Here is a 144,179-nt window from a genome sequence, read left to right as displayed (position 1 = left end):
TGCCTTTTGGAGCTAAGAAAAGAAAAAAAATCTCTTTCATATAATAACTTTTCAAATACTTGAAGGCATTTTTATACCTCCCTTAAGTTTTATTTTGTTGTTGTTGAGTAGTTCAGTCATGTATGACTCTTTGTAACCCCATGAACCATAGAACACAAAGTCCTTCCATCTTCCACTGTCTCCCAAAGTCTGTTCAAGCTCATGTTCATTGCTTCCATAACACTATCTATCCATCTCATCATCTGTAGTCCCTGTCTCCTTTTGGCCTCAATGTTTGCCAACATCAAGGTATTTTCCAATGAGTTTCATCTTCTCATCATGTGGCCAAAGTATCAGCTTCATTATTTGATATTCCAATGAATAATCTGAATTTATTTCTTTAAGTATTGACAGCATTGATCTCCTTGTTGTATAAGGGACTCTTTAAAGTCTTTTTGTTTCTGCAGTGCTCAGCTTTCCTTATGGTCCAACTCTCACAGCCATACATTAGTAATGGAAAAACCATAGCTTTGATTGTGCAGACCTTTGTTGGCAAGGTGATATCTCTGCTTTTTTAGTATTATGTTCAGATTTGCCATAGCATTCCCCCTTAAGGAGCAAATGTCTTTAAATTTCCTGGCTGTCATTTTTGAGATTACACCCCAGTACTGCTTTTCTCACTCTTTTATTGACTGTGAGGGCTACTCCATTTCTTCGAAGGGATTCTTGCCGACAGTAGTATGTACAACAATCATATGAATTAAATTCACCCATTTTTATCCACTTAAGTTGATTGATACCCAACATGTCCATGTTTAATCTTTCCATCTCCTGTTCTAGCACATCCAGTTTACCTTGGTTCATAGATCTTATATTCCATGTTCCCATACAATACTGATCTTTACAGCATGGAATTTCCCTTTCATTACTGCTGAGTTTCTTTTTGCTTTGGCCCAGTTGCTTCATTCTTTCTGGAGCTGATTAGAATTGTCCTGTGCCCTTCCTCACCAAAATGTGTTGGACACTTCTTTACTTTGAGTGGCTCATTTTCTGGTGTTGTATCTTTTAATATTTTAATACTATTTCTGGGGTTTTCTTGGCAAAGACACTGGAGGGGTTTGTGATTTCCTTCTCCAGTGATCACCTTTTGTCAGAACTCTCCATTATGACAGGTCCATCTTGGGCAAACTTGTATGGCCTAACTCATAGTTTCATTGAGCTACGCAATCCCCTATGGCATAACAAGGCAGTGATTCAGAAGGGGCTTGTATAAGTTTATTTACTTTAGGCTAAATAGCCCCAGTTGCTTCAATACAATCCCATGTATGACATGGTTTCAAGTCCCTTCACCCTCCTCTGGACATATTTCAATTTGCCAATGATCTGCCTAAAATGTAGCTCTCAGAACTAAATATTCTGTGGTTTTACCAGGACAAAGTAATAACAAACAATTGTTTCCCTTTCTTTTGATATCATACCTCATTAAAGTAGATTAAGAGGTCATTCACCTTTTAGGTGCCACGACACACAGTTGAGTCATGTTGATACAACAGTCCACTAAAATCCCAAGATTCTTTTCCCACATAACTTGTTATCTAGTCATACCATCTCTATTCTTGTGCAAACATTTTTTTTTTGGTAATCTAGTATAGATTTACATTTATTGCTATTAAATTTAGAGTCAGCCCCTAGTTCTGGCCAGATAATGTCTTTTTGAAGCCTAATTGCAATACAATATGTTAGCTCTCCCTTCCAGTTTCATCTAACCTGCAAATTTGATAACAGTGCCTTCAATTCCTTCATCTACATCATTGATAAAAGGGTTCAAAAGTCCAGGACCAAGTACAGATTTCTAGAATACTCCACTATAGACTACTTCTAGGTGAACATGGATGTGATCATTACTCTTTTAACCCAGTGATCTAGTCAATTCTGAATCCACTGGTCTCTAGTGTCATTCAGGCTATACTTTTCTTTTTGTCCACTTATGGATGTCATGATTTGAGTCAATAAATATCTAGTGATCAGGTTCCCATGGGCCTTACTGCCCTCATAGTTTGTGCCAGTACCTTTGCCTCTTTCCAAGGTGGCAGGATAGAAACATTCAGAAGACATCCCACAAAGGGAACATATGCTTGTCTCCCTATCTGGGCCATTTGCTTCAGGTTCTTCTCAGCGAGGTGTCTGTTGTTCAGATAATGTGAAGTTTGAGGTATTGTTTTTCTCAGACCTTTAAATGAAGCATGGTAGAGTAGATAATGTACCCACAGGTAGCAGTGCTCCTGGATCCTAGGTTTTCAGATCTGGTCCACAACATAGGACAGGAATGCACAATAGCCACTACCCACTGAGCTTGGATCCATCTGCAAGATAAAAAAAAAGAGTAAACGCTGTGGCAAAGCTCTTCTCATTCGCTCAAACAGCCTCTGACTAGATCATATTTGTTTGGCTTGTGAGTTTTGGGACAATTTAGACTGCTTTTCCAGATCTAGTTCTCTCAGATACACTTTGTCTCTGATTTCTCTCTGATTTTTTAATTTTTAACTTCTGCTAGCTAAATTATTCTTACAATGACTCATGCTACTACCTCCAATCTGAAGCTTTGCTTTGCCTCCATAATGTATCTGGCTGCTAGGTGTTTTTCCTTGATTATAAATTCTCTCACCTTCATTTTCCCACCATTGCTTATTTGGTCGCTCTTTCCCCCAGTGAGGCAGCATCTATAAACAGCCAATTATGAAGTTATTCACAGACAGGCCCATACAGGAAAGGAACATAATAACTCATGGTTCCATGACATTTTACAGTTTACAAATTACTTTCCTTACAACAATTCTATGCACTTCTGGTATAAGCATTTCTCTTTTAATAAATGAGTCATAGAGTGTTACCTCAGATCATACAGTAAGTGCCAAATCCAGGATCTGAATCCAGATCTCTGTCTACCACACATCTCAACTCTTAGGAAGGCTCAAGAAATAAAATGAAGTGTTTTGAGAGTAAGAGGACAATATCATAGACCCACAGCATTTTAGAGTTGAAAGGTACCTAATAGGACATGTCGAAGCTGAATGTTAAAAGTTACTCTGCTCAGAGATTGAAACACATAAAAAGAGAGCAAGTAGTAGCTAATGTCACAAACCACAGGCAGATTAGTTCAAAAATCAAAGAGCAATGAGATACAAAGAGAGAAGGAAGATACCAGGTCCAAGAATCAGGTCAGAGGTCTATAGAAAAGGTCTGTCTTTGGGGTTAAGGCTAGGGTGAGGAACTCAGGGAACTAGGAATTCATAAAAGGGGAAACCAGGGACATAGATGGCTAGGAATGGACACTGTGGAGTCTGAAAGAGCTGCAACATCAATGTGCTCCAGTCTATTTCAAGCCTTTAACTTTATTCCCCACTTTTTTCCATTGTGACTAGAGCTCCTCAATGGATCATTTGACCTAGTCACCACACTCAGTGAAGGAATCCCTGTCTACAATGTCCCTGAGAGGATTCACTCAGATCAATGAATAGTAATGATGGATATGAGATAAAGTGGAGGTGTACTTAATTAAGTAACAAGCATGTATTAAGCACCTGCTTGCTATGTGCCAGGTACTATGCTAGGGATGGAAAAGGCAAAGACAAAAATACAACAGTTCTCCTTAAGGAGTTTATGTTCTTTTGGCAAAGACTACCTATACTTATGGGCAGTTGGGTGGCACAGTAGATAGAGTGCTAGTCCTAGAGTCTAGAAGACTCATTTTCCTGAGTTCAAATCTGGCTTCATACACTTACTAGCTATGTGACCCTGGGCACATTACTTAACCCTGTTTGCCTCAGTTTCATCATTTATAAAATGAGTTGGAGAAGGAAATGACAAACCACTCCAATATCTCTGCCAAGAAAACTTCAAATAGGGCCACAAAGAGTCTGAAATGATTGAACAACAATAAGATTTTGGGGATAGGAGAGCACCAGGACCTTTGGGGATTTAAAAAGGCTTCATGGGGGAAGCAGAATTTGCGCAGAGTTTTGAAACAAACCAAAGATTGGAAGAGATGGAATTAAAGAGGGAGGGCATGGTAGGTAGCAGAGACAGTCAATGCAAAGTCATGGAGCTGGGAGATGGAGTGTAACGTTATGTTATGTTAGAAGTAGTAGAAGTGTTGGACTTGGAGTCAGGAAGACCTGAATTCAAATCCTGCTTCAGACATTTAGTAGCCTTATGGTCCTTCACAAAGTCACCTCCACAAAGCTTCCTCATCTATAAAATGGGGATAATAATAGTACCTACCTCCTAGGCTTGTTCTATGGATAAAAATAAAATAGAATGTGTAAAGCACAGTGTCTAGCATATAGTAGGCTCTACATAAATACTTGATATCATCATCATCACATAGCATATGACTGATGCAGGATTTGAATCCAGATCATGATTCTAAATCACATTTCAGGTCTTCTTGACTGAAGGTCCAGTTCTCTATGAATTTTCCAGATTATGTAGCATTTTTGCAGGGAGATAGGAAGAAGCCAGTAGGGAAGGGAAACTCACAAAGCATTTGTAGGGCAAGACCCCGGAAAAGAAAAGAGTATGAGCAGATGAAACCAAGACACAAGCACAGGGCTCAATTTAAGTAAGGATCCCAGGATTACAGATCTTGGATCTAGTACTTGATCTAGTCCAAGCCCCTCTTTTTACAGATGAGAAAACTGAAGTCCATAGAAATTAAGTGACTTGTCCAAGGCCCAAGATGTCATAATGTAGTAAGATTATTAGATGTGGTAAAGTGGGCAACTTAAGGTCATGTGACTCCAAGTGCAATGCTCCAATTTTTTTTCTTTCTTTGTCCTATTCCAACCCCACTTCCGACCATTTCCACTGCTCAATTATCTTTTCCTTCTTCAAAGTTCATCTCATCCATGTTAAAAGGAGATAATTATAATGAATGAACATCAAAGAAAACATTTATTAAAAGCTTACTATGTGCAAAGCACTCTGCCCAGTGCTAGGCATAATAAATTATAATAATCGAAAAGTAAGTGATGGTATGAAAAAGTTATTGTAGGGAAGGGAGCTTCAATTATTTGACCACCATCTTCTCAGTGATTTGAGAGGTTATAGATCATCTGAAGCATAGGAAGATCTAAACAAAGAAAAATATTTTGGAATAGTAACTGGGGGAAATGAGATAGCGAGTCCATAAGAGTAAAAGCATAGGATTGCTCAACAGGTGTCAGAACCCAGCTGACATTATACAACTTGAATTTATAGCGTGTGAAATCAACTTAATTTTGTGACTCTCCAGTGACTCTCCAGAGCTCAAGAGCAAGAACACAGAAAACAGATGGTGGTGTTTACCCATGGCTGAGGATTAGTGGGTTGGGAAGGGTGATAGGCAGAGAGATCTTAGGAAAGTGGGTAGAGAATCACTAAAATGTCAGGCCCTGGGAGCCAAAGTTAGGTCTGGAGGCAAGTAAAGCCAAATCAGGGAAGATTTGGATCTGGAAGACTAGAGAGAGGACCAGAGGTAGCTGTGAAACTGAAGTACAAATTTAGCAAATTGGGCAGAGGCTGAGGTAGAAGAATAAAGGGTTGGGGCTGGAGATTCAAATGTCAAGGCTTTGGATCTGAGGACTGGTATATTGTATTAATGTTCCCAGGTGTGCTGTAAGTGGGATAGAATGAGGGGTTTGAGGAATTGTATGGCTAGAGTTTTAGAACAGTCACAAACCAACATGAAAGTCCCTAAGGATGATGAAAGACCCAAGGTGAAGAAGGTTTTGCGCCCGTTACTCCAGTCCCTTAGAAAGCAGGGAAAGTGACGTTGGCATAGATGACAATAATCAGGGGAGGAAGAGAGTATGAATGGATTTTATGGCTGTTGAAAGAAAGTTTATTGAAAGAGGGAGGCAGAGGAGTGGTCAGAAGATGCACTGAAGAACAAATATTCTCTTCCTTCTTTCTGGCTGTGTGACTCCAGGAGAGTAATAGAATAGTAGCCTCTAATGGATAGAATTTGGAAGAATCTAGTGTCTTCAAGGGAAATAAAAGCAAAAACAAACATTTTCCTAAAGTGTACATCTAAACATCCACTCCTCCCATGCACAGTAAACTGCAATGGCTCCCTGTTACCTTCAGAGTCAAATATAATGTTGTTTTTTTGTTATTTAAAGCTCTTCATAATGTGGTTCCAGTCTTACACTTTGCTCCCTTCCACAACTCTACAACCCAGACATACAAGCTCACTTATATCTTATTATGTATGTGTGTATATAGTCTCCCCCATTGTTTTCCTTCTTATTCTTAAAGCTTAACAGAGTGCCTGGCATGTAATGAATGCTTAATAAAGCCTATGGATTGATTAAATGATTAGGGGAAAAGTTTGAGAATAAAAAGGAGTTTATTAAGAAAAAAGTAGGGTTTCCAATGGGAGTTATGAATTGGATGTTTTTTATTTTCAAAGAAATTGATAAGCAATTTAGGAACTTAAAAAATTGGAAGCAATTAAGTCAGCACGAGGGCTATTTCCTACTTTGCTTTTCCCACCTGAAGAACAGGTGACAGCTATGAAGCCACATAAAGAAAGCTGCACTTCCAACTGTATTAAATATAACTCTTCCCCAAACCACAAGCAGGTGCATCAGGGCCTGAATTTCTAGTGTTATCGATGTATTCTTTGACATTAAGCATTATCTCGCAATCCATAGACTGGTATCCTACCTTCTACAATATTTCCTTATACCATTTTTCCATGCAGTTCTTTTGTTCCCAGGAAAAGGATAATAATTTGCGATTAATACATTAATTTGTGTACTTTTTTCTAATACAGGAAGTACTATGTGATCAGAACAGGATGCAAGGAGGAAGTATCACGTAATGCGTGTGAGAGCTGGAAGGGACCTGAAAGATCATGTAGTTCAATTCTCCTCATTTTGCAGATGAGGAAGGAAAGTGACCTGATTTAGGGCAAAGACAAGATTTGAACCTGGATTTCCAATCTTTGAATCCATTGCTTTGTTAACCACCACAGAAAGAGCAAAAAGAAGGCAGGAGGGTTCCAAGAACAAATTTTGCTCATTTCAGAGTTGGACAGTATTACCCCACTCCACACATATCATTCTCAGTTAAGTTTATAATATGTCCACTGAATTTTTGTAACTATAAATGAGCTGAATTGGGGCCTTTTTGTGGTGGGGGGAGAACACAAGAAATTGGGGAAAAAAACTTTTAACATAACTGCTTTCAATAGTATGCCTATAAAAATATGTAGAGCCAGAGACTCTGAGGCAAAAATTATTGGGACAGTGGAACCTGGGTGGTATCTACTTGGTAGTTGTGGGTTTCATTCCAAGCAGTACTTACTGCACCAGTAAGTTTGGCCCAGTAACTTTGGACTTTTTCTCTTCTAATTAAAATGTAGAAATATCCCAAAGAATTGTTTCTGTTAGTCTTTAGATTAATTACAATAAAGGAAGTCATCCTACGCCCAGAATTTCTGATAATGTCTCATTATTAGTGATTAGGAGGCAAATATTTGGAGTGTTATAAAGAGTCATTGTTAACTTGTTATAGCAAGGGTAATATTGTTTACTTCCAAAGTCCAGCAATTCTATTTTAGAGAACATTGTCATAACTCCAAAGCATCAGGGAATGATATTCAGTAGAGGAAGGTTGTACAAATCTACCAGTAGAAATGTCAATATAAAGTTCAAGTGTGACAGAGTACACAAATAATACAGGGGCAAATGTTAGCAGAGGCACCTCTTACAAAATGTCAGGAACCCAAGAGTGTACTCTACCTCAGCAGTCACTATCAGGAATAATTGTCATTGGCCTAGTTTACTGTAGAGTCTGATGATAAGATACTAACCTGCTGTTAGAGCCAGAAGGTGGTTGGGGAAATAGAGAAAGGAGAAAGAATGAAGACAATCTGGAGAGTTCCTGAAAATGGTTCAGTGAGTGACTATGGTTAATCCCAACTCTGATTCATCATGTCCAATGCAAAAAGAAATTCACCAAACAAAGCAAAATAAATCCATCCAGTTTTCCCCCATTTCACTCCCACTACAGGGAAACTGTTCCTGGCACTATGCTGTTTTAACATTTTTATCAGTGACTTAATTAAAGACATAAATGGCATTCTCGTCAACATTTCAGATCATGCTTAGGTTAGAGAAACAGCTTACATACTGAGAAATATGAGGATATAAAAAGATCTTGATAGGTAAGAATATAGGGCTGAACCTAATGGGGCTAAATATCATAGGGATAGATGTAGAATCTTCAGTTATTTAATCAACAAGCATTTACTAAATGCCTACTATATGTCAGGCATTTTGCAAAGCACTGAGGAAACAAAAGCAAAGGTAAAACATTCCTGCCTTAAAGGCAATCACATTTTCCCTGGCAAGATGTGTACATATATGGGCACATACAAGATATCAAGAAATTAATCCATCCACAAGAATTTATTGAGCTTACTATGGTCCTGGCATGGAAAATACATATAAAAGAGAAGCAAAGTAACCTTAGAGAGGAAGGCACTAGCTGCTGGAGGGAATAGGAATGACCTCCTGTAAAATGTAGCACTTGAGTCTTGAAGGGAACCATGAACTCCAAAAAGTAATTCCAAATTCCAAATATAAAATGGTAAGAAAAGAAAGCCTTCCAGGATGGGAGATAGAGTAAAGAGAAGAGGATGGAAGGTAGAGTTTGGCGTATGAGAAACACTACCCTGAATAGTATGAACGAACTGTAAACTATGTGGAAGGGAATAATGTGCAAGAAGACTAGGGCAGGGAGAAGGGCCCAGGTTTTGAAGAGATCTGAGTGCCAAACAGAGAATTTTTACTTTTGGGTTAAAAAAATAGGCCTCATAAATATAAGATGAGGGGGCATGGTTAGATAACAATTTGGAAGTGATTTGAGAGTTTTAGGAGACTGAGTCAGTAGTGTGATATGGTAGACAAAAACGTAATGGGATCTTGGGTTCATTAAAAGAGGTAAGGTCATCATAGTGCCACTACACTCTACCCTGTTGACCAAATCTAGAATGTTATGTTTAGTTTTAGGACACTGAGAAGTAGGTGAATATCTGGAAGCAAGCAAGATCACAAACATCTTGAATTCAGGCCATATGAAACATAGGAAGACTTGTATGAAGTGACGTAGGGTGAAGAAAGCAGAGTCTAAAGAACCATATACATAATGAACACAGTAACATAAGACAACATTGAAATGCATCAAAATTCACATAAAGAACTATAAAAAAAGTTGGCACTGTGCTGTCAAAGTTAAGGCATACCTTTTTTCTGTTTATGATTGGTGAGGTATAAAAGCAGGAGGTCCTCTTTAATGTCAGTTTGAAGCCCTTGGGCAATTTTAGTTTGCTTTACTCTTTTTCAGAGAATATGCTTTATGCTTCTTGGGAAGCAGAATTTTTTTGTGGGTGCGTTTTTAAATTTTTTGCCAAAATGAAATGCATTGATAAAAAAAAATTGAAAAAGAGTATTCTAGGTTAAAATCTTCTTTGTTCTCATTGTGGCATTAGAGTCCATAGGGTCATACAAAAGGGGCTGGAAGGAACCTCAGAAATCATCTAGCCTATCCCTTTTATTTTATGGCTGAGAAAACCGAGGCCCATGGAGCTGAAATGGTCTAGGGTCATTCAGGTTTAAGAGTCAAAGGTAGGATTTGAATATAAGCCCTTGGTCTCAACACTGACCCTAGATTTAGTACACTTTCCATTGAATCATTGATTTCTTAAAGATGAGTTGGCATTTACAATGATCATTAAGGCCCACTATTCAGCCCAAATATCTGAAAAATTTAGGCAGAGTGTGGGTCACATGTTGCATTTTAAGTCAAGACACTTAAAAATGTACAGTTTAATAAAATCAATGTGGCAAGATTAGGACACAATAAATTGTTCAGAGAAACCTTTGCAATGAGACTTTTGATGACAATACCACTTCCATCATCCTTCATTGGTTCTAAGGTAATCACCTCTAATGGGAATGCAAGATGACATTCAAAGTTGTCATTATTAGAAACAATTATAGTTATCATGATGCATTGACTATTGATAATTGCAACCAGTGGTCTACTTTGGTTCTCAGCCAAGTGACATATTGGTGAGTATCTGAAGACTAAATTTGATTGAGTTCTTCTTAGAAACAAAATGATCTCTCCATTTTTGACCTCTGTCCTTTTAAATCATTTTATATACCACTAACAGATTAATGTTATTAATTCACAGATCTTATTACATCACTCTATGGCTCAAAAACCTTCAATAGTTTTCCCATTGTGTACTGAGTAAAGTCCAAACTCTTTGTTGAACTTGTACCTGTTTTTCAGGACCCAGCTCCAATGAAGCAGAAATTCAGTTCTACCTGATTGGTACAATTCACCAATGAAAATTTAGTAAAATATCACCCATGGTTGATATTGGGGTCCTTAGTTTCCTGTTCACGTGTGTGATTTGGATATATCTCACAACTGCCTGCTGACTGAGGACTGAGTACCAACTGAAGTAGCTTAACAGTCCATAGAGGGAAAGAGTATGGTAATTTTGAGAAGAGCACCTCACCTTCTGAGATTTGGAAAGACAGGTTCATTGGGATAAGTAGATATTATCCCACAGAATATGGAGTCAATGTCTTTGACTTTCTCTCTACTGAGGGATAGAATAAAAGAAAACTCTGTAAAGTTCTAAAGAGAAAATTCAGAGAGAAGTGGGTGTGACATACTGTGGCATGTGATGTCCAAACTCAGCTCCTGGGGAAGCCTTAGATGAATGCTGGAAGATCCTTTTGAGGAGGATCATTTTTGTTCCTTATCATTTTGGGTCCTTAGAGTGGTAATAAGGCAACAGCATAAATTGACATTGTCCAAAGAATGAGAGTACCAAAAAGAGGGACACAGTTATGTTAGTAGAGAGGAGGCAAAGACTGAGAGGGCTTGATTGGTTGACAGGGCTTATCTGAATGACCTGGTAGATTTGGCAGCTATAGAATGAGGAGACTTTTGGAGCTGAGACTGAAATATTGGATAAGACTCCTTGGGGCTCGGACTTAATGTGTGGCTGATTTCTAGGTTGTACGTTGACTTTTATATGGAGTCATTTCCAGGTGTTTGATGATTTCTGGGTGGGAAATGTACCCCTCCCTTCCTCCCAAAGTAGCCTTAGTGACAAGCACCAGTGTAGTAGTTACAGACAGAAGAAGCAGAGTCAGTGTTCCCTCATCTTTGCTTGTTATTTCATCCTATTCTGAACTCACTTCTGTGTTGGATAGCTGGATCAGAACTTTCACAACGAACTGAAGATCATTTACCTCTCCTATTCCTTCCCAGATGTCAGATTTTAGCAAAAATTAAATCACTAGAATAGTAATGATATTTGGATAGTCCCAGGGTTACTTGGTTAGAGTCTTTCTGTGTAAAATGACTTCCCAGAGAAAGTTGATTATTTTTGAAAGCAATAATTTTCAGGTACTCATACACCATATAGAAGTAGTCCTTTATTAAACTGTATTTTTTTAAATTAAAAAGAATTCCAAAATAGGCATAGGAACCTGATCATACCTATTGCAGATACAGCTGTTCCTGTTCTTCCAACAGGGAAATCAAGGCAGAGAGGGTCGTCAATTAACAATATCCTGCTTGCTGCCTCAAAAACAAATTTTGTACTATTAAAAAACATTTTCAAACACAATAAATATATTTTGTGTCCAAAAAAGAAAAAGAAACAGTTTAATAAATAACTCAGACGTGGAAGGAAAACAAGCAAGCCATTGATTTTTCTGGCTAAATTTTTTCCTTGGCCTTTTTCTTAGTTTATTCTATCATCTCATTTTAGATCTCAGCTATGATCATCATAAAACCAACAGACCCTGTTGGTCAGTCTGACCAAAGTTTTCTCCCTCTGAATCAAGTTTGAATTCCTACCTGGATCTTGTTGCTGGGTTTTTGTTTATTTGGTTGTTTCAATGTGTCTATGTAAATTTTTATATATTTTTTTTAGCATTTAGAAAAAAAAAACAACAACAAAGCACAGCTGGCCCACCATTTGCAGAATGGATTTTCCTGTTAGGTTTTGTAAAGAAACTTCTCTGCTCAAAACTTTGCTGTGCCCAAATATCAAATAACCTTCTAGTTTTCAAATTCTTCACTAACCCCAAGTTTCTGTTATTATTTGGCATCGTTAACTTATGAGATGCTTTATAATATGATTATCATAATAATATAATAGTATTGTGTGATTCATGTCCTTTTAGAGTGAATCTCACGGCTTCATGAAGTTCATCTCACATGACCCAGTAGAATTGTTCTGGAGGATTAGTAGTGATCTTACAACACCCTGAACTTCAGTATCTTTTTTCTGGTTGATGTATGAACCAGAGTTCTGAAAGAAAATATTTATACCCCCTTGTATGAAAAAAAGAAATTACTAACATTATTTACACATAGTGAAAAAATTTCACAATTTTTTTGTACTTGAATAGCATTTATGTCTTTGCTGTGATTTTGCAAAATGGATCAATAGAACAGTGATACAAATGTTGTTTTCTTGACACCAAAAACTATATCTGCATATGTATGTATATGTACATGTATACAATAACAATGTCTTTCATTTATATGGCATTTTGTAGCTTTCACATACATTAACTTATATAGTCCCCAGAACAAAGCTGTGATGGAGGGCAAGACCATTCCTGTCTATTCTACAAAATACTAGTTCTAAATCCCAGTCAACCAATGTCGACTAGAGGCAAGATTCATGCCCCAGCTGCCTCTTCTACTGCTATGGGACTTTCACCCAGTCTACTCCTGTCTACCACTCTGTGTGCCCTTTTCTTAAGCTTTTACTGTACTCTACCAAACTCTTTTACATCCTTAAATTTTCCAAGAGAACTTTTTCCAAATAAAAAAGGTTTTCACTGGAGGATTCCACATCCATTCAAACTCTTTCCAATGGAGGCCAATCCTCTTATGTCCTCTAACAAAACCAAGAAGAGGTGTTGGTATATTCCCTGCTGCCCACTGTCATTAAATAATAATTCCTTTATGGCAATCCTCAATAAATTTTCTTCTCTTTGTGTCATCTATGGAATTCTAAGTTGCTTACTCACCTTTCTCAATGACTTTAACCTCTGGCTTATTATCTTTCCTCTTTATTTTTTTCTTTCTCCACAGACATTCCCTCATGCCTAGAATGCACTACCTTCTGGCCTCTATGTTCTAAAATGTCTCTTTCTCAAAAATCAGCTCAAATGCCACCTCCTATGTGAAGCTTTCCCTGACTCCCAACCCCACCTCTCAGCACCAATACACCCTAAGGAAAAGACAAGAGGCGGTGAGTCCCTGGCAAGTCAAACCACTACCACTTATGTGAGTGTTATCTCCCTTCATATATTGAAGGAGATAGACCAGGACCCTGAACCTAGGGAAGAGCAAAGTCCCCCAAATCACCAGACCTGTTTTCAGGCTAGTTTCTACAGCCACCACTGAGGGGAGAAATAGTTGTTTAGAAGGGGGCCATATTCCTCATCGCCACCACCAACTATTGACCAACAGGCAAATAGGCACATGAGTCCCAGGAGTGGCAGTACCCTCCCTCTCCTAATTTCTGTTTCCATCCCTGTCCTCATAGCCATCATTTGAAGAAACAATTCTTATAGAGAAGGGCCAGTCATTCCTATAAACTGCCAATGGAGCAGGCAAGCCAGCCTAGCTGAAGGAGTAAGGTACCTTGAGGAGGAAACAGGAGGCAACATGGAGCAGGGAAGTCAAACCACCACTCTCTTGACCGTCGTTATTGTTCAGTCATTTTTTAGTCTTGTTTGACTCTTCATGACCACATTTGGGGTTTTCCTGGCAAAAATACTGGAATGCTTTACCATTTCCTTCTCCAATCTTAACCACTATCTCACCTCATACCTTAATGAAGATAGTCAAGGATCTTAAACCCAAGAGCTGTGGAATAGCCAGAGCTTCCAATCCAGTACCCACAATCCTCATCCTGGGAAGCAGCTCCTATGGGGAGGAAGCCTGACAGCTATTCCTGTAGATGATACAGTCACATGTCCGAAGACCCAGAAAAGAAAGTTCTTATCGCCAAAGTCTTTGGCACTCTCAAATAGTTCAACATTAGAAAGGGATGTGATTTTTAAAGTGAAAATGACATCAAAGAAGAGCTGTTGCCATCTGCTTTGATGCTGCACACTCAGGATCATGGAATTTCCATGTAACTTATTGCTGAAACTATCCATATGAGTTGTCCCTCCTATTAGAATGTGAGCTTCTGGAGAGTGGGGACTGTCTGACGTTTCTATTTGTGTCTCCAGAGTTTAGAGCAGTGCTTTGCACATGGTAATTGCTTAATTAGTGTTTTATTCATTCATTCATAAGTAGTAACTCCCCTGAAATTACCTTATGTTTATTTACATTTATGTGTGTATGTATATATGTTCATGTACATATGTGTATACACACATATACAAATGCACAAGTAGGTGCATATATGCATGTATACACATATGTATATACACATGTGTAGATGCATGTGCATGCATACATACATACACACGCTCCTAGGAACTATTTCATTTTTGTCTTTGTAGGTCTAGAGTTGTAGAATTTCTTAGTGTATATGAGGTGCTTAAAAAATGTCTATTTCACCCTTACCCTATTCCCTGACATAATCTTCAAGGATTTCAACATTTATATTAATGACTCAACACCTTGACCTCATAGTTCATTTCCAAATAGAGAGATCTCCACCCCATTTGAACCACACACCAAAACTCTTGGATTGGTATCCCCACATCTTTTAACTGACCCTCACATGGCCTATACTCAAGATCTTTTAATACCTTGGAAGTTCTCTAACTTATCAAAATGACCTTCCTGAAATACAGTACTCCAGCTGGGGTCTAGAGAGGGCACAGTGCAAGGTGGCTATCACCTCCTCCCTTTCAGACACTATACTTCTTTGAATTTAGCCTATGACTTTGTTAGTTTTTGACTCCCATATCATACTGTTGACTCATATTAAGTTCATAGTCCAAGAAAATCCTTTTTTAGATAAACTGGAAACTAGACACACTTCCTCCATCTTGTACTTGTGGAAGTGATTTTTTTAAAAGCAAATTTATTGTTGTTTAGTCATTTCAGAAATGTCCAACTCTTCATGACCCCATTTGGGATTTTCTTAATAAAGATGCTAGAGTGGTTTACCATTTCCTTCTTGAGCTCATTTTCTAGATGAAGAAATTGAGACAAAGAGGGTAAAGGGACTAACCCAGCCACATAGCTAGCAATTGTCTGAGGCCAGATTTGAACTCAGGTAGAAACGTCTTCTTGACTCCAGGCCTGACACGCTATCCATTGTATCACCTAGCTGCCCTATCTTAAGCAAATATAAAACTTTAAATATAGTCGTATTAAATTCCTTCTTAGTTTTGTCCCAAAGTTGTAGCCTGCCAAGACATTGTGAATTCTCACTCTGTCAACTAGCATAGAAACTGCCCCGCCCAACTTGTGTCACCGTACCGTATCTATGCCTTTATTTAAGTCGCTGACAAAATTGTTAAAAGGCACGTCTCCTGTGCACTGTTCAGTGGTATGCTCCCCTGAGACTTCCTTCCAAGTTTCCATCAGATCATTAATGGCTATCCTTTGGGTCTGACTATTCAACCAGTTTCCTGTCCTCTATCATCTAATACAGACTAGCGTGAGAGAATTTGCCCAATGATTTTTCTAAAATCTCAGTAAACCACATTTATCACATTCCCTGATCTACCAGTTTAGTAACCCTGTCAAAAAAGAGGGGAAAAAGAAAAGAAAAGAAAAGGTGAGTCTGTCATAACCTGTTCTCAATGAAGCTCTGCTGGCTTTTTGTGGTCAATCTACATCCTGCCCTAAGCAAGGAATATGCTTGCTAGCCCTTTCCTTTTCTTAGTTCAACAACATAACTCTATATCCTCTTTGGAGTCATTATTGCATGTACTTACTTGCAAAGCCAACCTTTTATAACTCCTTTAAAAAATAATTCTGACCAACATAGTAAAAAAAAAAAAAGCACAGATGAGTCACAGAACTCAACTTGTTTTGTGGGGTAAGTTTATTATAAGGAGGAAGGGGAGGCTATCTCCCTCCTCTGAACTCCTCAATCATTTGCTATTAGTACCATTTAATTGTCTTATTGTACATTGGGGAACAATGGTTCTCAGAGATTGTGCTAAAATTTGATACATGTGATGTTCAATTCTACCTCTCACACACACTGAAATAGTAAAGTGAAAAGAATCTGCCAATGGATTTGGAGTTGGAGAACCTGGGTCCATTTGGGTGACCTTGGGCAAGTCACATTCTATGTCACAGTTTCCTTATCCATGAAATGAAAAGGGTTGGATTAGACGGCTTTTGAGATCACTTCCTGCTTTAAATCTCCAATGCCATGAAACTTATGGCTTCTAGATTCCCCAGCTCCACTCTCCAACTGCAGTTTACTATCTTCCTTGTGTGGCAAAGGTCATGATAATCTTTGTGCCTTGTAGGCACAAAGCTCCTCTGATTTCGATTACTGAGAAAGTAAAGAAAGAAGAGGGTGAAAGGGTGAGGGAAAGGAAAGAGAGGCAAAGGAATCCCAGCTCCCAGGTGTAGAAATCTGTTTGCCTTGGAGCACTTTTATGGTGCCAACTGAAATGTTCAGTGTACCATGATTCCTGGGTCCAAGAATGCTGTGCTGTGAGCAGAAAGACTTTAAGAACTAGTATTGCAGAGGGAATTCCTGTTCCCATATGGTCTGGACCAGAAGACTTCTGACCATGCCCAAGATTCAGTGAGATTCTGTCCTTACCTTGGGGAAGGCACTACTCACTTTGTGATTAAGATTTCATTTTATGTGTGTGAATAACTTTTTCCTTCTGAGCCTTAGGTGATTGGAAGACTGAGGGATGGGAAGATGGAGAGGTGTACAGGTGCTGCTGTTTGCACTGAGATGTTCTCACAATGGAAACAGCTGGCAAAGAGAGTGGTTTTGTTACACAATAATTTCCACAGGGATATTCTAAGGTGTCAGGAATTAAGAAGGCTTTTGGTGAGCACTGACTGGTGAATATAAAAACTGGCCTTGGCGAAAAGAGAGTTTAGAAGTCTCAACAGAGTGATTGGTGAGAGTAAATGACTATTGTGGTAAGAGTGAGGGGTGTTTGCAGGGGAGACCTTGGTGATGGCTGGAAGGTGTGGGGCTGTGGAAGAAGCACTGGGATATTTTCCCTTGGGCCTCTTTTCCCTGTGTTATCGCTATGTAATAGAAAAGGCATTCACAGGTGTTGGTCCAGGTTCATGGAGAGGCTGTTACACTATCACCACAGATTGTGTTGTACTGGAAACAAGGGTTGCTTAAACTTTGAAGGCAAATACAGTTTATTGCAGCTTATTTGAGTTATACCAACCAAGCTTACTATCTCTAGAAAAGTATATTGGGAGAACTGGGCTTACCTAATATTGTGAAGTGAGTATGCTATCTACCTGACATGGTTCTTCTGATTTGTGGAAGAATACGCTGTGCTTAAGCAAAAACCAAACCAAAACAAAAAACACCTGAGGAATCCTTTTAAAAAAATCGACTTCCTAATTCTAGCAGAAAATCAAACCCACCATGACCAAAATAGGATAACTGGAATTATGAAATGCTGTAACTGCCTTTTATAGACCATCTAGTCTAGTACTTTTATTTTACATTGGAAGAAACTGGATTTTTCCCTTTTTAACTCTGAACTAAAAAAATAAACAAATTGTGTATTTTCATTTATATAGTAGAACAGAAAAATAGAATCATATATGAAATTAGAGACCTCAGTTATATTTGTAGCTGCTCAGTCATTTCAGTTGGGTTCAGCTCTTCATGACCCCATTTGGAGTTTTCTTGGCAAAAATAGTGGAGTGGTTTGTCATTTCCTTCTCCAACCCATTTTACAAATGAGGAAACTGAAGCAGTGTTAAGTGACTTGTCCAGAGGTCAGATTTGAATTCAGGTCTCTTGACTTTAAGTCTGGCACTTTATCCACTGTGCTACCTCACTGCTCCTTAATTATATGTGGCTTGATTTTTTTTTAAGCACCCACTGAGATCAAACAGTAGCTTTCAAGGCTGTCCTGCTTGTCTGTGTTTCTTTCTGGACATCCTTCTGCTCTTTTCTATGATTAAAAAAAAAAAAACAAAACTAAACTAAACAAACTTCAATGACCCATTTTCCTTTTTTTTCCCTCTCTTACCCCTATCCCTCTCACTATTTAACCCAAAACTCATTTTAAAAAAGGAAAAAAAAAGTCCTTGTAACAAGTAAACATAAGCTGAACAACTGACCAAATTGGCTGTGTCTGAAAAGCTATATCTTATTGTATCTCTTGAGTCTATCCCCTCTCTGCCAAGAAATTACATGCTTCATAATCATTAGAAGGAAAAACCATTGGTAGGGTTGGGGGTGAATTGCCTTGGCCACAGTCACGTAGATTGTACTTGGCCTAGTGGAAGTTTGAACTCAGAAGCAGTCTTCACCAGAGCGAGTACAGGTTCATCAGGAACAGGTTTTGCCAAGTAAATTTCACTTGCTTTAAAGGCAGAGTTATTGACATATTGGTACTAATGTAATATATTGGTATTGCTGCAGTGTATTTTTATTTCAGCAAGGTGTTTGAGAAAATGTTTCACGTTTTTCTTGTGAATGAGAGAGAGAAACAGGGACTGAGATGATAATATACTTAGTTGGGTACTGAATGAGTTGAAAAAAAGACTCAAAGAGTAGCGTTTACAGCTCAATGGCACAACAGAGGAAGGTATTTAATGAGCATCCTAAGTATATTTTCTAGGATTATACTGTTCAACATTTCTATTATTGTCTATATTATTATATATTATATTATAATCATAGTATAATTAAAGCATAATATAATTATATATTGTTATATTACAATATATTTTAATACATTCTATTATTATCCATATTATTATTTCTATTATTTGCTTAGTAAAAAAGCATGGATAGCATGCGTATCACATTGGCAAAAGGCAGAAATGTGGGGGTTATGGCTTTCATCTTAGGTGACAGAGTCAGGATGCAGGAAAATCATGGGAAGCTAGGAAGATGGACCAAATCTGATGAAAAAGAAATAGTAGGGAGAGATGTAAAAATTATACACTTGCGTTTAAAAAAATAATTACGTAAGTATTGTATTGAAATGTGTAACTCCATAAGAGTTTTTGTTAAACAAAACCTTAGGTTGGTTAAAGAGTAGATGGCAATACTGAAACATCAAATACACAACATACAGAAACAAATAAGCATAATAGCCTGGTGCTCAATAAAGCCAAGAACTCCAAATATAGGGGCAAAGACTCACTATTTAACAGATATTATTAGGAAAACTCCACAACAGTCTGGCAGAAATTTGTTATAGACTAACATGTCACACCATATACCAAGATAAATTCCAAATGGACACATGACATATATAAAAGGTCAAAGCAAATAAATTAGACGAGCATAGACAAAAAATACTTAGGACAAACCATAGTTAGGGAAAGAACTCATAACCAAACAAGACATAAGGTGCATCACAGAAGATAAAATGGGTGGTTTTGAATGCATAAAATTGAAAAAAAATTTTCATAAGCATTATTAATGCAGTTAAAATTAAAAGTGAAGAAATATACTGTAGTAATAATACTCTTTTAGAAAAAATACTTATAGTAATTTTCTGTGATAAGGACCTGAAGTCCAAGGCATATAGGGAACTGATTCAAACATGGAAGGAAAAGAGCTATTCCACAGTAGATCAAAGGATATAAATGGGCAGTTTTCAAAGGAGGAAATCTAAGTTATCAACAGACACAGGAAATGCTCCAAATTACTATCAATTACAAAAGTTCATGTGAAAGTACCTCTGAGGCCACCTCTTATTCATCAGATTGGCAAAAAAATGACAAAAAAAGAAAATTGCAAATTTACTTAGATATGCTGAGGTAGATCAAGCACACTATTATAGTTTTGAAGAAGCTATGAATTAGACCAGCCATTCTTGAAGTCAACTTAGGACTATACTCTCAAAGTCACTGAAATATAAATGGACTTGGACCCAACAATATATTAAAGAAAGAAGAAAAATACCCATATGTACAAAAGCAATTATCACAACTTTTTTTTTAGGGTGGCAAAATTAAGTGGGTACCCATCAATTGGGGAATGACCGAGAAAATGATGCCATATAAGAAATAGCCACATGTTTTCAGAAAATGAAGACATATGAAATACTGTAAAGTGGGGAATATCAGGGGAATATGTGTGTGTGTGTGTCTATGTATGTACAACAACATTGTAAAGAAAAACAACTGAGAAAAAAGCTTTTGAACTCTGATCTATGCAAGGGCCAACCATAATTCCAGAGGACTGAAAATAAAGCATGCTATACTACGCACCTTCTGAGACTGTGGTGATTTTTTGTTTTTGTTTAGTTTTTATTTTATTTTTTCAATTGAGGGAACAGTTGGGAAAAGGAAAAGAAAGATATTAATAGGATAGCTAAGATGATAAAGAATATTAAGAAAAGGGATCATTGAAGCATTGATAAAATCTACAAAGACGAATATAAGTGTAATGAACAAAATACAGGACAGCTTTGATAAAATAACCTGAATTTGTTGTAAACTTGGAAGGAGAAGGAAATGAGACATAAGTCAGATTTGTAGCTGCATGGGGAAACTACTTCTTAGGTTCTGCTTTATAACTGGATGCTTATCTTGTTAGTTATATTCAGAAACAAAAATGTTTTTATATAAAAAAATAAAGAAAGCTTAAGATTGATCAGAGAGTTTGCAATCACAGATGTTGAGTACCCTTGATTCCTAGCGAAACTTAAGATGTGACAGCACTCCTGTGGATGACTGGAATGGAAAAGGGATTGAAATCATGGAGGCTGAGAAGATTTGAGAGAACATGGTGTTTGAAGGCACGTTGGTCTAAATACTGAAGTCAGCAAAAACAAGGGCAGAGAGCAAGACTGCCTATTGACAATGGGTAGAGTGGAATTCTATATGTTCTGAACTTGAGAAAGGAGGGAAAATAGTGCAAAGGCTAGAAGATGACCATAACAGAGATATGTAATGGGTTGTATGGATAAGTTAAGTGAAACTCAAAGAGGGAGAAGTTGTTAGGCGGAGGGAGCAGAGGCAGATTCTGGAATCGTCCTGGAGAATAAGAATAATGGCAATCCTTCTCTTGGTCCAATCCATTGGGGATGTGGAACAAAGAACAGCTATCATTGGATAGGATGTCCAGGGATGAGATGTCTTCTAAAGAAATCAAGATTTCCTTGAGCACAAGAAGATGTAAAAAAGCTTGAGAAGAAGGAAACTGAGACTCTCCTTAAATATAGGTTCAATGCTCTATAGGGATCTGTTGAGGGAGAGGACAAAGGTAGAAAGAGATTTTGGCTAGTGTTCTCTGGAATTAGGGTGGAGAAGGCTTGGGTTTAAGCATCACCTTGGATGCTTCCTACCTGTGTGACACTGGACAAGTCACCTAAGTCCTCTGGACTTCAGTTCTTTGTCTTTATATTGGGCTCAATAGCATCTGAGCCTCCTTCCAGCTTTGAATAATTATCTAATGAACTGGTTGAGGAAAAAAATACAGGAAAAGCAGTAGGAGAAAAGTGTTGTTGTTTTTTAAATTACCTAGATAGATAGCAACTATGAACCATAGGAGCTGAAAGAGTAAGAGGTAGGAATTTGTTAGCCACAGGACAAGTGACCAATAGGAATGGTCATCTGAAGGGGCATGTGTTAAAGGCCTCTAACCCCAGGTGTGGGGCAGCCACGCTTTCCTCTCTTTCATGAGTGTGATTTTGTTCAAGAGGTGAAAGAGTTCCAAGTATGTTTGGAATTTCTACAAATGTTAATTGTGGTTAAGAGGGTGTTTCAGAAAAACAGGCCTCAATCTTGGGCAGCCAGCTTCTTAGAGCCATAGCTTTTCCCCTTTCTCCTTGGTGGTGGCCTTTATCTCCACCTGGTCAAGTGGGTGAGACCTGGTCACATTAGATTAGGACAATTTAAAGCATTTTAATTACTATTTTTTAATCCAAATTTTCTTAGGAAAGCATGATTAACTGGCTGTGAAGGTACAATTAGACACCCAAAGTCTTGGAGTTAGACTACTTTGCTCCTTGGTGCCGAATGCTATGGTTTGGCATCAGAAGTGACAAATTAGTTTCCAAATATATTGCTTCCAATAAAATAATCTTTTTAAAACAGTATTATGGAATGCCATGTCTAACAAACCCACAGTGTTTATTACTCTAGAGTTTTATGACTTTGTGAGAAGTTATCTTTTCTCTTGCCCGGCCCACCGATCCCTGGAAAAATGAGTACAAGTAACGGAATGGTCCAAAAAGTCCATTTCCTGTGAATTCTAAAATTTGCCAGACCTAGTGAATTTTCAAAGGCAGCAGAATATTTTCATTAAAAACTGACTCATGTGCCTTAGTCTTCCATTGTTTTTATAAATGTCATCTTACAGAGATCTTGGCTTGGTTGACAAAGCAACAAACAGTTCATTGAAAAGTGCAATTGTCAGTTTAATTAGTTATTTAGGGTCATGTAGAAAAAAGCCAAAACACCCCAGACCACTATCTGTCTAGTTGGAGTCATCACCATTTTTCATTTGCTTTTCTTTTAGTTAAACAATTTTGAAGGTGGGTAGTATACTTGTTTACACCATGGACGGACTTTTCTTCTGTTGTCTCCAAACACTGAGATTAGTTATAAATCAGGTAAATCCAAACAAAAACAAGCAAATCAGATATAGCTAACTACGTAAACTAGAGGAATGTAAACTCAGTGAGAGCAGAAACCCTTTTGTTTAAATTGTGTTCCAAGACTGAATAGAATTTGTTTTACTTTTATCTTTTCATTTTATTTTTTAAATGTTATCATACATGCGTATTTATATACATATACACATACATAGTATGACAGTCATTTAATGTTTGTTGAATGAAAGATAATTCAAGGCTTTTTCTGCACAGAAATTTTGAATCAAAAGTATACTTATGTGTATATAAACACCTATAATATATTTATATATCATACACACACAAACACCTATATTTTGGGCCAGATCTATGACTTGATCTACATAGAGAGCTCCCTGGTGAGGACTGCATATGGTCAAGTGTTTGGCAGTTTAAAGTTTTAGAGTGTTGCCTGGGGCTCTGAAAAGTTAAATAATTTGTCCATGGTTACATAGCCAGCAAGACAGTGTGTAGCCAAGGTAGGGCTTGAACTCATGCCATCCTGACTCCAAGGCCACCCCAGGATGTACTATACTACTCTGTCTTAGACTTCTAGACAGACAGACAGATAGATAGATAGAATATTCAAGGATATCTATATCTCTGTAGATATTATATAATTCAGGACTTCTTAAGCTTTTTCTACTGGAGACCCCCTTTTTGAATTTTGGCAGTAATTCCTGAGGGCATGTGCAGCGCCAAGTGTGCATGCTTTGTGTTCGGAACCAAGGCTGCAGAGATGTTGTGAGATGCAACATGGGCAAGCACAGCTAGAAATGCCTCTGATTCATTAAGGGCTTGATTTTGAATTAATTTTAGGTCGTTGCGCATTCAGAAACCTTATACTGTTGGCAAATTTTTCATGGCCCCATATAGGGTTAAAACTTATAGTTTAAGAAGTGCTGTATAATAATATGTTTATATATATAATATGCATATTTATCAAATACCTACACAAATACATACATATATATACTTAAAGATCATATATTCCTGGCAAAATTCTAGAATACATTGTTAAAGGGAGGATTAAGAAACATCTCTGGAAAGACTTGATGATCTCAAAGAGCTGACTTGACTTCATCAAATAATCGTAATTTTTCAGTTGTTTTTAGTTGTGCCTGACTCAGCGATCCCATTTGGGTTTTTTTTTGACAAAGATACAGGGTTTGCCATTTTCTTCTTCAGCTAATTTTATAAATGAGGAAACTGAGGCAAAGAGTAATTTTGATATTCTCCTTATTTCTTTTTTTGGACAAAATTAGATTGGTAGGCCAGTGGCAGACTCTAGACATAGTTTGCCTTGATTTCCCAGTATCTGTCTACTGGTCTGATGGATGAGGTGAGGAGAAATGTGAGATAGATGACGAATTATATAGATTTTGAAGTGATCGAATCGCTATTCTCAGAGTAGTAATTAATAGTAAGCTTATAAGGAGGTAACTCCAGCAGACCTATCATTGATTGGTCCTGTGCTATTTAAAATTTTTTGATAAATGATTTGGTAAAAGTGCATATGGCATGCTTATCAGCTGTGCAGATGATAAAAAGCAAAAGATGGGTGGAAAAGTTGGGATCCAAAATGTTGTTGAGAGGTTAGAACATTTGACCAAATCTAAGTAAATTAAATTTAATGAGGATAGACAGTTTAGATTTGAGGTTTTTTTTTTAAATCAGCTTTATAAGTACAAAACAAAAGAGGTTTGGCTAGAGAGAGTCCTTCTGGGAAAAAAAGAAAAAAACATTGACTTTTGTGGATTGAAAGTTCAATTATGAGTCAACACTATGACATGGCAGCCAGAAAAAACAACGTTGTTCCTTAATGTCCAAGATTAAGGAAGTGATGGTGCATGGTCAGAGCATGACTAGAGAGTTTTATCTAGTTCTGGGTGTGGCATTTTAGGGAAGGGGTCAATATCTGTAGAGATCTAGTGACAAGAATGAAAGACCTTTAGTCCATGCCAAATGAGGATCAATTTAAGAAACTGGGGATGTTGAGTTTGGAGAAGAGGAGGGAGAGGATGATGTGAGCACTGCTTTCAAATGTTTGAAATGCTATCCTATTGAGGAGGGCTTAAAATCATTCTATTTGGTTCTAGAGGGGACAAGAAGGCATCAAGGTGGCATCTAGTGAATAGAGCAGAGTTCTTGGAGTTAAGAAGCCATGAGTTAAAATCATGCCTTGGACTAGCAGTGGGCAAGTCAATTAATCTCTCAGTCTGTTTGCTCATCTGTAAAATGGGGAAAATAATTACATCTGCTTCACAGGGTTGTTCTGAAGACTCAATGAGTTAATACATGAATTGCTTTGCAAACCTAAAAGCTCCATATAAATGCTTGTTATCTTCATCATCATCATCACCATCATCATCAATAACAAGTAGGAGCCATGGGCTAAAGTTTCAGAAAGGTAGATGGAGATTTAAGGAAAATCTTCTTAAGAATTAGTTATCCAGAAATGGCATATGCTACCTTAAGAAAAGCACGTGATACAGAAGACCTTGAAAAAGTCATTAAAACAAAGCCTTATCGGTTGTTCTCTAAAGGATATTCTTGTCCATTTGGATTTGGGTCAGGTGTACACACACACACACACACACACGCACACACGCACACACGCACACACGCACACATGCACACACACACACAGTTGATTAATTAATTAGATGTCCAAGAATGGGAGTGAGATTTCTCATAGATTAAAATACAGTGTGTGCATACGTTATAAGATCTGGTTAAAAACAACAATTACAACCACATTCTTTTCTGGAGTCTTGAAAACTTAATCAAGAGAACTATAAAGTGAAAACCAAGGTGGGGAAGGGACAAAAACTTTCCTCAAAGACCTAGAAAGGTTCGTACCAGAGAAGTATAGGTGCAGGAGTTTTACTATAAGGTAAAACTTCTTTTTGGTCTTAAGATCCTTTTACATACTTGAAAATTATTGAGGATCCTACCCCAAAGAATTTTTGTTTCTGATATTTACAATATTGGAAATTAAAATGTCTTGGTATTATAAAAAATGGTTTTGATCTCACAGACCGCCCTCCTCCCAGCCACCCTTTGAGAATGACTGCTCTAAGATAGCATAACTAGGACTGAGAGAAAATGCAGACTTTTTCACATCAGGACCCCTCATTTTATACTATGAGACTGGGACTGAAATTAACTACAACTCTTGGATAAGGTCTATACCATCACAATAGACCAGGGGATAATAGCAGAGCCTTCCTGACAGAAGTGTCATGAGGCTCAGAGGAGATAATATTCATTAGGTGCGTAGCGCAGAAGCAGGTACATGATTAAAAACATAATAATAACCCAAATTCTTTTGAGAATGAGCCAACTAATAAAGGAAAAAGTATGTGAAAGGGCTACTAGATGACCCTGATTACTTGAAAATGCTACGGTGGTGGTGGTTGTCCTTCGTCTTCAAAGAGGACCAGAATGACATCACCATGATAAAGCGAAATTTCAGTGTGTCCAACTGTGGCTGATCGACCAATATGAGCTCGGAATGCTCTACCACAGGTTGGGCACTGATAATCCATGTGAATATTTGGGGTGGTTATCCCAAATTTGCACATCCTGCATTTACTTTGTGTTGTCTCAATTCTGCTTTGCTTGTAGAGCATAGCATGCTTTCTGATGTGGTCATGCTATGCTGAGCGGTCCTGTGCCAGTGTCTCCCATGTTGCACAATCAAATCCAAAGTCTTCAGAGAGACATTGAGACACATTGTATCATTTCTTCTGGTCACCATGTGATCTCCTGCCCCATGTGAGTTCTCCATAAAATAGTCTTTTTGGCAAGTGTACATTTTGAGTTCGAACAACATGGCCAACCTATTGGAGTTGTGCTCTCTGAAACATAGTTTGAATACTTGGCAGTTCAGCTTAAGCAAGGACTTCAGTGTCTGGTACCTTATCCTGCCAGGTGATCCTCAGAATCTTACTAAGACAGTTCAAATGGAAGCGATTCAGTTTCCTTGCATGGTGCTGGTAGACTGTCCATGTGTCACAAGCATATAACAATGAGATCAGCACAATGGCTCTGTAGACCTTCAGTTTGGTAGTCAGTCTAATACCTCTTCTCTCGTAAACTTTTGTTCAGAGCCTCCCAAACACTGAGCTAGCTCTGGCAATGCGTGCATCAACCTCATTATCAATGTGTGCATCCCTGGAAAGTATACTACCAAGGTAAGTGAACTTATCCACAGCATTCAAAACTTCTTTATTTGTTGCAGTTGATGGTTCCACATATGGATGGTGTGGTGATGGCTGATGGAGCACCTATGTTTTCTTGGTGTTCATTATTAAACCAAAATTAGTACAGGCAGCAGAGAATTGATCCATACTTTGTTACATCTCAGCTTCAGAGGCTGCATTGAGAGCAGAATCATCTGCAAACAGAAAATCATGCACCAACACTTCCTCCGCTTTGGTCTTGGCTTGTAGCCTTTTCAAACTGAAGAACGTGCCACCAGTTCGGTAGCTGACCTTGGTGCCATGTTCATCCTCATTGAAAACATTTGTCAGTAAGGCAGAAAGCATCATGCTAAAAAGCATGGGAGCAAGCACACAGCCCTGTTTCACTCCATTAGTGACTGGGAAGGCACGAGAGCATTGTCCATTATCCAGAACCTGGGCAAACATGACATTGTGAAACTGACGTACAGTATTGATTATCTTCTCTGGGCAACCAAAATTTGACATAATTTTCCATAAGCCCTCATGACTAACAGTGTCAAAGGCCTTGGTCAGATCTACAAAGGTTGTGAATGGACCTCTGTTCTGCTTGCTCCTGGCATTTCTCCTGGAGTTGTCAGGCAGCAAACACCATATTGACACTTCCTCATCCTTTCTGAAGCCACATTGGCTCTCAGGTATATGACCATCTTCCAGGTGAAGGATCAGCCTATTAAGGAGGACTCTAGCAAGAATTTTGCCAGCAATGACTAAGAAAGAGATGCCCCTGTGATTGTTGCCAGACAATCTATTCCCTTTACCCTAATAGAGATGGACAATGGAGGCATCCTTGAACTCCTGGAGGATAACCTCCTCTTGCCATATAACCTGGAAAATTTCAGTCAGCTTTTGTATGAGCAATGGTCCCCCTCCCTTGTAAATTTCAACTGGAATAGAATCAGCACCAGGTGCTTTGCCACAAGAAAGGAGCCTAATGGCCCTCATAACCTCTTCTTCAGTTGGAAGTTCAGCTAAGGAGGGATTGACTTCAACCTGAAGTAAACAGTCAATGGCCTCAGCATTGATTGGTAATGGTCTGTTGAGAACACTATGGAAGTGTTCAGCCCATCTCCCTAGGATCATGTCCTTATCACTAACCAATATGGCTCCATCAGCACTGAGGAGTTGTGATGCATCATAGGTTTTTGGTCCATAAATAGCTTGAAAATTCTACATAAATCTTGCAGATGAAGTGGGATAAAAAGAAGTAACATAATTTGAAAATTTGAAGCACGACATAAATATGAGTCATTACTACTGCTATTTGTCCAAATCCCATTTTACTTTGTTCAATATGGACCTACATCTGAGTCTATATTTACAAATGAAGTGTGGAGCCTGTTAATAATGCAAATATTTCTCCTATGAACTTTCAGAGAACGGAGATTCCTTTGAGCTGTATAGGTCAAGAAAGGTTTCCTGGAGGATATGGGATTTAAACTGGGCTTTCATCAAGCTGTAGAATTTGTATAGATAGAGAAGATACTGGACTTCATTTCAGATAAGGTTAATAGCCTGCGTATTAGAAAAATGGTTGGGAATTTCCTGCCTATAATGGGGTCATGACTTGGGTTTTGCAAATACTTTAGTTTAACTTTCTCATCTCTTTCAGGTTGCCCAAATCCCCTCATTTCTCATTGAAATACCACCCCCCCTCCCCATTTCCCAATAGAAAGTTAGGATTTTAGTTATCTGGAAGCTGGTAAAAATAAAGAGCATTCTAGTCACCAAATAACTTTTGAATGCAAAATATGCTATGGTTTTGTGTATACTTTCTGAATTGAGTGTAGCTTAACCAGAGCATAGGAAGACCACATTATATGGAGAAGTAACAAGATTTGAAAGAGAGATCTAAGATCCAAAATTCAAAATTTAAGTGGCTAACCTGGGGTGTTTGATGACCATAATTAAACGTGACTCCTAAATGCAAGAATTGGGTGCGAGAAGTCAAATTTCCTGGGTCAAGAATGAGTCACAGATGCTTAGAGCCTTGGAGTTAGAAGGGTCTTTCCATGCTGTCTGGACCATCCATACCTAGAGAAGAATCTTCTTTATAATCAGTAATTAGTCATCCAGATGTTGTTTAAAGACTCAGTTATGAGGGAATCTACTCTGTTTCTAGTGAATAGGGAGTCTTCTACCTCCTATGGCGGTCTGCTTCACTTGGGAACAGTCCTGTTGGGAGGTTTTCCCTTCTGTCAAGTCTAAATTTGCCTCTTTACAACTTCTACCCATTGCTTCTTGTTCTCCCCTTTGGGGCCAAACAGAATGAGGAACTTGGTGGAATGGAAGGAAATTAAGGTAATCTTTTGAAGAAGCAATCAGTCTAATCTTTGAATTTGTAATGAAGAAAGAAAAAAAAGCTAAGCATACTGAGCTTGGGATAAGTAAATTTCAAAATGTTCAGAGAAAGGTTAGGTAGGTATCTATGGTCTAAAATTCTGTAGGGAAAACCATTCCAAGAGAAATGGAAAGCTATCAAAAATTACCTTCTGAAGAAACAAAGGAAAACAATTCTGACAATGAGGAAAGGGGTGAATTGTCTGATGAGACCAATGTGATTTCATAGGAAACTCACTAATAGAATTCTAGACTTGGAGTGAGAAAAGGATTAATTGAATCCTGTCATAGACACAATATTTGTACAACCCTGGGTAAGTCACTTAACCTCTCTTAGCTTCCTTATTTGTAAAATAGTGATAATAATTAGACATACCCCATGGAGTTCTTGGGATAAAATGAGATGGTACATATAAAGCCCTTATGAAACCTTAAAGTGCTACACAGATACAAAGTATTATTACTTATTACAATAAGGTAGAAATAAAAATAATAATGGAAGATGATTGAAAAAAAAGTGTGACATGCAGTCTTGGAGTCCCATTCATGATGAGAGCAACCCTTTTGCTAAACTTAGTTTTTCTTGCCAGTTTCAGCTTTTGCTAAGCCTAAGTATTCCTGACATTACAATAATAATTCTAATATGCCCATTTTACAGCTGAGTAAATTGAGTCTGAGAGGTTAAGTGATTTCAGGATCACATAGACACTAAATATCTGAAAACAGGCAGACTGAGTTCCATCTTGGAAACTTAAAAGTAATAAAATCCTCGGTCATGCCGCTTCCCAGACAAAACTGGGAATGTTTGATTTTGACTTGTTTCTATAGTGCTTGAGTCAATTTGTCCAGTAGAAACTAGTAGAAACCAGTAAGCACTTTGAACGTTGAAACATTTAATAAAAAACAGGCTGAAATACCTTGATCCAAGTCCAGGAACAACTGACAAACTCAAGTCAGTAGGGAAACCCCTATAATGTGTGTAGAGCTGGAGCTTCCTTGATGAAGATCAAATCACTATCCATGTTTACGTCTATTACTCCCTGCTTTAGCTTTCTCATGTAATCTCTCCATTTTCATCTTGCTTGTTCCAGGAACATAGCATTATCCAGGAATTCTGCATAGTTAAAGTGCTCTGTCCAGTTTATTTGCCCTGCCATGTAAACTAGAGACTTCCACTGCCTGTGTTGGCCATTCTACTTTTGGTGGGGGAGGTGGGACATGTTTCTTCCTCCTCTCCATTTTTTTCCTGGCACTCTTTGCTTAGTCCCTTGTAGCCATGTGCCTTTCATCCACATCATTCTGGGTAATGGAGTCCTTACATGATGGTGTCCATCCATGTGCATGTTTCCTCTTTTTTCTTGCTGCTTTGTTAAAGCTCATGTATCTACTGGTTGTTTGATAGATTCCCATAATTTTCCTTAAATCTCAATCTGCCTTTCTGAAACTTTAGCCCATGGCTCCGAGTTGTTATTGATGATGATGATGATGATGATGATGATGATGACGATGATGAAGATAACTAGCATTTATATAGAGCTTTAAGATTTGCAAAGGAATTCACATGTTAACTCCTCTCCTCTTCTCTCCCTCTTTTCAGAACCCTCCTGGCTTAAGAGTGATTATCAATAGTAACTGTTGCTGTGTCCCTCCTAGCCTGATGTCTTTCTTTTTTTTGCCTCATTAAAGGGGCCATGCCCTGGTTACTTCTTAAACAGGCCTATTCACTGAATGGATGTTACCTCACCCAAAGTGAGTACCTGCACAGACCTTGCCCTAAAGGGGTCAAGGTTTCCCAGTGCATCCTGGGTCATGTCCAGTCATCCTGATGAATATCTGGTCACTGGATTCAGATGGCCCTGGAGGAGAAGTGAGGCTGGTGACCTGCACAGCTCTCCCTCACTCAAAACAAAGTCAAGTGCAAGTCATGACATCATTTCTCTCATGGCATGGTCTTCTTCAGCAACAAAAGATGAACACAACAATAATATAGCACCAAGAACTCAATACAATATTCCAAATGCTCAGAGGTTGTCTGATCAGGGCAGAATGCAACTGTTCACAGGTGTGTTGGAGCAATACAAACTGGTAAATGCTGATTGTTAAACATTTGCAGACACACCCTTCTGTCCCTTCTCTTCCTCTGGACACTATATTTCTATTACCACACTCTAAAATCTTGTAATAAAACATTCTTGAAAAGCTAAAGTGGGTTTTATAAATGTTTTAGAAAATTCCCCAGCCATCAAATAGAGAATGAGAATGGAGGCATTGTTTATTCTGATTGGCTTTATCTGGAAACTCCCCAAGTATTGCTCCTGAACAATTACTTCATTCTCTGTCTTTTCTTGTTCCCCCTTTGCTTTTTTTATCTGCTAGTTGAGTTATTTTGGGATACGGCAAATGGGAGAAAATGAATACACCTTAAATCTTCCCCCTCTCAATGGAATTCTCAAACCAGGAAGTTTAAGAATCACTTCATGAAAGACTAGTCTAACACTTAAAGAAGAAAGGGGATGGAATGTGAAGGATAAATCTGGGGCTTGTGAATGATTACATCATATCAGAGCTGGAAAGAACCTTCTAGGTTATCCAGTTTTAAGTAAGAATATGAAATGCTGTAGCTTGAAGGAAATTTTAAAACTCATTTAAATGAGTTTAACTCATTTAAAACTCATTTAAATTCATTTAAAGATGAAGAGTCCCACAAAACTCAAATGACTTGCTCAAGATCTGTGTAGACAATTAGCTGTAAGGTAGGATTTCAATCCAGTGCCTTTTCCAAGGAGGTGGTTATTAACTAGAATACAGGTGCCATGAGGGAAGATATTAAAGGGCATCAGAGTTAATGAGCTTGGGGTATGAGATGGATGGTACAGACAACTCAACACGAAAAGATTATAAAGGGACTTTTGTGAGAATGTCCATTCCAAGAGTGTCATGAGGGTATCAAGTTATTATCATGATGCTCAGTGTCCCAGAGCATATCCAAATGATAGGAAGCAGTTCATGTAATGCAATTTACACAGGGTGTATCGGGAGTATAACAGTCCAGATACTGGACACCTTGCCACCACTATGTCCTCTTATTAGTAAGACCTGCTTCTATACACACCAAACCACTCATGCACAACCAGCCTTCTCTTAAACTTTTGAATAGTCCAATGATATGCCTGTCTAATCAACACATGGCTCCACTGATCGCATTTCAGGGAATTCTTCTTTAGCATTATGAATTGTGGTAGCACCTGGGCTCAGTTGACCTCTCTAATCCCATAATGCCTCAATCTAGTGGCACACAGGATTCAATTCTGATAAATGACCAATGGATTATGTGGTCTATTCAGTTTATTATCTGCTCATCAATTAACAAATTGACTAATCTGAAGAAACGTAACACTAGAGAGTCATTTTGTGAACTGAGTCTTTGAAAGAACATTGAGCTGAATCGGGCATTTGGGTAATCCCTCAGCAATGTCAAGCACTATTATTCATCCTTGAAAAGATATTTCCTCAGTGAATCTGACCCAGGAAATTTCCTGTGTATTTTGAATGTTTTCTTTTCTGAAATTGATTCTTCATGATAACTCCCTAAATTGTTGGAGAAGCACTAAGACAGTATAGGTATTTACTAATCCCATATCCAATATTCTTCCCAAGCCAAAACATCATATGATTGGCAAAGTCTTTAAAACACTGAAAATTTAAGTTTGGAATTGAGTTCTTCTCATTGATTCAATTCTAATCAGTACAAGGGCAAATATTACCCTTTCTTTGGTTTGTCTAAATCATTTAGTTCCAGCGTCCTAATGGATTTGGCTGGGCATTTTGTCCCCTCATATTTAAAGCCATGTGTGTGGAAGCCTGTGGAAATTGAATCAATATGTTTCTGATTCTTTCATAGTTAACTCATCAGAAGATTGTTTTGTAAGAGCTTTTTGATGTCTGAGAAGACTATGAGCCTTTCCAAATGGAATTTCTTTGATCAATTTCATTATGATCAATAAAAACCAGTGAATTTGGAGTCAGAAGACCTGAGTTCAGATCCCACTACTGCTATTTACCTTTTATGTTATTTGGACAGGTCATTTCCTCCCCTTGGGGCTCAGATTTCTTATCAGTAAAATTACAGGGATACACCAGACCCAGGAGTTCTTAAACTTGAAAATATATTTTAATTATATTTGAATATAATTTTGAAATCCTATAAATTTGAAATCCTTTGGGTTTTATTTTATGTATTTAAGACCATTATTCTGAGAAAGGATATATAGGATTCATCAGCCTGGGATATGACACCAGAAAAATTTAAGTACCTCTGGATTAAAGGATCTTCTGGGTTCTTCCATTTTTCCATCACCTAGTCAAGTATTTATTAATACCCTTGCTAGGTGCCAGGCTGGGGACAGAAAGAAAGAAAAGAAAAACTAATAAACAAACAAAAAACTCTACCTCACTTCAAAGACAAACCCTATCCATGAGGAACTCATATTCTAATGGAAAAGATGACATGTAAATAACTGGGTATATCCAGTGTATTAAAGGAACACATGTTAGAAAGAAAGGCACAGAAGACCTGCGATTAGAACTCTGGTCCTTTAATTGGTGGGCAAATGATCTTCCTATTATGCCACACTCCTGGAGTACAGGGTTCATGTTGGAAAATAGTGGGAGAAAAGATCAAAAAGATAGGTTATGGTGAAACTGTAGAGGATCTTAAATCCCAGGATGTGGATTTGGGATATGGTCTTGAAGTTAGTGGAAAGCCATTCAGTTCTTCGAGTAGCTGTGGGACTAGGAAAGAACTCAGCAGAATGTGGGATTTGGACTGAATCTTGAAGGAATAAAAGGAAAGTCAGAGGTAGAGTTAAGTAGGGAGAACATTCCAGGAACATGCCAGTACAAAGGCATGGAGATAGAAAATTGAATGTCATAGGTGAGTAATAGCCAGTAAGCTAGTATAGTTGTGCACAGAAAATGTAGAATTCACAGAGTTGGATAATATATAAGAAGATCAGAAAAGGAGAAAGAAGCCAAGATATGAAGGACTTTAAAGACCAACTAGAGGAATTCTTAATTGATCCCGTAGTTAATACGGAACAATTATAGTTTAGTGAATGAGAAGAGGGTGACATAGTATTAGAAAAATCACTTTGACAGCTGAGTAAGGATGGATTAGAACAGAGAACTTTGAATGAGGGACATCAATTAGAAGGTTATTGCAAGAGCCCCAGTGAGAGATGAAAAGGACCTGAACTAAGATGGTGGTTGCATGAGTGGAAAGAAGGGAATGTACATGAGAGATGTTGTGAAGGTAGAAGTAATGAATTGGGTGTATGTTCTGAGTGAGGGTCGGAAATCAAGGATGCCAAGGGGTTTGTAAGACTGAGTAACTGGAAACATGGTGGCATCCTTAACATTAACAGAGAAGTTGAGAAAGGGGTAGGAGTTGTTGTCAGGGGTGTATTTTTATATTTAGCATATGTAAAAAAAAAAGTTTAACAACTGGCTCTCCAGGAAAAAAAAAGTACACATCCAACCTCTTAAGTTTAACCTGAATTATGAACCTTTTTTTACATTACTTTCTTAAGTGTAGAGCAGAACATCAATAAAACAATGAATCAGGCCCTAATCTGTAGTATTTTTTCATTTCTATGGTTTAAATTCTCACACTGAAAATTTAACAACTGGATCTCTCAAACCAGGATGAGTTAGATACAATACACCCTTAGGTAGAGGGAGAAAGATAATTAAATCTGTTTTGAATGTACTGAATTTGAGATACCTAGAGGATATCTAGTTTAATATCTCTGAAAGTAGTTGGGAATGTGGGATGATACCTCATGGTAGAGACTAGGTCTGGATACAGAGATCCGGGAATGATTTGTGGAGAGATAATTTGTATACACATACACACACACACATTTTTGGGGGACCCATGATCTCAATGATATGCATTTTTTACAAACTCCCTCTACCACTACAAATTGCAGCCCTTCACATTCAAAAGTATTTTTATCTACACGTATCTTTCCACAATTTCTTCATAGAAGATCTACTCTAAGACATGGAAGACTATCTTGTGATTCTTTTACTATTTTGTGCATCTCACTGTTCAGACTATTACTCCTCATTCTCACTACATGTTTGACCCTCCACTTCTGGTCATTCATGTTCTTGACATATTTTACTCAACTTCTCATGCATAATCCATCATCATTCATGCTATATTTCAGCACTCCTTGTTGTTTAAGTCACCCACAATTATGATACCTTGGAAAGTATAGTATTCCATGATGTACAGCTATATTGCATCACTGGGAAACTACTAGTATTAAAATTTGGAACTCTTGCAAAAGAAAGCAGCTTAAATGCCTCAATCAGCTTCCCAAATGTGGTCAAGGCTTTGTTCTTATCATTTATTCATTCAGAAAGATTTATTAAGCCACCATATGCAGTCACCATTCTTGCCATTGGAGACACAAAAACAAAGTAAGGCACATCCTGCCATTTGGGGTACTTACATCATTTTGGGAGAAAACATGATCCTAGATATGGAAATATAAAATACATACTGGGTAATTTCTGGTGGGGATAGGGCATTAACTAGGAATTCAAGTGGGACTTAAGGAGGAGTTGGCACTCTAAGCTAAGACTTGAAGAAACTAAGGACTCTATGAGATGGAGGTGAAAAGAGAGTTCATTCTAGTGGGTTTAGGTCATTATCTTTCTGAAGCACTCATCCAGATATACATGCTAGTGGGTTTAATCCAATGAACTGACCAGCTTCTTTGAATATCATAACATGATATTCTTTACTTGTTTTTTCTTGTTAAAATTAATAGGTCAGTCTCTTTCAAGTGACTCTGAGGAGGACTTATAGCAAAGATTCTTAACCTTTTTTTGTCTCATGGATGCCTTTAGCAGTTTGGCAAACCTATGGACTTCTTCTTAGAATAAAATACATTGGATTGAAATGGAAACCAATTATACTGAAATCTATATATCACAAATCAACAGGTCCCAGTTTAAGAATCCCTGCCATACAATATTATAGGTTTTGATACAATTAGTATTTCATGTGAAAATGGGAGCACCAGGCCTTCTAATTCCAATTACAGGGCTTTTCCCACTATATCACACTGCTATATTGAAAAGGGCAATGGACTTAGAGTCACCAGAGCTGGTTCTAGCTATGACCCAACCTTGGACAATTCACTGAACCTCTCAAAATATGTCTCCTTATCTGGACAGTGAGGATATTGGATATATGCAATGTTTCTATTAAATCTCATATTACAATTAAAAATCACAATATTCCTTCATATCTAATATTACTTAAATTTTTTGTCTCAGATAAAATGATTGTTGAATTGAATGATTTTAAATCAATTGTGAAGAAAATAGAAGCAATATTTCATAACAGAGTCAGGAAGAAAAGAGTTCAAATTCAGCTTCAGACACTTAATAATTATGTGACCTTGAGCAACTCATTTTACTTCTCTGCCTGCCTTAGTTTCTTCAACTTTAAAATGGAGATGATAGCCCCTACCATCCAAGGGCTGTTGTGAGGATCAAATGAGATAACATTTGTAAAGTGCTTAGCACAGTGTGTGGCACATGGTATAGGGTCTCATTAAATGCTTGTTCCCTTCTCTATCCCTCAGGAAGACCTGGGTTCAAGTTCCATATCAGTCATTAGCTGCGTAACTCTGGGCTAAACACTTAACTTCTATCTTCCCCCAGGCAATCCTCTGAGAATTATCTACTAAATTATAGATGGGCTGTCATCCTCATGAGTGATGGAGTTCCCACACTTGGAATTCCCCAGACTGACCTACTGACAAATTCTTCATATATTGATGTTTGTATGAAAACAAAGCTGTCACTCTAGGAAGCTTAATCTGTGAGTCCTAAATGATAAGGTAAGGAAGAACAAGGAGAAGTAGGTAAATTCATTAATAATGCAAAAACATATTTCATGAATATTGGTTAACTATACTTACAGTACTCAGTTACTCCAGTAACTTCTTTAGCAGTTTCATGAGTCAATTACATAACTTTGTGTTGGCCCTTAATACGGAATCATCATTATACATGAATGCCAATTTACACCCAACACTAGCAACATTTTTCATGCTACATATTTTTAAAATACTCCCCCCTTCTCTAAACCACAGGGAAATTGATGGTGTATAAAACCACTTTACACAAACAACAGCACAGTCCAAGATGATTGAGAAAAAGATGCCCTGCTGTAACATTTATATTTTACATGTTGATTTGGAAAACATGGTCACCCAATGGTTTGTATTTCCCTGTCTAGTTCATAGAAATAAAGCTAATTAGTGTTTTTGAAGTATTGCTAACTGTTTTTAAATTATTCTTTCTTTAAAACTTAAATACAGCTCTGATCTTTTTACTTTCTTAAGAACATTTTCTAGGAAGAATATCACTATGTACCAATATTACAAAGAAATTCTGTTTTTACTTATAAGTACCAAAAAGGAAATTTACATAAAAAGGGGAAAAGAGGGGCAGGGAGAGGGAGGTTAAAACTCCTTTTGGTTAATTAACCAATCAAAATGAAAAGATGAAAGCATGACGACCTCAAAGTTCTAGTGCTGTGGAAAAAAATATAGCCACAGAATAATGGTTATAATGAATTTCAACTAATGAAAACCAGAAACAATGACCAATGGAAAGAGTGAAAACAGTTGGATAAAATAGGTCACATTGCCCAAAGACTGAAAAATGTGTTCCGCTCTTCTTCTGCTACGATTGCCACCCAAGCTTCTGTGGTCTCCCAGTAGCCTTGGGAAAATACCTTCTTGACCATCAGGTAATCATTTGCATATCATTCAGATTTCCTTGAGACAAGCGTAGGCTTGACCCATCTTTCCATCTGTATTATTCCTCAGCCCAGAGATGTGTATGCCACTAGTAGAGAGGAAATATCTTCATATACACCACTAGAAACCTTAGAAAATTCCATCCCTGGTGATCCTGTCCATTGGAAGCTCTGAGCATTCATTATAATATGTGATTTATTTTTTTTTAATCTTTATAGATGAGGAATGCCTTGTTTGTGGTAGGTGTTCAATTAATATGGGTTAAAGTGAATTGAATTTCCTGACTCTAAAAGTACAAGCACTTATCAAAAGTCACATTCTAAAGAATCTCTAATTGTGCTTTTCCCATGTACTATGCATCGGGGTGCTGCTTATGTTTACTCCCCTGATTTCCCACTCTGTTGTCATTTTGGTCTGAATGATCTTTAACTCATATACATATGGGTTGATTTAACAGTCACCGTGCTGGTCCCCAGCATGGTCATCTGTGCTGGATGAACATACATCCAGCATGTTCATGCAAAAAGTAGCTAGAATTCAAACCTAGGACTGTTGACTCTAATTCTAGTGTTTTTTCCAAACCCATCTCATGGGATACTTATAAATTACAAAATAATTACATTTATCTAGTATAAATGAGAGCTAGGGGGGAGGTGGAGAGACAGCTTTCTTTAGTCTTTGTATAAGACTGGTCTATTTCTCTTTCCAATCACACATTTTCTGGATAATCTACTTGGTGATATTTTCTTCCATGCCAAACATCATTAGAATTATGAAGTTGTCTATTTACACTAACCACACTTCTCTTCATTGCCTTTCAGATTGTTTATAATTGGGATTCTTGGGAGATTGTGGCACCCAATGATTTTTTGCCATGTCACACTACGGGGAGAACAATGATGGAGAATAAACTGGCTTTGGGGGTCAGTCTGAGATAGGCATGATACCGCTCACCTATGATCCCTGCTCCATAGGAGTCTTCTTAGTTACTAAATGCAACAAGAGATGCCCATGCAGAGACCAGACAACCACTTACTGGGGATGCTCAATTCAATTCAACAATGACTTATCAAGTATCGGTAATATTAATGTGACGGGGGTCGGTCCTAGGAGCCTGGGCGGATAGGGGCCTCCCCGGGAGTGGCAGCCCACCAATCCGAGGGAGACACGGCTCCCATAGAGGAGTTGTGAGCCCACGGGATTGGTCGGGTGGGCTGGATCCAATCGGGTGGTAGGCCTCGCCCTCGGGGCGGGTTAGGATGGCAGCCCGGAAGAACCTCCCTATATAAGACAACGCCCTGAACTGCTCGGGGGACTCCTCCATGCAATAAAGCTATGAACCTCCTGCGCATTGCCTGATTATTGCCTGCCGCCGTGTCCCCCGGGGTAGGTCCGGAGACGTCCGAAGCGGTGCCCACCGAAGGGAGATTCTCACTCGAAGGTCCCGGGGACAGACCCGGGACAGCTGGCGCCCGAACAGGGACTGCAGCCCCCGCCGAGTGAGGTGAGTATAACCCTACCCAGTTAAGGGTAGAAGAGTCAGGCAACCTAGATAGTCGGGGCTATCTAGAGGAAACATGGGCTCTCAGATTTCCAAGGGAATGGAACCGGAGGATGCAGGAGTTCTCGCCTGCCAAGATATGTAAGCAGGTGGGAATAAAAATACACATAAAGGATTGTAGACAGTGGGTGCAGAAAATTCTAACAGTCTCCCCGTGGTTGGCTCACACAGGCTTGGATCATGACTGGAACAGACAAGCGAAGATTTATGCAGAAGCCAATCACCCCAATGATGTAGAGAACACCATTAATCAGCTCACAGGGTTTGGAGACTATGCTGAGTTCCAACAGCAGTTAGCCCTCCCTGAACCTATAATTCGAGCTGTCCAGGAAGTAGCCATGAAGGCTCTAGATGTCCTTGCAGCACGCACTCAAACCCTTATAAGTCACCTAAGGCAGAGACAGAGTGAATCAGCATTGGAATTTATGACTAGGGTGCAGGAAGCGGTATGGAAAAGGTTTGGGAAGGGAGGTCCCTCATCGCAACTCATAGTTCAGCTGTTCAAGGAGGGACTCACTAAGTCGAGGGGAATACTCTCCACCCTGCCCGCAGACCCCTCTGTAGATAAAATAGTTGATAAGTGTCTGGATGAGGGCGGTGGAGCAGACCCAAAACTGGTGGCAACACTAACTTCCGCCTTCCAAGCCTTCCAATTGTCCACAAGCTCCAAAAAGGGACATTATGAGCCGCCTCGGGATGAAGCTATCAAATTTTTAGTAAGGGCCATTGCTGTTGTACTGGAGTCCCCACCCTTGAATTGGAAGTCAGACACCCCGATTTGGGTGGAGCAATGGTCTCTGACTTCAGAAAAACTCCAGGCATTACAACTATTGGTTAAGGAGCAATTAGCACCCTGGAATGCTCCTGTGTTTGTTATAAAGAAAAAATCTGGAAAAGTCAGGTTCCTTACAGATGTTAATGAAGCATTTGTAAGCACCTGGCAGCAGCTATACCTAAGTAAAGAGCCAGTATGCATTCTTATCAATCTTACCTTGAAGGCGATCCTCGCTAAACAAAGAAGGGGAAAAGGTCGCCTAATACAATCAGAGCTAAGCTCAAGAGGCCTAATACAATCAGAGCTAAGATCAAGAGGCCTAATACAATCAGAGCTAAGATCAAGAGGCCTAATACAATCAGAGCTAAGATCAAGAGGCCTAATACAATCAGAGCTAAGATCAAGAGGCCTAATACAATCAGAGCTAAGATCAAGAGGCCTAATACAATCAGAGCTTGATACAGCTGTCTCAAAAAGCGCACATACTACTCCAGCTATGAGACATTTTGTGACTTTTCCAAGACAACCCCGCAAGGAAAGTAATACCCAGGCTGGATATAAAGACACATGGGCCATGGTAAAGGATATGGCCTCAGGGAAATGGAAAGGTCCGTATAAGATACTAATATGGGGTCCAGGGTATGTTTGTGTCTCCATAGGAAAAGGTCATGCGTGGATTCCCATTGGAAGGATCTGTAGGTGGGAACCGATGTCGGAGAGCCCGGAGACCCCGGAGAGGGATCATACACCACCTGAGCCTGCTGCTGACAGCTTTAACCTTGCTGCCCAGAGAGGAAGCAGCCCTCATCACAACCGCAGACACTGCTGCTGACAGCTTCAATCTAGCTTTCTACCCAGTGGAAAGATCCCCTACTCCCCTCTACCCCCCTGCGTGCCTACACCCAATATGTTCATTGGTACGCAAGTTTGTTCCACAGGGCATGCAGTAATGGGACAGCAGTGGAACGACACCCAGCAGATCTACTTCATGGATGGAGCGCCAGGACCGTATTATGCAGCTCCAGTGCCCCACGTCCTGGCGAGAAATGGGAGCGTAGTCATCCAAAGCCATCTCTGGAAAATGGCAGCGGCCTTTGGAAACATCACCCACATGACAGACAATAGTGGGCCGCTGACGGACAATGACACCATCCGCTCCCAATGGTGGGACCTCATCATGAAGAAAGGATTTACCTGCCACGAGGGTCAGGTCTCTGGACACTGCAATCGTTTCTCCCTTGCAGTCCAGACCCTGAAAAGGACTGATATGTTTCTAATCTGTAGGGAAGGGAACATTACTCAGACAGGGGGCAAATACAATGTATCCTGCTCCAATGGGACCCTCTCTAACACCTTGACGCCCAGTGATGTACATTCCAATACCACCTTTGTCATACTTCTATCCATTCCCCCAGTTACCTTTCTCCCTGTTGGGTCCGATGAGGCATTTGCCGACTCTGATTTCCTTAGGGCTGTGATGGTCAGGGAGAAGAGGGGCTTGGAAATATCCGCCATAGATATGGTAGGGTTAGTGGCTAGCCTTTTAGAGCAGGTGGAAATCTCTGCCATGCAGTGGCAGGTCCACATGATGGCTGCCGACCTGTCAGATTTCATGGCAACGTCCGCTCGGGCATGGGCACTGCAACAGCAAATTAACAGGCGGGTAGCCCTAGAGCTCAGTGCACTGACTGATGCTGTACAGGCGATCTCGACACTCCTCCGAGTAAACGCCATATTGGAGGGACTCCCATGTCACGTCGGGCTGGCACGGCCCCTGTGCATGACGGCGCTCAGACTGAACGCCAGCCAGGAGCTGGACGATGCGATCCGGCGATTGCAGGACCGCAGAAATCTAGAGGTCTATATAGAGCACCTAGATGACATTGTAAGACAGATTAGGAATGTAACTGAGATATATAAGAGGGACTTGGAGAAACAACATGGGACATTTCCTGACTGGATTTCCAGATTAGATTTTACCACATTTCTGCATACCATTGGGGTTGCTGCTGGAATGGTTGTGATAGTAATACTCTTGTGTGTGCTGCTTCCCTGCCTTATTTCTTGCACGATAAAACTTTGGAAGAGGGTCCTAGAGCAGGTAAAGGCGGATGTCCTTATAATAAAACAAAAAGGGGGAGTTGACGGGGGTCGGTCCTAGGCGCCTGGGCGGATAGGGGCCTCCCCGGGAGTGGCAGCCCACCAATCCGAGGGAGACACAGCTCCCATAGAGGAGTTGTGAGCCCACGGGATTGGTCGGGTGGGCTGGATCCAATCGGGTGGTAGGCCTCGCCCTCGGGGCGGGTTAGGATGGCAGCCCGGAAGAACCTCCCTATATAAGACAACGCCCTGAACTGCTCGGGGGACTCCTCCATGCAATAAAGCTATGAACCTCCTGCGCATTGCCTGATTATTGCCTGCCGCCGTGTCCCCCGGGGTAGGTCCGGAGACGTCCGAAGCGGTGCCCACCGAAGGGAGATTCTCACTCGAAGGTCCCGGGGACAGACCCGGGACATTAATGAGCACAAGATATGAATATGACAAACAATACAGGCCTAGTTAATAAAAACTTGCATTCTTGTAAGAAAGATAAGAAATGGATAAAAGAAATGTGCTGTCTCTTATGAGTTATTTTAAGGATCAAATGAGAGAATATTTACAATCCTTGGTGATAAGAGATACTTAATGAATGCTTGTTTGCTTCCCCATTACTTAAGGAAAGCCTTTTTTGATTCCTTTAGATGCCACTGTCCTCTCCATTCTCAAAATTATCATACACATACACATTCATATATATATGTATAATAGTGTATTTAGTGTATACATATAGTATATAGTACATATATACGATATCTATACCCTATACTATAGTATATACAGTATACTGTATAGATACCATATACTATATATAATTTTATATATAGTGTATTTACTATATACATGCTATAGTATATGTGTATAATATATATACATAATATATTTACTATATATATATTTTTATAGTAGCCCCCAAGGAGAACAAAAATTCCTTGAGATCAAGAACTAATTTTTGTTTGACTTTTCTAACTCTGATACCTGGCGCACAATTCCTTGCACATAAGAGGTACTAAATATAAGATTGTGAGAGGGCAGCGAGGTGGCAGAGAGGATAGAGTCCTGGGTCTAAAATTAGGAAGGCTGAATTCAAATCTGGCCTCAGTACCTTAATAGTTATGTCACCCTGGGCAAGTCATTTAACCTCAGTTTCCTCACATGTAAACTGGGAATAATAATAGCACCTTCCTCTTAGAATTGTTGTGAAGATTAAATAATGTAATATTTGTAAAAATTGCTTAACACAGTGCCTGGCTTATAATTGGAACTATACAAGTACTTATTTTCTGCCTGGCTTCCTAGATGTTTTCTAATGCTGAAATTTCATGTTTTCAGGGAAAGGAATAACATTTCAGTCTGATATGGTTAGAAAAATACTTAAAGAAGATGGAATCTGAGCTGGACCTTGAATGATGGTTAAGCTGAGAGATGGGGGAGTAGAGGGAGGGTGATATCTGCCATACAGCTGGGAAATTTCAAATCCCAGAAATACTAGCACCAGTGCGGAGCTGTCCACAGCTGAAGCTCTTGCAAATGGGGTGGGGTTAGTTTAAAAGCAAAATATTGAAAACTTTTAGCCATGATTTTGTCCCAAGTGAGTCAAATTGGGAAGCATATAATTTGTATAAGTTCATATCTTTTCAGATACCTGGTACCTTGGATTCTTTTCTGTTCTTCGACCACACTCGCTTGTTTTGCCGTTTGGATCTTCATGTTCCTTTATTTTTGGACCTTGGCTATCTGATGCATTATACATTTAGAGACAAAAGTAACCTTAATGATTATTTAGGCCAATGCTCTGATTTTACAGATAAGGAAACTGAGACACAGATTGATTTAGTGACTTGCACAAGGCCATACTTCAATACTTCACAAAAACATAGAATTGCAGAACTTTATCATTCTCTCACAAATCTTAAAACACCATTTACCTGAAGAGTAGCCAGTAAATAAGTAGCCCCTTATGAGTGGAGGTAGTCCATCCCAATAGTAGTTCAAAGTGCTGAAGTTTCATCACTATGGATGTTCTTTGTATTGACATAAGTTGCTACCCATCTATTACTTGATAGTTAGACTTCTGGAATTTCTGTGACCAATAATTCATCCCCACATGCTGGCTATGAGACTTTTCTGAATTTACCTAGGCTGGTCCTTGCAAGACAATCATAAAGACCACCACTTGTCCCACACTCAAAGCCTTTCTAATTTGACAGAGCCTAAAGGAGCTTGTACTCTGCTTACACAGCCTTCAAGAATCTAGCCTCACCCCTAAGAATAGTATATAGCAGAGCGTGAATTGAAACTCTGGTACTCTGACTCCACACTACATACTCAGTTATCTTTCCTCCATGCCATATCAAATAAGCCTACTGGTACCATTATGTGTGCTAATGGTGTTGCCATAGCATCTCTGAAGGATTCCTTCTAGGTGAAAAGGGGGTGGGACTTAAAATTCTTAGATTACTTTTATGCATGTATGTAGCGGTGGTTGGGAGGTAGGAGGGTGGTATACAGCAGCAGTAATGGCAGTAAATTTTGGTCAGCTCAGCATTTTAAAATACAAAGAGATTGCAGCATAGAAATTCAGCCTTGATGCTGCTGTTCCCATTCTATCCCCCAATTCTATCCCATTCTTCCTCCCTCTCAGTTACAGACAGTTTCAATTTAATAGAGCACAGCTGCTTTGCAATGCTATTAGCCAATGGGAAGCCAATGCAACAGGTTCGAGTCATTGGGAGTCTCCCAATTTTTTTTTTAGAATCAGTTTTCCAGTGCATAAAGAAATGGTTCTGCTATTGAATGTTTTATTTTTATGCCAAAACACTTATTGCACTGTTACAGACATAGAGTTTCATTCTGAGTCCACAACCGCCTTTCTCCCACATGCTCACTTTTGTATAGCTTAGTTTAAGCATATGCAAATGTGATGGAATATCAGAGAATACTCTGGCTGGAGTATTCTTATATATTATCTAGTTTGATTCCCTTATTTTACAGGTACAGAACCTGAGGCCTAGAGAGATACAATGACTCACTTGAAGTCACATATCTAGTCAACGAGAGAGCTCCAATTCAGTCATCCTGATCTGTGGTCATGTACATTTCCACTTTGTCATGACATTTAAATCTAGTAAGCTGGACTGCTTTGAGTGTTTTCATTTGGATAGATGTCTGGCAAAGAACAGTTGCTTCAATTTGTTGGTACTCTATTTCAGCATCATTGACCAATAACAAGGTTAGAATATACTGGAGAACAGAAATTCAGTCTTTCAAAGGTGTCTTTTACAAATCTCTATTTTTCTCATCACATCTTTATAGCCTACTAACTCCTCATAAAGTGAGATCACTTAAAGAAAAACCTTTAATAGTCTTTCTTCCAAAAAAATGGAAGACGAGTTTGTGATGAAAAAAAGTTTGATTTTTAGTTTTGTTTTTTTAAACCTGGCCTGGGTATTATGTGGGTAGGAGTACATAGATTAATTTCCATTCTTTTATATGTCAAGGGTCCATGATGTCATCAATGGGAGTATTCTCTACTGAAACATTGGAAGCTAAGAAAGCTCCATCCCCACCCTGCCATGCTTTAATGGATAGCCTTTAGGAGGCAGCTAAGTGGCACAACGGATAGTCATTGAACTGGAGTCATGAAGACTTGAGTTCAAGTCCTGCTTCAGATACTTCCTGACTATGTGACCCTGAAGAAACCACGTAACTTCTTTCAACCTCAGCTAAGACAGAGCAGCTAGGTGGCTCAGTGGACAGAGCTCTGGACCTGGAGTCGGGAAAACCCAAGTTCAAATGTAGCTTCAACACACTTCTTAGCTGTGTGACTCTGGGCAAGTCACTTAATCTCTGTTCCCTTAATTCTCTGTAGAAGAAAATGACAAACCACTCCAGTATTTTTGCCAAGAAAACCCCATACTTGGTAACGAAGAGGTGGCACAACTGAATGACTAAACAACAACAAAAAAGGGGAGATAAAAATAACACCTCTGTTTCGTGGTTGTAATGAGGATCAAACGAGATAATGAATGTAAGATGTTTTGCAAACCTTACAGTGTTATATAAATGCTTCTGCTTGTTCTTGTTCATGAGTCAGTTCAAAGGTCACTTGGTAATGAGCCGTTCATCAATGGGCTAGGTCAGACCTACCTACAAGCTATCCCTAGGCTTGAATCTTTTCCAGCCTATTAAGCCCTGCCAGAGTTTGCAATTAACTGGGATTGCACTGAGAATAATAATATCCACAGCAATAATGGCTAGCATTTTGTAGAGTTCCAAGGCTTGCACAACATTTTACTTGGGTTATTTCATTTGATCCTCACAACAACCTTGTGAAGGAAGTGCTGTTATTTCTCTCTTACAGAAGAGGAAACTGACACTGAGTGAGGTGAAAGACTTGCCCAGGATCTCAGAGCTCGTAAGTGTCTAAAAATTAAAGGTCACTTCTACTGCATGGTGAATCACTCTGACAGGCTTTTTAGTTGCATGGGGATTGAAAGAGAAGATAAGTTATGATTTGTCTCAGGCAACAGCACACTAACTGAATTACGGTATCAAAACAATTTGACGTATAATACTGAACAGTGAGCCAGGGGACGTCGGTTTTAATTCTGCTACTACACAGGTGTAGTCTAGAGGTGTTAAACACATGTACTATTGAAACATTCCAGAGTGTGGTGAGAACCAGATTAATATATAATTGGGAAATATTTAATAAAATAAATAAAAATGCAATAGGACATAGTTAATGGTAATATGTGGCTTTCTAGGTCAATATGCAGTAGGTACCTTACCTTCAGGGAGCTTGACACTTTTATAAAAGATTGAACACGTTGCAACTTTTTGGGGTATTGGTCTAAAACAAGAATGGAATGAGAAGGGGAGTGTTAAACTGTGATGATTTTCCACTCCTGAGACTGCATGACATTTTGATACCAAGTGGACCTGTGCTTAAAATGATGGTTATTTTTTTCTATGAAAAGATACCATTTACCTTTTTGAGGAGGTATGGCTGTAAAGAGAGGTTTACCTAAGGACTAAAAACTTTATAAATTCAAGAAATAGAATGAAAGTGGCTGAATTTTTCTCTCTTAGAACAACTCCCTTTTCTTCACCTTTAATAAAATAGGAACTGATTTAATTTAAAAGTCCTCCCCATCTTAAACCTGGCTGTAAGTAAGAAAGCTTCTTCGGTTTGGAAAGCAGAGAGGCAGGAAACAAGGAAAGCCTGCTTTGGGATTTAAGATGTTTGTTACAATATAACACCTACACAAACCTCCTCTCAACGTAGCATCACTTTTTCCAGAGAAGAGGCATGGTGTCACCTGTCTATTTTTTTTAAACTTCACCCAATGACCTTCAATTAAGCTGCTATAAAGAAAGACTGCCCAGATGTCTTCACAGCAAAGCTGAGACATAAGACAAATAGCCCTTTGAACTATTAGGAGATGACTCATAAAAAAATGGGATTTACTGTGAAGGAGAAGGAGGCAGACAGACAGAACTATATTGAAGCCACATCAACAGCAGCTGAAGCCTCAGCTTTTCCAAACCCTCCCCTTGTAAACAGTCGGGTTGCTTCATTTCCAGTGAGTGAACCCTGGACACTTTTCTTGAATAGAATACATGACAACTAATTCAAGGCAGGGTGAATTTTGATGTTCAGGAGGATATTCTCCTCCCAATTCCCATGGGTGAGAAATGTGCCCTTGGTTGACATGGAAGAGAATATAATTTATTGTTTTGTTCTTTTAAAGAAAATGATATTCAAGCCCCAAGTCTCGTCTTGAGCTTCCATTGAAACTGAAAGATAAAGGGGAGGGCATAGTAGAAAGAGAGCCTGGCCCAGAATTAAGGAAACAGGTATATCATTCAGGTTAATATGAGAGAGAGAGGGACTCCACTTCCCCCTTTGCTATGTATTCAGCTGGGTGTGTGTGGGCATGTGGGAGTTGGAGAGAGACAGGAGTGTGGTAATGGAGAAAGTAAAGTGTGTCTGCATGAGAGTGAGGGCATTCACCATGTGTATGAGAGAGGAAGAAGTAAGAACAAGGCTGAAAATGTTTATGAATGAATGTAAAAAGTGGGAAGCAGGAGATGTAAAGTGAACATATTGGAGGGGTGTGTAAGAGACTGAACTAGGCTTTTTTTTTTTAATGTAGGTAGTTAATATTTAAAAATTGGTAACTAATTTTTGCTTCTACAACTTTCTTCTCTAATGCCTCCTAATACTGAGGAGTTGACCCTGGACTCTTGATAGCTAAGTTAGCAAAGATCAGTTTCTGATGGACCCCAACAATTGGAAAGGACCTGGAGACAGACCTAGGTTCTGCTGTCGATCCAGCAGACTAATTTTATTCAGAGGGGCTCATCATCAGAAGATTGGGGACAAGATGAAGTAGTTTTTGGCCAATATGGTGTGATAGATTGTGATCTAAATTGTTGGAGACAATTTTGCTCAAAATATGTTGGAGACATATTGCTCAAAGTCTTGGATCCTTGAATTCTTGAATGAAGATAACCTTTTCTCCAGTTTTTGTCCAGGTTTTGAGCAATTAGGTATTTTCTGTAGAATACCTGCATGTGAATAGACAAATTATTCCCATCTTTCACTAGTTGCAGAAATGACTCAGAGGGAATTTTACTTTGAAGACAAGTAGATAAAATCTAAGTGCCAATTCAATCATGTGAATTAATCAATAGATATTTATTAAGCACTTACTACATGTCAGGCGCTGTGCTAAATCCTAGGAATACACAAGGAAACAAAAGACTGTCCCTGCTCTCAAGGAGCTTATAATCTAATGATTGAATATAAAATGCCCCATTTCTTTTACTCCATTCCTTACAGGCTGTGACCTCATACACTGGATTTCTGGAAGCCAATCAATGAATCCTTCAGTCAGCATTTTTAAAGCAAGAACTGTGCTAGGTCCTAGAAAATGACTTGAAAAGATTTTTTATAATCCTCAAATGAGATCAAAGTAAAAGTGCCCAATAGTCATTTTGATTTGATGTCTCAGTCAATGGAGTGGTAACCTTCTACAGTCTACAGTGGCTCCCTCTTTCTTCTTTACCCTCATTTCCTTCCTCTGATTAGCCTCCTAATTAAACAAGGAACAAAAGACCTAATAAGTAACTCAATAAAGTAGGTTCACTGTCTGTCACCCCCTCCCCCTCCAGAGCATATACTTCAATTCTCTAGGATTAATATTAAAAAGAAATGATGAATGAAAAAGTGTTATGTTATTCATGGATTCGAAGTCACTCTGGGGGAAAAAAGAAATCTGGTTGAATTAAGCCATTGCTGAAGACAATTAGAAAAGTCTCCCATAGGAGGAGAGCATGCTATTTTGAATCTATCAGTGGGTGTAGACCCCATGTGTCCTAAGAGAAGATCCATCTTTAAAATAAACAAAAACGTGGGATGTTGAACTCAGGATAAACTGTTTTCCCATTGGAGAAATCTCCTTGCTTTTGGCCAACTAGAATACACTTTCAGGACTCAATACTCCATTGTGCCTCATTCAGGTTCCTCTGCAGGCTCTGGGTGAATTGTCCAGTTGCCTGCTAGATTAAGGAAGTCTGGCTGCAAATTTTTCCATTAGTTGTTTCTTTCTGCTGGTCTCGTGAATGGGGAATGAAGACGATTCTGTCCACCATCTGGCTCCTGTCTGACTATCCAAGCAGAATGGATGTGACTGGCCAGGTTTTGCCACCTAAGGCTAATATTAAAGTGTCAGACAGTTAAGAGTCACTTGGAGGAGATAGGTCAATAATAGAAAAGTACTATGGCACCTGTCTTATCTTCTGATGTCATTGCCTCAGGACAGGAGTTGGAACAATGTGAGCCCTTCTTTTCTCCTAAGAGACAGACTTTTCCACCCACTTTTATTCCAGTGAAATGAGTGTATGTAATACTCCCACGTTTTGCCAATGTATAGAGGAACAGTTGATCAGCCCCCCAAAGCAGGTTTTTCCTCCTCCCAGAGGGTAACTGAAGTCAGTGACTGCTTGGAGGCCTACACAGAGCATAACTGATTATTGGCTGGAGAAGAGAGAGCACTGACATTGACCAGGACCTCACAGACATGTTCCAGGCACTCCAGGGAGAAAAGTAAATGCTTCCCCACTGAAGCTAAGTTGTATGTATGTATGTATGTATGTATGTATGTATGTATGTATGTGTGTGTGTATATCTGTGAAAGTGCACGTGCACAGGAAGGACTGGGACCAGACTGAGCCACGCTATAGTATAACAATGCATGGATCCTGGCCAGCAGATCTAGGATGACAGATGACCATTGCAATGGGAAAGGCAGTGTGCTGAAGACTTAAACCTCCCTCTGGATACTTGGGACCTGGAGGATCAGTGGTCTCATCAAGGCACTATCTATCAAAATTGTTGTGGTTGACATTTCCTGTTTGACTTCTAGGACTGAAAAAGGAGTCATCTATAAAGTGGATTTAGAAGGGTTAGAAAACAAGGTGGCTGTTTACAGTGTCACTAGATCTTTCTGCTGTCCCTGGTCTGTGACACTGCAGGTGGTAGCTATTTATGTGAACCTAGGAGATTTTAGAAAGTACTGCAACTGAAGAGTGTGTGTGTGTGTGTGTGTGTGTGTGTGTGTGTGTGTGTGTGTACGCACCTGTGAGAATACCTGAACCTATAATTCATAGATGTAAAAGGGGAAAAGCATCCCTCTGCTTCATTCCTTTTGGAACAACTTAGTTAATTAACAGTATCTTCCTTAGACTGTACTTACTTAGACTGTACAGCAGTATTTCATGAAGTCACAGGTCAACAGAGAGCCAGCAGAAACATGGACCCCTCTAGGTAAGAGAGTGCCTTCTCATTTGGATCTTCTTTATAGATATGGGCTTTATTGAAGAGCCTATATGGGCCAATCTCCTACCGCCATCCCCTTACTCTTTCCTCATTTGAACTTTGAAGTTTTGGGGAAGAAAGTTAAATTTAGGGGTGTGGAAGGGACTGCAGGGGAAACATAGGGATTTGGGGTATTTATTTTAGCTTTGTTTTCAAATACAAGCCATATTCTCCCTCCAATGTTCACCCACACTGGCAACTTCATAGCTTGAGAGCTGTCCAAAAAAGTGGCAGATCTTGGCTGAAACACACAGCCTTAATGTTTGTTTCTCGTTTGGAGTTAAACCCAGTTTATTACAATTCTCAGTGTGAAACTACCCAGCCTGCCAGACCAGGGTTCCATGGCTACCTTGTTGCGTCAAAGGCAGGACAGCACAGAAACGGAAACTTCAGGCGGGTAAATGTTGCCATCATGTTATAAATTGTGTCTGCTTTTGCTTTGCTTTGGGGCCCTCTTCAGAAACTCCCTGGTTTATTTTAGAAAAGAAAACAGCTAATGAGAAAGTGAGTTTAAAAATAAAATGCTGCCTTCTTCCTTTGATGGAATAATTATAAATGGGGTGCTAATCCCCAAAGGAGGAGTGCTTACTGTTGTGGATAGAAGTTTGGCCTTGAGTGAGGAAGACCCAGGTTCAAGTCATTTCTCTAACAGATACTCACTGTGTGAACAGAGGTTAAGTCACTTAGCCTCAAAATGCCCTAGGCAACTTTCTAAGTCTACAAACTCATAGTCGTAGAAAGTGCATCCACACCAGGAGTTCCTAGAATTGATGAATTATAAGAGTTGACTTTCCTTTCCCCAAACTACCACCCATCCCATAGAAAAGAAATCTAGCCACACTTGAGGAAAACTTTCATTTTCCTAATCAATCATTAATTGACTCAATCTTCCTTAAGGATAATTTTCATTATGCTGGTTCTTCCTAGGTCCTACTCACAAAGTGGTAATACACTTCTAGAATGATTATTTCTGCTGAGGTCAAGGAGGCCTCTCTGTGTCAACTATAAATGTCCCTATAGACCAAACACATCCATCAAGAGATTTCTGAAAATTCAGGAAACAATACTTAGTCTATTTGAAGTTTTTGGACATAGCAGGTGCTTAATAAATGTCTGCTGTTTGTGTGGATTTAACTTTTAGAATCATGGGAATTTCAAGGTAAAGGGAGCCACAAGGATCGAGCATGTGACCCTCTCATTTTATAGTACACAGTCCCTTAGCTGACTCTGTGGTCTGTTATTTTGAGTTTTATCTGGGACAAATGAGACTCAAAGCTCCAAGTAAAAGTCCACCTAATTATATGTGTTTTACCTACTGGTACTCCCAATTATTTTTTTAAATTAATTATTTTTGAAGGGAAGATTTGCCTTCTCTTCTTTTTACTTCCGCATCCTTCCCTTTTGCCGCATTGAGAAATCAAGAAAAAATAATATTCCCTGTTTCAAACATGTATAGACAGGCAAAGCAAATTCATGCATTGGTGATGTCCAAAAAGGATGTGTTAATCTGTGTTCTGAGTCTATCACCTCTTTTTCTGAAGGTGGATGACCTATTTCATCCTGACTTCTCTGGAATTATGGTTGGTCATTGTGGTGAACACAATTCCAAAGATTAATAAAGTTGATAGTCTTTATAATATCGTTGTGATTGTAAATATTGTTCTCCTGATTTGACTCACTTCACTCTGCATCAGTTCTAAGGTCTTCTCAGGTTTCTCTGAAACCATCCTGTCCACCATTTCTTATAGCACAACAGTATCATATCACATTAATATATTATCCTTTGTCCAGCCATTCCCCAACTGATGGGCATTCCCTCACTTTTCAATTCTTTGCCATTGCAAACAGAGTTCCTAGAACTATTTTTGTACTCATGGTTCCTTCCCTTCCCCTTTTTTTTGATATCTTTAGGGTCTAGAATTTTCAAAACGGTATCACTGAGTCAAAAGATATGCACAATTTGGTAGTTGTTTTTAAAATCATACTTTACTACTTTGAACGTACAAAAAGTACTGGTGTATATAAGTGGATAAGAAAGTGAAGAAGATAGCTTTATTCAAGGTATTAACAAGATCCTTTTAACTCAGTTTCCCCTCTGTGCTATTTTCTTTCTGAAAGTATCCCACCAGGTTGATTCTGAGTCTGACTTTGATACCTTGTGAATAATGTGGAGCTCTATTACATATTGCTATAAGCACTGAGCTACTGTAGTAAGATGCAAGTATATAGGACTCTATTGTTGTAATTTAGATTGTTCTGAATTTCTGGCCATTACTTGTTTAAACTTTCTAATCCAGGTGACTAGAGGAAATAAATTCTTAAACTTGCCATCTCCATGCTTGTTGGGTTAGTTAGCCACATGTTCATGTGAGAGGTTATGTCCATGAAGTATCACATCTTTTCTGAGTGATATCAGAATAAAACATGTCCTCAAAAGTGGGGCTATGATAAAGATATGGTATGATAAAGATGTGAAAGCTAATCATTGTAATGGCTTAGTAAATTTCAGTTTAAGAAAGAAAATGAGATTAGACTATTTATAAATGTGATTGGCTTCCAAATGTTTACCTAAAGGATTCTTGATAATTGTAATTGTATCAGTAGCCTTAGAAATTTTGCTGTTGTGCCAGTGAAAACAGTAACAAAAAGCTAAGTTAAAATAATGATCCTGAGTCAGATATTTTAAATTTGATTTTGAGGTAATAGAGAATATGATTGAAAGAAATACCGTGAAGTATAGAATCTCCTTCAGGTCCATTTGTATATCCAGATATTTAACCATAAAAATTGCTTAATATTTGTGCATAGGATAAAATTTACCTTGCCTATAAGGACTCAAGTTGGATTAAGGCTCTTATTTATAAAATTACTTTAATTAGTTGTAAAGAACTTTTCAATGATTTGTTTTCTTTTTGAGGTCACTCTGATAATATCAAGAGAAAGAGAAAGATTTATTCTACAGTTGGGTACTCAAGGATTTTTTTTTAGGACTCTTCCTCTAGGTTATAGATAGTATAATCCATGCTCAAACAAAGATGGAAAGAACAAGTAAGGTGAAAAATAAAACTTTTCAAGTTTCCAGATGTGTTACAGCAGCTTAATTTAATGTTCTGTCTATAACCTTGATGTTAACTCCATAAGATTTCTATTGGCTTTCATTATGTGACCTATTTAATGGAAAGCCAATGTGATTAGGCTTTGTAAGACCTATTAAATTATACTAAGTCTTATTATTAACAGGTTTAAGCAACATTAGCTAAGTGGAACTTGGAAAGTTGATTTACTGGAAAAAAATACCTTTGCAAAATCTATAGGAATGAAGTAGAAGACCCATTCCAGGTAATGTTGACGTCTTTATCACATCATATCTTTATCATATCCCCACTTTGGAGAACGTATTTCATCCTCATGTCACTCAGAAAAGATGTGATACTTCATGGACATCACCTTGTACATGAACATGTAACTAACTATCCCAACAAGCAAGGAGGTGGTAATCTAATGTCAATATCCAGTAAAAGACACTGATATTGATGCGGGTATATGTACTTCTATGTCTGAGGGGACCAAGGAAAACAATTTGTGAATAGCTGTGTAGCACAGATCCTTTTGACCCAGAATTTTCTAGAGAAAATGTTTCCCAGAAGTAGATGACTTCATGCAGTAGACAGCTAAAACCAAGACAAGAGAACAAGAAATCTATTGTTGAAATGTACATTAAAATATATTCCTATTCCCTGTCCTTTTTTGTCATTCTAATTATAGTGATGTTTATTGTTCATTATTTGTAACAGTGCCCTAACCCTTATGGAGAAGTATCTTAGCAGTAGATTTAGAACACAAATGGAAGTTTAAATTCAGGTCCTCTTTGTTAGTTCCTTGTAAAATTGTTAATTATATCTCAATCTGTTTCTGGAAATACCTTAGTTCTTCATAAGATTCTACTCTTGAGGTCTGAGTTCTCCACCACTAATTGTGGATAATTTTGCCAAATAATTACAACTATTTGCATAAATAGCTCTCGAAGTTGTGTCTACTATGACTGAGTTTTGGAAATGATTTTGACCCTCCAATCTTGTTAAGCAGTTTTGTTCAGACTGTTCTTAATTTACGTTTTATTCCTTGTCAAATTTATTGTGGTGTGCACAAATAACTGTTCTGTAGCGTTGTGAATCTTTAGATGGCCCAGTGATTTAAACAAACACACATGTGTGTATACATGTGTATATGCATACACACACACATACACACACACACACACACACACACACACACACACACACACACTTATGTACAAGACCAAAAGGAGAACTATTGAAAGTGGAATTTTGAGAGAACATAATTGACTCCATTTTGTGCCATATTTGCTATTGTTATGCAAATGTACCGAATGTCTCCTTTAGTACCTCCCTTTTCTAACTTACTGTGGTTACAAAAGAAAACTCATAGGACTTTGAATAGCTCTGGAACTTTTATTTATTCTATCTAGGCACGTGGTAGGAGCTTAACAAATGTTAGTTAACTAATTGATAAAGGCAATACCGTCTTCTTTGGTCTGGTGGCTATACTAAAGGCCTTTGCCAAATTTTAAGCACTGTGTCTCTTTTGCTCCAAATGTACCCGTGTAAATACACAAAAATGGAATGGGTTGCCTTGGGACCATTGGAAAGCTTTAGGCAATGGCTGGATGACCACCTTTAGGACATGTTGTATTTAGAGTGCATTCTTTTGAGAGAATGAGTGAAACCAGATAACACGGAAATGCCTTTCAACCATGAAATTATCTGGTTCTTTGATACCTAGGAAAGCTTTGACAAAGTACTTTCACTCAGTCTCAGTTTTTTTCATGTATTAACAGAGAGCATTGGACTTGAAAAGTCTAAGGTTTATTCCAGTTCTCAGAAACATAAATTGGACCTACAATAGTTATATAAGGCTTTATATTTTCCTCTCATGGTTCAGGGTAAGTTTAGGAGACAGAGTACCCCATTTATATGCCCCTTCCTTAAATTTGGGTTCCGAGTTATTTAGATTAGAGTTTTCCATCTCATTGAAGAATGTACTGACTCAGAGGTGTGATTGCTACTGTCCTAATTTGAAAAGACGGTTTCGAGATTGTCACTCTGTGAAAATATTTACTAAATAAGCTTATCCTCAGATATCATAGAGTCCACTACATTTATTTTATTGGCTATGTCTTGGTTCTTCCACTCCAGCCATTGTCCTCATCTCTCTTCTCATCCCCCAAGCTTGGACTCTGTCTGAGGAATACCAGGCTCTGAGAAGTGAATTTTGACTCATCTTGCTGGGAAACATGCCACGCTACTTCCTGGGCATCTTTTTACCTTCCTGCTTTCATGCTTTACTTCCATCCTCTCATTTATGTGATATCTTTGTCTATTACAATGTAAGTTATTTTAGAACAGGGACTATCTTGCTTAATTGTACTGATATCCCCAGAGCATCTATGGTGTTTAGCACTTAACAAGAGCTTAATGAATGCATAATCGTTATCTACCTTTTCTATTTAGAAGGCAAATTGGCAACATACACGATCTGCCACTGTGTAGAAGCTAAGGTTGACATAATCATCATTAGTAAATAAGTAGTTTGTGCCTCTGTTGGTTTCTTTTCCCAGTCATCTTGTATATTGAATAAAATTCAACTAATCACTAGGGAACTCATTAAGAATATTTAGCCTTGAAAAATTTTTAACATTGAAACTCTGTTTATTGAACTTGGAAGAGTAATAAATGATGTTTGTGTTTACTCTTTTTTCCTAATAGTAAGGGCTACTTTTAAAGTCACCAGTCATCAGTGAAACAGATAAATAGGGTTGTTCTATATTAGACTGGTACTAGAGTTTAGGCATAAAAATATACACAGACTGTACATACACAAATACATATTCATAAGCATATGTGTGTGTATGTGTGTGTGTGTGTATCCAGGAAAAAAAAGGCAGCATGAGTTTAGGGTCTTTCTATACTTCAAACTCAGATATTCCATGAAGAATCTGAAAGTCAAAACTGAAAACTTCATTTCATCTAGTCCAACCACCTACCTGCACAGGAATTCTCTCTTTTAGAGCAGTCTTCAAATATGCCAATCTAAAAAATTGCTGAGTTTTGTTTGGTATTAGAGTGCCACAAGTGTGGTTTCATTTACACATGAATTTATAAATAAGGTTATGATTATTATTATAAACTCAGTTGGAATGAGTAGGGCACTGCAGTAGTCCAGAAATATATCCATGTCCAAGTGTTTGATTATTCTTGGATAAATTGATTGTAAAATTCAGAGTGACCTTCTAAAATTAATCGATGACCTACTTGCTTCAAATTTATATGAACTAGGATAACTAAATTTCTTATTACATTATATTCAATACATTCTTCAAATATTTCATAAATGCCTAATATATAGTAGGCACTTCAGTGGATCCCTGAGAAGCTAAAATAAAACGTAATTCCTGCCTTCAAGGAGTTAACAGTCTAACAGGTAAGATAAGGTATGGTCAATCCTAAACATTTGTGCATTTAACTTTCAAGACTTCAATCATTCGCATGATTTTCTTAGTAACCTAATTTTCATTTTTGCATTGGCAGCTGGGTATATTTGCTGTTATGTGCAGCAGAGAAAAAAAGAGAGATGTAATGTGCTCAAATTTGTGGAGTGCCTGGCATCCTACTAGGCACTTCACTGGTCTTGTTCACCCTACCATTGTAAAGAATTCCCCATGTATTTGCTACATATTTTCATTGTTTGCCTTTAAAAATCAAGTTTTGTGCTACAGCTATGTCCTCAAGGCATAATGTAAATAACTTTTCGTCATAAGATGATGCCAAGATCTTGCAGATCCTGGGGTCTTCTGACATTACCAACTAAAGTCCCAGCAACTTCTCCCTTGATTTTCAGAGGGTGGTCAGGGTAGAGAGGTTTACATCAATATAGTATACGGTACAATGCCCACATACCTGATACAGTAGAAGGTAAGATTTGAATTGAAAAAGAAAGTTTTAGTTATAAGAATTTTATTTGCTGTACAGTATTTATGCTACTGTAGATTTCACATGCTATGAAAAGTGAATATTGTCTAAAATAAACAAAAATTAATTGAGATGTTAGCACAAAATAAGAAAAATTGTTTTGCATGTTACCAATTTTATTTTTGTACTGAATTTTATGGGTTATTTCATGGTTCTGTTCAATTCACTATGCATCAGTTCATGTATGTTTTTCCAGGTTTTCCTGAAATCATCCTGCTTGTCATTTCTTATAGCACAATAATATTCCATTACAATTATATACCACAGTTTGTTTAACCATTCCCCGATTTATGGACATCCCTTCAATTGCCAATTCTTAGCTACCACAAAAAGAGGTGCTATAAGTATTTTTTTGTACAAATGGGTCTTTCCCCCTTTTTATGTAAAGCAGTGGTATTGCTGGATCAAAGGAAAGCATAGTTTTATAGTCCTTTGGCCATAGTTCCAAATTGCTCTCCAGAATGGTTGGATCAGTTCACAACTCTACTAGCAGTGCATTAGTGTGCCAGTTATCCTACATCCCCTTCAAATCCAACATTTTCCCTTTCTGTCATATTAGTCAATCTGATAGGTATGAGGTGGTACCTCAGAGTTGTTTTAACTTGCATTTCTCTAATCAATAGTCATTTTTCATATGGCTATAGATAGCTTTGATTTCTTTGTCTGGAAAATTCTCTTTCATATCCTTTGACCATTATCAATTGGGGAATGACTTGTATTTTTATAAATTTGACTCAGCTTTCTATACATTTGAGAAATGAGACCAGATTTACTTGTTATAAAAATTTCCGCCTAGTTTTCTGCATTCCTTATAATTTTGGTTGTATTGGTTTTGTTTGTGCAAAGACTTTTTAAATTTTATATAATCAAAATTATCTATTTTACATTTTGTAAAACCAAGGCTCTTTGACTTAGCATTGAGTTATAGTTGGGCATAGCCAGTGAATTGTTGACCTATTGGCAAGTTATTCTTTTTTTTAATTTTAATTTATTTTATGAAATAACACAAGCTTTTCCATAAGAAGTAAGATAAAATAAAATAGAAAGTTTTTTTAAATGACTTAAAATGAATTTTATCTAAAAATGCAAAACAGTAAAACATGGTAGTTTCAGATATTTTCTGAAAATAGTTCTACAATTTTTTTTAAGTAAAAGGTTACCATCATGGACTTTTTAAATAGCTCATTGCAGTGTTTCAGGAACTTATTATCTCCTTTCTGACCTTGTACTATTTAAAGAATTTTAAATGGTTAAGTGGCAATATTGGAAATGTGATGATGCCCTCCTTGGTTAATACTTTACATAATTCAATGGTTTGCATAGTTTTGGTTTTGGTTGAATGGTCAGAACTTTCTAATTCAAAAACTGAGTATGGGACAGCCCCTTGGAAAGTCATCTATCCTCAAAATTAATCAGTTGGACCATTTCTCCTACAAGGGCTATAAAATTTGTCAATTAAATTTTCAACATTATCCTAATTGTAGAGGTATGTCAACTGAACTAGGAGACAGGAAAGCAGGATTTTTAGCCAGTACCCCTAATGAGAGAACCAATTTCTCTTTTATTCTTTGGATACCTGTAGGCATCAGATAAAAACAAGGAGAGAGATCCCATGCTTTTGGGCTGGTGTTTAGACTGCCTAATGTATAGAATATTAAATTGGAAGGAGGGAGAACAAGAGTACAGGGAATCCTTTCCATGACAGAGTAATAAGCTATGAGAAGTATGATTATTATTTTTTTTAATTAAATTTATTTATTTAACTTTTAACATTCATTTTCACAAAATTTTGGGTTACAAATTTTCTCCCCTTTTGTCCCCTTCCCCCCCCAAACACCAAGCATTCTAATTGCCCCTATGACCAATCTGCTCTCTTTTCTATCATCCCTCTCTGCCCTTGTCTCCGTCTTCTCTTTTGTCCTACAGGGCCAGATAGCTTTCTATACCCCTTTACCTGTATTTCTTATTTCCTAGTGGCAAGAACATTACTCGACAGTTGATCCTAACACTTTGAGTTCCAACTTCTTTACCTCCCTCCCTCTCCACCCTTTCCCTTTGGAAGGCAAGCAATTCAATATAGGCCAAATCTGTGTAGTTTTGCAAATGACTTCCATAATAGTTGTGTTGTATAGGACTAACTATATTTCCCTCCATCCTATCCTGTCCCCCATTACTTCTATTCTCTTTTGATCCTATCCCTCCCCATGAGTGTCGACCTCGAATTGCACTCTCCTCCCCATGCCCTCCCTTCTATCATCCCCCCCACCCTGCTTGTCCCCTTATCCCCCACTTTCCTGTATTGTGAGATAGGTTTTCCTACCAAAATGAGTGTGCATTTTATTCTTTCCTTTAGTGGAATGTGATGAGAGTAGACTTCATGTTTTTTTCTCACCTCCCCTCTTTATCCCTCCACTAATGAGTCTTTTGCTTGCCTCTTTTATGAGAGATAATTTGCCCCATTCCATTTCTCCCTTCCTCCTCCCAATATATTTCTCTCTCACTGCTTGATTTCATTTTTTTTTTAAGATATGATCCCATCCTCTTCAATTCACTCTGTGCACTCTGTCTCTATGTATGTGTGCGTGTGTGCATGTGTGTGTGTGTGTAATCCCACCCAGTACCCAGATACTGAAATGTTTCAAGAGTTACAAATATTGTCTTTCCATGTAGGAATGTAAACAGTTCAACTTTAGTAAGTCCCTTATGACTTCTCTTTGCTGTTCACCTTTTCATGGTTCTCTTCATTCTTGTGTTTGAAAGTCAAATTTTCTTTTCAGCTCTGGTCTTTTCATCAAGAATACTTGAAAATCCTCTATTTCATTGAAAGACCAATTTTTCCCCTGAAGTATTATACTCAGTTTTGCTGGGTAGGTGATTCTTGGTTTTAGTCCTAGTTCCTTTGACTTCTGGAATATCCTATTCCATGCCCTTCGATCCCTTAATGTAGAGGCTGCTAGATCTTGTGTTATCCTGATTGTATTTCCACAATACTTGAATTGTTTCTTTCTAGCTGCTTGCAATATATTCTCCTTGACCTGGGAACTCTGGAATTTGGCCACAATGGTCCTAGGGGTTTTTCTTTTTTGGATCTCTTTCAGGCAGTGTTCTGTGGATTCCTTGAATATTTATTTTGCCCTCTGGTTCTAGAATCTCAGGGCAGTTTTCCTTGATAATTTCATGAAAGATGATGTCTAGGCTCTTCTTTTGATCATGGCTTTCAGGTAGTCCCATAATTTTTAAATTGTCTCTCCTGGATCTATTTTCCAGGTCTGTTGTTTTTCCAGTGAGATATTTCACATTATCTTCCATTTTTCCATTCTTCTCTCTTTGTTCTGTGATTTTTTGGTTTTGCATAAAGTCATTAATCTCCATCTGTGCCATTTTAATTTTGAAAGAACTATTTTCTTCAGTGAGCTTTTGAATCTCTTTTTCCATTTGGCTAGTTCTGCTTTTGAAAGCATTCTTCTCCTCATTGACTTTTTGAACCTCTTTTGCCAATTGAGTTAGGCTAGTTTTCAAGGTGTTAATTTCTTCAACATTTTTTTGGGTCTCCTTTAGCAGGGAGCTGATCTGCTGTTCATGCTTTGACTTCATGGCTCTCATTTCTCTTCCCAGCTTTTCCTCTACCTCTCTAACTTGATTTTCAAAATTCTTTTTGAGCTCTTCCATGGCCTGAGCCCATTGGGTGGGCTGGGACACAGAAGCCTTGGTTTCTGTGTCTTTGCCTGATGGTAAGCATTGTTCTTCCTCATCAGAAAGGAAGGGAGGGAATGCCTGTTCACCAAGAAAGTAGCCTTCTATAGTCTTATTTCTTTTCCCTTTTCTGGGCATTTTACCAGACAGTGACTTGACCTCTGAATATTCTCCTCACACCCACCTCGCCTCCTGATCCTCCCAGCCAAAGTTTGGGGTCTGAGATTCAAATGCTGCTTCCAGCCTTAGGGCTTTTGGCGGGGGCAGGGCTGCTATTCAGTATGAGATTATGTTCAGGTGGTCAGGTCGGGACAGGGCCACCTCTCAGGCTCAGTTCCCTCAGGGGGTTTATGCACAGACCTTCCACAATGGATTCAGGCTCCTGCCCCCTTGGGGAGCCCCGGTTTGCAGCCGCCTCTCAGCTTCTACCTCCTGGGGGGGCCTGAGTTATGGGGGCACCCCACTCCCCTCTCAACCCGCCAAAGAGACTCTCTCACCGACCCCCGTCACCTGTGGGTGGAGGGACGTGTGCGGCCGCTGGAGATCCCGTCCCTGAAGCCCGCTCGGATCTGTATCTCTCGGTGCCGCGGCTGCAGCAGGTCTGGGCTGGGCTCCGTGTCTGCAGCGCGACGGACCTTTTGCAAGAGGTTTGAAGGTCCCCCTGTGGGTGGAGGGACCCGTGTGGTTGCTGGAGATCCCGCCTCTGAAGCCCGCTCGGATCTTTTCCTCTCGGTGCCGCGGCTGCGGCAGGGCTGCACTCAGCTCCCAGTCCCGGCGCCCAGTCCGCAGCGCGAAGGACCCCCTGCGAGAGGTTTGCAGGTCTCTCTGGAACAGAAATCTCCCTCGCTCCAATGTTCCGTGGCCTCTGGGTGCAGAATTTGCCGTGAGTTACTTCCCTGTAGCCGTTCTATGGGTTGTGGGTTCGGAGCTATGTGTATGTCCGTCTTTCTACTCCGCCATCTTGGTTCCGCCCCCAAGAAGTATGATTATTTGGAAGGTTTTCCTGTATGTCTTCTACACATACTTGAAATCAGTTTAAACCATTTCTTGAGGAGATATGATGATATGATAACAGTGAAATAATTTTCTTTTCCCTTTTGTAGTTGCTTTTCTTAATTATCACAGGATAAGGAACTGCATCATTGTCACAGCTCAGCTTTTATGATGATGCTTTTAACGACACCAAGGAAAGGGAATTGCTACTAGTGTCTTTGAAATATCTGGCCATTACTTGAATGATTCACCCTTCCTTCTTTTTTCTTCATATGTAATCACTTAAATTACATATCTGAAGGATAAAATGTTTGGTAATAATTGCTTGCTATTCAAATATTCTTTTAAAAATAACTTATGAGAGAATGCTATTAGACTTTTTTCTGGGTTGAAATTTTATAGAGTTCACTAATTTTTAATACTCAACCTATAATCCTGTAGGTTAGATAGATTTAGTGCATTTTTTAATCTTTGTTTCCAGGCCCAAAAAGAATTGGGAATTTCAGGAGTCAATAACGAGGGAAAACATCATTGATAGAAGAAAGTATAGCTCTCAATACCACTAGCCTCCTTCAAAGAGCCATCTAGGGTATGTCTCTTACATGAGACCTTTCCTATTTCTCTTCAGTTGCTGGCACTTAACTACCTCTTGAAATTACCTCATATTATTTTATAAATACTTCATAACCATGATAGAAGATAAGCTTTTTGAGCATAGAGATTGCTTTGTTTTTGTCTTTATACCTGTACTTTGTATGATGCCTTGGACATATTAAGTCCTTAAGAAATATATACATATACACATATTTGTACACATACATATATAATTTTCTAGAGAGATCTGTTTGGGATTCAGCAATAGTATGTGCCAAAGAGTTGGTCCAACTTTCATTTCACCAATGCTAGCCCCCTCGTCCCTTATCATTCTTATTTATTATTATTTTCACTGACTTTTGTCCAATTCAGGAATATACAAATGACTGATGAAATGATACGTTCACATGCCCCAGGCATTTTCATCTGAACTTTAACCAAAAAGTTGTTATTGCTTTAATTCATCAGGTTTTCAAACATACTCCTAGAGAGATGGGGCCAAGTCTTAAAACTAATCATCTTTTTTAGAATGAGGTCTGTATCTCCATCACTGGGTTGGGGAGCAATGAAGCAAAATTGCTCTTTGATACAAGGTAAGGATTTTAAAGTAATTTCTTATTCTTCAAACTGTTGTATCTCCTTATCAATCCACTTGTCAATTCCCTCCAATATCCACTCTTTCACTTTGTGACTGCCCAATGAAGCAGTTCAAGTTCAGGCAACTGGCCATTAGCACTGTAGGAATCTTGGAAGGTCAAAAAAAATGAAGTTTATATTGAGGAAGTATGAGAGAAAAAGACAGAGAGAGAGAGAAAGAGAGAGAGAGAGAGAGAGAGAGAGAGAGAGAGAGAGAGAGAGAGAGAGAGAGAGAGAGAGATAGGGATAGGAAGGAGGTCATGGCCAGAAAAAAGATTCCTGGAGTTCTCATTCATGGAAGTATAACACATTAAGATAAACAGTATGACCATACTTTCCTGTGTATACTATAGGTGATGATTAAAGGTACAGAGATGATATTTAAGCAGGATAGGATTAGCATCGGTTACTATCAGATAGCAGTACAATCAGTGAAGGTTCAAATCATTTGAGGGAACCCAGAAATGTAAAATTAAGAGACAATGATTAAAAAATATCTACTTTTCTCTACCAGGACCATTTAAGTAATTTGTCTGAAAAATATTGCGGTGAGTTGACAGTTTCTTCTATTTACTCTCTTAGAAGTTGATATTATACTTCTTCCAAACTATATCTATATGTGTGGATCCTCTCCGTCAATAAAGATGAATTATTCCCACCATTATCCTCAACACAGTGCCCTTCTTATTGCAGCGGAAGGTCAATCACTTTGGCTTTTCTGGTTGCTTTCATTATTCTGTGCCAACTTCACCATCTTCAAAGTAGATACCATGATCCATGTGCCTGTGTCACACGAATGAATCTTGTAAGAATCAATAATGCAAGAGATGGAAAACAATACTGCTTTTGGAGGAGGAAAACTGTATTCCTTTTTAATTAAAATTTTTTGTTGGATCTGCTTTTTCACAATAGATATAGGAATTCCTGGTGTGAGAAATTCCTCCACCAATAGAGGTCATCATTATCTCTGTAACTTAGAGTCTTAGAGGGTCACCAGGGGCACTAAGTGACTTTCCCCTAGTCACATTTTAAATACATATCAGAGGTAGCATTAGAATCTACATATTCTTTGTGTTTGACACAGTTTTGAAATTAGACTGACTACCAACTGACCTTGCCTCATCTCAGAGTTGAAAGTTGCCTGAGGGCAATCGAAACCAGTTGAAAAGAGAACTCTCAAAACCAGCTAAAAAAAAAATGGAGCCCCAGTTCTGACCAGAAGTGATCACTCCCCAGCCTCCTCCAACCTTCTCTATGGACTTTCGGTTGTTATGCAAAACAACTTACATAATAGCTTCCCTAGGCTCTGTTTCCTATGGGACTCCCTCCCACTCCCCTCTGCCCTTCTTGGGCACTCCAGTATGTTGGTACTGTGTGATGACCTGGGATTACAATCCCCTTGCCTCTAGTAAAGATCCTAGATTTTGTTACCTTGGTAGTATACTTTATTTCAAGTTGACAGACAAAAGGACTATCTTCAGATGTAGGGAACTGCCTGTGTTGGATGCTGGGCTAGCAGAAGATGGGTAAGCTTAGGACTCTCTGTAAGGAGCTGGGCATTTTCTCCTCCAGGTTGTGGTTCCAAGGAAGCTCAACTACGTTGCCCAAAGATCAGGCAGGATGTACTTCCCAGAAAAGAGATGATAATAGTGGCCTAAAGGGAAGGAGTTGGTCCTATCCTAAGCTTATGGGGAAGGTACTCTCTCCAAAGAAGCTAGAGTACAATTATGATCAGGCAGCAGCTCCAGGAAGGATGTGTTCCTTCTACCAAATTATGATTAATGACTTGCAAATAAAATAATAATGACCTGATGTGTATACAGTGTCTTATATTAGGGACAACTGAGTAGTTGAATCTTGCCCATTACACCTCAGGGTCTAATTTACAGCACCAAGCATAAAGATTAATGTCTTTTGTTCTTAATGATACTGTTGGGACATAGAAGGGGGGAATAAATCCTCCTTTTATATGAAAGCATCTGTATTTTAGAAAAAGTTCCATAGAAGGTCAAATTCATGTCATTAATCATCATTTTCATATTAATATTTGGTAGTTGCACATTGTTCCATTTCCAGGGAATTGGAAGTCAGAGTTGGAGGCCCTTTGCACGTTTGGGCAGACCAGGGAGAAGGGTCTTCCCCCCTGCCTGTGAACAGAAGGATGTTATAACCAGGATGATCCTCTATCACCTGAACTTTGGGAATAATTACCCATTTGGGGTGTGACTCTGGGGCAGCGTAAGCACTCATTGGGTACTTTCCCAGGTCAGGAGCAAATAGCCTTCTGGACATTGTGCCTACTGACTGACCTTGTCCCAAAGGTTTCATAACCAGGATCTCTCTGCAGAAGCCTGAAGTAAGAAAAAAGTTGAACAGACATAAATTCAAGTAAGTTCTTTTCAGCTAAAGTTTTGGTATATATAGGTATGAGATACGGTAGATTTTTGGCGAGTTTTTTTTAATGATTTAAAATTGGTTGATGCTCATTTCTAGTATCAGCTCTGTCATTTATAAGTCATGTGAATATGAATAAAGCATTTAACCTCTCTGAGGCCAAGTTCCTTCATTTGTAAAATGGGGATATTAAACTTTGCTTACTGGACAGTGGTGAGACTAATATGAGATAATATGTATGAAAGTAATCTGTAACCATAAAGTATGATACAAATGTTCCTTTAGGCCTTTGGAAAGAGAGGTTATTCTGTGACCGTCAATGCTTCATCATGAGTCATAGTTTCCCCAAGACCTCTGCCACCTGTGCTTGGGGAGGTCTATTCACCCTTTCGGGTCAGGAAGGGAGAAGTTAGCTGCTAGGAAGGGAAGAGCCTGCCTAGTCATTCTCTGGCTGGCAGAAAAGTAGGAAAATAAACCTGTAAAATGAGCTTGTCCCTTGGAGGATGGGTAAGCAGCAGGGCACCAATCACTTTGAAGTGACCTTAGGTTTGGCCTTCATAGGAACTGCTCCCCCATAGGTGTCTGGTGAAGCCCTTCCAGAGTTACTGCCAAGGTTTATTGTGGTCCTACCACTTCCCATGCTCCACACTACATGCTAGATCATACAGTCATTACGAAAGAGACTACAACACTGTTCACTGGAGTCAGTAGTCATCATTTGCAGCTTCTGCGTTTGTATGCGGTTCTCCCTTTTAGACTCCTAAACTCCCATTTCTCCTCTATGCTGTGAAGGCCCACAAGGACACTTTTCATGCCTTTACCATAACTCATTCTTTTTTGTATGATGTGGGGGAGTGGGAAAGGAAAGGAGAGAGGTGGCTGGTCTAGATGTGAAGACTGGATCATATTTAATACCCACATACCAGGTACTGTAAGATCTTCTGAAGTCCTGACCCAATGAGAATTCATAGATAGGTCTTAACATAGAGTAAAATGAAGGCTTTAAAATGAAGCACATTTCCTCTATGATAGATGGGTTTCTATAGTGTTTTTACATATTTTTTTTTCATTTGAAGTAGGGTTAATTAGACTCATTTTCTGAGTTGTTTTTTTAGGGAGGCACTATCAGCTTCTGACTTGAATCCAGATAATCTGCTATCCATTACTCCCATAGGTTCTCTTCCTCTCCTCCCCCATTTTTACAAGTTAGGAAACTAAGTTTCAGAGAGATATAGTGATTTGCCCACACAGTAACTAAGGAGTTACAAAAGTATATGTACATATCCAGTTAGTTAGAGAAAATATTTATTAGTCTGTAAATGTATACACAGAGTCTGTTGAGGGCTCAGGTTAAAACAATCAAAAGTTTAGGAGAAAGGATGATATTCGTATGGGTGGTAAATGCAAAAGATCACTGGAGCTAGGAGCTGAGTTTGATTCTCAGGCCAGTCACTAACTACCTTCCCAATTATGATCAAATCACGTGCCCCGTCTGGGCCTCCAATTCCTCATCTGTAAAATGAACATAATGATACCTGTACTTCCACTTCACAGGATTATTTTAAGAACCAAATGAGATCAAATGTAAAACCCTAATATAAATGTAAAATATTTTTAATACTAATGTTGATTTTTTTTCATGAATCTTTGCTCCTGAGGTGGGAGAGATTATAATGGATAGAAGTTATAATGTTATAACAGAAGTTATAACAGAAGCCTGTTATAATGGATAGAAGTAGGTGTATGTTCTGACTCCAGTCTATTTTTGTGTTTCTGACACTGTGACATAGTTTCTGTGTAATGTAATAATTTTATTGTTAATGCCAACATGTTTATTAATAAAAGGATGATCATTTGACCATCTCTTTTAAACCAAAAATCTCTCAAGTTGGTGGATTTGCAGTTTATACGCTCTTGGAAGAGTAGATGTTCCTGAGGGTGACAATCAATTCTGATTGGTTAACAGTTAATGAGAGGATGACTATTGCAAAGACAGGCTGGGTTGTATTATGAGAGTCTTGGAGAACATGACTTGAATCACCCAAAGCTTGGTCAAAGAAATTTGTCAATTTCCATATTGCCTGTCTGACAAAAGGAATAATCAACATTTTCCCAGACCTGTTTGAGGAAACATAATGAGCAGGAATTAGCTCAAACTTAGAATTTCTTTTACTGCTTTTATTTGGATCTCTGCCATCTTGGCTGGGTAAGTCTTTTAGAAAGATTTCCCACACTGGTTGATTTCTGGATGAGGAAGTAAAAAAGGGGAAAAACCTTGGTCTCAATACAATAATTAGTTATTAATACAAAAGAGAAATGACAATTTCTCTCACTATGATGCAGGTTATATGGATGTCCTTCTGCAAGCTGAACACCCCTGACAACTTTCTATAGCTCCATGCTATGAATAAGTAGCTAATGTTGATGAAATTGCAACTCTGGTTCAAAACATAAATAAACACAGATGGGTTGGTAGGCAATTCAATTCAACAAACATTTTAAGAGCCTACTATGTGTTAAGTATTGAGGATGCAAAGATACAAACCCTACTATCCCTGCCCACAAGTACTTTACTTACATTAGATAAAAAGGAATGATTGCTATGGAATAAAACATAAAAGATCTTGACTCTAATTTCTTTAAGGTCTCTCAATGTCTTATTTCCTTGGAAAGGATAAAGAGAGAGAGGGAGAAAGGACATAGACCATCCCCCTCCTTCCTCTCTACTCTCTGATGCAGTTTATTTGTAATTGGGTAAGGGGGTGTCTAGGTCAGTGTGACAGCCAATGTGGAGGGCTATTACAACACATTACATAAATAACCCTACGTAATTGCTACCATCCATCAATTTGTTGAGATTAGTGGTGATAGACACTGCCAGTTTCTTGGAACGAAAACGACAGCACAGCATAGCCCATACCATCAGATACACTAATCAATGCCAGTTTTTAAAGTCTTTTTTTTCTAAAGGAGGGTAAAATTGTTCCTCTACAATTGTAGCCATTGGTTCATTTGTCAATTAAACCACCGGTATTATTTCCTTGTGTTTTCCTCCCATGTATTTGTAGTGCCTTTTACCCTATCCTGCCCCTTTAAAACCCCAAATGCTGTAAATTAAGAGCATAGCTCTCTCCTCTACTTTCTCTTTTGCAGTTTATATGGAGCATGTGCTGACATAGCAACCCAGGCCAATTATGTTTCTGACAAATATACCATTCTAATGCAGAGTTACATCAAAGAATCCTCATTATCATCATGGTAATTCTTCCAGCAGTAACTCCCCAGAGAAAGAAGAAAGTCCAATTTAAATGATGGCTACCCAGCCATCACAAAGAGAAGTTGAGATTTGGCACATTTCTCATTATTTGATTAGTAGAGGCAAGCTAAACTAGAGAATTCAGGTTCCCAAATGGTTTGAGAGCCCTGCGATTTCTGAATTGTCTGTCTAAATTGATCAAAATAGTTAGACCACATCTCCATTTTTCCAATTCGTTCTGTGGTTCGCGAGGAGTCAGAAAGTGGGTTGGGAAAAGAGAGTCAACTTGATTATAATATGAAACACAAACAATTGAGTAAATTCAGAAATTCATGAATGATTTTCCTCTTCAGTTTTTGCTTCACCAATTCCCTCCTTTCTGCTCACAACCCTTCCTTGTACAGATGTGCTTTTCTATCTTAAAATGACTTTCCTTGAATTTATCATCCCCCATCGTTTTTCTATATTTTCCCTCTTCTTCCTAGCTAAACTTATAGGGAAACCTCCACTATCCATCTCCACTGCCACAGTACTCACTCCTAGACATTTCCTACTCTGGTGTCTGACCTCACCGCTCTTGCAGAAGCTGCTAGATAACTCTAAGGTCATCAGTTGTCTATTGGTAGCCAAATCCAAAGGTTTTCTCTCTTCCTGAATCCTCCTTTGATTTTCTGGAGGTTTTCTGGGGACTTGGGATCAGGAAACTTGGGTTTAAATTCTGCCTCTAACACTAACTTTATGACTGTGGTCCACTTCTCTAAGTCTATCTCCCCATTGGTTAAAGCAGGGTTAATGATATCTATAGGACTCACCATACTGGGTTGTGAGAATAAACAAAGATATTATGTATAAAGCACTCCAAAATGAATGTGAATAATGAAGCCTCTAAAGTCATCACACTATTGTAATTCACTCTGTGTATTTCTGTTGGACTGGAGCCAATGAGCATATTTTACATACTTCTAACTTTGAATAGTGCAAATTTGAATTCATGCAATGGCTTTGGGGAATTCTTTAGACACATTAATAGAGACCTAGCTGCAACTTAAAGTGTTACAGAAGGTATTCCAAAAGTATTAGTGCAGTTTAAAACTTTAAGAGTTTAAATCTGTACTAAGACTTTCAGAACATCCTGTATAACGTCAGTTATTATTGTAATTAGTCACAGTGAATGCTAGCTATTATTTACTATCTTCTTCCTGACCCTGATGTGTCAGCGTCCCTCAAGACTCTGTCTTTGGCTGACTTTTCATCTCTCTTTACAATTACTCTTTTGGACATATCATCCACTCTCGTGGCTTTCTGTTTAAATCTCCCAAATCCAACTCTCATTTCTTCACTGAGATCCAGTCTCATACCTTTAACTACTTGCTAGACATTTTGACCTGTATATACTGGGGATACATTAAATTAAACATATCCCAAACCAAAGTTATCATCTTCCTCCCTAAACCTGACCTTTCTTCCTCCCAATATCCGTATTTCTGTGGGTTGGACCACTGTCATCCTAGAAATTAAGATTCAGAACCTAAGAATTATCTTTGACCCTTTCTTTCATCTCTTACTCTGTTATAATCAGTTGTTAAGCCTTGGTGATGTCCACAAAAATATCTCAAATCTATCTATTCTTCTCCATTGTTATCAACCGACTTCAAGCCTTCATTACCTCTTTCCTGAACTATTGTATAGACTTCTAGATGATTCTCTTGCCTCTTCAATAAATCAGTCAACAAGCAATTATAAGCAACCATTATATACCAGACATTGTGCTAGGTGATACAGGTACAAAGGAAAAGCAAATGCAGAAAACCAATGCACAAAGAAAATAGTCTCTTCCCTCAAGGAGGGCATTCTCTGTTCTCTAGACATGGGCCACAGTTTATGTAAACCCATAGAGAAAGGGAGATTGGAGTGCCTTGTTTGAATAATGACGTAGTTCAGTTGGACTGGAATAAATTTGATAAGTGATTGAATTTTCATTTTCAGTGTGTTCAATAATCTTGACGAGTCTGTGACATGAACTACAGTTTCCCGTTTATTTCTAGTTTGAACTGAATCTTGTTCTTGTTATTCATAGGCCATTACCATACTGGAATGGCCCCAGTTCTATAGACAAGTCAATGGAATGGAACTTGAGTTTGGGTTGCTTTGATCTGATGGCATGTTCCAGACAAAGCTGAGGTTCGCACTGCTCCGCATAAGATGTTTGATTACCTGTGGAAAAGACATCTTCTCCCATTGTAATTGTATCTTTTGATGACAACTATTTGTGAATTAAGACCAGCTGAATTCATAGCCTCCCTTCCCAGATTTGCCAAGTTCCTGAGGAGATTATATAGACCACTCCATTAGTCACAAATACTTTTGAGGATAATTAGTAGGAAATGAGAAGGTCCAGAGTGGTTTTGTCTTCCTAGAAATCTTTAGAAGTTCTTTGGGAGAAAGGGGAAGGAAGAATCTTTAAACTTTCAAGCAGAATAACATTGTTATTTTTCATGGAAAATTGCTGGTTAGAAACAGGCAATAAAATGTGTTATACTCACCAAATTGTCATTTGGGACAATAAATATCATACACAACTTTTTTCCGAATAATGTAAGGTATTGCTGCTCATGGTGTTTCTTCTTGAAGTGGATGTGGGTGTGACTTAAAGGGATAGTCAAGTCATGTTGTACAGCCCTTTCCACTTTGATTGCATGTTATAGTAATAATACCTTACATGGCCACGTACCTTTACAAAGCACTTTTATGTAGAATATCTCACTTAATTATTACCACAATGCTTTCAGTCATCATCACTGTCCCAGGCTTACTGGGGAAGAGACTAGAACTAAGAGAAGTTAAATAATTTGCCCACACTCATATGACTAGAACCCAGGTCTTTTGACTTTTGGTTTATTTCTTTTCCTACCACAACAGTTAAAAACTCAAGGTTAATTTCAGAAAAAAAAAGATTCCTGGAAATAGAGACATGACTAGCAATTCTGGTGCCCATTAGAAACCCCACAAAACAGCCCCCTCCAGTACTGACAGATACAGATGGGGGTTTATGAGGATGAGACTTCAGAGAGAGACCTTAGAACTTGAGAAATAAGGTACCCTAGGAGAAATGCCCTGAGATTCTGCTGCTGGAACTCAAATGAGGTGGTACCAAATGGGAGGTGGGTCAATTAGGAAACCCTCTTTTTGAGTCTTCTTGTTTAATGATTCTTGCTAAGCATTAAATTCAGTGTTTCCTACATGCAGAAGAACCAGTGCAAAATAATCTAAATTTCTGTGGGAAGCAAAGCCCCAGTTGCCTCACTCTAATTAAGGCTTTTTCTAAACAATGAGCTTTCTGATTCTGCTGTACTGCACTCTGACCCCAGCTCTTACCCAATCAAAAATTGATTGGATCAGACATTAAACACCTATAAATCCCTACCCTTTCTAGTGCAGGCTCGTATACTTACAGAGGGAGGCATACCCTCCTTTTAATGTGGTATCCTTCTTAAAAAAAAATCAGTGTCTCCTGTTTGCAAACCAATGTGCCTGGCACAAAGAAAAAAATCAATGGTGTCTGCTCTCAAGGAGTTTACAGTCTATCAGGAGGTGGCTCATGACTCACTCAAACAAATATAAAACTAAGTATAATAAACTGAGGCTGAGATATTTAAAGTCCTTTAAGAAAAGTTGAGGAGTGAAGCAGTTTCAGCTGAGGTTCTTGCAGGTCAATAGTCATTACTGATCCTCACCAGTGGGGCCAGTAGTTATTACTTAGAGATTCTTCTGCATGTGGGAAGGTCTTCTATATATATAAATCTTGCCACTTCAAAAAATATTCAGAGTAGACCTAGACCTATCTGTACTCAGATGAGGCAGCTATATACATGGTCCATCAGGAGACAGCATGAAGACACTTCCAAGAACTTCACGGCAACTCTCATGGGGGGTGGCAGGGCATTACAGAAATGGGGAGGGAGGTAATGGATACTTTATATGCCTTGCATATTTTTAGGCAGTGGAGAGGGCAATGGAAGTGGAGAGCAAGATAAGAAATGATCTACTGCTATTTCCCTGGAGTCACTATACCTCAAAGATTGGGATACTGTCAGAGAAACATGTTTGGAGGCACAGACCCCATGATACAGAGTATGGTCACTAATAGAAGCAGGAAACTTCCTTGTGCTTCGTACTCATTAGGTGTTAAGCTCAATTGTTTCTATACTTCTGAAGGATAACATATACTATTAATGCACTCTCAGTTCTGATAAACTGAATCAAATTTCCAGTTAGCCCATACTTATTGTAGCTCTTTAGCCTTTTTTCTTTTACCTCTAGCCAAAAAAAGTAGAAGAAATCTGAACTGGATTGCTACCATTAAAGCATCGTCTTCCCATGATGCTAAACTGCAAGGCATAGTGACTCCAGGAAACTGCCAATAATAGATCATTTCTGTTCTTACTTCCACATCCTCTGGTCTCTTCACTACCTAAAAATATATAAGGCATATAAAACATCTAAAAGATAACTTAATTAACATTCAACTGCCCTCTGAAATGGCATGGTTTTAGAGATAATGTCCAATCAACATGTGGATTGTGAAGATGTGAATGTGATCTATTTCTGTGTTTTCCAGCGAATTCCTGAGTCATATAGTCCATCTGGAAGACAGTATGCATTTCATTGCTTTTTTACTTGGTAGAAAGACTTGCCATTGCACAATAAATATTGTCAATAGCACTTGTGAAAGATACACTGCTACTGCTTGATTCAGTCCGTCAACAGACAGAATAGTAGAGCAGTGGCATGTGTTTGCTAAGGATCTGTCTGTGCAAGAGTAAAAGGAGACTAAGCCTCCTTTGTGGTTTAAGAACAATGGTAATGGCCTGGAGATTCGATGAGAAAAAGCTAAAAGTAGAAAAGCTGTGTGAAGAAAAAGGCTCGGTAGAGTGAGGGATTTAGTCTGTGGGTGGCTTTTTTTTGATAAAAAGGACTTTGTGGAAAGGGAACTTAAGAGAAATAAGAAAAAGTAAGCAATATGGACAAGTGTCTTATTGCAGTGAAAACTTTCTGAGCTTCAGACTTTTGACAGCGACCTAATTGACATTCCTCTCCTCTCCTTTCCTCTTCTCTCCTCTCTATTTTCTCCTTTCTTTTCCTTGTTAATTATTTTGAATTATTATATGAAAAGTCCTAAAAAACCGTTATTCAGAAGCTTAAATCAGAACTTTTCTACCCAGGTAAATTCAGTCAAAGGGAGGGGAGACCCAGAGAATAGTCCACTCCCAGAGAATGCAACCCATAGCCTCTCAGCACAGCAGACTCTCTAACCCTCTGGAGAAGGTGGCATAGCAAAGACTGCAGCTGCACCCCCAGGTGCCACTTGGGGCTGTTGACAAGATATGCTCTAGGTGAGGGATCTCATAATGACAAGATGGGACTTTGGGAGTGTGGTCTTGGGGCTTGGTGATAGAGTAGGGGCTGTTGCACTACATGACTCTGGGCGTCAGATAGTGAATTATCACTGGGGATAGTTCTCCCCGTATCTACCATGCCAGTCTCCTAGGCAAAAGCTCCTACCACTCCTTCATGAACTCAGTGTGCTCTGTTGGAGGCGTAAAGATGAAAACAAAGAAAGACAACCTAGTACAGACTCTGAGCTCTCAGAGCATCAGTGGAAAGTGATTTTACATAAGCTCCATCTGTAAATATGACTGTAGCCTGGGTGACCCCATCATTTCAGTGAGCTTAATGAGCTCTACAAAAAAGACACATGAGTACTTCAACAGCAGCCACCAGTACATATTGCAGGTGGTACAAATGCTTAATTGGGTCTGTAGTGATATGCTCCTTTAGCCAAGTGGAGATGTAACTTGAAACTAGAGTTGGGCTCACTGGCTCTATTTCTGTCTTATTGAGAGTAAATGAAATGAAAACAAAATAAAGAGAATAACACCTATGACTGAGCTGAAATGAGCAGGAAAGGATTTCTCTCTTGTACCTTTCCCCCCTTATTAACTTACCTATTTCTAAAGACTGTACAACCTAATCCCAGACTCCCAGACAAGGATTTAAAAATAAATTGTAATTCATTTGCATTTGTCTGGTCTTCAAAAGGAGTGGGTGTATAAGGACAGACTACTTAGTACCCATCTATCACCACTTTTAGAGAACCACTTAATTCCTCTCTTTGCTTCATTTACATCTAGTAGAGCTCAGTGACCATGTGGGAAGGGGAAAGACCTTAAGATCTTCTTCTCCTATGAGACTGTATGGCCTCTAAGAAACAGGGTTCAGTCCTTGTCATTTTTATATTATTTTTTCCTTTCTAGGTGCAGGGAGTGGAGTCTCTGACATTGGTTGGATGAGTGAGCAATGGGAATCCATGAGTCATAAAACAGACCAGATGTTGCAGCCAGGAGTGAGGAGCTATCTTCAAGAGTGACCTTTGGAATATTGGAGGCACTCACCTGGCAGTCAGTCAGCATCTGGATATGAAGTCAGTGGGACCAGAGCTAAGTAAGAGCTAGCTAAATTTTAAGCCAACTCCCCCAGAGACCAAGGTGATGTCAGGGAGAATATGCCCTGGTGATATTATGGAAAGAGCTTGTACATTTGTTTTTGCTCTATCTCTGAAGTAAATATGCCTAATAAATGTATGTCCATAATGCACTCCACCACTTTGTTTTCTCATGTGTTTCTTCAGAATATGAGCGAGATCAGAATTACTGCAGAGTAGCACATAAATGTCCAGATTTGTGAATTTCCAGCTCAGTTGGGTAACTCAAATACTCAAAAACATTTCTTTTGTTGTAAACTTCTAGATACGCATCTAAACCCATGTCTCTACATGGTTTAATCCATACATGGAATTAATTTGGTGTGTTAGGAAAGTTCGCAGTAGGAAATGCTTATGTTCAGTGAGAGAGCATGAAATTCAGTTCTAATTTCTGACCCTGGATCACATAGCATGGGATTCTCCTAATCAGTGTGTATCAGCCAGCATTAGTCCTTTGGGCCTGCTTCAGAATCCTCACATCTGCACCATTTTACCAATGTTTCACTATTGTTTTAGTATGAAGAGAACACAGGGCAATCTGGTGTGGCTAGGAGCCATGATAAAGCTGTAACTTGAATGACATTTGACACCTAAATTCCCAAGAATAATGTGCCTCTATGGCCTTCTACTTGGCCTTGTACTTAGATCTGAAGTACGTATTGACCAGCCTTAGTCATCTATGGTAGGTCAAGGTGAAAACTCACTCAGCTAGATATTAAGAAAAAGAGAGTGTACTCTCTCATTCTGGAAACCCAAATGTCACTATAGCTCTTGAACTCTTGGGCAGGTGCCCCTTGTTCCCCCCGACAATCAGTATTAAGCAGTTTTTGGTTTCAGAATCATTCCATTTGATAGAATTGCTATATCATTCTAGCTGAAGGGAATGAGGACCTCTTTCTAGTGGAGGGGAGAAAGGAAGAAACCTTTGGGGTCCTCACATCTAGGATTTAGAGTTGGAAGGGACCTCAGAGGTCATTTGCTTCAACCTCCTTATTTTGCACACAAGGAAACTGAGGCCCAGACAAATAAAGCCATTTGCCCAAGGCCATACAGGTAGTGTAGGGTAGAGACTGATCTTTATTTTACTATTAACTCTACTGTTGCCTGGGTGCTTTGTTCCTACATAACCTATGGTATCACTCCTAAAGTATTGCAACACCCTTAGAATAGAAATCTCTCAATTTTTAGTTACTTCCTCCTCTGCTCTCTGACCCTCTGACTCAGTGGAGTCACTTCTTATAACTGATCTCAGGCTACAAATTAAGAGTCCTATGGTGCTCTCAGTGTATAGTCTATGCTCCTGGAGATTAACTTGTGCATGAACCAAAGGGTAGATGGGGAAGCATAACAATCTGGCTTCATGTCACTTGTGGGAATGGTTCTTGCCCACTGGTCTCAACCTTCCCTCGCATGCCTATCATCAGAGTACTGGGACGCTCCTAGAGTCATAAGTAGGAACTCTTCAGTGGCAGCATAGAGGATGGTCTGGAGCAGGTGCGACTATACCAAGGGAGGGAGCATTCTCTCCCCCTAGACTGTTTGGCCTGTGAGTTGGGAGGGAAGTCAGACCCATCTAGAAGGGCAGGGGTATGCTAGAACCAGTTCAAACCAAGTCAACTGATGAAAGATAATTGTTAAATTATCCTAGTGAGTATTTACATTGGAAATCAGCACAACACAATAAATCAAGGCTTAGTTTATTGTTTCATTGATTCTTTAGACTTAATAAAGTGACAGTGAAAATAATAATGTAGGTTAGAGTGAAAAGTGTATTAAAGGCACATTTCTCATAGCCCCCCTCACCCAGCCTAAAGAGCTGGTTGTTAAAAATTACTGACACACCCCTTGAAAGGGGAAGGGGTTACCTTAGTGACAGGACCTGAAGTGTGGTGGCCTAGGTCTGGATTATAACCAGTTCTGCAGGGGACTATGAGGCATGAGGCATGTGAAGGGGTGCCAGTCTCTGCATTGCTGCAGGAAGGAAATGTGCCTGCCCCAGATGTTTGAACGCTGGAGCGAAGCCCCAGTCAGCTGCCCTGGCTATGGCCTGGACACTCCTATATTGTGACATTTTGGTTGGGCAACCAAAATGAGCACTTCTATAAATGCTCTAAGCATAAACCCTGTTGCAAAGGAGATGCTGATTATGGGAGGGAGCATCAGAAACTGCATTTCTGAGTAAGACATATTGAATATTTAGAATGTGTTTGAATTTAATAGAAAATCTCCACCCGTACAAATGCATTTATGTGCTAACTGTGATATCTGAGAACTGAAAGCGGTATCCCAGGTGGCTGCTTGGCTCTGTAGTTGTGAGACCTTTCCTTTTCTTGGGAGTGACCCATAGCTTTAAGATAGATACCATTTTTTTCAGAATCCTGCAAGGTTGATTAATTCTGTTTAGCAAACATTTACTAAATTCCTACTATAAGTAAAGCCCTCAGTAGTAGGCACCGGATGGGGAAACAAAGGCAAAAATGAAACTTACTCCACCCTTGAGATCCCACTTGTTTTTTCTGGGGGGAATAGAAAGAGGACCTCCAGAAAAAAAACCCCAAAGAACTCTTCTCCACCCTGCAAAGTTAATGAATTCTTATTTTAATCACTAATAGTAACAATGCCAATAATTTACATTTGTATGGTGATATACGGATTATACATATATGCAGCGAGCAAGGTTACTGAGTCAGAAGACCTTTCTTTCTCATGATTAAGCCCCAGCTTTGACATTTTCTGTAATTGTGACCTTGACAAATCCTTCAATGTCATCTGCAAGATGGGGATAATCATGACTGTATTGTAAAGTTGAGTGGGATATTGGGAGAAATTCAATTTGTCAATCTTAAAGCACTATTAAAAAGGGAGTTGTTGTCCATCATTCTCTTGACCCTCACAAACTAATTTTTTTTTTTTACAAAGTAGGTTTGTTATGATTATCCTTATTTTATAGATCTTGCTCAAGAGAACTGGTCTATCTATTGAGGAATACACACATACAACACTCAGCAATGTTTCCTTTCAATGCATTCACGTAGATTAGTTTTAGAAATATTTGAGGAGAGACTTAAAGATGTTTCTGGTGGAATTCACGCTCTCCCAAGAGGCAGTTTGGTGCAACAGATAGAGAGCTGTTCTCAGAGTCAGGAAAGCATGGGTTCAAATTCTGATTTAACACATACTGGCTGTGTGATCCTCTTTCTTCTCCCCCCCCAGGTAAATCACTTAACTTGTCACTATCACCTGACAATGATGTAAGACTAAGAGCTGCAGAGCAGGTGCTAACTTGCACTGATAGAGGGGATTTCTTCACGGGAGTTCCCTATGCCAATGAAATCCCAGTCCAAAAAGAATTCTTTATTATCAGTTATGATCAACTTTATAAGCATCTTCCTTGTTTGCTGCTTTGTAAAGTGCCCATGGAAAATGCTTATGAAGTATAGAAATGCAACATAGGAAAGTTTGGGATGAAGAAATGCGCAGTGAGACTGCATTTCAAAAAAGCTCATCACTGAAGTCTGTAATCATAGAGAATGGGCCTTTGATGCCAAGGGAATGAAAAGTTTCTAAGGAGCGCTGGTAGGAGACAGACCAAAAGAGACTGAGAAAGAACTCCAGGAAGTCAGTGGTAACTCAGTGGATGACTAAATAACTTTCCCAAAGTCCTCTTGGTGCTCCTTTTGCAACATTTCAGAAAAAAAATGACTTTGTGGTGAAGTTGCCTCCAAAACCAGTTGAAAAATAAAAGTGGTCACTCTCGCTTCCAGGCTCTGGGTAATTCCAGCAGCTGCAGACAAACTTAAAATGAGACAGAGGAAAACACACACACACACACACACACACACACACACACACACACACACACACACACAACCTGAAAAACAGAATAAATTTCCAGGTTTTGTCCAGACTTTCTAAATTTGGTAGAAATTTTCCACCTTGGGACTTGGCTAATATAGGGTGTTCAATGGTTCTGCAGGTTTCCTGACTGGGGGAGACTCCCCAGCCTTCCACCAAACACAGGGAAGTGTCTCAGAGGCTTTAAAGTGTGAAGATAATCTTGGAAGACAAGTGTGAATGTAGCTCCCTCACCACAAGGAATTTGGGCCTGTCCAAAATCAGAGGGGGTTTAGGAGACTGATTACCATTTGGAGAGTTTTCAGTTTACTCTGAAATAATACCCCTGAGACTCCTGACAGCTTTGCAGCAGCTGTTTTCCAGCCCAACCTGCTACCCACACCACACCCCTCAGATTTCTTCCCCTTCTCTTTTCAGATGGATACCCGACCTGCTTGAGAGGATTGAAGACCCAGGGCTTCTAGGAGGGACATGGAACCTGTAAGAACTTCAAACCTCCCCTTCTCCACAAGGTATCACAGACCTGTTAGAAAATGAGATAGAAATTTCCATATATTTCTCTGTGAGTTCTTTGTGAGTTAATTTCTAAATTCAGGGAAGCTTCACTGTGGAGGAAAGAAATACAAAGCCTCCTCCCCTTACTCTCCCCACACCCAATAGAATATTCCTAGAATGTGGATTAGTTTTCCTAGAGAATAGAAGGTTGATTGGGGAATATACTATCAATGATCAAGTATCTAAAGGGTTAATAAAAATAACTCACATTTAAATAGAACTTATGATGGCAAAGAATTTTACACATTACCTCATTTCATTCTCATAAGAATACTGAGAGGGAGGTATCATTATTATACCTATTTTACAGATCAGGAAACTGAGACTGAGGGGAATTAAGTGACTCATCCAAGATCACACAACACAGATAGTAATCTTGAGAGTTAGAATTGTTTCATTCTTTGTATTTGGATCCCTAGCAACTACAACAGTCGCTGACACACAGTGTTCAATAATAAATGGACTTGACTGATAGGAACTGAGCCAGGATTTCCACGACTGTCATGTAATTCTTCACAAGTTGTTCTTACAGAAGATGCCCATATTGTATATACTCTTTGAGGACTGAACCAGAGGACAGCAACTCAGAGCGCTACATGAGGAAAAGAGATTGGTTAAAAGGTTAGACTTATAAGTCTCCTTAAAGGGAACTGTTAGAATAGGTTATGGAGGAAGGACGTGGACTTTTCCTTTCTCTGGAAAGCTTAAAGAATAAAACGAGGAACTCTTCCCCTGAACCTCCCTTTCCCCAACTTCACCCTGACAGAGAGATGCGCTCATAGGCCTGGTAGAGATGGGCAAATTAGCTGCCTTTTGGAATTAGCATTCAGAATCTGGGCTTGGACACATTAGAGTTAAAATTTGTACACCCTTTAATTTTTTTAAAAGGCTTAATCTTTGAAAGTGAGGGAGGAGGAAAAGCTAAACTGGAAAACATAAGGAAACATAGGGAATCTGCTGCAATGGAGGAGGCATCTCCATGGTGAACTTTGGTAAATGGGACAAACATAGGTTGAGGATTCACGAAAAATAGACTGTACTTTTCTATGTAGGAATGTACTGGTAATTCTTGCTGAGCACAGGTAGATTAAAAGGGCCAGAGTGGAAACTACCCTGGAGCCTCTAGTTTGAAGGCCCCCCAAATTGTATTTGAGGGGATTGCGTAGGTGGTGAGGAAATGGTTCTGTCTTTGAACTTCCTTCCCTGGGTTCCCTAGTTCCCTTAATCTGTCCTCTTATCAGCTTTTCGGCAATGCCATATTGTACCTCTGTAGAGTCTCCCATTACATCCTGGTTATGACATAATTCTCTCCAGAGAGCTAGAAGGAGGATGGTGTGGGGGAGAGTGGGAGGTTGCATCTCCTCTTAGTTTCTCCAGCTTGATCTACTTACCATACTGAAGGAGAACCCCTTGTTTCTGTGTTGTTGCATGGTCCCAAGTGCTCTTAATGGGCCTCTGCTGTTGCATAAGGCCACTTCATACATTTAAATACCAAGTCATATGTGAGTGGTGAGGAGTCAGTAAACATGGAGCAGAATTGTATCTGTACTCACTATACTCTTCCTAGCAACGGCCTCATCAGGAAGGGGAGAGCAAAACTCAAAAGGTTGCTTGTAAGCTAGAAGTCTGCTTGGCTGGAAGAAGCATCGTGATGAAAATTTTTTTTTTTCTTAGATTAAAGCACAGCCTTCTCTTGGGTTAAGCACAGAAGCAGGACAACCGCAAGATCATTCCGAAAAGCACATTTCTATAGGATATAAAAAATGCTGGAACTTTTTGATCAATAAGGAAGAATTTCATTTTGGCAGCTAAAGCTCTCCTGAATTTCTCTTTGACTAAGGGTAGCAGAACTAAGACTGAGAAGACCATGCTTCCTTCTCCATCTTATAGGATTTGGGGACACTCAGCAAACATGTTCAACCTCCTCATTTTGCAGAGTAGGACCATGGAGACTGAAAAAAACCTAAAAGGTCATCTAGTTCAATTCCTTTATTTTACAGATGGGGAAACTGAGTCCAGAGAGATTGACTAGATCCAAGTCACACAGGTGGTAAATAGTCAAAGCCTTGATTCCAACCCAGATCATCTGACTCCAAATCCAGTCCTCTACCAATGATCCAATTTGTTTTATTCCATCCACTTTTTCAAGTGATATATATTATTTCCCTCATCATAGAGAGAAGACCCCTCTATCCCACCTCTGAACTTCTTCATTCTAGAGTGTTCTGACAATAGGCTAGCAGGGGTGGGGAACCTGAGGTCTTGAGGTCCCATGTGGCCTTCTAGATCCTCAAGTGCAGTCCTTTGACTGAATCCAAACTTCACAGAATAAATCCCCTTATTAAAATGATTTGTTCTGTAAAACTTGGACTCAGTAAAAACACCACACCTGAGGACCTAGAAGACCATATGTGCCCTCTAGACTGCAGATTCACCACCCCTGGTGTGTGACATCACTAACCCCTGGGTTAGGACATCACTCTGTATACATGAAGAAAATACCACTAGCCTATGATAAAATAGAAGCGAGACCATCCTCTAGAATAGAATATTCTCAGCTTTAGGGTCACCATCTGACAACTGGTTATTTCCCACAAGTGTTTCATAAACATCTCAAACTTCACATGTACAAAATAGAAGTCACTGTCTTTCTTCCTAAAACTCTTCCTCCCCCTAACTTCCATTTCTCTTGACTATCCTTCTGGTCACCAAAGTTTGCAACCTTAGAATTTTCCTTGACTTCTTCTCCTTCATACACACACACACTCATACACACACTCACTCACACACATACACACATACTCATTCACACACCCAAACTCATACACACACTCACACACATACACTCACACTCACACACACACACACACACACATGCTCACACGCACCATCCAATCAATCACCAAATCTTACTGACTTTATCTTCACATCTCTCTCAACTATTGCCTTATCTCTTCTCACAATCAGCTCCTAGCTCAGACTCTGATCAGGTATTGCTTTGACTATTGCAATGGATTCCTAACTGGACTCCCTGTTTTTAATCTTTTTGCTTTCCAATCATTCTTCTGAACCACTTAAAAAAATCTTCCTAAAACATGTTACGTTACTTTCTGCTCAAAGGGCTGTTAATAGTTCCTCATTTCCTTTGGAACATAAGATCTCAAACTTTTTTTTTTTTGAAGGGGAGATAAAAAAGGGAAAGGGAAAAAGCATTTGTTAAGTGCTTTCTATGTGTTAGGCACTCTGTTAAGGGCTTTACAAAATATCTCATTTGATCCTCATAACAATCTTGAGAGATTGGTATTATTAAAATTCCTCTTTTGCAACTGAGGAAACTGAGGCAGACAGGTTAAGTAACTTGTCCAGGATTACACACCTAGTAAGTATCTGAGACCTGATCTGAACTTAGGTCTTTTGATTTCAGGATAAGTGTTCTATCCATTGCATCACTCTTGAGAATTGTTGTTAATGAGTTTTATTTGATGTGGGTTGTGTCTCTCAATAGTTATCATATTCAAAATTAAAACTGATAAAATTTTAAAATATTTATAAATTATTTAAAAATAATAATAATCAACTCTTTACATGTTGAAAACATTTTTATGAAAAGTTACTTTCCAAAACAAACATAATTTGGTGAAAAGAATGCCATTGTTTTATATATTTTTGCAAATCTCTTTAAATATCTGGGTTAATAGACGACAGCTGGATTATCCTATCTGCTTCTACATTCAATCTCTTGTGGTATGTTGTTTTGGTATGTAGAAAATCTGGCCTCACATCGATGTGTAATTGGAAAAGGGAGGAGTATTTTAATAGCAAATAGCATGTAAGTATTTTTCTGAAAGTGATTTTTTCCTTGCAGCTCCACTAAGAGCATCCTGAGGACCTCCAGGGGTCCATAGATCACACTTTGGGAACCACTGCTCTAGAATAAAACACAAATTCCTCTGTTAGGCATTTAAAGTCCTTCCTAATTTGGAACCTATCAACTTTTCCTGATTTATTTCATATTACTCACCTTCATATGTTCCAGGTAAATGGATGTATTTACTGTTTTCCCTGACTGCAGTACTTATCTTTGCCTCTTTGTCCTTGTACAGGTTGTATCATACCTGGAATACACACTCCTTCACTTCCACCTCTTAGAATTCTGAGCTTTCTCCTTTGAGTCTTAACTCAGGTGTCTCCTCCTGGACAAAATTGTTTCTAATCCCCCAATGCATCAGTGTTGTCTCTCTCTCTCCATAAATTTATCTTCTATCTACTTAACTGTGTCCATGTTATACGTTCCAAATAAAATGCAAGTTCCTCCAGGGCAGCAGCCACTTTTCCTTTTGCTTTTTCTAATCCTAGCTGGCAACACAACACCTTGAACATAATAGGTGCTTAATTAATGCTTTGTGGTTAAAGTGAAGATCCCTTCACTTGAATTGAAGAGGCAGCTATGATGCCTCATGGGAATAGGACTTATATGATTAAACCAGAGCAAAACTGGAGCACTCTAGAGTAATACCAGCAAGTCTAGCTAAAATTACAAAATTTCTGAATTATTCGAACCTGGAGACATGGAAAAAGCATTGAACCAGTAGCCAGTTCTGCCAACAACTTGTTTTTTGACCTGGGGCAAATCACTTCATTTTTCTGGGCTTGTTTCCTTCTCTGCAAAATAAAGGGGTGGAACCACATGATCTCAAATGTATCTTCCAGCTAAAATATTCCATGGATTTATTTATTCATTCATCCATCCATCAATTAGTTAATTATAATTACAAAATTATTACTTTCAACTACATAGATTGCCCTGCATTGGGTTCGTAAAAGATTGGCCCATGGGGTTTCAAGAACATTCTTTAAAGACGTGCAATTAACACATGAGCCATTTGGGTACAAACGAGTACTCATAAAATGTGTAAAAATGATTGGTTCTCTTTAGATGTTTAAGCAGATTACACAATTCCTTGTCATTTTGTTTCCATTATCTATTTGCTTGGACAATTCTCTTTCTATATACCTTTCAGTCTAACCTTTGTGCTAAATATAAAAAATCCCAATTAGTGGAGATCTAATTAATGAAGTTTTTAAAACTTTATTTTTCAATTAACAAACATTTATTTTCTCTTCCTCCTTCCCTTCAAGCTTTGCTGTTTAAGATACTTTGGCAGAAATTAAATTCATGCTGTTGAAAATGCTTCCTTCAGAGAGTAGCGCTAGACTCTTTCAAGGACTGTTAGAAGCACATACAGATAGCGTGTTTTTATCCTGCTTCTAATGTTCTTTGGACGGAGACATATTTTGTTTGTTTCTTTCTTTCTGTATTTTTTTTAAGCAATAGGGGTTAAGGTGCTTTCCCAGGGTCACACAGTTGGTAAGTATCTGAGGGTAGATTTGAACTCAGGTCCTCCTGATTCCAGTGCCAGTGATCTATCCACTGAACCACCTAGCTGCCCCAGAGACATTTTTATTTTAAGACAATAAACAATGCACCAGACCTACAGGCTATATTATTATTATTATATTATATTATTATTATTATTATATATTATTATTAATATTATTATATTAAATAAGAGGGAACTTGAAGGACCAGCGCTAGCTCAATGAGTAACAAAGAGCTAATATCCTAAGACTGATAATCACAATCAAAGTGGATAGTGAAAGTATCTTGTCCTTAGCTACTGTTTCTAACAAGCCATAGAAGTGTGGGTTAATGAATCCCAAGACTTTCATGACTGCAATTCATTACATTTATATATTTTTTTTGTTTTTGTTTTTTTACCATCGTCAAAGTACTTCATGTACATCATCTTGAAAAAATATCTCATCAGCTCACCATGAAATCAATGATCATCTCGATATAGATGACAGAAATTTCTACACCCCGCTTTAACTTCTCCCCTTAGTGCCAAGCCGACATCACCAGATGCTGACAGGACATCCCAAACGACATCCTACAGGAATCTAAAACAACTTTTCTCAGACAAAATGCGTTATGTCCTCTCTGTCTGTCTCTGTCTCTCTTTCTCGGTCTCAGTCTTTCTCTGCTGTCTGTCTGTGTCTGTTTGTTTCTTTCTCTTTATGTGTCTCTCTCCTCTTTCTCTGTGTCTCTCTCTCTCTGTCTGTCTCTGTCTCTCTGTCTCTCTGTCTCTCTCCCCCTCTCTCTGCCTCTGTCTCTCTCAATCTGTCTCTCTTTCATCTCAGACATTTGTTAGGTGTCTGACTCTGGGCTGCTCATCTAACCTCTGTTTGCCTTAGTTTCCTTAACTGTATAATGAGGTTAATAATAGCACCGAACTTTCAGGGCTGCTGTGAGGATTAAATGAGATGATCTTTGTAAAGTGTTCAGCAAAGTGCCTGGCATGTAGTAGGTGCTGTATAAATACTTATTCCCTTCCCTTTCCCCCATTTGTCCTGAGCTTATAGGTCAGAATGATAATAATATATTTTTCCTTTATTGATTTGGGATTTGCCGACTTCATTCATAAATTGGGCTTCTTGTTTTTATTATTGTTACTTCTTGATTATCTTCTCTCTTAAACCCACCTTTCTTTAAACTGATTTCTATCAAGGGAGCATTGTTTTAGTCACTCAGGTTTACAATCTTGGAGCCATCCATGATTCTTTACACTATCTCTGTCTACATATCCAATCAAGTGGCAAGTCTTGCCCAGTCTACCTGTGCTTTATTTGTGGTACCTGTCCTCTTCTATTTATAGCCAGCCTTAGAGTTCAGGTTTTCATCATCTCTTATCTGGCTTGTTTGAAAAGGTCAAGCATCTCTTCTGCTCAATGCATCTTCCACCCCCTGCCCATTGACTGATCATGTTGCTCCTGCTCTCAAGAAGTTTCTGAGGCTCCACCTTGCTGCTAGGATTAAAAACAAATGCCTTTGTTGGCACTTACAGCCCTTCATGATCTGGCTTGAGTTGACCTTTCCAGGCTTATTTCACATTACTCACTGCTCAGAATTTTTTTTTCCATCCCTTACAAAGAAACTGGTCTACTTGCTGTTGCTCATATGCTGCGTTAATTATCCTGCCTCTATATCTTTGCAAGCCTACCCCTCGTACCTGGAATGCTCCCTCTTCTCAACTCCACATCTTGAAATCCCTAGCTCCTTTAAATGATCAGCTCAGGTGCCCACCCTATCTGAAAATTTAGATATCTATTCCCTCAAGTTGTTTGGATTGTTAGGCCTTTCCAGGTTATTTTAAAATTTATATTGAATATGCTTTGTATTTTCTTATCTGAATACACAGGGTGGCTAGGTGGTACAGTGGATAGAGTACCAGGCTTGGAGTCAGGAGAATTCATCTTCCTGACTTCAAACCTGACCTCAGACACTTTCTAGCTATGTGACCCTAAGCAAGTCACTTAATCCTGTTTGCCTCAGTTTCCTTATCTGTAAAATGAATTGTAGAAGGAAATGGCAAACCATTTCAATATCTTTGCCAAGAAAACCCCAAAGGGGTTCACAAAGAATTGGACACTACTGAAAAATAACTCAAAAACTGAATACATGCTGAGTTCTGCTTCCCCTGACTCTACTACTACCTTCTCTCCCTTGCATAAGCAATCAAGGGCTTTGTGTGGAGGCAGTTAAGTATAGTGAAAAGAACATTAGGAACTGAATTGAAATCCTATATAACTTTGGGCTTGTACTAAACCTCCCTGAGCCTCAATTTTCTCATCTGTAAAATGACAGATGGTCCCAAAGATAGTCCCAAAGATCCTTCCCTAGCTCTAGATTTCTGATCCTGTGTGGAGCAGGGGTGTTTTTTTTTTCTTTTTGGTTTTGTGCCCAGCACAATTAATTCCTGGTACATGCTAGGCATTTAATAGATACATAATAGGCTTATTGAAATGAATGGAATTAAATTTTCCTAATAATTCTGTGAGGAAGTTAGGGCAGGTTTTACAACCTTCATTTTACAAGTAAGGAAACTGAGACTTAAAGACATGAAGTCACTTCCCCACTTTTTAGTTGGTTTCTGACAGAGCTACAACTAGAACATAGATCTCTGAGACCTAGAATTTTGCACTTTTCACTAAACCACAACTGCTTCCAAGGTGAATAAAATGCCAAGACTCATCCCTGATATAAGTTAGAGAAGCTTCCCAGCCTTTTCCTGCAGTTGACATACTTCCTTTCAGCAAAAGCTCAAAATATTTCAGATTCATGCTAATCATTTTCAAAAAGAAATGGGGAAACCAAACACAACTTTGAATGTTGCAAACAAACCCTTTCAGCTAATAATTGTGAAATAACATCGACCTAGCCGGTTCCTGTTTTCATTTTCCACAGATCTATTCTGGTATCATTTTATTCCCTTGAAGTGGATTTAGCAAGTTCTTCATGATTAAAAAAAAGAAAGATAAAAAGAAAGAAAGATTTCATGCTACTTCTATGTATGATTCTATCTTATAATCCTCTTCCTAGGACATCTTGTAATGTTTTAGTTACATAAAAATAAGCAAAAAGTTTAAGTTGGTGAATTGCAAAAGATTTAATATTTAAACTAACACAAAACAATATTAAACAATTAAAAAGCCCAGTCTTTCAGTTGTATCAGTTCACCCAAAGCTCAAATATATAAGAAAGCTTAATGTATAACTCATCTCTCTCTCTCTCTCTCTCTCTCTCTCGCTCTCGTAGATTTAAAAAGGAAGGTAACAGAGACAGAGAAACAGAGAGACAGAGAAAGAAGGGATAGTAAATGGCTAGAGGAGAGGAGAGGGAGAGAAGGAGAAAGGGAGAAGAGAGGAGAGCAGAGGAGTGTATCTACCTTTAAACTATTTGTATACCTGGCACCTAATGTATACTTCTGTAGATTTGAAAGAGATGGCACAAAGAAGTGAGGAAATACTATGAAAAGCAGATACTATGTAAGGAAAATAGCACAATATCAGAGTGAGACTTTCAAGATAAAAATCTGACAAAAAAATTCTTTCCTTGTGCTAGTAATAGCACCTCCAAATGGAACAAATGGAAAACATTTACCTTTCACTGTTTCTCCTGTGCTTGCTTTTGACATTGTGGTCAGATCAGACCAACATTACAACCAACTTGCAATTATTCAGTGTTTGACTGCTATCTGTAGACTATCCATGGTCCTTGCCTCTCCTTTCTGCTGCTCTCCTCCTTAGTTATTTTGTTTTTATATAACCCTAGAGTCATACAATGTCAGAGGCAGAAGGACACTTAAAGGTAAAACACTCCAATCCCTTCATTTTATACATGAGAAAACTGAGGGCCCAGACAAAGAAAGGGACTTGGCTAAGAACACACAACGAGGCTGTAATAAAGTCAAGACTTATACCCACCTCTCCTGATTCTTAGACCAGCCCTCTTTCCATTATGCCACATGAAAATGAGATCAGTTGGCATTGCTCAGTGAGAACAGCTACAGCTTAAAACCAGTTGGACTGAAAAAGTTCAAACCATGTTAATGACATTTGGGGATTATGTAAAGCTCTTTGCAAACCTTAAAGCATCATACGGATGTCACGTATCTTTGTTGTTGTTGCCGCTGCTGGTTTTATTATTACATATTCATGCCATCAGTCTGTTAGTAGCATGAATACATTGACTGACCCTACATTTTGTGTGATACGATGCTACTATATTCCCATCTTTTAAACCACAATTAATAGGAGACATTTTCAGTAGACCACCAGCACTCATTGGTCTTCCTGCCTCCACTTTCTTCCCTCTTCAATTTATCATCTGCACAATTGCCAAATTGTTATTCTTAAGGCATAGAGCTGACCATGTGATTCTTCTGCTCCAGAAAATTCAGTGGTTTTCTTTAGGATTAAATGTAAACTTCTCTATTTGGGGTCATAAAGAGTTGGACATGACTAAAAACAACAACAACACTTGGTATTAAAAACCCTTCACAATCTGGTTCCAACCTATCTTTCCAGAAGTGACACATTTTTTTTTCCCCAACTCCTATATGACGGTCTCCATATATGATATTTCATCTCCAATATTTTTGTCTGTTTAGAATGTCTTTGTATATTACTGGAATGGAATGGAGTGGAATCCCTTCACCTCAGCTTCTAGAAATTCTTAGCTCCATTCAAGGATCAGCTCAAGTGATCCTTATCCCCAATTAGCCTTTCCTGTCATCAATGATACCCTTCTACAGAAATTACTTTTATTTTTTGTTTATATTGCGTTTAATTATCTGCACACATATTATTTCCCCCCATTAGAATGTAAGGTTCTTGAAGACAGAAATGATTTCATATTTTTCCTTTACATCCTCAGTATCTTGCACAAGCCTGTGTTCCAAGACAGAGAGCACAGAACATGCTCTTAATAAATAAAAGGATCTTGAGTTATTCAAAGTCTCTCCCAACTGCTTTTCTCTGTCTATAATACTCACCTGGTGCCCAAATACATACTGACTTATTATATCTCTTTCAGGGCCCTATATTGCTAGTTAACTCTCTGGTCTAACTTTTTTGTGTGCATATGTATCAGCTTTCCAACTGAATTATAAGCTGATTGAGGGTAGAGCCTGCCTATCATATCTCTTTAAGTCCCTTAGAGATGGATACTTCATGAACATAGTAGGTGATCAGTAAGTAGTTATGGACCCACTCAAATGCTTCCCATTACGTCAGTTTTTATTGAATCCCTTTTTTTAGTGTCATTTAATCTTTTTAAGTTTTTGTTGCATCTTCCTAGTTTCATATAGATGTGAAGTTGGATGATTCACATAGGCTACAAAATAAGTAAGTACTTCAGGCTACAATGCCTTAATCATACAGCATTGTACTTTTAATACTTAACCCCTTCCAGGCCTCATACTGAAACGGTAGAACACGCCATTCAAACACACACATAGGCACATATCTCCATGGGGAGAAATGCAAAGGAGAACTGCAAGGCCTTCCTTAGTTTAACAGTCAGAATGCTTTTGATACCTTACATACTTTGGAGAAAAGCTCTCTGACCACTTCTAACATAGGGTAGTGGGTGGCCCACACTGCTCTTGGGGCAGACGCTCTGCTACAGTTTCTAGTGAAGGGGCGCCTGTCTGCCACATTGCTAAAATAGGCCCCTGCTGGATGTAGGTGAAGGGACAATTGTCTGCGAAAACCCAAGGCTTGGCACATATGTTTGGCAAGCTCGCACCCCATTTAACACGTTAGTGCTCGCAGACAGTCTTTTGAAGCAAAGAGGAAAATAAAGAAATGCCAAACAAATGCATTGTGTTGATTCTTTGGAAATGTGAAGCTGTGCCCGACCAGTCCAGTGAAGTGTGTGTGTGTGTGTGTGTGTGTGTGTATGTGCTTCCTCCAAGGGAGGGTAATTACTAATGTGCCATAAAAGTAGTGGTTTCGTGACCCCAGGGCTACCTCCCAACATGCTTTGGGGGCTAGTCCAAATTAGATCTAGTGGAATTTAACATAAAGGGAGGAATTTCATTCCTGAGGTGGGAAAAAGTTGCTGTGGATTTCATAGAATGGACTAGAGAGTTTAAGAAACGGAATCGAGAAATTAGATGAGTTTTCCCTCTCTTGCTTCTTATCACACTGTCTTGATGGCCTTCATTATTATGATTAATCCCTCTGTCATTAAAGTAATAGGACTTCAGAGACTGGCATAATCCAGTCAAAAAAAGGTAGAAGAGCAACCCAAAAGCTTGTGGACAAGCACAGAGGGGGTAAAAATGAAGGTAACAGCACAGTATCAGTGATGATGGGGATGAGCAGTATCCTGACAGACATCACTGAGGATGTGTAGAAACAAAAGAAGGGGTGGTCAAAAATGAGAGGTCACAGTTGGACAGACTCAGTGGTCCATTGGTGTCCCTTACAGAGAAGAAAAAAAGAAGCAAGTCTTCAGTGTACTGGGTATATCTCTTTTAAGTATTTATGAAAAGACAGTGTGTTCTTCCTTCCTTGCCAAGGAAGAGCACGCCATCAGAGAAATGATGACATGACTTGCACTTGACTTTGTTTTGAGTGAGGGAGGGCTGTGCTGGTCACCAGCCTCACTTCTCCTCCAGAACCATCTGAATCCAGTGACCAGATATTCATCAGGATGACTGGAGATGACCTAGGATGAGGCAATTGGGGTTAAGTTTCTTGTCCAAGGTCACACAGCTAGTGAGTGTCAAGTGTCTGAGGTGAGATTTAAACTCAGGTTCTCCTGACTCCTGCGCTGGTGCTCTATCTACTGTACCACCTAGCTGCCCCCCATGAAAAGATGGACAGGAATTGGGTAGGACCAGAAGACTCTGAGGGGCTGTGATCAGTGATGGTGGAGCATGCCCTCACCAATAAAATCCCAGATCCTTTAAAGTATCAAAGTATTAAGCATGTAGCAATATTGTTTTATGTGTTTCTTATTATTGTCTCCTCCTGAGTATTACAAAATTGACTAAAGCCAACTTTGTAACACCTCCGTAAGCCAGACAAATTCTAGCTATAAGAATGAGGCTTACTCTTTTGTTGGTGGAGAGAAAAGGATTTTCCCACAGTCTTTCTTATGAATCCTACCCTCCTACTGGCAGTTTCTGTAGCCTGATGGTTGGGAGGTGGGGGAAGGAAGAAATGTCTTTGGAATTGCTTCAAAAATGGCATAGGTGAATTAGAGTATGAAAAAATAGATGTTTGGCCCATGTCTGAAGATTCTGTAAGTGAAGTTAACCCCACAGGGATAGGGATATTCTCAACTATATAATTCCCACAATGCAAAATTGGAACCACTTTTGCTCATCTCCAGACTTGAGTTACTTCCCCCTTTCTCCATGATTTTTCAGTTTATCCATAGGTACTCAACAATCTCAAGTTCTTTGAGTACCATGGAATGTTATTTTACTAGATCTTGGGACTTGATCTCATTGAGTGATGCAAGATGCCTCCTTTCATCTTTTCATTTATCTTGGGTTTCAATTCCCTTATTCATTTTTATTCTATACTCCCTGCCATAAATCCTTTTCTTAATAGAGCTGGAGTCTTCTTAATTTTGTTTCCTGGATCCCTTTGACAGTCTGGTGAAGGCTGTGAACTCCTCCTCATAATATTTATAAATAAGCTAAAATCCATAGAATTACAAAGGTATACAATTATATTGAAATACAGTTGTAAGAAGGAAGAAAAAAGGTCACAGTCTTCAAGTTAAGAATTCCTATAATAGACCTGTCTCCCTTTCTTCATCATGTATCATCATCATTCCAATTTTTATCCCTTCTTTAATTTTCTTCATCTTTTTTTTTTGCCCTATAATTGCTTTTAAAAATCTTTTTGTCATCCTTACTATTGATAACAAGTCTCAGCTTATTCTAAGCATTAGCCTTCTAGACATTCTAATACAGCCATGTTCCAGAATGGTATTTTTTTCCTCCAGCCTTAGCTATTTACCCCTTCTGTAATCCTCTGTGTCTTTCTTTGTAAAATCTAGGTCAGTTGGTAAGATTTGGTCATGAGACATTGCGCTCTTTTCCTCCTTAAGGGTAGGTATCCCTGCTGACTCTGCTTATAGCAGGTCCCAGTCATATACCTTCTAGCAAAGCATGTTGGGGCTAAACACATGGAATACCATCTACATTTCTCCCTCTGTGAGTAGGATGATTCCTTCCTTCCCCATTGTGAAGACATACTTGACACTCAGAACAGGTTCAGTCAAACAAAGAAGAATTACCCTTGATCATGTTTAGCATGATCATTACCTTTATTATTAGTGACACCCAAAGTTTTCCTAAAAATGTTGGTGGGAAGTAAAAAAGAATTAAGGACAATATACATTCCATGCTTATGTTACATATGAAGTGATATGTGTGTGTGTGGGGGGGCGGAATGAGAGAATATGAGTGTGGGAGAGGAAACAAGTACTAAACCTTTCCAAATATTATTTCATTTTATATATATATATATATATATATATATATATATATATATATATATATATATATATATATATATATATATATATATGTATGTGTGTGTGTGTGTGTGTGTGTGTGTGTGTGTGTTATATATATGTATACTGTATCTATGTGTATATGTATTATATATTTATATGTATTCATACATAAAGGATTTTTCCATTCACCCCTCCTCATCCCCTTTACTCCATAGACAAAAAAGTTAAAATTCCATTTGTTTGCTTGGATACATTCACTGTAATAACTGCATGTACTTGAGGAGAACTAGGGAATGCCACTAACCAATAGCAGAAGAGCTTAATCCTTCCAGCTGAAGGGCTTACATGCTGCAAGAAAATGAACTTAACTTGGACTTCTTCATATGGACTGCCTTTGTATTTTTCAATGAGGGCCCCTAAGCCTTGTATGATTAATAAGGCCATGATGATCCCAATCTATCACAGAACCTGGCAGCAAAGAGTCCTTTGACTAGGAATCAGGAGTGGCTCAGTGTGAATGGTGCTGGGTTTGGAGTCAGTGGGCATGGGTTTTAAAGTCCAACTCTGCCAGTAGCTACTTATGTAACCCTGTACAAGTGGTCAAATGAAGATGGTAGAAGAAGGCTGTGCAGGAGTTAGCTCTTAGCAGCAACTAAGAACCAAATGTTAAATTTTCAGTGTGAGCATTTGCACCTCAGAAACCAGTAAATGCTAGAAAACAGGGCTTAAATCATTGTTTTGTTGATTGTTTAGACCTAAGAAAGTTATAGGGAAAATGTTAAGAATGCAAATGAAACTTCAATGTGCATCCAGCATACACTCCTCCCACTTCCCCCAACCCCTATCCACAGCTAGTTATTAAGCATTTACCAGCACATTCCTGGACTTGATCACCTCTATCAGCTCTAAATATTTGTGTGATCTTATTTCTGTTGTGTCTTAGTTGGTTTCACAAACTGTATTTAGAAATGTCTTTGCAAGCAAAAGGAAGTGGGCAACGAAGGCATTTAATCAAGTAATTGGATCCTGATACTGAAGGAGAGGGGTTCATGTGCCTGTGCTTGTCTAGGTGACTCATCCTCATGGATGGGATTCAATCAATAATTACTTGACTACACTCTGGTTGTTGTCCACTCTCAAAGAGAACCAAAACGCCCTCACTATATGAGTCAAATTACAATGGGTCCGAGTGTGGCCGATCAGGCTGACACACACTCAGAAAGCTCTATCGCAGGTCGGGCACCAACAGTCCATGTGAACATTTGGGGTGGATTCTCTAAATTGGTGCATTGAGCCTCCATCCATGGAGGTAGTTTCAGGATGCTCCAAAGTCTCTGACAGCTAGACCAGCCAATGCATAGGATAAAAAAAGGCAAAGGAAAAAGTTCTCCCAGTCCTCCTCCTCACCCTCCTCCTCCTCCTCCTCCGTCTTCTTCTTCTTCTTCTTCTTCTTCTTCTTCTTCTTCTTCTTCTTCTTCCTCTTCCTCTTCTTCCTCTTCCTCTTCCTCCTCTTCCTCTTCCTCTTCCTCCTCTTCCTCTTCCTCTTCCTCTTCTTCCCCTTCCTCTTCTTCTTCCTCTTCCTCTTCCTCTTCTTCTTCTTCTTCTGCTGCTGCTGCTTCTGCTTCTCCTTCTCCTTCTTCTCCTCTTCCTCTTCCTCCTCCTCCTCCTCTTTCTTCTAATCTTAGATTTATAGCTGGAAAAGAGATCATCTAGTCTGGGGGGGGTCTTAATCTTTTGGATAATGAAGCCCTTTGACAGTCTGATAAAATCCAGATTTAGTTGAACCCCCCCATATTACAGATGAGGAAACAGAGGCCTGGAAAGTCCAAGTGACTTGCTCAAGGTCAACCAACCAGCGAGTAGAAGAGTCTGGATTTGAAAACAGGTGCTCTGAGTCCAAGTCCAAGACTCCTCTCTGTTTCCTACCAATTTCTTTTGACTTGTGTTTCCAGTGTAAAGGGGTCTCCTGCCAACTGAAAAGAGGAATTAGAAGTCAATTTGTATTAGAACATTTTAGAAAACAGCAACAAAACAAATAAAAGAGCAAACAATATGTAAATGATTAGCCTGCTGCTCCAGAGGTGCTAACTTTCTTCAGGCGTTTCAGACTGTCAGCCCCAGGACGTGCTTCACAATCCACCCATGTCAATTTCAGCTTTGATGAGGCTCACTGTGGCTTTTTGTAGGACAGTATATCAATGTAAAGATATCTTTAAAAAGTGGATATTTGGAGACATCTGGACAATTTATTTTCCTCTGAATTTATCCATTCATCAAAGAAAAGCATTTATTTAACGTTTTCATAGTACTTGGTGCTATGGGGGAGTATATTTTTAAGAGCAGATGAAAGTTCTAAAAGAATTGTAGTCTTATTGAGAAGACTGAAGCAGGGAGATAATATAAGTGAAAGATTATTGTGTATGCTTTCATCCTTCATTGCCGAATAAGACCATGCCATCAGAGGAATGATGACATAACTTGCACTTGACTTTGTTTTGAGTGAGGGAGGGCTGTGCAGGTCATCAGCCTCACTTCTCCTCCAGAGCTGTCTGAATCCAGTGACCAGATATTCATCAGGATGACTGGAAATGACCCAGGATGAGGCAATTGGGGTTAAGTGACTTGTCCAAGGTCACACAGCTAGCGAGTGTCAAGTGTCTGAAGTGAGATTTGAGCTCAGGTCCTCCTGACTCCTGCACTGGTGCTCTATCCACTGTACCACCTAGCTGCCCTGAAAGATTAATGTGTAATATAGTCTATGGAAGACATCAGTGACTAGTAAGGGGAAACAAGGGAAGACTCAGTATAGGCTGAAATTAATCAGGAATAATTTTTCATTTGAATATTTGATTTCATACTGTGTGTTTATGTGTGTGTGTGAGAGAGAAAGAGAGAGACAGGGAGACAGAGACAGAGACAGAGAGACAGACACAGAAAGACAGAGACAGAGTAACAGAGAGGGAGACACAGAGACAGAAAGATAGATAGATGATAGATAGATAGGGAGAGAGAGAGAGAGAGAGAGAGAGAGAGAGAGAGAGAGAGAGAGAGAGAGAGAGAGGGAGAGACAGACAGACAGACAGACAGACAGACAGACAGACAGACAAACAGAGACAAAGAAACAAAGAGCAATGAGTACAGAGGAAGGTCTCAGGACCACAAATTATAAACCTGCATGAAAGGACAAGAGGATTTGAGCCAGCTGTGTAACACCCAGAATGGGGAAAGAAGCAAACTCAGCAATACTGAAGAGAAGAAAGTGAGCACTATGCCCTGAAGAGGCTTATACTGTCAAGCCCATTGTCTATAAACATTTTCAGTGTTGTTTTCCTCAGCAGATCTGTTGACATCTGAAGCTTGGTTTATATTTGATGTGTATGGGGGAGAGGTATCATCTCTCAGAACCTATCTCACTTTTGCCCTGCTAAATGAAATCAGAATAAGATCAGTAGTGGAAAGAAGGAGCAGGGGAAGGTTTTTAGTCAGGGAATCTGGGTTCAAAGAGCCATGAGTTCTTACTGCAGGTCACTTTCCATATTGGGGCAATACCGGTACTATCTACATCATAGGGAACTTGGGCTAGATAACTTTTAAAGGGAGTTTGACTAGCTGATCATCCTACCTCTGATGTTTACTACCTGTGTGACCTTAAATAAGTCACTTCACCTCCCTGGGCCTCCGTTTTCTCATCTAGTAAATGAAAGGCTAGGACCAGATGGCCTCCAAGGTCCCTTTCAAATCAAGATCTATGATCCTATACTCTTTATAGTCCATTAGAGCTCAAACATTCTGTGATCCCATGGAGTTTTTAATCTGTCAAGGAAGATACCATTTGTCACAACCCTCCCTTTGTTCCCATCAGCATTCCGGCTTTGCACTAATTGCCAGAGTTATGGTTATCACAATTATAAACATGGGGAATCAATCAGTTGATGAACATTTATTAAATGTCTACAATTGTGCTGGAAACAGTGCTCAGGAAGGAGGATCCAAGAACAAAGAGGAAATAGTTCTTGCCCTCAAAGAGCTTACATTTGGAAGAAGAACTTAAATTCTAATGAAGGTGTGGTACAGAACACTGATGGGACCTCAGAGTCAGTTGTTATCAAAATTAGGAAGAAAAACTTACAAGATCATAGAAATTAGAGGTGGAAGTGATCTTCAAGGTCATTTAATCCAAAGCCCTCATTTTACAGATGGGGAAAGTGAGACTCAGAGAGGTTACTGAGCATTGGATGGATGTGCTCATTGAAAAATGCCTCCACCAGCCGTACTCCGTCAACTCCCACTGCCCATTTTGTTTTAGAGATGAGGCAGCAGTAAGCTGAAGCAACTTGCATCCAAGTCAAGAATATGTTTCCTCATAAATCTTGAGAAATATAGGTGATCAAAGATGTCACAGATGGAAAAGCTTCCAGAGTCAGCGGGTTTGCCAACATCTGTCTGGGATAGCTCCTGAGGGAGTAATTGCAAACACCAAGGGCAAAAACAAGCAGGAACTCATCTCTGGACTTCACATCACCATGTGCCAGGTAAGTGAGTAACACAAGCATCATCGGCCATGATTTAATCGTAGCTTATCCGGATGAGCTGGCATGGATTACTAAATCTCGGTTGGATGAAACGGCCATCCCAGGGTTGGCCCAAGGCAGAGCCCACCTGGTCATTGGATTCCACCTGGATCAATGGAATAACATTTCAGAGGAAAAGAGGAAACCATCATTGGAGAGAGAGATGGCTCCCACATTTTGTGATTTAGACTTAGAAGTGGATAATTTACTCTTTCACTGTTTTTCCTTCTTTCATTTTCCTTTGCATTAAGTGGAAAGTGGAAGAAGGAAGGAGGGGAATTGTCTCATCCCTTTTGGCTACTTTTACTGAATTGTGAATGACTAACTTTCTGGGATATTTTTTTTTTTGGGTGGGATGAATCAAATAAATATAGCTAATATTTAAATACTACCTCAAGATGTCCAAAGCATTTTACTATATATATATATTATATCAAATGATCCTCTCAAGAATTCCATGATGTTGAGATATATATATATATAGATATATAGATATATATACATATATATATAAAACCGATATATAGTCATTATTACTCACATTTTAAAGATAAGAAAATTGAAGTTACAACCCTTAACTACATTTAGTAAAGTAATAGAAGCTGAATTTGAAACTCTATTCCAAATTGTATTGTCTACTATAGCACACTGACTTCATTCATAAAAATAGCTCATGAACAATAAAAAAGCTCTGCACTGGAGCAGATTTTCTCCTCTTTCCAACATCCATTGAGTCAGGAGCAAGGACAAGGGGAGGGTGACTTATTGAGCAGTGAGAAATGGGATCCCAATTATTGATATTAATGACTTACACAAATGAATCACTATAGTATTTATTAAGCACTTACTACGTGAAAGCAATGTGCTAAGCATGGGAATATCTATAGATAAAGAAAGATAGTCCCTGTTCTTGAGGAGTTCCCATCCTAATGGAGAAGTTTTAAGCTGCACGACCTAGGGATGGCCTTTAGAGTACAGTAGCAAAGCAGATGGCAACATATCTTCTTGAAAGTCATTTCCCCTGATAAAATCATGTCAGTTTTTGATGTTGAACCATTCAACAATGCCAAGGAATTTGGTGACAAGAACTTTCTTTCCTGAGTCTTTGATAGATGTGGCTGTAGCACATTTAGAAGCAGTTACCAGGCTACCTGTCCCTAGAGTAATTTACATAATGTGATACAGTTTACAAAGCATATATGTTCTTTTATTTGATTCTTACAACTATGTGAATTAATGCAAGTATTATTATTATTCCCATTACAGGGAGTAACACCTAGGAAGTTATGGAAGTAGAGAATTCTTGGTCAAGGAAAGTCCTTCTATCAGTGCATGCAGGGAGTTTTTCTGTAATTTCTAGTAGAAGAGAGCTGCCTAGACCTTGAGCACTGGAAGCTTAAATGCCTTGTCAAATGTCACACCATCACTTGGGTCAGAGGAAGGACATGAACCGAGTAGTTTTGCTCCAGACCCGCTCTCTTTCCACATTTTCTCTAATATCTTTATTATGAGAAAAATGAGCCTCAAACCTATTATCTTTGAACTTTGGTTTCCTGAGTATTAATTCTTTTGTACTAAATGATGCAGATTCTATAGTCCTTTATAGTTTCCAAAGTGTTTTCCTCAACCCTAAGAGACTGATAGTACAATTATTATCATTGTATTTTTATATATTTCTTATGTATGACTTCCATACTTTCATCTAAATAATTGATAAAAATATTGAAAAGTCCTGGAAGAGGTACCTGAGGCACTCAGTTACAGCCTTTCAAGTTAATAATAACCTATTAATGACTGCTTTGGAAGTCTGGTTATTTAGCCATTTCTAAATCCAAGTAACTGTACTATCAATGTCATCACATCTTTCTATCTTGATGAGAACGATACATGTTGTCTTGCTATAATTCAGGTAGACACATATAGAGTAGTAGTTAGAGCACTGGACTTGGAGTCAAGAAGACTGCTGAAATTCTTCCCCAGACACTTAATAGCTGCAGGACTCTGGGCAAGTCATTTAACTTCCCTGTTCCTAAGTTTTCTCATCTGTAAAATGAGAGGGTTGGACTCAGTGGCCTTCAAGTCCCTTCCAGTTCTAAATTCATGGTCCCGTGATTCCATCTCTTTGGCATTTCTGTGATCTAGTCTAGTAACCTTGTCATAAAAGGAAATTATGAATCACCATCATAATGGCTAGTCTAGTCTGACCTATTTTTGATGAAGTCATGGTGGTTTTTAGTGATCACTGTTTCCTTTTCTATGTTCTTATAAACCACTCTTTTTTATAATATAGAATTCTACCAGGAATCAAAATCAAACTTATCAGCTTATAGTTTGTACAATTTATGTTTTGTTTTTTTTTTAATATAGAGGTATTTGCTCATCTCTCTCCATGGAATACCTCCATAATTTTTCTTAAGGAATAGCAATTTAACTTAATAATCACTGCTGCCAGTTTTTTGGGGTTTTTTTTTTTGTGTTTCCCATACACCTGGGATATACATCATCTGAATCTGGTGGCTTAAATTCGCTAAAAATTGCCATGGACAGAAGAAGAAATCAAAGCTATCTATAGTTATATGAAAAATGTTCTAAATCACTATTGATTAGAGAAATACAAATTAAAACAGCTCTTAGGTATTATGTCACACCTATCAGATGGGCCAATATGACAGAAGAGAAAAATGACAAGTATTGGAGGGCATGTGGAAAAATTGGGACACCAATGCTCTCTTGGTGGAATTGTACGCAGATTGAACCATTTTGTATGACAATTTGGAACTATGCCCAAAGGGCTTTAAAAGTATGCATACCCTTTGGCCTAGCAATACCAATATTAGGTCTGAATGCCAAAGAGATCAAAGAAAAAGGAGAAAATCTTATTTGTCCCAAAATATTTATAGCAGCTCTTTTAGTGATGGCAAAGAATTGGAAATTGACTCAAGTCAACAGCTTGCTAAAGGAGATCCAAAAAAATACTAAAGAAAATGATACCTTAAAAAATATACTAACCCAAATGGCAAAAGAAGTCCAAAAAGCCAATGAGGAGAAGAACACTTTAAAAAGAAGAATTTGCCAAATGGAAAAGGAGGTCAAAAAGCTCACTGAAGAAAATAATTCCTTCAAAATTGGAATGGAGCAAACGGAAGCTAATGACTTTACGAGAAATCAAGAAATTATAAAACAGAACCAAGAAAACATAGAACACAATGTGAAATATCTCATTGGAATAACCATTGACCTGGAAAGTAGATAAAGGAGAGATAATTTAAAAATTATTGCACTACTTGAAAGCCATGATCAAAAAAAGAGCCTAGAGGTCACCTTTCAAGAAATTATTGAAGAAAACTGCCCTGGTATTCTAGAACCAGAAGATAAAATAGCAATTGAAAGAATCTACTGATTTCCTCTAGAAAGAGATATTAAAAGGAAAACTCCTAGGAATATTGTAGCCAAATTCCAGAGTTCCCAGGTCAAGAGGAAAATATTGCCAGCAGTCAGAAAGAAGCAATTTGAGTATTGTAGAAATACAATTAGGATAACACAAGATGTAGCAGCTTGTATATTAAGGGATCAAAGGGCTTAGAATATGATGTTCTGGAGATCAGAGGAGCTAGGATTAAAACCAAGAACCACCTATTCAGCAAAGCTGAGTACAATCCTTCAGGGGGAAAATGGACATTCAGTGAAAGAGAGGACTTTCAAGCATTCTTGGTGAAAAGAGTTGAATAAAAAATTTGACTTTCAAATAGAAGAATCAAGGGAAGCATGAAAAGGGTAAACAAGAAAGAGAAATCATAAGAGATTTATTAAAGTTGAACTGTCTATATTCTTACATGGAATGATGATATTTGTAACTCATGAGACCTTATTATTAGGGTAGTTGGAGGAGATAGACAGACAGACAGACAGACAGACAGACAGATAGATAGATAGATGATACAGGGTGAGTTGAATATGAAGGGATGATATCTAGAAAATAAAATTAAGGGGTGAGATAGAAATATATTGGGAGAAGAAAGGGAGAGATAGAATAGGATAAATTATCTCACATAAAAGAAGCAAAAAAAAGGTTTTACAATGGAAGAGAAGAGGGAGGAGGTGAGAAGGAATGAATGAACCTTATTTTCATTGGATTTGGCTTAAGGAGGGAATAATATACACTCCCAATTGGGTGTCTTGCCCTATAGGAAAGTAGAGGGGAAGGGCATAAGAGGAAGGGAGGGCAGATGGGGGAGGAAGTAGTCAAAAGCAAACACTTTAGAAAAGGGCCAGGGTCAAAGGAGAAAACAGAATAATTGAGGGGGTCAGGATATGATGGAGGGAAATATAGTTAGTCTTTAACAACATGATTATTATGGAGGTGTTGTGCATAATTACACATGTATAGCCTATATTGATTTGCTTGACTTCTCAGTGAGGGTGGAGGGGGAGGGAAGAAGGGAGAGAATTTGAAACTCAAAGTTTTAAAAACAAATGTTAAAAAATTGTTTTTACACACAACTTGGAAATAAGATATATAGGCAAGGGGGTATAGAAATCTATCTTGCCCTTCAAGAAAGTAAAGGGGAAAGTGAAGAAGGAGGGGATGATTAAAGGGAGTGCAGACGGGGGGAAGGGGTAATCAGAATGCATGCTATCTCAGGGTGGGGTGAACGGAAAGATGGGGAGAAAATTTGGAACTCAAAATCTTGTGGAAATGAATGTTGAAAACTATAAGTAAATACATTTAAATCTTGACTGGAAATTGAAGGGATGCTCATCAATTGGGTAATAGCTGAATAAATTGTAGTAAATAATTTTGAAGGGACACTATTGTACTATAAGAAATGACAAAGGGTGGGGTGATTTCAGAAAAACCTGGGAAGTCTTATATGAGCTGATGGAAAGTAAATTGAGCAGAGCCAGATCACTGTACGCAGTAATAGCAAAATTGTAAGATGATCAACTGTGAATGACTTAGCTTCTCAGCAATAGAATGATTCAATAAAATTCCAAAGGACTTATGGTGAAAAATGCTATCCACCTCCAGAGACAGAACTAATGAAGTCTGAGTGCAGCGTGAAGCCTACTTTTTAAAAATTTCCTTCCTTCCTTCCTTCCTTCCTTCCTTCCTTCCTTCCTTCCTTCCTTCCTTCCTTCCTTCCTTCCTTCCTTCCTTCCTTCCTTCCTTCCTTCCTCCTCTCTCTCTCTCTTTCTTTCTCTTTCTTTCTTTCTTTTTCTTTCTTTGTTTCTTTCTCTTTCCTCTCTTTTGCAACATGGTAAATATGGAAATATGATTTACATGACTGAACATTTATTTTTGTTGGTTAGTTGTTTTACTTGTGTCTGACTCTTTGTGTCCCCATTTGGGGTTTTCTTGGTAGAGATATCAGAGTAATTTGCCATATCCTTCTCCAGTTCATTTTACAGATGAGGAACTGAGGCAAACAGGTTAAGGAGTCTGTCCAGGGTCACACAGTTAGTAAGTGTCTGAGACCAGATTTGGGTTTAAGAAGATGAGTTACTATGAGACACTCTACCCACAGTACCACTTAGCTGTCCCTACATAATTTATATAAAATTATACAGATATAGTTATCCCTCCAATATCTTGGAGGTTAGAACATAGTGCCCCCATGATCTGGAAAATCCAAATAAATTTTTTTTGGCTCTTTGTACCAGAGAAGAAGTCTAGATTATGATAGTAAAAGATATAATATGTTGATATTATATAATATTATACATATATTTTATGTACTTCTGAGTTTCTTAGCCTTTTCTGTGTCACTTGCTGGCCTTCATATCATCTGTGGCATCCACAAATCTCTCCCCCAATTCATATTTAATTTCTTATGCTGACCCATGATATATCAAAACTGTAATGGGGAAAGGGATAACTGTTATCTATGTTAAGTTGCTTCCTTCTCATAGAAGGGGGAGAGGACAAAGGGAGGGAATTTGGAACTCCAAAATTATAAAATGGACTGTTAAAATTGTTTCTACATGTAAAAAATAAAAAAAAAATTAAGGAAAAAATTTAGCCCCAGTAAAAAAAAAGTCAGATAATGGGAGTTCCTTTGCCATCTCTTCATTTATCATAAATTTCAACTCCTTGTTAACCACTTTTGTTTTATCTTTCTGGGTTTTAAAATGTTGCCTTTAACAGAGAAAACAGATGCAAAATGAGAGTTTAGTCTTTTGCTGTTCCCAGTTGTCTGTCATTATTGCTACTTTGAGCAGAGAGACACTATCCCTTATTTACTATTTCTCTTGACCCCACGATAGCTGAAAATAATCCTTTTTTCTTGCTCTCTGCATTCATGAACAGCCTCAGATCAGTCTGAACTTCAGTGCTATTGACAATTTTCTTACAGAATCACACTGTTCTTTTGTATCTATTTTCTATTATCTTGCCTTATTTTCCTTTTCTTTTTCTGTTCTGTTCGATTTCTATTCTATCATATTTCTATTTTTGTTTTTTTTATTCATACTTTAAAATCAAAGTTGGTTAGTAAGTTCCCTGTGCATTCACATCTGTCTTCTTAGATAGCTCCTACACCTCCCCCCGCCCCTTCAGAATCATTTGTTTTATCATTAGAGCTTCACTCTTGAGAGCTTCCTTCCACTCTTGACCCAATCTTCCTTACAGAATTTTAGGTTACAAAATCCCAACTATCATTTTTCTGAATTCTTGGAAACTTGCTCTTCCCAAATCCAGCGTCTGCATTAGACTATAACTGATTTCCCTTTGCTTTTTCCATCAGGAAATCTAAGGATAGCTTTTCCCCAAGGCTTTTGTCATTTCTAATTCATCAGTTCTAGTAAATCAGAAGCCTGTTCAGAGCAGTAATTCCTCTAATCACTTCCTTAACCTTTTGAATCTTGCAATTACCACTCCAGAGCAAATCAGTTGTTTTGCTTTGCTATTCAGATCAGCAGTTCTAGCAAATGTTCAGATAACTGAAGCCTTCCATCATTATCATATCACGTCTTCCTGGAAGGTTTGTCCTATCCAGTTAGTCTTCAGTAGAGTCTTAAGACAACATCATGTCTGTTTCTCCATCCTTTGATTCACACCTAAACACTTTCTCAATACTACTCTTGTACTATCTGGCTTTTCAGATACATATGGAAAGTCTTCTCTCTCTTCCTCCTCTAAATACCTTTTGCTTAGATTAGTTAGATTTCCAGAAAATACTTATTTTCTGAACTTCATTAGGTATACCCTATCCCTTATCAAGGGCCCACATACCTATATTTTATGCCATGGTTCTAGAGATCCAGATCCCAATTGTGGACACTTTGTCAGTTTTTCACTTTGGAAATAGAGCTTTTTCCTCTAAAGTCCCAGTATCCAGTCAGCATCAAAGATCAACAATATCTCTAAGGTAGCCAGTTTCTTGCCCAGGACTTCATACTCTTAGTTATGCTTTTTACATTTCTTCTGCATGAATCCTAAGGAGTGGGTCATGATCTTTCATTTTAGCAAGTGCCAAGAAGGTCTCTCACAATCCCAAATACATATCCAGGAATGAATGAATGAAGCATTTAATAAGGATTGCTATGTGCCAAGCACTATGGTAAGCTTTAGGGGTACAAATAGAAAAGGAAGACATCCCCTGCTCTGAAGAAAATCATGTGCTAATGGGGTGAGGCAACACATAAAGGAAATTTTAGGCCAGTTATTTAAAAGGTAGAGAAAAAGCCAGAAATAACATAAGCAAAGATTGTCTACAAGAATTATAACATATATACCGTGTCTCAAGAGAGTCTTGAACAATCCTAAAATATTTTGGTCCTTCAGAAATTTGATCCTTGGGGCCAAGAACATCCTGTTTCTTCCTGACATCCCACCCCACCTCCCAAGAAAAGTGTGCTTTCTGTCCCAGAGTAACCCCTGTCAATGTAAGACTGGCTTAGTTAGAAGCTTTGTGTGAAATTTAGGCATCTGCTTTGCAGTCCTAGACCCAACTCTTTTGGCATCAGGAATCTTTTTGAATTGGGGTGGGCTTTTGGTGCTCTAACTTTATCTTCCACTTAAACAGTTACTAAACATATAACTGACATACCCACTGAATAGTCAATGGCCAAGTTGGGACCAGAGCCGTGTCTTCTATTTTCATAATGAGTTTGCTTTCTACTACATTAAGCTATCTCTGTGGTAGCCTGCAAGATTCCTGTTGGAGCAGACCTATAGATACATTCCAGTAGATGTAATAAGAACAACTTATTTCTGTAATGATCCAAGATCAAGACATGATGACGAAGCATATATTATCTCCCTTGACAGAATGTGAGCTCCTTGGGATGTGGGATTAGAGTGAGTAGATGTTCCAAGCAGGGAGGTCAGTTTGGAAGTTACCAAAATAATCTAGGGCAGAAGAGAAAAGGGCCTAATTGAAGGTGGTGGCTATGTGGGTAAAGATGAAAAGGTTGGCTTTGAAAGACATGTAGGCAGAAATGTCAGGATTTGGCACCTGATTGGATATACAGAGTGAAGGAAAGAGAGAAAAGGACAGGAGAAAAGATGAGGTAAGGGAAGAGAAGAGAAGACAAGGGAAGGGAAGGGAAGGGGGCTACAATATGTATGATGAGCCAACAAGGGAACTTGAGAGGGAATGGTTATATAGTTAAGAGGAGAACCAGAGAGAATAACATCATTAATGCTGAGTGAAAGTAGCAGAACCAGGAGAACTTTGTACACAGCAACAATCACAGTGTGTGAGGATTTTTTCTGGTAGACTTAGAACTTCATTGCAATGCAAGGACTTAAAAAATTCCCAGTGGTCTCTTAAGGCAAAATGCCTTCCACAATAAGAGAAAGAACTATGGAATTTGATCGTGGAATGAAGCAGAACATTTTCTTTTGTATTATGTTTCCTCCCATTCATTTTAATTCTTCTATGCAATATGACTAGGTGTAAATGTATTTAATCAGAATGTATGTATAGAACCCATATAAAACTGTATGCTATCTCAGGGAGAGAGGGGAAGGTAGGAGGGAAGGAGGGGGAGGGAGGGGAAAAAATCTAAGATATATGGAAGTGATTATAGAATGCTGAAAACAAATAAAATAATAATAAAAAAAAAGAAAATAGCATCATTAAAATCTATAGACAAGAGAGTATTGAGGATGAAGTGATCAAATAAGTCAAGAAGGTCAAGATAGGTCAAGAAGGGTGAGACTGAGAAAAGACCATCATATCTGTCAATTAAAAATTCATTGATAACTTATGAGAAAGCAGATTTAGTTGACTGATGAGGTCAGGAGCAGACAAGTGTTAAGAAGTGAGTGAGAGAAGCAAACACTTTTGAGGAGGGACAGGGCTAAAGGAGAGAACAGAATAAATGGAGAGTAAGATAGAATGGAGGGAAATATAGTTAGCCTTTAACAACATGACTATTATGGAAGTGTTTTGCATAACTACACATGTGTAATCTATATCAAATTGCTTGTCTTCCCAATGAGGGTGGGTAGGGAGGGAAGAAGGGAGAGAATTTGGAACTCAAAGTTTTAAAAATGAATGTTAAAAATTGTTTTTGCATGTAACTGGGATATAAGATATGCAGGCAATGGGGTAAATAGAAGGGAAGGGGATAAATAGAAGGGAAGGGGATGAAAGAAGGGGTGGGTCATCGAAGGGAGGGCAAGCTGGGGGAAGGGGTAATCAGAATACACACCATCTTGAAATGATGGGAAGGGAGAGACAGGGAGAAAATTTCAAACTCAAAATCTTGTCAAAGTGAATATTGAAAACTAAAAGTAAATTAATTAATAAAAAAGTGAGTGAGATTACAATTAAGAGTAGGAAAAGAAAGGGATGAAAGGGAAAATGGTTCAACAAAATCAGTCAACGTATTGTAAAGTAGAAACATTGCCATCTTTGGATTTAGGGGGCCTGGGTTCAACTCCTGCCCCTGATCCTCACAGGCTGGAATTGGCAGCATTTAATTGGACTCACTTTGCTCATCTTTAAAATTAGATTAGATTAGATGGTTTCAGAGGTTCTTTCTTGCTCTGTGATTGATCCTACAATATCAATTGTGTATGACAATAAATGCAACATTCCACACTCACAGATACCTCTCCCATCCCTACAAAAAGGGAAAGGAAGTCCAGTTATTTCTCAGCTACTCTTCATTCAATAAACGGCACTTGGGCTCCTTCCCGCCTCCAAATTAATCAAATCCTCTCAATGAAGAATAGTCAACATATGGTGAAATATTTATTTTTATTTGTCCTAAAGTTGTTTGAGACATGAATTAAAGGTGTAATTTTTTTTTTACCCCTTCTCCATGAACACTTCTGAAACACTGAAGCTAACTGCACTCCCTCTGCAGAAGGAAATCATTTTCCAGCACGTGGCACACAGGCTGAATGTGGTGCTCCTGGATGGCGAACAAAGCTGAAGCAGTTATGGGCTTTGCTGAAGCTCTTTGGCTTTCTTTGAGTCAGGAAGAGTAATAGAGCATCTCAAGTCACTTAATTTTTCAAATTATCAAAGGCAGTGGGTGAGCATGCCCACTCTCAGGGGGACTGCAATAATGTGTGTGCAGTGCTGGATCCTATCCACTTTCTGGGAGGGAAACACCAGGACCTAATTAATGACTTGATAAAAGTAATACTGGCACTGGTAATCTCAATAATAACAATAATACTTCATAATGTTTTTCACCTGAAGAACTCTTGCTTACCTCCAAGTCCACATTTACACAATACAGAGATGTCCAGGAAATCTGATAATCCCCCACATATGGCCAAGCCAGGATGGTGGTTGGAGAGGAAAAAAAAAAAAGAGATGGTGTTTGTGTGTTTGCGTGTGTGTGTGTGTGTGTGTGTGTGTATTTAGGTAGGGGTTGTAGGGGTGGAGGATGGTTAGGTGTAGCAAAGAATCCCCTGTATAGGTGTCTGACAGCTCAAGGAGAAATGACCTATTGAAAGCAGGATGATTTCATCTTCCCTCTTCGCTCAAACACTAACCAGGCTGTTATTAATAACTAAAAGCTGTTCTTGCACTGGAATACTGGGGAACTGAAGGAGTCAGCTGGCTTCTGAAAGATCAGTGGAAGTCAGTGTTACCTACTTACTGCTCAAAATGTTGAAAGTCACAGCATCATAGAATGCTAGAGAGGAAAGGGACCTAAAAGACCTTCTGGTAGAGATATTCTTAACTGTTTTTAGGGGTCATGGACCCCTTAGCAATCTAGTGAAGCATATATGAATGAACCCATTCTTGATTTTTGTTTACAAATAAGCAAATAATGATAAATGAATAAACAAAAATGAATGAATAATGTTTTAAAATGGGTAAAATAAAATACAAAGGAAAATAATTATATTGAAGTACAATTATTAATATCTTTTTAAAAGGTCACAGACTGTAGACTAAAACCCTGCTCTCCTACAATTGACTTGTTTTACAGTACAGGAAAGTGAGGCCTAGGGTAAGAAAATGATGTCTCAAAAATCATAAAAAATTAATCAATAAGCATTTATTAAGCACTTTTTGCATGCCATATAGTGTGAATAGAAAGAAAAAGCAAAAACAATGCATATCCACAAGGAACATATAGCATAATGGAAGATGGAATGGAGGGGCAGCAAATGTAAATAAATGGTTACATGAAAGGTAAACACAGAATACATGGAAGGCAACCTTAGAGGGAAAGGCATTAGCCACAGGAGACACCAGAAAATCTACAGAAGGCATCATTTGAGCTGAGAGTTGAAGGAAGCTAGGAGTTCTTAGGGGTGGAGAGAGACAGAATTCTGGTCATGAGAAACAGTGAGTACTAAGGCACAGAGAAGGGAGATGCATGTTGTGTTCTTTGGGAATAGTAAGGACACCAGTGTGGTTTGACTCACAGAGTGCATGGAGAAGAAAACACACAAAAGACAGAAAGATAGAAAGGGGACAGTTTGTCAATAGCTGATCACATAGGGCACCAGTGGTATTTGTTGAGTTGGGAGATGACGTGTTTAGACCTTTGCTTAAGTAAAAATCATTTTGGCAGTTGTATGTAACAGAGAGTGGAGTAGGGAAAGACTTGAGGGAGGAGCAAGGATGAGGGTCTGAATTAGTGTAACTATGTCACTGGAGAGAAGTGAGTATCTTAAAGATAGCAAAAATGAACAAATGACAAGCTTTGTCAAGGGATTGGATATTTGTGATGAGTGAGAGTAAGGAATTAAGGATAACATTGACGTTTTAAACCTAAATGATGGTATTACCTTTAACATTGACATGGAAATTCAGAAGAAGGATCGGTTTTGAAGAAAAAGATAATTAGTTGCTTAGATTGAATCTGAGATGTCTTGGGGCATCCAATTAGGAAGGTTTAATAGGCAGTTGGTGAGTAGTTGTGAGACTAGAGTTCAGGATAGTGTCTAAGGCTGGTTATATAGATTTGAGACTCATCTGCAAAGAGGTAATAACTGAATCCATAGGAACTAATGAAATTATTAAATGAGGAGATAGAAAGGAAAAAAAAAAGAGAGCCCAGGACAGAGCTTTGAATCATATCTTCAGTTTGTGGACAAGGTTTACATGATGATCTAACAAAGTAGACTGAGAATAAACAGTTGAGAGAGGTCAGTCTTAGAAAAAACCCAGAGAGGAGAGAGTAATTCAGGGGTAAAGGATTAACACTGTCAAATATTACAGAGAGATAGAGATAAGGAGATCAAAGATAGAGATAGAGATAGGAGATCAAAGCTGGAAGCTATTATAATAATTCAGGAGACAAGTGATGAGGTCCTGAACTAAGGTGGTAGCTGTGTGAATGGATTATAAGAGGTCAGATGAGAGAAATCTTATGAAGGTAAAAGTAGAAAGATTTTATAACTTATTGGATATATGGGGTGAGGGAAAGTGATGAGTTCAAGATAATGCTGAGATTATGAAACTAAGACACTGTTAGGATGGTGGTACATTTGACAGAAATAGGAAAATTTGGAAGAGAGGAGAGATTAGAGAAAACTTTATATTTTATAGAGTTCAGTTTTGGACCTGTTGAGTTTTAGCTTGCTTTAGGACATCCAGTGTGAAATATCTAATAGACAACTGGTGATAAAAGATAGAAGGTCAGGGGAAAAATGAACTGAATGTGTAACAGGCAAGAGGCTAAGGGTCGATAAACATTGGTTGAGGCAGATTAAGATGTATTATCCAGGAATAAGGTGAAATAGCACGTGGGCTTTATAAAAAAGTATTCTGGATTTAAATAGCATAAAAAGTTTTCCACATACAAAGTAGAAAATTAAAAAGATGATTATATGTGAAATCATAAATCTGTTATGTATACTTACTTTATAAAAAAGTATGTAATAAATTCAGTATATTACTTTCAGAGCCCTCCTGCGTGTCTGTGTTTCTCTCTGAACTTTCTTCTCATCCTTTCTGTGTATTTTTAAAGATGCTTCAATGACCATATGGACTCTGTTTTATTGTGTAAGCTATGGTGTGTATATGTGTGTGTGTGCATGCATGTGTGTGTGTACGTGTGTGTGTGTGTTACTTGTGAAGGATATACCTATGTCCATATGGATTTCTCTAAATGTGTCTTGGCAGGGGAAGCTTTGAAAGGTAACTTGGGAATCTCTCCTACTCTTCTCTAAGGGAAGCTTAGCTCCTGTCCTAAATATGGATAATTAGGGCAATTATTTTTTCTTAGTGTCAAGCTGCTTTCCCGATAACTATCCCTTAAACAGCAAGGAGTGCCCCCCACCCTGACCCCTTCCTATCACATAATAGTTATGAAAAAAGACCATCAATAGTGGATGATGAGCTTATTTATCCAATACAGAGAGCAAATAGAAATCAGAGAAGTTATACAGATTTGAATGTACTTAATAAAGAGAGTTTATAGCCTTTCTTATTTGGAATGAGATATCTCAGTTCAACTGAGACAGAGGGGAGAGAGAAAGATCTACGGACAGAGAGAGACAGACAGAGATACAGAAATACAAATAGATACAGAAATATAGACAGACAGAGACAGAGAGATACAGAGAGATAGAGAGAGACAGAGTCAGAGAGGACTCAAGCTCATCTAAGGGGACATTCCCTTTAGTCTCTAGGGGAGCACTGGAAATCAGGGATAATTTGAGGAGCCAGCTTTTCACTACCTGTTCACTTTCTAAAATTGTTTCTCTTTCTGTAACATTTTCTTTTCCTGAAGAGAGTCTGGAACCACATGCATCCTTTCTCAAAGGAAGAAGTAGGTCTCTCTTTTTCCTTAAGCTCTCCCTCTAACTCACCAGTCCCCTGCCCCACCCCTTGTCCCCAAGAAACTCAGTTTTTATCCAAACTCTGTAGCTGGATTATCTTCCCTGAAGGTCTCAGTAAAAATGATTGAAATGATTTCCAGTGATAATTATTCTAGTGCCCAAATTAGTACAGTGCCTATGCACAGTAGGCACCTAATATGTGTTTGTTGAATGGATAAAAAGAACTCCTCTGTGCATCCACACATACTCCCATTCTGTATTGCTTTAATCAGGGACAACTAAGGCTATCTTAGTCATTTGTAATAGTTGGTAAAGTCATAGATTTCAGAGTAGAAAGAGACTTCTGAGGTCATATTCATAACATTTGTAAAATGGATTCAGTGTGGAATTTGCTTTCCTTACAGTATGCCTGTGAAAATGGGAATGTATTATCGGTTCCATTTTGTAGAGGAGAAAATGGAAACACAGTGACTGGTCAGGACAATAAAGCCACTGAATAAGAGTCCTACAATTCACACTCAAGTCTTTTGATGAAAAGCATGGCTCTTTTCACTACACGGTATTGCTTCTATTATATTGCCTGAATGGCCTGACTAAGTGGCCTCCAGGGAGGGAGACTTCAGTATCTCCTTCCATTTTCAGAGAGGCCTAGTTATTAGACATTTGTTTCATACTGAGATGGTATCTCCAGTAATCCTTACTAGATGGCTCTCTTCTCCCCATGGAAGCTCAAAGAATGTCTAGTCCCTCTACAGATCAGACCTTTAAAACAAAGAAAAAATAAACAGTGATGATGTTTCCCTTGTCTTTTTTTCTCCAGGAGAAATAGTTGTCTACTGGATCATCCTGTGGAATGGTGTGGACTCTGCTCATTCTATTCCAGTCACTCTCCTCTACATGTGCTGCAACTTGTCAATACCCTCAGCAGCGGACAGAGCTCTAGGTCTAGGGCCAGGAGGAACTGAGTTAAAATCTGGACTCAGATATATTCCAGCTGTGTGACCCTGGTCAAGCCACTTAACCTGTTATCCTTGTGGATAATAATAGCACCTACATCATGCAGATGAAGTGAGATATTTGTAAAGCATATGGCACATAGTAAATGCTACACAAATGTTAATAGTTGCTATTATCATTACTATTATTAATTTTACCACTGGTGCCTTAAGTGGAACACAATCTTCTAGATGTGACCTGAGCAGATAACAGCATAGCAGGACCATTGGTTCCCTTATTCTGGTCATTCTGATTCTAAAGGCATATTGGTTTTTCTTGACTGCCATTTTGGACTGTCAACCTGCTTACTGATAACTTACTGTTAAATAGAATACCTAGGTCTTTTCCACATGAAGTGCTTATAGTCATATCTCTCCACTCCCTCCCTTCTTCCCCACTTGGGAAGTTGCTTTTTTGTAACCCAAGCGAAAGACTTTAAATTTATCACATTATGTTGTGTCCTATTGGATAGAGCCCATTGTTCTAGCCTGTCAAGATTTTTTAAAAATCAACTTTTTCATTCAAAATAGTCACAAGGTTTTATTTCAGTTTCACAAATCAGTGTCTGTCATCTATACCTTCTGAGTCAATGGTAAGTGTTGAACAAAACAGGACGAAGGACAGAGTCCTCCAACTGATCCTCATGGTTTCATGTCCCCTCACCAAGATTGTTCTTCTTCTCTGAATATATTACAAATAGCCAATATTCACCTTAAAATGTAGTACCCAAATTGGGTGGGGGAGCAATGTGTCACACTGGCTTCTCTGGGCATGAAGTTTTAGCATAGAACTGGCTGGAGGGGTCTTTTGGGCATGCCCCATTTGTCTAACATGGAACCCACTGAATTCCCTGGTGTATGTGGGGCTGGGGTCCTTTGATTGACTGCCTAGGTGTTTAAAACTGGTAAGACCAGCATTCTATCTGTAAAACTTTTCCACTGCACTTTTCTTTGGACTTTTATCAGCTTTGCTTAGCATGGACACCATGAACTGGGCAAGTAAGACTTGCCTTCTCTTGATCACCTCTCTTTTACCTCTTACTTTGAGAAATGGGTCTATAGGTATGTTTGCTTCTGTGTTGTTTGTCCTCCATATCAGGTGTTAGAGATGATCCTCATGAGACTCAGAGTTTGAGCCATGGTGACCCTGGAGTCAGAACTGCAGGAATGTGGCTCAGCCAGCCAGCCCAGCATAGAAACCTAAGAAACCAGGGTGTCTGGGATTTGAGGCTGATGGGGGGTTTGAACTTGGAATCAGGAACTGAGCTACACTATGGACATAATCTGCTTTATCTTTTCCCTCCCTAGAGACTGAGGTCATGCATGAATAGAGGGAGAATTATACCTCCCATGTGTTGTGGGGAATATCTTTGTATATTTGTGATTATGCCTTCTGAAGTAAATATTCCTTTTTAAAAGTCCCACTGCATTATGCAAAAAAAATTAGTGCCCAGAAATGACCACAATACTTGTTTTGTTTAACCAGGATCGCTTTAGAACAGCAACGTGCTGATAAATATTTATCAGGTGTCCAGGGGAAAAATGATCCTTTTATATTTGATCTGCATTATTAACTTTTTCTCCATTATTTTCTAAAGTCTAGACAATCGATGAAAAAAATCAACACTTGATTTATAGTATTTGTCACTTTTGGATGTTTAAATACTCACACTTAAAATTTTGAGCTGGTTCAAACTGCTTTCATCTCTTTTGTTTTCAATATTATGTATGTATTACTACAGCTTAATATCGCAGTTACATATTTTGACAACCTCATCACACAGTTGAATCATATTGAGTCTTTTTAAAACTGTAAATAACAGTTTAGCCATCGCTACCTCATTCTATACTTATAGAACTTTTAAAAAATACATACAAGAGAGTCATCCCTATTACATTTCAGAAAAAGAGGGTAAAAAGAGTCTATAGACAACTTAGTTTAAGATTGAATTAGGCCATATCATCCCAAGCATATTTGTAAAGGAGAATAAAAAATAACTATGAAATGGGACCAATTTATCAGCAATTCCATGACAGTTCTCATGACTGATGAAAGAGAAACTACCGCATTTCTACTGTTGTTCTACTACCCAATATGCTATTCAAGAAAGCCAAAATGGCACTCAAAAAATGCAGGTTGGAATAGAAACTAGACTTGACCAAACATATACAGAGAAAATTCATGTTGGTTGAGATACAATTTTAAAGTACACATTGTGATTGGAGAATTATAAAACAGTGGGAAAGTTTACAGATTGTTAGAAAAAAAGATGACAAGAGGACATCAACGACCACCAAACTATATGTTTATTTTCCCTTTCCTATAAATTATTTTTAATAAAGGTTTATGCATGAATATTTATTACTAGAGAGATCACCCAATATTTGATATTAAATTTGACAGAAATTAGAATAAAATCTAGATAAAGTATGGAGTAGCATGAAATTGATTATAAAATGATTCAGTTTTCATATATTCTTTATGGTAGTACTAAGAAGTAAAACAAACCAAAAAACCTAAAGAGCTTTTAAAAATAAAGATTTGTGGAAAATGCTACAATTTTCTTTCATGTTTTTTAATAAATGAAACATGCACTTTTCAAATCTTTAATCAAAATACAAATTTGACAAAATAGAAATATTCATGAAAGATGAGCTATTGTCCAAGAAAAGAATGAATGATAGAATGAAAGAAAGTGACTCTGGGAAAGAACAGTTCAATAGAACTCTCTGCCTTAGAGTATTACAACATAACACCTCCTTCCCTCTAAAAAAGTATGGCAATGGAGTATTCCTCATCTTTGTCTTTATCCCCAGTACTTTCCACTAAGTAGAGGCTTAATCAATACTTATTCAATTTAATTCAATTAAGGGCATTTCCTTTTTTCTCCCACAGCACAATATGCTACCTATCTCCCTACCTAATAAGGTTGTTATGACAGAAATACTTTATGTACTGTAAAATATTATACAAATATGAGCTATTATTATATTCTATGGTAGGTATTATATCCAACAGGTATATATTGAGTACACATAATGTTTAAGGTACATTAAACATTAAAATTTGACGTTTTTGTATCTTGACTCCAGTGTGTTAGCTCTCTCTCCTACCTTTATGTTATTTTCAAATTTAATAAGGATAACATTCATGCCTTTAATAAAGTCATTGATAAAAATGTTAAACAACACAGGACCAAACACAAATTCCTGTAATACTCCACTGGAGAGCTCCTACCTAAATGCCTCCTGCATTGGACAGTTAACAACCATTCCTTTATTTTTATTGATGGGCTTTTTTACATTGTAAACATTTGCAGATTACTTCTACTTCATGAGAGGTCTCTTGTAACAATATAAAACAGTTACAACTGAGAAGACAGTGAGTGATTTCTTCTAAAAACATTTACATCTGTAGCATCTTTCCCTCATCCTCTCTGTTAAAAAATGGACAGAAATCTATTTTATGATTTATTCCACATTCCATTGGGAAAAAATCATTGTAAAAAATGTCTGTATTCAAGCAAGTAGCACAGGGGAAAAAGTGCTAGACTTAAAGTCAGGGAGATAAGTTCAAATGCTATTTCAGGCACTTAACTATTACTTGTATGACCCCAGGCAAGTCACTTCACATCATTCTGTTTTAGTTTCAACATTTATGAAATGGGAATAATAATAGCATCTATCTCTCAGAGTTGTGAAAATAAAATGAGATAATATTTGTAAAATGCTTTGCAGATCTTGAAGTGCTATGTCATATATGTATACGTACACACTTAATATATGTATACATATACATATATACACAAATACATACACACACACACATATATATACACATACGCAAATACATACACACACATACACGCACACACATATACATCTAATCCAACCCACTTATTTTACATAAGAGCAAATGAAGACCCAGAGAAGAAGAAGCCGTACACAAAGACACTGGGCAGTAGAAAAGAGATTTGAATGTATATCCCATGATTCCAAGTACAGTGTAGTGCTCTTTCCACTACATTATGTTTTTTTTTTTTAAATATAATAACATTCAGAATATATATTATATTCATAGATTCAGGCCTTCTTACATTTAGGTGGGGGGCAGCTAGGTGGTACAGAGGATAGAGCAGGAGTCAGGAAGACCTGAGTTCAAATCTCACCTCAGACACTTGACACTCACTAACTGTGTGACCTTGGGCAAGTCACTTAACCCCAATTGCCTCATCCTGGGTCATCTCCAGTCATCCTGATGAATATCTGGTCACTGGATTCAGATGGCTCTGGAGGAGAAGTGAGGCTGGTGACCTGCACAGCCTTCCCTCACTGAAAACAAAGTCAAGTGCAAGTCATGTCATTATTTCTCTGATGGTATGGTCTTCTTTGGCAACGAAGGACAAACACACACATGCACACACGTGCACATATTTAGGTGGGTTTATGGTACAGAGGGAAAGGAAAGAAGAAGTTTGTAGAGATAGAAAATAATGTCACTGACACACCTGGGAGCAGGTAGGCTCCAAGATGGAAGAAGGGTTGTCCATAGCGTCCCTGTTTCCCAGGGTCCCTTGTGCAGAGCTTTTTTTCTGAGCCGGCATTCCATGCACACTGGGGTCTAGGATGTCACACCATGCCAGGAGGCTCTGGAAACCTACAGACAGTTTTCTAGCTTGGCGTTAACCCAAGGGTGGAAGGCTTTGGAGAGAATGGTGGGAACTGCACATTCCTGAGACTGAAGGAGGAGAAACCAAGTAATTACTTAAAGATGGTAATCAGTATAAAAGACTGTTCTACACTTGGCTATTGTCGAGTGTTAGAATAGGAATATTTCGTCTATGTGAAGGAATTTGGTGCTAATAGGATCCCAGAAGCCATTACAGGGTACATAAAAGTGTAAGTTTTGGGAAGTATTGGGAAAGGGACCCTAGCTGGGGTCTTGGTGTTCCCCAAAGGATCCGTATCTCTGTATAGTCTGGTGAAGTTAAGGACTTTATGAGACGCTTTGTAACAGAGTGGAAAGAAGACTGTCCTTGAAGACAGAAAGCCAAGGTTCAGTTCAAAGGTCTGGTACTTACACGTTTTTTGTCATTGGGAAGTTTCTTAACCTCATCAAGGGTCAATTTCCTCATCTACAAATGTGTATAATAACACACACAGTAGATTTCTCACTATGTTATTACAACTAAAGTGCTTTATTAACTTTAAAGTTTTCCAAAATGTTAACTGTTGTTCATAAACAGTGAAGGGAAAATGAAAGCTTTGCTTCAATGGTGTTTGCCATGTGTTCTGTGCCAGCCTCTGGGCATTCACCTGTCAGAATTGAAACTAGAGAGTAAAATCAGTGGAGATTATTCAGACAGGCAGCACAGTTTTCTCATCCTTTATTCCTCCAGTGCTGGGGTCCACTGTGTGTGGGCTCCTGAATCATCTGAACCAAGACCTCATCCCAGCAGAGACATCTGTGACCACCATCACTCATCACAAGGGAGAAAAGCTTAGGAAAGTGTGGTCTGGCTCTTACCACTGTAGCATTTTTTTCGAGGGAAAAGGCAGGCCTTAGAAGAGCCTAACACCCCCAGGGTCCTGTTTGTGGCATCCCTGTTTCAGGACCCACCTTACCTCACTCCATCTCCCAACCCCGAAGAAATCCAGAGTCCTCTGACTCCTTGTGTTCCAACTGCCTGATATTCTACTACACTCCTCTTCCTTAACTGCCTGTCATATTCCCTTATCTCTGCTGCCATCTTCCTCTATTTTTTTCTCTCATGTTAAAAAATTCTTAACTGCACTTCTGAGGGTAGAGTTTTAATCTTACCTAAAGTTTCTACTTTAGTAATACTAAGGAGAATGTTCCGCACAGAGTAGTTGATAAATAGGTGTAGGGAAAGAATAATAATTATAAATATAGACTTGAATTTCCCCCATGTTGGAAAGAGAGTGGGCTTTGCCCAGCTAGAGTCCATAACAAAGTAGAAGCCTACCTGACAGTGTCTAAATGGAATTGATTTTCTGAGTGCTCAATGACTATTTTTCTCCATTACCACCATCACCGTCATCAGTACTTTAATGTTTTATCATCATTATTTTCATCCTCAGCGATATTTATTGAGCACTGAGCATAGTGTTCATAGCCTAGAGTAGATATTTAATAAATATTTACTGGCTGACATTCTAGAGGCTAGAGACACAGAGAGATAGAAGACAAGGCCCCCAGGTCCTTATGGTCCTTTTCAGGCTAGTTCAGGAGGCAAGATATATGCCTAACAAGTTGAAGAATCATTTTTTTTAAAAGCATGCTCTAGTGGAAAGAGCACCGTCTTAGAATAAGAGATCTCAGTTTGAGTTTACCACTTACTAACAATGATCATGAATATGGTAGAGCAGGAAAGCACTAGGCTTGCAGCTTCAAATCATCACTGCTAATTACTACCTATATGATGCTATGAAAGTAATAGAGGCTTCCTGGCACTCAGTTTCCTTAATTGTAAAATGAAGGAGCTGAACTAGATGATCGATGGTCCCTTCTATCTCTATACTCCACAATCCATAAAATGTGTGCAATAAACTTGGAGTCACAATTCCTGGTCTTTAAGTCCCAACTCTGTTGCCTATTGCCTATGTGACTTTAGTCAATTAACAAGGAACTCTCTAAGTCTCAGTTTCCTAATCTATAAAATGGATTAGTTGGACTAGGAAATTTCTAAATCTTCCAGCTCTAGATCCACCTCAGGTTACTAATGAAGAAAACGTTTTGTAAACTTTAAAGAATTGTGTGAATGAATGTGAGTTATTATAATCCTAATCACCCACTCATTGACTGCCGAGGCATTCAATACTACCAGAGAGCAGAGGAGGATCCCCCCTTTTCTATTTAGTGAAGCCCCTTGGAATGTTCATAGTTGGTGATTCTGTGTTAGTTGTGGCAAGCTGTTCAGCTTCCTGCAGTTGAATAAGCTTGACTATACAGGAACACATCAGCAAGGCAAGAATCGTTTTTATAATGCCTGGCACAATATAGACAATAGGTGCTAAATAGATATTTATTGAATTAAAGAAAACTGAAATTAAATGAACTGGATTGAAAAGCATGGTCCTCCTAATCTGAAGTCCTTCAGAAACAACTTCTTTCTCGCATTTTTTTCTTCTTCCTCTTAACCAATCAGTCACCTAAGTGCCAGATCCTGTACTAAGCACTGTCTCTATGCCATACATTTTTCTGTATGTGGCAGTGTTCACAAGCTCCTTCTATAATGTGATAGAAAGAATGCTGGACTTGGAGACATGAGGGATCTGATTTCAAATCCTACCTCTGGCGTTTCTTAGCTGTGTAATCATGGGCAAATCTGCATATTGGGAATAATAATGTCTGTACTCCCTTCCTGAAAGGAATCAAATCAGATAATTTCTACAAAGTATTTTTGAAACCTTAAGTAAGCATTATATCAATGATAATCATCATCATCACCTTCTTCTTTTTCTTCTTCATTGTCAGCATCATCAGGAAGGGAAAGAAGATTTTCCTAAATTGATTGTAAAGCATATTTTTGGTGTTTGCATATATGCAAATAATTGAATGAAAAAGCTTTTATTAAGCATTTACTATGTGCCAGTCACTATGCTAAAGAGCTGAACATACAAATATAAGCAAACAAGCTGATTCTGACAAGGAAAGAAACACATACATTTAGAGATGGAAAGAAACATTAGGAAGGAGTCAAACTTGACATGGAGATGAATAGAAAGTGTAGTGTGGAGCTGAGACCAAGACCAAAAAGGGTGAAAAGCTCACCAGTCAGAGCTCAGAATCACAAAAGTAGGAGTTTAAATTCCAAATGGGGAGGAGGCTGGAGCTTCAGGAAGCATGGCATGAGATGGTCAAAAAAGTGGGGTGTCTGAGTGTCTGCATAAGTCTAACTGAACAATCCTAATTTGTTCATTTAAAACAAGTCAACAAATGAATAACTCTGGGTAATTTGTCTTAGTGAATGAGAAAATATTGAGGAAAGTTTTTTCTGCTTAACTGTATGACCCCTCTCTACTGTGAAACTTCAAGTTTTTTCAAATGTCTTACCAGCTTTTGAGACTGTCAGATAGATGTAAGGAAATGTTCATATGATAGAAACCAACGAGGTCAGCTCTTCTTTTCTTTCACACTGTTTGCAGGCCCCATCCAAGGAGCTATCCTCACTACTTTCATTAGATCCCAGTGTGTAAGCACATGCTATTCTGAATTTAACTCTGCTACTAATTGTCTATACACTAGGACCAAGAGGAAAGGAAGACAAGACAATTATTTAGCCCAGGCAAAGCTGACCCATGAAATTGACAGTAGTTGAGTGGTTGCTACCTTGTTCATCTTCCTGGGTGTTGTCCAGGAACGCTTCTCTGAGTGTGGGTCAGTTGCCAGAGGGAAAGTGAAAGTTGTGAATAACCACAGAGTGGGTGGGGTGAGGGAAAAAGGACATTTGGAGGGAGCTGGCTGGGAGGGCAATCAGTTAAATGATGACATCTTGGGAGGTGACACGGAAAGTGCTCCACAAAGGGAATTGGGGCAAGATTGTTTATTGTCTCAGGGGAAAGAACACCATCCTCTTTCTCCTCAATTTATTAACTTATAACTACTGTAGATTCAGTTGAGTCCAAGCAACTCTAGCATTTATTCTGTCCAGTCTTCAGGGAAACATGCCTCATTGTGTTGATTTCTTCTTTCATAAAGCAAGAGCAGTAGTGGAATGCCTGCTTGTAGTGATTGGAGAAAAAAATATCTTGCAGTAGCAAGTCAGAGACTCATAGACCTGCTGACTCAGAGGCTGTTACATCTGGGAGAGAAGTTAGTTTACCCCTTTCCCTTTTTTAGATGAGAAATCTGAAGTCAACAGAAGGAAAATAACTTGCCTTCAGTATGAGAATAGTAGACCTCGAATCAGCAAACCTGGGTTCAAATCCTAGCTCTGTCAGATACTAGTTATATGATTCTGGGCAAATTAATGAGATTTGTTATGCCTCCATATCCCCATCAGAAAAAGAAAGATTATAGTGCTAGAATCTCCCTTTGATGCTGTTTTGCAGATCAAATGATATGATACATGTAAAATGCTTTGCAAGAATATTTTAATTACTAGCAACAATAATGATAAGTATAGTTTTCTTTTTCATTTTAGAAGAGTTTTGATGTGTACATTTAAAAGTATGGCATTGTCTTCTAATTTATTCTTATTTTTTTACGTTGTAACAAAATGTGGAAGATGGTATATACAGTTGGAGGGTAGTCTTTTTAATATCGGTGAAATACTGTTGTCAGATGGACTCTAGAAGGATGAAAACCAATAGAACTCATAGCCATAGTCCAATGTCTTCTTGAAACAGAATTGTACATTGGAATTTGCTTTACTTGGGGTACCCATTGGCAGTGAATGAAAAGCCTGACTATAGTTACATTTCAGAGGACACATGGTTTATCCATGGGTATAAGAGGCATTTCCCCTCTGTTTTGCCTCACTTCATACCTAGCTAATTTGAGGTTTACAAACAAAAACCTCATAACCACTTGTTGGATATGGTGTAGCTGGAATTCTTGTTTTGGTATGGGTTAGACTAGATATCCATGAAGGTTTCTTCCATTTCTGAGATTCCACAACTCTGTGTGTTCCCTTTTGACTCATCGTGTTCTGAGCCCCGTCTCAGATGTGGTATACGTTGAGCACAGTGCAGCTTTCAGGATGTCAGACTCTTAAACCAGTGGGGGACCAATTAATATGTAAACATCCTGTTCTACACCCTATTATGGGAAATGATGAAAGGAAAGGTAGAGCCTCGCCATGAATATTTTAAGTTACAATGATGCCATTTGATATAGGTCTTACCTAGCCAGCTAATGTTGGAAGATGGGGCTGTAAACACATTCTAAGTTGATGTGCCTCTCTCTCTCCTGCTTCTGTACCTGTAATTAAAATGTCTTTTATGCATAAATTAATCTCTCATCTGCTGGATGGAGAGCTATATCCCTCTCCTCATTTATAGAACGACAGGATTTAAAGCCAAAAGGAATCTTAGATATCATCCAATCTAACTGACTTATAGGAGTAAACTGAGGCCCAGAGAAGGAAAGTGATTCATTCAAGATTATTCATATGGTTAGTAAAAGAGTGAAGATTCAAATCTAGATCCTCTTATTCTGAATTTAGAGCTTTTTCCACAATAGTACACACTATTTTAAATAATATATTGGTTTGTAGCTCAAAGTCTATCTCCTTATGAAAGTTTCATAGTGTCAGATTCTCCAAGCTTACATTTGTGTTTAAAAATTGCATCATGGCTCAACTGCAGAAATACATATAGGGAAATAACCAAAAGTGTATTTCTGGGCAAAGCAACCGCCAAACATGACCTGTACCAGTTCACTCTACTTTCAGCTCCTGGAATTAAACTCTGCTTAAACTATATTGGACTCAACCTGGCCTCTCTGACCACAGTTTTTTTGGCTGACTCCCAGGCACCATCATTTGATTCCTTTCCTGCATACTTAGGTTCCCTGACATTTTAGAGCTCTGGGTCAATAACAATAATTCACACTCCAATAGCACTCTGTTTTAAAAAGTGCTTTCTCTGCAATAAGCCTTAGATGGCACATATTTTGTAGAGGAAAAACCAGTAGGCTTAAAGAATTTAGGCGACTCACCCGTAGGCACACACAATGTTACGGCCGAGGTTTGATACCAAGTTTCCTGATTCTGGGTCTGGAGTTTGTTACATTACACGTGCTGTCTCTCCAGAAATAACTATGATTGCTTAAGATTATGGCTTTTGGGGATCCCTCTCCGGAACCATCATTCACTTCTCTTGAGCAGACCACAGGTCCCTGGAAGATCAGAGGTCTAGCTGACCCCCAGCCCCATCCCACAGGCTGCTTTTTAAATAACTGGCTTCTGGTCTTGCTCCAGATGAGAGATGCTTGCCTACTTCTGAGTCAGATGAAAATCTTTCTTTTAGATCCAAGGACTCCTTTTCCTGACAAATAAATGAACTAAATTCAGTCCCCATCCTGTTGCTCCAATCTCTCATTACTCTTCTCATTATTCAAATACTCAAATGGATTGGTAATCCCTCTGATTTGGTTGCTGCCTCCATCCATGCCTATCTATCTTGATTTATCCATGGCATCCCACAAATTCACAAGAGATTCATGAAACCTACTGGGGGTCTTTACCACTTTCTACTCAAACCATGAAGATATGAATGGAACATTCTGGCTATCTACCTTTGATTCCTTGCCTTCGTCATATGGCCAGAACGTCTTGTCTTCTTAATGGCACTATTTATTCCTATTCTTCACAGCTCCTCATTTTCCATGTGTTATAGCCTGCTCAAACCCACCACATACGTGCCTTTCCATTGTAGAATTTATTTTCGGTGAAGAGTTATATTTTTGTCTCTTGTCAGCATATAGCAATATTGATAGAATGTTGTTATTAAAAAGAAGGACCTTTATTTCTGGGGAAAATTTGGGGCCATTGATGGCACTTTGTAATTTCCCATAGCTTGCTCTTCTCCTTTTTGGTCCAACTTTGCTCATCTGCACTGTATGTATTAGATATACCTACTGGTAATTAAGCATGAGAGTTATTCATCTGAAAGCATGTCATCATCTGGGCAGTATTCATTCTTTATCCATTTGGTCTTTCTTGGGTGGATGATCAGGTCAAAGTCTTTTGTGTAGTCACAGGTCTCTCTTAGGAGGCTGTGCAATATATTGGGGTAAGAGCTAGCTGTAATAAAGTCATTTACAAGCAAGAACATTTGAAAGATCTCAATATTCATGAGAAATCCCTCTTCAACTTGAACTCTTTTCTTGATGATCTCTGTCACACTGGCAAATATCTTTGGAAAGTGCTCATCTTCCTATTTTATGTCTAGTCTTCATTATGATTCATATAATATATTTATGCGACATATGTTCATCTGTTCCTTGCTTATCCATTATGTCAGAGCAGGAACCAGGGCTTTATTTTTTTTAAATGTACCACAATTAGGAGAAATAAATACATGATGGTGACATTATTAATTGGTTCAGTCATTCTAAAGCTAAAGAACTGCCATTATCCTTTGACCTTTTAATACCATTTTAGGTAATACTCCCCCAGGACACAACACCAAAGGGGAAAAATGTGAGGAAAAAAACCCTTTTTCAAATGGGTTTTTTACATGAGTGAGGAATTGGTAACATAGCAACATGATGAAATGTGATGGCTACTAAAACGACAAATTGGTGTGAGCTATGCTGATTCATGGGCAGCTTTATGTGAAATTATAAAAAGTGAAGAGAAGAAAATTTGAGATAGTAAATACCTAGTGAAGATAATGATGTATCATTGAATATTTGTTTTCCTGTATCTAACCTAATCTAAGATTTTCAGGTAAGTCACCTTGGGCTGCATCCTGAGCTCCACTGTTATTCAGAACACATTATTTCATCCTCTCCTATATTTTCTAGTCAGTTGCAGGATAGTCATATTTGGATGGTTTTCTCTTAATTCCTTGGAGAACTCACTTCTAAACTGAATTTTAAATGTAACTACTATATATCTTGGAGTTTGCAACCTTGAGGTTCTGTTTTGTTTTAGGCAATCTGTGAATTTTTTTAATTGGAAATTCATTTTCTGTCTTCACAAATTCTAGATAGTTCTAATATTTCCTTCACTGAGATTTTGACCTGTCACATTCTTCTAGCAGATATATAGTCTTTGGGTTATTTCTACACATATTGTCTTCAAGATCAGTATGTTTTCCTTCCATGATGAACATATTTTCTTTTAACGTTATTGTCTTCTGCTTCTCTTTTTCTAGATTATCCTTCACTTTTGTGTATCTATTTTCTCTCTTCTGTTTCTTTGGTGAGACTTGACTTTGCAGATTCTAGTTGTTCTATTCTGCCCATTATTTTTGCTACAGGGCATAAATTCTGCTTTCATAATTCTAATTTCTCTTTTCAACCACTTAGGAGCAGTGTGTTTTGATGCCATGTTCTTCTGAAATTCCACATGGTCCTCTGCCTCATGAAGCAGTGAATAATTTTCCTTTGTTTTGTAGTATTTATCCATAAATTCCTGACCTCATTTACTAGATCTGGAGACCATATTTCCTTCTATTGTTGTTTTTCTTGTTGATTTATCTGTTTATGTTCAAAGTCTTTGAGCTGTCATCTTCTTGAAATCTTTAGTAATTTCATTCTTCCTCCTCCCTCTTATTTTCCCTACCACTCATTTTCTGACTCCATCTCCTCTGAAAGTGGTTTGTGGACTGTATCTCAAAGCATCTCAACCTCCTTATATGGTGGGGAATACGCAGTTCACCAGCATAGGTCCCTTCTCCAAGTGACTCAGAACTAGCCCCAGGCTGTACTCCTGTCAGACTTGGTTGAATGCTATATAGGTTCCCCCCACTTGTCCACACACAGAGTGTACTGCCTGGCTTCCTCCATTCCTTATTTTGATCTGGCATTGGCTGTTTAGAGCTTTGCAGAGATGGTGCTACAGAATTGTCCCCCTTAGCCAACTAGTTCAGATCTTTGCAGCACTGATACTACTGGATTATGGCTCCCAGTTGGCTTTTGCAGCTGTGACTGCCTGGCTTCCTATCACAGTCAGGACAAACTTCTGCATCCTAGAGCAAGGGTTTATATATCAGTGGAAAGTCTGGTGGGACCAGAGTGCAGTAGTGAGTTCGTTGTAAATCTATGTCCTGGGTCTGTTAGCGTATCCTTGCTTCCACTTGTGTGAGAAGTAGGGGACAGATGCTGGATGAGCTCAGTCAGTGAGAATAAATTTTGGGGTGCTTTTTGCTTTCTTTTGGATTTTGGGCATCCTAAATCACTGAGACAGGTGAAGTTGCTTTACTTTGATGCATAATTTTTGTTTTAGAAAAAGAAAATGTCCAACCCTCCATCCTGTTGCTCCTGTGATCAAGAAGTTAATGATGTATTAGTGCCTGAAGGCTAGCTAACAAAAATCAGAAGAAACTCTGGAGTGATGGAAAATGAATTTAATAATCACAGTGTTGTAGTTTTTTGTTGCTTCCTGAGTTGCTTTTTTCACATCGAATCTATGAAAAACTAAAACTGACCATCTTTTCCTACTCATTAATTTCAAGCACCTTCCTGTATACTGCTATATGTTCTGTGACATGAAATAAATACTTTTGGAATTTGATTCTGAAAGCAGATAGAATGTTGTCCTGGTGAAACACACACACACACAAACACATGTACATGCACACCTTTTATTTGTAACCAATGCTGATTATCTTCAGAGGTACTGGACAATAGATTTGCTTATGGAGTGCTTTACTAGTGGCCTTTTTGTTTTTCATCCTGAATAGTTCATCCATGAGAAGGGATTTCCCAGGGGGTAGTAGTCCAGTTAGCATGATACATAGGTGAATATACCCCATTTATGTGAGCTGAGTCCTCACCCAATACTTACTCATAATTGTACTTATATTTTACTCTGGGTATATAGGTATAGGGTCACTCTTTGGCTATCTGCTGGCTCTTTACCACTGGAGAACAAGATGATACCAAGAAGTGAAACAATCTGCAGTTAACCAGGAAAGACCTTGTATAAAAAGTGGCATTTGAGTTGTGCCTTGAAAGAAACTAGGGATTCCTAGAGGCAGATATGAGGAAGGAGTGCATTCCAGGCATTGCGGGCAATCTTTGCCAAACAAAGAGACAAGAGATGGAATGTGCTACTGGACAAGTCGTCCAGTTTGGCTGAATGCACAAAGGGGAGTAATATTACTTGAGTCTGGAGGAAATTGGTATCTCTTACATTGTGAAAAGATCTTGCTGAAGTGGGGGATGGACTGTATACGAGTATGGCAGTTCTGGAAAAGACTATTAAGGTACTTTGTTGGGTCAATAGAACTTTTCAGTTTGAAGGAAGTTGCCAGATGCTGTGACTCCATGACTAATCTATGGCGAGCTCTTCAAATTCTTGGCTTCAAGGTTTAGAGGAGTCATATGGGGGCAACTATGCTGGAGGGTACAAGGAATGCAGGAAAGGTCATGGACATTGCTCTCCTGATGGATGTTCTCATGTTTCATGAAAAGGGAATATTTTCTCCAATACTATGATGACAGTTAAGGATCATAATTGTAGAGCTGATTCATAATTATAGAGATACAGAAAATATTTAGCCCAGAAACCTCATGCTAAAGAAGAGTGAACTAATTTGCATAGTGGTAAAATGACTTGTCTAGGATCACACTGGTGGTAAGCAACAGAGGTGATATTTGAACCCTGCTCCTATGTCTCTAAATCTCAGAGGTCTGTACACTGTACCAGGATGACGGCTGTGAAAAGATGCAACTACACTGAACCTAGAAGGAAATATGAACTTGGCATCCGAAACCAAACCAAACAAAACAAGTTTGCCTATTTATAACTCAAGGAAGTGAAAGCTGGTTTGAATGCTGGACTTATATTTTCATTATTTTCAGCAACTCACAGAATCACCCCTATTGCTTCTCCTTGCCAATAACTCTGAAAGTTAATAAATAAGTTCTTGACTGGAGAAGACACTGCCTATTAAAGGACGAAATTTCTGGAAATTGTAGCTTAGCTACATTTTCACCTGACTTGTTGGTAGGATAGCAGTCATAGGTTTTCCTTTTTTTAAAAGTCTTTGTCCCTTGACACAGTGAATCGGTTGCCCTGGAAACGTCTTTGGGCTATTTACAGCTCACTGAGAAGTATACTTCAAGTGCTCTTGTATTCATGCAGACACCAGTTTATTTTGAGGAACAGTATTTAAATACTTTGAATTTCTGGTGAAATTCACTATCGTGATGTCTTCAAATAGCTGGGAGTGAGCTACTAGGCTACTTCTCTTGTGTCTAGCACATGAAAAGAACTGGGAAGTAGAGAGGGAAACAATAGCTTAATATTAGCTCATCTTTGTACACCACCTTAAGCTTCACAAAGTCCTGTTTTCACAACTATCATTTAAGTCAAGTAGTTCAAGTACTATTATCTCCATTTTATTGAGGAGAAAATCAAAGCATGGAAAAGTTAATCTTCATACCCAGGATTACACAGCTGGTTCATTTCAAAGCCAGAATACTGATTCTAGGTCAATTTCCCCCCCGCCCTACCCCGGCTCCCCCCTCCCATACTGCCTTAGTAAAATTACATAGAAAGAGAAAGTCCTTAATACTGTGGAAAATCAACAAAGGCAGCAGTTTCCAGACAGGTTAATTTGCCTTCAAAGTCCCGCAAAAGAGCTAATAACTTCCTCAGGTCACCTTCTAGATCAATCGCCTTCGGAGGGAGCACCAATAAAGTGAGTAATGAACATCAATACTATTTGATAGGCACGTATTTTTCAAGGTCCAAACCAGTAAACCGGGCTTTTTTCAGATGTGCCGCACTTCCTTTCTTTCACTTATTTCCCTTTCTTAATTGGTCACTTGGAATGCCAGGCTTTGACACATCTGCGTGCACTTGAGATCTGAAACCGGACCCAGTGCCACCAGCTGTAGAAGCCTGCCACTCACTGTCATTTTTGGAAACCAGAAATGACTGGTCGCATAGCTGTGATTAGATAAAGCTTGTAATTTGTGTTTGCTGTAGTCAGCGCAGTGGTATTTTGGGACAAACAGCCGCTCTGTGCTACATATAGCTTGGAATTTGAGGCTTTTATATAACCCATCATTCTATGGTGGAGAGGGGGAAGGAAGGAAACAGCGAATGGAAGACAATGAGATCTAGGAGATCTGGGAGACCCTGGGTGACCCAAATGAACCTGTTTTTGTTTGTTTTTTACCTTGCTTTTCCCTTTCTATTAATTAGCATGCCCCGCAGACAGCCAGGGATCTTCACTGGTTTTCACAATATCGTTAGGTCCAGAGAAGAGAGTCTTAACCTCTTTTGTGACATGGACCTTTTAAGAAATCTGAAGAAGTCTCTGGACCCCTTCTCAGATTGTTTTTAAATGCATAAAATAAAATACACAGACTTACAAGGGAAATCAATTATATTGAAATAGTTACTGTTGAAGGCATCACCATCTTTCTAGCCACTTAGACCTTAACTCCTGCTCTTACCTTTGCTCTTTCTATCCATTTAGTGGCCACATCTTGTTGATTCACTCTCTGCACAGGCACAGGGCTTCTCACATCCGTCCTGTGTTCTTCCCTTAACCTGCTACAATCTTGGTTCAGGCCCATATCATGTCATCTCTTAGCTGAACTATTGCAGCAGTTGGTTTTCTAGAAACTTCATCCCTGTTACACACCGGACAAAATAATATTTTAAAGGCACAGTTTTAAGCATATTATACTTCAGCCCAAAAGCTTTCAATAGATCCTTATTTTTTTTTTTTAGGATAAAATGTAAATTTCTTAGCCAGGCATTGAATGCCTCCCACGCACAGGGTATGCCTATCATCTCTCTCACTAGCCTCATTACTCTGTCATGTACTGTATGATTCAGTCAAATTCTCTTGCTGTTTGTTACCTGAGCCTGAAGTTTCTTTTCTTGCCTCTGGGCATTTGTACATTGCTCCCCATGTGTGATTTGCTCTTTATATCTACCTTTAAGAATCCTTATTTTCCTCCAAAGTTTGGATCAAGTGACTTCATGTAGCCTTCCATGACCTGGTATTCTCTCTCCTAAAATATTTCTATAATTCAGTATTTTGGAGTTCATCTGTCCCTTTTCTTTCCTAACCTGCATTTTACTTGCATTTCAATAACCTTTGTATCTCTAGTTTTAACAGGGTATCTTGCATACAATAGGTACTTCATAAATAATTTGTCAAATTAAATTGAGTAATTACATTTACTTGCTAATGAGAATGATTCATTCATTCATCAAACATTCAATCGAATACAATTTTCTCCAATTGTTGGAGTGTGATGAAGGAGTAGGGATCATTTAGAACATTATAGTCCCTGCCCGAAGGTCACAGTCCAAAAGCATCATATTTCATTTCCTTGGATAGTGTGCGAGTGGAGGTGACCAAAGGTAAACATGGCATGGCCTGGTTGGCTTTGTCCCAAGGCAGTACATGAGTGGCTATTTGCTCCCTGGCTCATTTTCAATTCTACATTCCTGCTTGACTCAGGTAATCGTCAATGACCATGGGGCCGAGTTGCTCTATAGCATCACAATATTCCTTAAAAAGATGTTAGGCTTACAAAGACCTTTCGAATAGTTTACCCTCATTCAGTGAATGGGGTGGGAAGGCAAATGGATTGCTTGAGTTCAAATTTGGGCCACGTACACCAAACAGCTGGTAAGAGCAGAGAAGGCCTGTTTCAGAGCTCCTTATTTTGAGAGCGACTTAGAACTCTCTAGAGATTTCATTTCTATCCCAGATTGACCTTAGAAAGAAGAAGGCCACATTGGTTCAAGGTACCTGAGGATTAGGGTAAATTGAGGAAGGGAACTGGGACTGGTTTTCTTGGCGATGGAAGGAGAACATGTCATGGTCCAGTAGGGGAATACGAGTTCATAGCGTATGCATGACAAAAATCTGGGGATTTTCTTTCTAATTTTATGGGGCTTTATCTCTTCCCTTAGGTACTGATGTAATTGTGGTAGAGTATGCTTCAGGAGTGACATTCCCAAACACTATAAAACTAGGACTAATCTTCTCTGGGACCAATTTTCCACACCTGAGAATCTCTACAGGCATCTCTCCAATTGCTTCCAGTGACCCACAGGTAGACACAGACAATCAGGTTCTCTACTAGGGACCTTGTTCTCCTGGTAAACATAGAGGTTAACCATTGTTTCCTGGATCCACATTTACATGGGTAGGTTTCAAGAAAGCTTCATTATTTTCCATAAGTTGATGATAAAAGACCTTCTAACACTTTAGGTAAGGAGGTCCCTGTTACCTATCAACATTGCAAATGCAAAGTCCACCACTGGCTCTCAAGAATCACCTGTCTTAGTTAAGAAAGTGGCCAAGTCAGATGTCACTGCCAGAGTTTCTGATTAATACTTTTTAGGGGGATAATCCAGCTTTATTCTGAGTTGTGAATTTGTTATATGATAACTAGATAGTATTTGCATATAGTCCTTTAAGGTTTGTAAAACATTTCATTCACATACACACATATAATATATACGTATGCATATATATGTATGTATATATGTATGTGTACATGTACATGTATATGTATATGTAAACCACATAGTATATACCTGACAGTGTATAAGGTATTCAAGGAGGACTAGCACTTCTGGTATAAGGGCTTGCTGAGACCTTTTCAGGGCTATTCATCCACCTTTGATGTCTACCTGGCCCTCAACTCTCTTCTGTGGCTCCAAGAAGCAATAGCAACACATCAGGCGCATCCTGCTAAAACCATCTTGGCAGACAGGCTAAACCAGGTAGAAGGTAACTGATGGGCCTCAAGCCCATCAGTGAGTTGGGGGGATGTCTACCCAAAGCATGTGAAGACTTCTTCCACCAGGAATGGGCAGATAAGAAAAATCTTTTCAATAGCCATGTAGGCAGCTGAAGCAGACTCAGAGCTTGGTCAGATATTAGAGATGCCACGGTCCTGCATCCTGGGCCATTGCCAGGCATCTCTACTTTTGTCTTGCTACTGGACTTCAATGACTCTGGAAGAGGCAGTGGGGCTGATGACTTTGGGCAAAACAGCTTTACTTAAATCCAATTCATATGCAAGTCAAGACATAACCCATGATGTCACTGGTCCTCTTTGAGAAGGAAGGACAAACTTCTGAGGCAGGATTTGAATTCAGGACTTCCTGACTCCAAATCCAACACTATTCACTACAGCACCTAACTGTACAATGATCAATGAAAGGATAACAAGGACTTGTCGTAGCCTTGTCCAAATACATTACACAGATATATGACAAACAAATGTGACATAAAGGATTACCTGACTTGTCCTAATTAAAAGAATATGACCCAGAGAATAAAATATTAAAAACAAGTTGGACTATGGAATGATGAAGCCACTTAGTATTTTGAGCTAGATTGCCAAGGATGGTTCTGCCTGGCTTAGTGTGCATTCTATTTCCTCCATATCCTGGAGCAGCCTGTTTCATTTTTGGACAACTCTCAGTGACATGAAGTTTTAATTGCATCGAGCCAAAATTTGTCTCTCTGTAACTTTCACATCATTTCCAGCTCTGCTCTCTAGGATAAGTAGAATGAGTCTAATTCCTCTTCCATATGACAATCCTTCAAATATTGAAGACACATAACATACTTCTGTCCCACCCTCAAATCTTCTCCAGATTAAGTATCCCTAGTTGCTTCAACCAATTCTTGTTTAGTTCCTAATAAGTTTAACTGGTCAGGAGTAGAAAGATATAGTGTGACAGCTAGTAGGGATGATAGACTCAAGCAAAGATTTTTTTAAAGGATAGAGGAGACATGGGCATAATATAGGCAGCAAAGAGATTGAAGATTAGAGAGAAAGTGGGGATGAGAGTGGGAACAATCTGTTGAGAAAGTTAGGAGAGCATGGGAAAATAGCATCCATCTCCAGGGCCATCCTAGGGATTTTTATAAAAAGTTGAATGATACAAGCTTTCCTTCTTGATATAAATAGTTATTTGCTGAGGTTACTGGGTATATTCAAAGAGTAGGGAAACCCAAAGAACCAGTAGTGAATTCGGGAAAGTCAGTCATATCCTCAGCCTCCTGAAACCTGACTAACATGTACTGTACCCACCATTATCCTATCTCCAAAGTGGGAATCAAAAGTGGGAAATTTCTGATGACATGTTAGAAAAGATTTCTCCAATGTATAAACAGGAGATTTTTCCTTCAATCATCATATGAATGCTAAGGACAGGTGGCATGGGACTAAGGATTCTATAGTCTCAAAAGAGGTCACACTTCTTTAAAACCTGCAGCCAGGGTGGGTGGTATCCCTTGCAAGAGTCACAGTTACTTACATGTTTTTTTATCTGATATCCAGCCAAGCTGTTCCTTATCTTTCATTATACCCAAGCTGAAGTTGTGAGTTGTGTGTTCATTTGTGCTTTCACCTTAGTGGCGTGGATCCTGGCTTACTAAATGATTATTCATTGAGAAAGCATTTGCTACTAAGTGCTGGAAAGGAAAGTGTCTGAGGCTGGATTTGAACTCAAGTGTTCCTGACTCCAGGCCCAGTGCACCATCCACTGCACCACCTTGCTGTCCTAGAGCTAAATTTAGACCTACAGAATTTCAGAGCTCTAAGGGACTTTAGAAACCATTTGGTCCCAGTTCCTCATTTTACAAGTGGAAGAACTGAGACCAGATAGGGAAGTGAGTTGCATAAAAATTCAAGTCCCTTTACTCTTCTCCCAGTTCCATGTACACTAGAAACATCTCTCCATCTTAGAATCCTTGCTACTCTCTTCACGTCCTTGTTTTATAAGCTTACTCCCGCAAGACTAGTAGTAATTAATCCAAATGATTAATCTGGTAGTTCAGGCTGCCTGTGAATACCTTATGAACAGATTGTTTTCTCTGCCCTGGACCACATGGATGCTCAATAAACATACACAAGTACCTTCATAACCCCTCACATAGATCATTGCAATAGTTTTCTGATTGGTCTCCTTGCTTGGATTTTCCCTTCTCCATTTCATTCTCTCTCCAGCTGCCAAACTGTTATTCCTGAAGAACAGATCTGACCTAATCACCTTCCTTCTACTACCACAAAGAAGCCTCAAATACTCTAGCAACAAAGACATATTTCTGTTTGATAAAGTTTTTTCATAATACAGTCCCAACTTATCTTTCCCAACTGATTTCACATTACTTACCCACATTCATAATATGGTCCCATCAAATGGGAATGCTTACCTCCATGCCTTTGACTGTCCCCCATGTCTAAGCTGCCTTCTCTCATCACCTCTGCCTCTTGGAATTCCTGGATTCCTTCAAGATTCAGCCACTTTCTGCATTTTCTTATTCTCTGACTTATGAGTTTCACACACTCCTCCCAATTACTTCATATATGTTCGTATTTATTTAATGATATACATACTATGTCCCCCTCCCCCCCATTACAATATCATTTCCTTATTTCAGGGACTATATTTCCTTTTCATCTTTGCATTCCCAGCACCTAACAATATTGGACACACACTATCCACGTAATAAATAGTTTTTGAATTGCACGATCAAATGAGTGGATGAATAATGAATGAAGTCAGACATCCCTCCAATCCATCAAGTGTTGTAGGTCCAGGAGATAGGGGGAGGGGAAAAAGAACTGAGAGAACTAAAAGTAGGCCAGTTGGTCTCTGGACAGCCTTAATTCTCATGTTCCATTTGAGACGACCCTTAGGAAAATCATATGCAGCATCTCCATAACAAACCGATTCTGAAAAGGTCAAAATGACAGCAAAGCAGGGAACCCAGTGTCCCTGAACTTATTTCTGTTTTTAATATGTAGATAAACCTAATTCTGATAATATGATTTTTAAAATTTTGATGACTACATTTCAATATATTTGGATTCCTTTGTAATCCCATGCATTTATTTTATACATTAAAATATTACGCAGTTTTGCTAAGCAAATTACTCTCGGTTGAAAGCTCATATCCTTTGCCTTCTGGATAATGTACGGCAAATTCTCTGCTTCTTTATAGTGGTGGTTACTAAATCATATGTAATCTTGACTGTGGCTTCTTGGTCCTTGAATACTGTCTTCCTGCCTGCTTGCAATATTTTTTCTTTCATCTGAAAGTTCCAGATTTTGGCTCTAATATTCCTGAGAGTTTAAACTTGGGGATTTCTTAGAGGAGGCCAGTATATTCTTTCTATTTTTACCTTGCCCTCTATTTACAAGAGATCTGGGCATTTTTCTTTTAACATTTCTTGAAATATTATGTATAGGCTTTTTTTTGTTACAATGTTCAGATCATTCAATGATTCTGAAATATTTGTGTCGATCTTTTTCTAAATCAGTGGTTTTTTTTGCTATGAGATACCTTACCTTTTCTTCTATATGTCTTTAGTCATTTTTTTGTCTTATTTTAGTAATCCTTGTATCATAGAATCATTGGCTTCTATTTGGTTCATTTTTATTTTCAGGGAATTTGTTCCTTGAGTAAGGTTTTATAGCTTTTGTGCCAAGCTGTTAATTGCCTTTCCAATTCTTTCTTCCATAGCTATGACTTCTTTTTTAAAATTTTATTTACTTATTTTTTTTGGTTACATTTTAAGTTCTGAACCATCCCTTCCTCCCTCCCCACTCTGCATTAGGGAAGGCCACCATTTCACACACATGTGCGTATGCATGCACATGTATGTGTGTGTGCGCGTGCATGTACATGTGTGTGTAAAAACATATTATGCATACTTCTATTCAGCAGTTCTTTCTCTGGAGGTGGATAGCATCTTCTTTCATAGGTCTTTGTAGTTGATTTGAGTACTTATAATAGTATAACTAAATTGTTCACTCTTATCTGAATAATATTGCTATTACTGTACACAATATTCTCTTGGTTTTGCTTATTTAACTCCATTATTTCATGCAAGTCTTCCCATGTTTTTCTAAAATCAACCTGCTCATTATTTCTTACAGCTGGTAGTATTCCATCATAATAATATGTCACAACTTATTTAACCATTTCCTAATTGATGGACATCCCCTTGACTTCCAGCTCTTGTTTCTTCTGCAGTTTTTTGTCTCAAATACTCTCATTTCATTTGTTTAAAAAATTCTTTTTTCAACTCTTGCTTCATCTCTTCCAGGAATTCTGGTTGAATCTGGGAGCAAGCTGTGTTTTTCTCTAAGACATTGCTTGAAGATATTTTGGAGTCATTATCTTCTGGGTTTGGGTCTTAAGCATCTCTACCACAAACAATAGCTATGGTGGGATTCTTTTTTTGTCTGTTCACCCTTTCTACCAGTCTACTTCCTGACTTTTGGTCTGATATTAGGACTGGGCTCTGCCACACTGCTGGGGACAAGGTCTAGGTTGGTGGTGTTGCTGCTCTGTTGCTGCTTTCTCGAGATATTAACAATGGTATAACAATGTTATTCCAGTATCTCAAAGATAGGCTAGGGACCTGCTAAATTTCAATGCTCTTAGAGTTGTCTGACTCAGGGAAAAGTCTGATATGTGCCTCTCTTGTCTGATTTCCGTGAGTTCCTGACCTGGGTTTGGGTCTGAACAGCTAGCAAATGCCCGTATCGACCAGCTGTGCAGTTCTGCTGGTTTGAAGTGACAGAACTATAATCTTTCTTCAGTCTGGAATTCCAGCCTTGGTTATTCCTCTACAATAATCAGGCAATAAACATTTATTAAGTGCTGATTATGTGACATGTACTATGCTAAGTGCTGAGGATTCAAATACAAAATGCAAAAAAGAAAGATTCTCTTCCTTCAAGGAGCTTAGAATCTAATGGGGAAAGATAATATGGAAAAGAAAGCTGAAAAGGTATGTTTATGTATGAGGAAAGGAGAAGGGGAAAGTAAGGAGATATACCCAGCTCCTGGGCATGGTGGAGAAGCCCAAGAAGTTCAAAATGAGTGCTGCCAGGTGGGAAATGAATCTGCAGTCCTGCTAGATGGTGGAAGTGAGACGCTACTGCTGGTGGTGGCTTCTGAATTTCCTTTTTCCATACACAGCCCAGGGTGTCCCCACCTCCAAAGGGCACTGCCATGTTCAGGTCCCCTTCTCAATCTGTCCTGCATTTGTGACCCAGAATTTTGCAGTGAATGAGAAATATGCCAGTTCAATCTGTCTCTATCATGGTGACCTGTTTTGGGATCTGGGGGTACATTGGTATGAGTCTGGGACCTCCTCTTTCTGTTGTGCATAGCCTGACTGGCCTCATCCCCAGTGTTTGTAGATCTTCTTCTCTGTCTGCCTATGCCTCACTGGGCTGGAAAAATGACTCACTGTGATTTTCTGAATTTACTCATCAGCATCAGTTCTGGTACACATTCTAGATCTATTTGGAGGAGAGAACCTAGCACATTCTTTCTATCATCTCGGAGCCATATTCCATTTTTTCATTATGATATTAATTTTTGTATTTAAGGTAGAAATATTTGAGTGTAGAACTTCACATTTATCTCTATTTGGTTCATCATTCTAGTCTATTGAGATCCTTTTGGACTTCAGTCTAAACTTGTTAATGATCCATCCCAGTTTTATATTATCTCCCAATTGAATATCATGCCTTCTGTGGCTTTATTCAAGTCATTGGAAAAATGAGAAACAGCACAGGGCTAAGGAGAGGTCCCTACTAAGTACCCTCCTCAAGGTAATGCAGATCTATTATTAGTTACTTTTTCAGTCTAGTTATTTAACCAATTCTAAAACCACCTAAATTTATCATAATCTAGCCTGTATCTCCACATTTTGTCCACAAGGATAGTATGAGATCATTTGATAAATATTTTGGTGAATGATAATTATCTTATATCTATAGCATTTCTTGAAACTACCAATAAATCCTGTCAAAAAAGTAAATGTCATTAGCCATGTGGTTAAAATTAATCACTGTTTTCCATCTAAGTGCTTACAAACCATCTCTTTCATAATATGCCTTAAAGTGAGCACATTCTGTACTTTTTCTCATTTTAGAAAATCAGGACTCTTGTAGTCATCTAATCCTGAGGCTCCTATCCCCAGCCTACATTTTTCAACTCCCTACCACTAGGGTCTCAACAATTCCAACTCTAAATTCTTTCATTTCTATAGGATGTAGTTCATTTGGATTCGATGACCTAAACTCATTTGTAGCTATTGTCTTACTTGTTTCCCAGTGAGTCTTACTTAGCTTGAGCTTCTATTGCTTACTATTTTTGTTTTCCCCTTCCAGCTCCAAAGATCATTTTCTTAGGAAAAGAATAAAAGGGTAAGATAGGAGTTGAGTAATGCAGCCTTCTTGCTGTCATCCATCGACTTTTCACCATGGCTGAGCAGAAACCCTCCTTTGCTGCTCCTCTACTTGGTAACAGGACTAATGCAATGAACACTGTTGTCCTCATCATTCATCATACCACGTTCTAGAAAAGGAAGATACTTTTCTCCAACAATGGGCATTCTCTTTCTCCCACTCTAGTCTTTCCTAATATTTATTCTAAATTGATACCTGACTAGTGGCACTCTAAGAGAAGTAAGAGAAACAGAAATCATCTGTGCTTGTCACAAGGTGCCAAGGAGAAACTGGTTTAGGGATGTTGGGAGAGAATATGTCTCTTGGTTGGACTGATCATCTTTGTTTCTCAATGTGTAACTTACTCTCTAAGGGGTAAACAGGAACATTTAGAAACTTTACAAACCTTTCTAGGCTTTCAGGATTCTGTTAGGAAACCCATATTTCTGGAAAACAATCACCAAAATAGGCCTAATGCATTACCAAAGAGTTGTTAGGCACCAGAAGAACCTGACCGCTGCACCACAGAACATCCTGTTCTCCACCTAACAAACTGCCTGGGGTAACCAGAAAACATTGAAGGGAGAAGGTTGAATTGACATCAGAAAGAAATTGTGCTCAATTATTTATAAATAAGAAGCTATTAGGAGGTGGGTGTGGCAGGTCTGAGTGCTGGGGGAAAGAGGGGCATGAATTGGAATAGTAACTTAAATTCTGACCAGATTAATGTTTTTCTTAGTCTTCTAAGTTACTTCCATGTTCTAAAATTGAGGTTTTAAAAAAACTCCCATCCATATGCATACCATGAGAGAAAGTTGACTTTGTTTTGTATTAAGAAATTCATTAGTTATCTCTAAATGGAATTCATTATGCAAAGCAGATTCTGGATCATCCACAACTTTGAACTATCATGATGGCTGGCTTTGAAATCATCTTTGTGTTTGGGTCTTTCTTCTGTGACTTGGAACCAGTGAACTCCAAGAAGGTTATCAAGGTCTTATCCAAACTGAATATCTCCTGTAGGACCCCGGGTAGGTGTTAAAGCATATGCCTAGCTATGTTACTCCCCAACTCAAGAAAACCTCTGTGACTTTTCCCTTCTGCCTCTAGGATATAGTACAATTAGTACTACATTATATTAATACAATCTATAGTACATTGCACATTAACACAAACTTGCCTTTCAGTATTTAATGGCCTTCACAATCTGATTCCAACCTAGTTTTGTAGACTTGGCCTCATGCTTTCTATCATCTACTGGTTAGTTAAACTGGTCTATTTGCTATTTTTCTTACATCATATTTCATCTCTTTCTTCTATACCCTCACCTGATATATTTTCTCTCTCTCTTTCCTTCTCTCCTCTTCCTCCTTCTCCTGCTCATTCTCTCCATCTCTTATAATTCTTCATTCTCAGTTCAAGATCTCCCCTTATATGAGACCTTTCCAATTCTCATCAGTTAATAGTTTCATCACCTAAAGTTACTCTGTAGATATCCACTTAATTATGTCTATATTAACTACTGTACTTAATTATTTTTTTCTCCAATAAGAATACAAGTTCCTCAAGTAAAAGTACTGTTTTATTATATTTTCCTTTATAGCTCTACTGCCTAGCATAGATTCTGATGCATAGTAGGTACTTGTAATATGCTTGCTTTATTGAATTGGATTGCATACAGTAAGTACTTAATGTGCATTTCCTAAATTGACATTTGTGGTTAAAAGAAACTTTGGAACACAGATGAAGGAAACTTAGCCTCAAAGGGTTAATTCAAAATGGGGCATAGTGCTGGGAATGCTCTAGAGGGAAGATTTTTTCTAAGGAGCCATTTGGACTGCAGGTCTCTGATGGAATTCAAAACAATTGCTTCTCGTTCACATTTATAAGAGCTAAGCAGTGAATCTTGGGATGTGGAATTTCTACTCATGTGATAGGAGTGATCTCACTTCACCATGAGTGGGGTAGCTATGATGAGTAGATAATTAGGACACTCCTTTCAGTTCAAGATAAAGTCCAGATCCTTGCTACAGCTGTTTCTCTGCCAGCCCTAATATAGCGAGATTGATAGATACAGCGCGTAGGGAATTTGGAACATTCTTATACACAGTATATCACACTTAATAACCTCCTGTACACAGTGTGGTACTTTTATAAGCCATTACAAAATACATTTTGAAACATCTTAGCAAGCGACAGCCAGCTGGGAAGCATCTGAAGAATCTCCAACACTGGGCTCACATTTAGCTTGAATGTACGCACGTGCGTGTGCACACACACACACACACATGCACTCACACACACACACACAAAGAGAAGCTGCTCATAAGTGAAACAGATGCTTGTATTTCGATCCCACTGTACATCGTATACTGTATCTTAGCAAAAGCATTAATCCTTCTTGTTAGACAAAAAGAGAGGATCCCAAATGGTTTCCATATGTTCCATTGTCTTGCTGTTCTTTTAATTCCTTCTAAAAGCCCCCAAACTTAGCAACCTTCGTATTGATGCTAAACATATTACATCAGTTTCAAAATTGATCTGTTTAATATGAATACAATTAAAGTTGCTTAAACATAATTGTGGTAAGATAAACACCCTTGCTATTATTATAAACATTTCTGCAGTGTCTCTAGTAAAATATTATCAATACTAATATACTCTGCTAAACAATGCCACTGCCTCAGTCTGAATAACAAATATGTCCCCCCGACTTAAACATTGTTGCAACCAATATAAACACCATTAGGGCTAATGTAAAACAGTTACTCTGCTAGACAAATATTAAAGAAAAAAGTTGCCGAGCAAGAGAAAAATCGTGTTCTCAGCAAGAACGTATTACGCTCTTCTGGTGACATTTGAAATTGATTACTTGAGCCCATAAATAAATGAAAAGTATAGTCAAACTCCAAGAGAAAATTCTGGAATTGGAGAATGCAGGGTAAAGTGCAGCACAGGCAGACTATTGCAGGGTATCTACTACACCATCTGGGAGAAATGTGGGCATCTAGTTAGACTTCCTGCCTCTTTGCATACATGTGTATACTGGCATACACACACATGTGTCTAAGAAAGTCTTTGCTTCTTTCTTTGGTCTTCCACTCATGTTCTTACTACATGTACAAATGAAGTTGAAGTCACTTAAATTGACAGCTGTGGAGTAAGAAACATCTGGGGTGGAATATTTACACATATGTAATCTCACTGCACAGCATGACCCGGAATTCTACCATTGTTGCTGCTGCCTTCTAGCTTTAAAGTTTTGCTAACTCTAAAAATTCTAGTCTGAAAGGAACCTAATCTCTTCCCTTGTTCAGAAAGAACTTTACTTAAGACAGCTTAATATAATGAAAATAATATGACATTTAGAGTTAGAGGTCCTGAGATCAGATTCTGGCATTGGTAATGACTATTTATATAATGTTAGGAAAGCCATTTAATCTCCTTGAATCATTGTTTCCTCATCTATAAAATGAGGGTAT

General features: G+C 38.6%; 2 long non-coding RNA genes across 2 annotated transcripts in view; both read left to right on the top strand.

Annotated features, from left to right (window-relative positions):
• LOC140522443 (uncharacterized) overlaps positions 1-7,432 on the top strand; it is a 21,549-nt gene extending 14,117 nt beyond the window's left edge. Inside the window, exon 5 of the long non-coding RNA XR_011973348.1 lies at positions 6,797-7,432. This is a non-coding gene — a long non-coding RNA (uncharacterized lncRNA). The remainder of the gene's footprint in view (positions 1-6,796) is intronic.
• Positions 7,433-66,860: 59,428 nt separating this feature from the next.
• LOC140522441 (uncharacterized) lies at positions 66,861-118,050 on the top strand. Its single transcript, XR_011973347.1, has 4 exons — positions 66,861-66,932; positions 76,509-76,695; positions 81,008-81,102; positions 114,631-118,050. It is a non-coding gene; the product is annotated as an uncharacterized lncRNA (long non-coding RNA).
• The last annotated feature ends 26,129 nt before the right edge of the window (positions 118,051-144,179 follow it).

This window comes from Notamacropus eugenii, chromosome 1 (assembly GCF_028372415.1).
Source record: "Notamacropus eugenii isolate mMacEug1 chromosome 1, mMacEug1.pri_v2, whole genome shotgun sequence".
NCBI lineage: Eukaryota > Metazoa > Chordata > Mammalia > Diprotodontia > Macropodidae > Notamacropus > Notamacropus eugenii.
This window is presented reverse-complemented; position numbering and strand designations above follow the sequence as displayed.